General features: G+C 50.1%; 7 protein-coding genes across 8 annotated transcripts; 3 read left to right on the top strand and 4 right to left on the bottom strand.

Moving 5' to 3' along the window:
- The first annotated feature begins 47,494 nt into the window (after nt 1–47,494).
- ATP5MF (ATP synthase membrane subunit f) lies at nt 47,495–49,107 on the top strand. The gene is made up of 4 exons (XM_082772299.1): nt 47,495–47,544; nt 47,641–47,748; nt 48,491–48,607; nt 48,943–49,107. The coding sequence occupies exons 1-4, from the start codon at nt 47,529–47,531 to the stop codon at nt 48,969–48,971; spliced, it is 270 nt and encodes an 89-aa protein (XP_082628425.1). The 5' UTR covers nt 47,495–47,528; the 3' UTR covers nt 48,972–49,107.
- A 149-nt stretch (nt 49,108–49,256) lies between these two features.
- On the bottom strand, nt 49,257–57,314 carry CPSF4 (cleavage and polyadenylation specific factor 4). The gene is made up of 8 exons (XM_082772298.1): nt 57,055–57,314; nt 56,126–56,176; nt 55,408–55,560; nt 54,520–54,615; nt 54,274–54,367; nt 53,739–53,811; nt 52,764–52,856; nt 49,257–51,358 (listed from the first exon to the last, which is right to left on the bottom strand). Exons 1-8 carry the CDS (start codon nt 57,155–57,157, stop codon nt 51,290–51,292), a joined length of 732 nt encoding a protein of 243 aa, XP_082628424.1. The 5' UTR covers nt 57,158–57,314; the 3' UTR covers nt 49,257–51,289.
- A 132-nt stretch (nt 57,315–57,446) lies between these two features.
- On the top strand, nt 57,447–62,364 carry PTCD1 (pentatricopeptide repeat domain 1). Its single transcript, XM_082772297.1, has 8 exons — nt 57,447–58,120; nt 58,682–58,822; nt 59,025–59,243; nt 59,830–59,931; nt 60,304–61,044; nt 61,230–61,346; nt 61,629–61,811; nt 62,020–62,364. Exons 1-8 carry the CDS (start codon nt 57,533–57,535, stop codon nt 62,212–62,214), a joined length of 2,286 nt encoding a protein of 761 aa, XP_082628423.1. The 5' UTR covers nt 57,447–57,532; the 3' UTR covers nt 62,215–62,364.
- Nucleotides 62,365–62,486: 122 nt separating this feature from the next.
- BUD31 (BUD31 homolog) lies at nt 62,487–64,988 on the bottom strand. Its single transcript, XM_082772873.1, has 5 exons — nt 64,843–64,988; nt 64,073–64,244; nt 63,473–63,595; nt 63,096–63,262; nt 62,487–62,753 (listed from the first exon to the last, which is right to left on the bottom strand). The coding sequence occupies exons 2-5, from the start codon at nt 64,164–64,166 to the stop codon at nt 62,703–62,705; spliced, it is 435 nt and encodes a 144-aa protein (XP_082628999.1). The 5' UTR covers nt 64,167–64,244; nt 64,843–64,988; the 3' UTR covers nt 62,487–62,702.
- Nucleotides 64,989–65,202: 214 nt separating this feature from the next.
- On the top strand, nt 65,203–72,394 carry PDAP1 (PDGFA associated protein 1). Its single transcript, XM_082772768.1, has 6 exons — nt 65,203–65,270; nt 67,258–67,349; nt 69,263–69,370; nt 69,722–69,843; nt 70,717–70,868; nt 71,522–72,394. The coding sequence occupies exons 1-6, from the start codon at nt 65,258–65,260 to the stop codon at nt 71,578–71,580; spliced, it is 546 nt and encodes a 181-aa protein (XP_082628894.1). The 5' UTR covers nt 65,203–65,257; the 3' UTR covers nt 71,581–72,394.
- An 868-nt stretch (nt 72,395–73,262) lies between these two features.
- ARPC1B (actin related protein 2/3 complex subunit 1B) lies at nt 73,263–80,317 on the bottom strand. The gene is made up of 10 exons (XM_082772397.1): nt 80,158–80,317; nt 77,626–77,699; nt 76,818–76,922; nt 75,791–76,013; nt 75,251–75,358; nt 74,920–75,126; nt 74,563–74,638; nt 74,289–74,485; nt 74,008–74,098; nt 73,263–73,568 (listed from the first exon to the last, which is right to left on the bottom strand). Exons 2-10 carry the CDS (start codon nt 77,687–77,689, stop codon nt 73,530–73,532), a joined length of 1,110 nt encoding a protein of 369 aa, XP_082628523.1. The 5' UTR covers nt 77,690–77,699; nt 80,158–80,317; the 3' UTR covers nt 73,263–73,529.
- Nucleotides 80,318–83,928: 3,611 nt separating this feature from the next.
- ARPC1A (actin related protein 2/3 complex subunit 1A) lies at nt 83,929–99,763 on the bottom strand. Of its 2 annotated transcripts, none has more exons than XM_082772009.1 (10): nt 99,622–99,763; nt 96,230–96,311; nt 95,606–95,710; nt 92,874–93,096; nt 91,202–91,309; nt 87,606–87,818; nt 86,377–86,452; nt 85,989–86,182; nt 85,184–85,274; nt 83,929–84,314 (listed from the first exon to the last, which is right to left on the bottom strand). In XM_082772009.1, the coding sequence occupies exons 2-10, from the start codon at nt 96,291–96,293 to the stop codon at nt 84,276–84,278; spliced, it is 1,113 nt and encodes a 370-aa protein (XP_082628135.1). In that variant the 5' UTR covers nt 96,294–96,311; nt 99,622–99,763; the 3' UTR covers nt 83,929–84,275. The 2 variants fall into 2 exon arrangements, with proteins under 2 accessions (XP_082628135.1, XP_082628136.1); XM_082772010.1 differs by having other exon boundaries at nt 96,230–96,334; nt 99,622–99,754.
- Nucleotides 99,764–101,665: the final 1,902 nt, after the last annotated feature.

The raw sequence follows: 101,665 nt of genomic DNA, 5'->3' as shown, positions 1-101,665 counted from the left end.
CTCACAGTAAATATTTGTACAAAAATGAAAGAGAAATAGAGATGTCTTTAAGTAAATTATTGCTTTTAAAGAAACTTATATGATTGTACAGTGTTACCTGGGAGAATAGAATAATATATACAGATGTATTTTTAAACTATCGCATAGGGGGCCATGGGGGGGCTGGGAAGAGCCCGGAGAGGCCAATTTGGGACCCTCCCCAGCTCCCGTTCACGTGCCCCCTCCCCAAACCCCGCTAGTGAGGCTCTAGCTCTGGCGAGTCGTCGTATCTGCACTGTATAGTCCTCGTCCCGGCCATGGGCGTGCTGGCACATGGTGTATAAATATTATTTTTGCCTACCCGCGAGTGCTCGGAGCTCTTGGGCGTTTTGCTGCGTGGTGAAGGCTGCCCGGGAGGCTTCCTTCTGGCGGCTCCTTGGTGGTTTTATCACACGCATCGTCAAAGAGAATGGGGGAAAAAAAAAAGCAAAAAGAAGCCCCAAAGCGGTGGGTGTTCCTGGGAGGGGGCTGAAAACGCATGGGGATGCTCTCAGGGTGTGGGTTTTGGTGTCTGCTTGGAATGGGGGGCAGAGCAGAACCTGTGGGGTGGGAGCTCAGAGCCAACCTTGGGGGGCTCATCCCCCAAAACCGCCCCCAGCCCAGGCTGCTCCTTCCACGGAGCCCCTGCTGGCGTTACGCTCGATCCTTGCAGGATCAGGGGAGCGACCCCGCTAATCCTCTTGGCCAGCACCCCGCACAGCTCGCCCCTCGCCTCCGAAGAGCACCCGCTGCCTCCGGAAAATGCTCGCCCCGAGCCTCCCCCTGCGGCCCCGTGCCATGGCACGAGGTGTCCCCACTCCCTGGGGTCCCCGGGAGCCGTCGGGACGAGCCTTAGCTTCTCATCACCGAATTTAGTGCACTTAGTCTTTAGGGCTGGGACAATCACTTTAGCGCTTAACCTTTCGCGACGCGGTGCCTGCTTGACCTTCAAACCTTTTGTAGGAAATGAATTCAGAGCCACCTTTTCTATCTTTAATAAGGCAGAACAAATACCTTTATTTTTAAACCCTCCTGCTCTTTCCTTCCCTCTCGTGCTGACAACCAAAAGAGCCCCCCCCTCCACCCCCCTACCCCACCCTTTGCCATTTCTTGCACGCCGAAACGCAGCGGGCGGCCGGATCCTGCTCTGCCCCCAGCCCCAATTCAGGGATGCTGCCACAGGGGGTTGGCGCAGGGCTGGGTCCGGACGCCCACCAGCCGTGCACATCTTCCCCACCGTCCTCTCCCGGGTGGGACCTCGGAAAAAGCCCCATCTTTTCCTCCCCCCACCCCAAAAACGCTCCTGGGGGCTTCCCCAGGCTCAGCCCCAACGCGGTTTGGGGACCGAGGCAGGCCACCGGTTCGCACGGGCAGGTTGGCAACTGGGAGCACTGGTTTCCCAGTGCTATAAAAAGGCAGAGCCCGTTCGCTGGGTGACGTGCAGCGGGAGCGAAGCTGATGGATGCAATGGAAGTCTCTGTACCTTCTCCACCTCCGGTGTTTCTCTGTCTCATTGCACATATATTTGAGATATATGTGACAATGTATATATATATTTGTAAAATGTATTTCAAATGACAAAACTGGCCAATTTTATGTTATTTTAAATATATTATATATATTATATATAAGTCTCCAAAAGATATAAATAGACTAGAGAAAATAATATAAATATGTAATAAATGTATTTTGATCTATTTAAAATATCTCGCGTCATGCTGTATATTTTAAAGATTGCAGGGACTTGTCTGGCTGTAGCATCCTTGAAGTGGGATTTATCGGCTATCAGTTGTCACACATATATTTAATACCTGCAGCAAACTTTGAGCAAGCTTTAGGGTTGGTGGGACAGCACTGCCCAGGAGGTGGCTAGGACAAAAATGGGTGGGTTTTAGGAGTTTTTAAGTAAATGCCCATCTGATGCTTCTAGCTAGGAGTAGAAACCCCAAGTTTAATGTCAGCCCTTTCCAAGGGGAGCTGGTGCCTGGGAACGTGATGGGGCTGTGGGGTGTGCAGGGCACCAGCCTGATGGGACAGAAAGGATGCTGAGGACGCATCAGCGAGATGCACCAGCAGGTTTGTGCAGCCCCAAATCAGCTGCAGGGAGCGGATTTGAGCAGCTCAGCCATGCAGGGAGCCCGGAGATGGGAAAACCGTGGCTGGCGGCCGGGCAGAAAGAGCCCAGTCATCCGAAGCTGGCCCAACAAATCTTCCCCGAGCAACCTTGGCCGCCCTTGAGCTGCACGAGGATCTGTTTCCTAAGGGCACTGCCTCCTCCAGGGATGCCGTGCCATGTCCAAGTGCCAGCTTAAATGTCTTTAGCAGTATGTCACGGGTGAAGGAAGGCAGAGGGAGAGTGCAGGACATAGTGTGCAGGGAGGTTAATTGCCTGGTGGATGGGGAGCCCCCCGGATTAGCCATCCTGGCTCCCCCTCCTCGCTTTGCTTCTGCAGGGAATGGTGTTTGTGTGCCGAGGTCGTCTCGGAGGAGTTAATTCATCATAATTTCTCCAGCTGGCCACCAAATGAGGCTGGGCAACCGGTGACCGACAGCTTCCAGCTGCCGATGCTGGGCTGGGTCCGGCCGGCTCCTTCCCTTCCCCCACTGGGAGATTTCATAAAAAAAAATAAAAAATAAAAAATAAAAAATAAAAAATTATCTCTGCCAGCCACTCGCTCTAATCACCAAAGGTAGGGCCTGGGCTAAGCATGATTTAAGAGCGCAGCCTGTTTAATTTATCAGGGGGGAGACTGAGAGGTGACTTGATTACAGCATTTGTCATGGGCAGAAAACACTGGTACAAAGAGGTAACTTAATCTACCAGGGAAAGGCATAATAACAACCTCTTCCTGGAAGCCCAAGCCAGACAGATCTATCTTAGAAATAAGGAGCGATCTTTTAATAATGATTAGCTATTAGAACAAGCTACCGATCTCTGTCTCTTAATGCCTTTAAATCTGTACCAGATGCTTTTCTGGAAGCTTTGCTCTTGCTGAGGAGCAGAGCAGGGCTAGTTGGGAAAGGTAATGGGCTGTTACAGGCACACAGGAGGTGAGACAGAAACCTCCCTGCTCTCCTCGAAAACACAGGCTGGATTTTGGGGGTAAAAATGCCCCGGGGAGGGCAGGAGGGGGATCCTGCAGGCTGGTCCTGGGGACGAGCCCCAACCTCACCAAGCTCCTGTGCCTCCGCTCCCAGGTTTTGCTCCCCCCCTGTTGCAGCGACTCCTCACACACTACAAAAGCCATCGCTTCGTTTGTGGAAGCATTTAATGATTCGGGAGCCAGCAGCTCCCTGGGGACGGTTCGCACTGCCTTGATAATTCCTCCCTCGGTGGCTGCTTGTAGCAGAAATCCCTGGGGAGCCGAGCTGACGCTGGCACCGCAGGAAACTGGCTACTGGGATGCTTGGTCCTTGCTTCAACTCCCACTCTGACCACCCTCATCTTCAGGGCAGGCACAGGCAGGGTGTTTTTTGGCAGGGATGCTAGCAAATACCCCAGGGATCACTGATGGGCTGCAGAAGGGAGGCTGTGCAGCTGCCAGAGGCATTGGGGCTCTTTCTTAGATGACAAGCTCTGCTTTCAATAATCAAGATGTCTTTAATTGCTAAAGCCCTCTCTTCTCTTACCAACGTAGCAGCCCAAGCTGACTGCCCTCCTGCCTCTTTCCCTTTGGTTTCAGAGGACCAGGGCTGCTCCCTGTGCCCTGCAGATTCCTGGTATTTTTATGCCCTGGGATGGGCTCGGCTCAAATATTCCTCCACTGAAACCTGGGTGTGCTGAGCCCTGGGCCAGGCAGGGAGCAGGCAGGAGGGGCTGTGAGCCTCTGCTAGCTCAGGATTCCCACCAGGATGGTGCTGGTGAGGGGCTGTGTGCTCTGTGCTGTGTGCTGTGTGCTGTGTGCTGCGAGCTGTGGCAGGGCTGGGTCGAGCAGGATCACCCCCGTGGCTGCAGCTCCTTCTTCCAGGCAGGGATCAGTCGGATGGGCTCTGCCATCCAGCATGGGCATTACCATGGGTGTCCGGGTCCTTTGGCTCAGATCAGTGCCAGGCAGAAGCTTTCTGAACCAAATCCCTCATTTCGGAAAGGTGGAGGCAGGAACCTCACCCTGACCCCGTGGCAGCGCAGCTCCTCCGTGCATCCTGGGTGCACGCATCCTCCCTCCTGACCGCATTGCAAAGCTCAGACCCTCCAAACCTCTCCTTTGCTCCCTTGCCCACCCAAATTGCCCTTGCACCAGCCCAGGCACCCGGGAGCAGCTCGGGTACCGCGGGGCGATACCCAGGGATGCTCGCTTGTCGCTGGGGGTAGCCATGGCAACGGAGCAGCATCCCTGCTCTCCTGCCAGCAATTTGCTTTTTCATCCTGCATTAAGGTGGACCCTCGCCGGCTCCTTTCTCCCAAGCCGAGAGCTCTCCCACTGAGGGTTTTGCTCTCCAGCTCCTCATCTCCAATCTCACCCCGTCCCATGTTGGTTTATCCCTGCCCCATAATGGGGTGCCAAGGGGGAGCCGTCCCCTGCAGCCTGCGGGGTGTCCGGGAGCACGGCGCCTGGAGTTTCTCCTTAACACACGTTTATGAGTGTCAGCGGGACAAAATTAAGGGTTTTCCTGATAGTTGTTGCTAAAAGGTCGCTGTCAAGGTTAAAATCTTAACTACTTTTATTATTATTTTTTTTTTAAATTGTAAAAGGCCTCTCTTCGTAATAACCCACTGGCTTATTAATATGGATCGGATTTTTCTGTACTGGATGTAATTATCGCCCGTGAAGTACTTTGTTCACCTTTCACATTTCTCTCCGCCTGGGGAAGGCAAACACATGAGTCAGCGTCCCTTTTTCTGTCGGTTTTAGGCAGTTTCTGTGACAAGCCGTCGTGAATCAGCACAACGCTGCCAAGTTCAGGTCGCAAACGCTCGCCACGACGCTGCTCCTGGAGAACACGGCGCTTTAACGCAGGCAAAGGAGAGACCCCTCCCGGTCCCGGGCTCCGGGGAAAACCCCTAAACCAGCAGATTTTGGACTCAAATCAGGCACGGTGGTGCTGCTTTAAGGGAAGATGCTCAGGAGGGTTTCTGATCGGATATCAGGGCTGCGGATGGGGAGGGAAGAGGAGATATGTCCGGGCTGGCAGAGCAGAGCCCTTTCCCCAGACATTCAATGCTTCCCCTCCAGCTGGCACGTTCATTTTGGCAATACCCCGTCAGCGTGTAATTAACCCTCCCCTCTTTGCTGCCTGATGACCCCAAGCAACCCATCTGTCCCCCAGGCTGGGGCATTTTTTGCTGTCCCCTTCCAAAGCAGGGTCCCTGCTTGCAGCACCCGCGCGGGGTCTGGGATGGGGACGCCGGGCACTCGGGGACATCATTAGGGTGCCGCGACGGGGGTGACCCCGTGGGGCTGGCCCTGGCAGCCCGTTCTCCGGGGGGTGGCACCCCTGCCTGGTGGGCTTGCTGTCCGTTTGGGTTCGTGGCTGACTCAGCCCCAGATGGTTGCTGCGAGCGCTTATATAACGGCGTGTTTTGGTGGGGGCCGGGACGCGGTGAGCGGCGAGGAGGTGGGCGCGGGGGCGAGGGAGGGAACAGAGCTAAAGATAAGCCTGGCAGCTCTGGCACTGCTTCGCCAGGCCCCCGGGAGCCGGCAAGGGAAAGGCGCTGGGGATCGGGCGCTGAGCTCGCAGCCACGGCCCCGCTCCCTGAGACGGAGCTCAGCATCCCTCTGCCGGCACCGATCCCCTCCCCAGCACAGAAATCACCCCCATTCCTTAAAACTTTTTTATTTTATTATTTTTTTCCCCGTGTTTCCTCACCTGGGAGCAGCAGGGGAGTGGTTTTGCCCCGTCCCAGGGCTGCATCAAGCTGTGCAGAGCCCCCCGCAGCCTTCATCCCCACCGCTCTCCTCCTCCCGCACCTGCCAACCAGCACTGAAACGCGCGATTGTACCAGAAAACTGATGTTTATTTCTCTTAAAGGGATGTTTGGGGTGACCTTTGACCTCTGTAGAAGTCTTCCTCTTTTGCCCAGTTTACAACTTCAGCGTAAACACAGAGACGAGCCCTTGTTTTTATTTGGGAATTTTATTTTCATGCTCTGGAGATTTGCTAAATAAAAAAACGATTCCAACGTGAAGGACGTGCTGGGTGATGGCTTTTCTCTGAGAAAAAAAAAAGGGGGCTTGGGCTGGGCCATGAATAACTACAGCCCCTGCTCCATGCCGGGCAGCCAGTGCAGGACCCTCAGCAGCGGGGCTGACCCCAAAACCTCAGGGGAGGCTTTTATTTGGCTGGAGCTGCCTCTGGAGGAGAATTCCCCAACCCTGCTGGGGCTGGGGCTGGATTTGACCCCCAAACACCTTCTCTACCCTTCAGCAGGTGCTTGTTGGCCAAGCACACGCGTACTGAAGCACCATAAAGAAGTTTTGGAGGCTGCTGGCGAGCCCTGGAGCGAGGCGAACCCGGCTGCCTCCAGTTGGGCTTTTTGGGTATGGGGGGCCACCAGGAGCAGCCCCCGGCCGTGTCCCACCATCTCGAGGGCTGCATACGGCAGCAGGGCGATGATGCCGTGCGGGGGCGACGGCAAGAACAGGCGCTCGGTGTCGGCAGGAGGCAGGAGGAGCTCTGCGGGCTGGTGGCAGCGCTCAGATGGTGGGGGGAAGTCCGCAGCTCCTGATAATTAGGAGAAAGACTAAATAAATCGCTTCGGAAAGACAATGTGGGTTGGGGGGGTGGGGAGGGGGGGGGAGAAGCTCAGCACTGGGCTCCTGCCAGCCGTGGATTTGCAGCATGCTCCCTCCCACGCTGGGTGGGAAGAGAGGGGCTTCGTCCCCACGGACAGGTCGGGGTGGCCAGGCTGAGGGGCTGCGGTGACAGCCGGCATGCAGGGGGCTGGCGGTGGCATTGCTGGCTGTGCCAGGGCTGTGGGGATGGGTAGGGGGGTGTCTGGGTGCCCCCTGCCATGCAGGTCCCCTCATCGCCCCCCCAGGACACGTCTCCATCCCGCAGCCCCTGACGCGGAGAGAACTGGCCTTACGGGGAGTGGGGATTACGCTGCCAGGGTCTGACCAGCCAGAAATTGTTAAAAATCAGAATATCCGTAGCTCAAATCCAGCTTAAGAGTCAAACCAATCATCCAAACCATCTGCCTCGCCATTGAAGATAATACTACTTTTATTGTTTCCGTAAGCTGCTAAGCAGCTTTTCAGCAATAATAATAATAAAAAAAACCCTCTCTGCTGGGACATTTGCTGCTGTGGGACAGCACGGCGTGGTGACAAGGGGGATATGGTGCACGGGGGACAGCAGGGATGGCTGTGGGGCGCATGGCATTGCTCCCACACCATGGGGGAACGGCTGCTGCCCAGCTGCCTGCCCAGCAAAGCGGCTGCTGGAGGGGGGGGGTCGCAGCACCAGCTCCCCTCCAAGACATCCCCAAAGGTCTCGGGAGGCTCTGGCAGCCGGGGGCGATGCGTGACAGCCTGTAATCGGAGCCGCCCTCGCCGCTGCCCACCTGACCTTCTCCCAGGGGTATTCTTAGCCCGCCGAGAGCAGCCGGGCAGAGCCGCGAGCTTTCCATCTGCAAGGCGTCCCCGGCTGCGGGCCAGGCGCCGGGCAGGGGAGAGGATCTGTGCCTGATCCTCCCCAGCCTCAGGGAGAGGCTTCGGGCCACCCTCCAAACCCATCCTCTGCCCCTCGTGCTGCCCCTTGCTGCCTGTGCTGTCCCGTGGGGGCACCTGCCCCGGGTTCCCCTCTCCAAACCCCTCTCCTCCAGCAGCCTCTTGGGAAAGACGAGCTGCAGGCCCTATTCCCGTCTCTGTCTGCTCCTCTTTACAAAAGCATCACCAATTTTCCCTTAATGGCATCCTTCCTGACAAACAACACCCCCACGGCGCATGGATTTCAAAGCAGGACATTGATGGTGACAGAAAGGCCCCAGTCGCGTTGTTTGCCCCATCCTGAAGGAGCAGGACCCGTGCCTGGCTTGAGGACATGTCTGGGGTGAAAATTCATTGCTGTTTGTTGGTCTGCATTGGTACAACCCATGTGGTGAGAGCAGGAGTGGCTTTGTAGTGAAACCAGCCCAAGGCACTGGGGTTCTGTATCCGTGCTGGTGCCTGGCTGCTCCTCCTGGCTCTGCTTGGGATGAGCTTGCTTGGAGAGGTTATTGCGCAGCAGAACACACACCTGAACCAAAATCAAGTTGTCCTCACGTGGAAATAAGGAAGGAGAAAGAGCTGTTTGATCAGCAGTCAACCAGCCAATAGGAAATTGTGTTTCCAAAGGCTTCTGAGCTCTCATTTTTGGTTCCTGGCCTTTCTCTTCCCTAGGAGAGGTGCGGTGCTGCCAGCTCCCTGTGTCCACCAGCAGCCCCAGGGGGGCTCTGGTCTCCGTGCTTTCCCCCAAGGACCCTCTTGGACACTCGGCTCCTTTGTGGGGTCCCCAGGGCCGGCCCCATCCCTCCCCACTGCCCTGGGTTCACCCAGGGCTTGCAGCCGGCAGCCACACCACCGCCTCCTAATTAGGGAGAGCTGCAATTAGTGGCACACCAGCACAGTGAGAGAAGCCCTGACCTGTCAGTCTCATCCGCCTCACAGTGTTAACCTACGAGGTCCCTGACACTTCCCCAAAAGGTCTGAGCAGGGCACACATCTCGCTCCCAGAACTGATCTCACCTTACATGCATGCAGCCAGCTCCTGTGGGTCAGCTCAGCACTAAATGTCTGCAGAATTTCACCCTGAGGAGCAGCAGGGTCATTTACTACATGGGGACACTGACGGGTGATACCCACCAACGTTATTTTGTGTGTGCCTTTATGTGTTTTCTCCATACAGAGGGGCAATGTTCGTGCTGGTGGTGCCGAGGAGGGCAGTTCTCTGTGCCTGTCCCCCTTCTGCTGCGTGTTTCCAGCCCTCTGCATGAACACAGCCCCTTTCATCTCCACATCAGAGATATCCAAAACCAGCATCCAGGGAAACGCAGCTGAAAGGCACCGGCAGGGTCAGTCCCTTGGCGCTGTGTTAGGATCGATGTAAGCACTGCCGGAGGGGTCTATAGATTTCCATATGCCACAAGCCATAAAGCAGCCCCCAAAGCCCCTGCGTCAACACAAATCATCTGCTGTATACATGACAGCGAGCCACAGAAACCATGCAGAGCAGCAGGCAAGGCCAGGATTTGCTCCACATCCACATCCAAAGACCTGCTCCGAGCAGGTCTTTGACTGCTGGTGCCGTGCCTGGGCACCCCAATGCCATTTCCGAGATGCTGGCAAGCACCCCTCAGGAGGAAAGCAGCGCAGCCAAGCCTGGAATGGCCTGCTGGGGCGGAGGAGGCTCCTTCCACACGTGCATCACGTGCTGGGATTTATTTAAAAGGGCATTCTTCAGAGGCTCACAGCCTGCAGCTTGAATCCCCCAGGCTCAAGGAGAGCCCCAGATGCTGCTACGGGGCACTTGGCTCCTTTTGGGGTCAGGCTGGACCCGTGCAGCAGGTGACACAGCAGGGTTCGTGGTCACTCGTTTGTGTGTGTCAAGTGATGCTGCACGTGCCTCTAGCACTGCCTGCACCCCCCGCTGTGGCACAGCACCCTGGTCCCTCTCCTGATCCCATGTTTGGAAAATTCAGGTCTGGTTCCTCATGTTCCCACGTCCCCACTCACTGAAAAAAAAAAACAGCCCCATGCATGCCCCAGCTCCCCAGACCCCGGTGCAGCTCTGCTTCCCTGTGAGCTTCCTTCAGCCGTGGCCACTGCTGTGCGCTCCCCAGGCTTTGATTAACTCCAGGCTCCGCTCTCTCCGCAATCCCCTGGGAAATAAAAGCCTCCGGTGATGCACATCGAGCCTGAGGTTGGCTCCTGGCTGTTGCCAGCTTCACCCACTCCTTGTAGGGGTTGAGGGAGCAGGAGGCTCCAAAAATCCCTGCTCAGGACCAAGGCCAGTCCAAGCACCTCATCTGAGCACCCCTCAGGCAGGGCACAAGCATGGACCCAGCTCCTGCCCTGAGAAGTTTGACTTTCCCTGATGTGCCCCAGGGACCCTACACATTTATCGTGTCCAAGCCTGCTGAGATTTGTGTCCAAGCCTGCTGATCCTTGATAAACTAGCTAACACAGAAGTTGTCTCATCTGCCAGGCCAGTGGCTCTACTGGGATGGGATGGGGCTCTCAGTCACTGCCCAAACCCAACCTGGGGTGGAAACCACAGGGAAAGGAGGAGGCAAGCTCGGTGATGGAGACTGCACTGGTCACTGGGAAGCTGGCCTTCCCCCGCCACCACCTTTGCACGTCACCTTGGTCACCTCCCTTAATGCCCATGATTTAATTCCACCAAAACCTACTTTCAGGGCCCTAAATCCACTGGTGTTGACTCCCCAGGCCGAGCTGCAGAGCCCCGTGCTGCTCTCCCCGCTCCGCGGTGCCAAGCGCTCCTCGGGCGCCGTCACCTGATCTCCGCATCCCGCTCCAAGCCCGGACAAAAATAAATCCGGGAGCGCTCTGGCAAGGCGGGCACAGGCTCAGCCCATTGTTCCAGCGATAATGCTGGTTCCCAGTGAGTGATCGAGCAGAAATGCAGATCTTCCCCGCGCCTCGCCAGCCTCCAAACCGCGCCTCAGCCTCCAGGAGCGGCCGGAGGCGTTTGCTGCCCTGCAGCCCTCGGCTGAGCAGAAAAGGATGTGTTGTTTTTTTCCCCCCCTGTGTGAATTATCTCGTTGATGGAAAGTTCCTTCCTTGCGGGCAAGGCTGAAGTTTCCACATGGATTGTTTTTTTCTTTGGGAGCTCATTTAACTGGAAGGGGAAAAATGCCCTCACCTTGAATGCCGGGAGGGAGAGGTCCAAACCTCCAGCCCCCAACGCTGCTGGGGACATCACCCCGGTGGGGCAGCATCCTTAAAAACGCAGCTACAGGGAACTGGCACCTCTTTGCAGCCACGTCACTTCCAAGCATATAGAGAAAGGCCCATGGAAGGTCACAAAAAGGCCTGCCCAACTCATTTCAGTTGTGACCTCAGGCAGCGCTTGGTGCTGAGGGGACACCACGAGTCCCCATGCAATGGGGAGGACTGGCAATATGGGATCTTCTTCAGCAGCCAGCCAGGACACCTACCACAAGTCACCTCTTCCCTGGTACGTGCTGGGTTTCCACGTGGCCTTGGGGGTTTGCAAAGTTTTCCTCGCATCCCTGGTTCCTCAAGTTATTCCGAAAAGGCTCTGCTCAAAAGGATCCTTTCCTGCCACCGCCGCAGGCACAGAGCCGGCCAAGCTCAGCCCCTTCCTAGACCCTGCACGAAAAGCCCTGTGAAGGCTTTGCCACAGGAGCCTCCTGCCAGCAGAGCTGAGACGTGGGCTTCAGATGCACCTCCTGGTGCTCCAGGTGGCCAAGCGCCTTCCAAGACCCCTGCCCGGAGCTGGAGACATCAAAGTCCCCCCCCATGCACACTCCTTCCAAACAGCCCAGCGTGCTCATGGCCTGGCGTGGTGATAAAACAGGAGAAAAAAGCAGTGAGCTGAGAGAGGAGGCTGCAAAAAACAGAGCCGTGGAGAAAGCAGGAGCACAGCCCCTTGGCATCCCGTCCCTGCTGCTCCCCTTGCTTTGGAGAGTGCCTCAAGCTCCGCGTGCCTCGGCCTTACAAAGGGACGGTCCCCTGGAGCCTGCTGGGCCCCATCCTGGCCTCGTGCACGGCGGTTTGGACTTTGGTGCACCCATCGAGGAGCCTCCCGTTCCCACCATGACATGCCAGGGAGAGCACAAGGCACCAGGGGAAGTGACTCCCCTTTCCCAGCATGGCCACGGGACAAAAGCCCAGCCTGTCCCCATCCCATTTTGGCTTTTACACCCCGCTCCCCCAGGCCTGAGATCCCTCACCCCCTCCCCAGGCCATACCTGCTGCTTCTTCTGAAGGCGTCATGACTTCACTGCCTATTTTTATCCAGCCCACTGCTAAGTAAAAGCAGAGTTGACACTGGCTTTTGTAGAAAAAAAAAAAAAAAAAAAAAAGTCATTTTTCTTATTGTGTGGGAAAAGATCCATGGGTTGGGTTTTCTTTTTCTTCCCCCTTAACTTGGAGATCTCCCAAAGCAAACAAGTGCGGTTAACTGGAAAATAGGATGATTCACCAGTCCCCTGGGCAGATGGTACCCGGGTCCTCTATTCTCCAGCTCCTGGCAAGGGAAAATGCCCCCTGTAAAACTTAAAATAGACGATCCTGCATTCATCACGGGATCTGTTTGGCAAAGCCGGCGTGCCTCGAGTGACCTCCTCCATGCACCCACACCGCTGGGCTCGCTCTGTCCTGGTGCACCAGAAGGGTAATTTGGGGTCTGTGGGGACAGACTGGGGACACGGGAGGTTCCCAAAGGCTGCAGCCAGCCTGGGGATGCTCAAAGCCCACAGAGCTCTGGGTGACATCCCCAAAGGGCTGGAGCAGCCTTGAGCTGCCCCGGGAGGTGCTGTGGCTGTGTGATGTGGTGTCTCGTCCTTGTGGAGCATCTGCTGCACGATGCCCTTGCTCTGGGGTGCTGAGAAGGTGCTGACACATGGAAAAGCTGGTCGGAAGGTCCCCACGGGTGACCAGAGCGATGGAGCAACATTTATCTTCCCTGCAGCCTCTGCTACGTGCCACGTGGAGATGGTTTCTCCACGGAGTGACCCAAGCCCCATCTGGGCAGTGCGGTGCTGCCCTTCCCGGAGAGCCAAGGCCTGTTCCTATCTGCCCTCTCCCATGGGCAATGGGATCAGGCTCGTTGCATCTGATTGCTTTCCCCTTAAGGAAACCCAAATTTTGGCCTCCCAGACAGCAGGGCTGTCACTGCAAGGTGGCCTCGTCTTGGGGGCATCCTGAACCAGCAATGGGATTTTGAGGGGCTTTGGGCATCACAGCCCCAGAAGCACATCCCGTGGGGAGGTGTTGGCCATCACCAGCACCCTGCTGAGTCCTGGGAGGTGGAAGAGGCTGGGGAGAAAGCGGGAGCTGAGCAGATCTTGGGGTGACAAGCCTGAGATGTTGGATCCTGGGGGCTGCGCTCAGGCTCTGCCTTTCCCTGCCCGGGCATTACAACGCACAGGAGCCCGATGCACAGCCCGAGAGGCCAAATTCCCAGCACTTTAAAACTCCCCCTTGGAAGCTTTTTGGCTGCTCGAGGCTCGGGCTATTTCTGGCGGCACTCGGCAGGGTGTTTTTCTTCTTGCTTGGTAGCGAGGCTGGGCTGAACAAAGCGCTCAGCTCTGCCTCCTCGGGGACAGCCTGGCCGGGGCTGGCAGTGCCACCACAAGCCCGGGCCCCCTGCCTGCTCCCCAGGCCAGGGACGATCTCCCTGAGATCTTGAACCACTCATTGCGTGAGCCACAAACACAGAAAGTTTCTTCCTGCCTCTCGCCCTTAAAGCAGGACTTTTCAACCCAAAAAAGCCGCAGCCCCCACTCCTCGCAGCGGGTCTCGTGCTGTGCCCTGGGCTTTCTCCTGCCTCGCTGCTGGAGGCAGATCAGAGCCTGCTGGGCTGCACAAGTACTTCAGCTCCTAAGAGGGCCCTTGGGACAGGAAGAATGAGCTTTTTTTTTGAAGCCAGCCGGAGTTGATAAGCCTCAAAACAAGTGGCAGCCGATAGCAGCGTCACCTCAGCCACGTTGCCGCAGCTGCTCTGGGCATTTTGATCAGCGTTGCCCTCCTCCTGCTGCCTCCGTTGTTTATTCAGAGGCACCCACACACCCCCCTCGTCCCTCGGGGTAGGCAGCGACCTGCTGCTCTGGTACCCACTCCTCCTCCCCTGCCCACATCGGAGGCTGTGACAGCCTCCTGGGTCACCCCTGGGCACACCCGGAGAGGGATTAAGGGGAGGAATCCCATTTGTGATGCCAAATCAAATACCTTAAGTCGTGCTGTTTTAAGAAAAGCAGCAAAAATTATTAAAAAATATACTTTTTTTTTTTTTTTAAAGGAAAGAAAAGAAAAGCAAGGTGTTCTGGTTTGGCAGGGATGGGGGCACCCTGGGGGCAGGAGGTGCTTTATGGGGTGGGTGAGGGATGGTTTTAGGGCTGCGATTGCTCCTCTGAACCCCCTGCTCCCGGTGAGGGGCTGGGATGTGCCAGCTCTGCAGGAGGCTCAGATTTTGCACAGATGTTCGACAGAGCCAGGATGTTGAGCATCATTCCTCCCCAGCTCGGTGTCGCAGCCCCTGCTCTGCACTGCTGGGTGGTCCCTGCGAGGGGAGCTGGCGGAGGTGCAAGCATCCCGGGGCTGGGCTTTGGGTCTGCCAGGAGCCACGCTGGCCACGGATTTTTTTTCTGGTCTGGCTGCAGATCAGAGCACAGGGATTTGGCACCTGGGATCCCAAACTGCCCCACAGCCTCACATCTCACCCCAAAATCACCCCCAAGGGACTCCTTGCTTGGATGCAGTCCCCGGCTGAGCCACAGCAGCCTGGTGGCCACCAGCTCATGTCTCTCCAGAGAGTAAGGCATCAGGACCCCTGGGCACCCACACACCTCTCTGATCACCCCACGGGAGCTGCTGCCTTCACCCTGCCTCCCCCTCACCTTATTCAGAGGGGTTCCCATGCAGATCCCAGCAGATTTTGCTGCCACAAGACCTGGGCATGCAGAAATCCCCCCCCAAAAAAAGTGTCACCCCACTGCACCTCCCGCCTCTCCCCTCAGCTGCCGTTCTCCATGGAAATTTGCAGTTTTTTTCCCCCGAGAACAAACCCTGCCCAGCACCGGGTCTGGCTGGAGCTGCCCCGCAGCCCTTCAGCCTCCCGGCACCAATCCATCTCCGGGCTCAGTGTCACGAGTGCATCATGGAAAAACGGTATCGATCCCGCGAGGTGGTGACTTAATTTGAGGGCTCTAATGAGGCAGTGATTTAACCTCATTACGCAAAGGTAAGCGGAGCTCTGGGTGCCCTGTGCCGGGGTGAAGCTGGTTGTGCTGTTGCCCAACTCTTCATGCAGGAAGGTGCCTCCAAGGACACGTCGGTTTTAGGGAAGGGCTGCTGTGGAGCCGAGCCAGCACCTCGTTGTTCCTGAGGCTGGAGGAGCCCAGGCTTTTGGCCACGCTCACGGTCAGAGGGGAGCTGAGATCCAGCACAGCCCCGGGAGAGCCTCATCAACGTTTGCTCGCTGTGTGCTTCCTTCCAGCTCCTGGCTTCTCCATCCCCACCTGCTTCTAAGAAGGCACTTAGCGTGGAGTTAATGCACTGCCTGAAAGCAGCACATCCTGCTTCACCATAGGGCAGAAAACCCAGGGGATGGCGCCCATTAGGCAGACTGAGAGTCTCCACCAACTCCCTTTACATCCTGGTCAAGCCATTTAATTCGATTTCCCCCTTAATGCACCACACTACCAGGAGCACCCCTCAGCCCTGAGATATTTGCCCTCTCTGTCCCCAAACCAGGCAGCTTTGCTCTGGACACCTCCTTTGGATTTCTAAGGCTCTACAGCCAGGGCAGAGCTGGGGCTCCCCAGGATGCAAACGCTGCTTGGAGTGGAACTACAAGTGTGAAGGGGATCAGCCTGCACTGTCCCATGGCTCACACTGCCCAGAACTTCCACCAGCAGCTCAGCTGTACAAACCACCAGGATGATGACTACCTCTGAGTCCTCTCCTGCTGATGGCCATGATTTTCCAGCCACCCCGACCAGAAAATCACAGTGCCAGGCTCTGCCACGCTGAGCCCAGCAGAGCCCTGGGCTTTCCCGGACCCCCGAGACACCACCACCACGCTCTCCCCCCTCCAGAAGCATTTCCTCTCCTCGGCTGGAAGCAGGTGCAGGTTCCTGATATCTCTCCTTTCTGTCCACAAAGGAAACGGGGCGTGAGAACAATCCTGTGCACGCACAGGGCAACAGCCCCGCTCCCACTGATCCGCACCGAGACCCGCGGGTGATTCTTCCCTGCTCTCTGCCAGGCCTGGGAAAGCGAGACAGAAAACAAATGCTTACATCTCCCTGAGCCAACAATCCCACCGATGTCTCAGCTCAACCTAACGGCAAGGATTCCCTCCTCCTCACAGCTGGTGGAGGCAGGACACAAGCACACTTTGCTACGACTGTTCCAGCCCCCAGGACTGTCAGTGCGGCTAAAAGGGGGTCTCAGCATGTGCAGAGTAGGATATTGCTCTTGCCAGTCGTGGCAGGTGGTGGTATATTTGGGACATTGCAGAGCTACGTTGTCTGATGAGTTCTTGGTGTAACCAGCCTCAGCATCGTGTGCAGGTACAGCCTCACTGGGTGCAGGTGGCTGGAAGCAGCATCCCGAGGTTTGTGTGTTCTTCCCAGCCAGGTGTGAGCATCTTCCTGGCTCTCCTGCTCCAGGAGATGTGGGCAGCGAGTGTGAACCCCCACAGAGGAGAGTAGCACACACCAGGCAGCTGCAAGTGAAGGAAAATAAAATAAAATAAAATGAAATCCTCCTGGAAACTAGGAAAGAATTGCAGAGTAAAGGGAAGGAGACAAAAAAAATCTCTGCCTTCCAGTCATTCAGGAAGGTACCACCTATAGCAAACAAAACCTACAAAACCTGGGCAATTTTCCTGTCCCCATATATGAGATGGGATGAAATGAACCCCACGAGAGGAGCAAGGAGGGATTGCTGCCTCCACGCCTTCCTCCCACCCGTCCCCAGCTGGCGAGGACAGGGAGCGGGGCTGGTGGCCTTTCTCCAGCAGGGACTGGAGTCCCCATGCCAGCAGCAGCTGGGTAACTGCCGATCCCGACCCCGTTGTCTCTGCACGTTCAGCAGGCAGCGAGTGCCTCCGACACGTTCTCTCCCAGGCAGCCTCCCCTCACCGCCTCCTGCGTGTGGGCTCGAACGTCACCGCGCGTGGAGGAGAAGCGGTGGGCTGGGGACCGAACTTTGGTCTGCGTGGGAAGCTCCCCGCACGCAGCAGGAGGGGCGAAGTTGAAGGAGGATGATCACCGGGATCCAGCAGCTGAAGACACCCCAGGATCTCTCCCGTGAGGAGATGACTGGCTGCTTTAATGAAGCGGTAACTGTTAATGGCAGAGCAATGCCAAAAGGAAAGCTTGGGGGAAGCAGGGAGGGGGGGAGAGGAGAAAAGGAGAAAGAAAGAGGCTGGAGAGATGCTGTCCCCTGCCTTTTCCCACTCTTTGACATGCAAATTACATTTTCCTTTCAAGGAGCAATGAAAAACCTCTCCTTCTTGCCAGGGCTTGGAGGGAGCAGGCTAAGTCAGACCCATGGAATAACTGCCCCCTGCAGCCAGCCCAAAATCTACCCCACCAGTGATCCCATGCTCCTGCCTCTGTCCCCAGCCACCCCCATTTTAAACTCAGTCAGCACTGGGATTTTTTCGCAGCCACAGGAATTGCAAATAGGTTGCTGGGAGAGATGGATGCCAGGGGAGAAAGGTTAAACAGGCTTTGCACTCTGAGGGAAAAAAACGAAGGATCCAATTCAGCTTTGCAGTTTCTAAAACGGTCTCATTAGATCCTGACTGAAGTGCACGCAAGCAGTTTTGGCAAGGAGAAACAAAAGTCCTGAGAGGAGCGAGAGGAAGGATGAAGGAACAAGAGACAGGAAAACTGCACAGGTTTTCAGTCCCCGACATTCGCTCGTCTCTCTTTTAATGCCCAAGCACTTTTCTTCACAAGGCACCTTTGGGAAAGGTAGGGGATGGGGGTGGGAGATTTACTACTACCGGATTTCTCAACAGATCCCATTAAACAAAAAGAATGGGAGCGAGGAGAAATTCCCAAGGCGAGAAAAAATCCATCATTAATTGCCAGCCCCTCCCCGGGGGGGGCTGGAGCGGAGATGTTGGGCTGAATTCAATTACAGAGCTGGTCAGAATCGGGCAGGAAGATGTGGCTTCTTTCACCGTGTCAATTAGAGGAGTGACTGGGAGCGATGGGCTCTGCGCAGCCTCTGACCCGTGAGCCCAAGCGTGCGTCCATCCGGCGCTGCCTGATGGCTCCACGGCTCCCGCAGGGAACATATGGGCTCTGGGCAGCGCAGGGATGCCAGGAGGCATCTTAGCAGGCTGGGCTCTCGCTAAAACCAAGCCTTATGCCCTCTGCAGAAATTGCTGTGCTCTGCAGGAAGGTGGCATGGTTAATGGTAATTAATTTGTAGTCACCGTTCTTCCCCCTCGTGTTACCTGAGCAGGAGGGAGGGCACGGCCCAGCTGCGTTGCTGAGCTTGGTGCAGCCCCACAGCCTGCTCCTGAGGTCTGGGTATGTAATAATTGCTCAGGCACCTGCTTAGCACTGTGCTTAGGGAGCTAGGGGATGGCTGGCCACGCTCTCCTGCTGTGTGAAAAGTGAGGGAGACGTTTTCCTGATGTGTCTGGGGACTGCAGATGTGCCTGGCTGATGGCAGCAGGAACAGCCCCAGTCACCTCATCTGGGTGCTGCCCTGTTTGTACCAGGAGCTGAGAGCTGGAGGGAACAAGAGCAAAATGCAGGTACCAGGGAATATCATGACCCTCCCCTTTCCTCTGTCCTCCACCTCAGGCTAGGTTTGGGTAGCCCCAGCTTTCAGCCTTCCATCGTTCCCCTTGCAAGGCCATCATACAGCCTAAGAGCTCCCAGCCCTGCAGACCTGTCCTGGCTGATCCCCTCACCTCCTCTCTTCCTCCTGTGCCTTGCTCCTGTCCCTGCAGCTCACCTTTAGCACCTGGAGAACAGGCATTGATAGAACCAAAACCTAGGATGTGCCCTGGAATAGAGAGAAAGAATTTGCTAGGTGATGCCTTCAGTGCAAAGCAGAGTACGTGTGTCAGGGCAAATGAACAGGAGAAGCCATGAAAACTGGAGAAGAGCAGTAAGGGAATCCCAGGTACAGCCCCAAAACACCTGTGCTGGGCACTGACAAAGCAGGGCAGAGGTGTGAGTGTGGCTGCTTCTGCTTCTGCTTCCTACTGGGTTCGGGTGAGCAGGAGAGTGTCCTTTATTACATTTTTTTTAATAATTTTTTTTAGGACCAGAACACATCAAAGGAACCTCCACTGCATTGCCATTCCTCCTATCTGGGGTAACCTGCAAGTCCTCCCACTTCCAGCTCAGTGCTCTGATCAAAGCGGTATCGGTGCTCTGTTCCTACCGACACCTTTTCACACTTTAAAAGGATCTCTCTTTCTCCGGATTTCCCTTCAAGGACTGAAAACATCCTTTCTTCTGCTCGTTCCTGCTACATTCCCTTTACTTTGAAGACATTTATGTTACTGAGCAGTCACCGTTGCAACAGCTACAGCTTATTTCTTACCACCCTGGACCCACCACGCCTGACCGGGTCACAGGTTACTGCAAGCTGTTCCAGAACCACCTTGGTGTCCTTAAAAATTCCTCCAACAACAATAAAAAAAAAAAACAAGAAAAGTGAAGCCCAGAGCTCAGATTCAGCATGGCCCAGAGCGCAGGAGTCCCAGCAGCAAGAAGGCTGCAGCTGGCCCCGCGCTCTCCACGGACCAGCTGAAAGCACCATAAATTCGGCAGGAACAAAGCCTCTTTCCGGGCATACAGACACAGCTGTATGGCTCGAGTGCTCCTTTCGTGTTGGTGCTAAAGTGGAGTTGCGTCTCCCGGGGAAGGAGAGCCTCTAGAGATGGGCTAATTGATGGTTCATGGCTAGTTAATGGATAACTGCTAATTAGTGGAAGAGACTGAGGAAGAAGCCAAGAGCAAAGGGTTTGTGCAGTGTCGGGCAGGGATTTCTATTTCTTGTGTTCTTGGCTTATTTACAAAGATTCCTGTGTCCCCCATCACTGCTGAAGTGGAAAGGACAGGCTGTGGTTGTAGCAGACACTCCAGGAAAGAGCAAGGATGGAAAACGCCGTGTCCCTTCTATCTGGAAGCTTTTGGGTCCTTCAAATCGCTTTTCCACCCACTAGAGCATCCTCATGTCTCAAGGCACTCCCAGCACCTCTCCTTCCTTCCCAGCCTTCCTCAGCTTCCCTGCGGCTCAGAGGGTATCAAGAAGGCCTGGAGCTGAAAGAGAAGCCCCTAAAAAACGCTCTCCTGCCCCAGTCAATAGGCTCATTCCCACCAAGAGGCTGTGGAGCCGCGCTCAGCCGCGTGCCAGGGAGAGCTGTCAGCAGGAGGGGAAGGAGGGAGAGAGGGAAGAGGCACGTGCTGTGCCCGCTGGCGCTGACTAAACCCGCAGGCTTTGTTTGCTTGGTCTCTGCAGCCCTCATAAAAGTCAAATGAGCTTCCTCGCCCGGAGCCAGGGCTGGGATAAGTGAGGCAGAGGGGGCCGTTGCCTCCTGCCTCTCCCTGTCTGGGGCCCAGGGAGTTATTTCGGTCCTTGCAGGAGTTCCTCGCTCTGTGGCTCCTGCAGTGCTGTCCCTGCAGGAGCAGAGTAAAAGCCATTAAATGGCCAAAACCCAGATGTCCCGAGGGGCTGTGGAGAGAGCTGTACTTCTGAAGGTCCCAACTTGGAGCTGAGCAGGGACCGAGGACACACAGAGAGGAAGGAGAGCTCACGTCCCCTTCACCTGCCCCTTCCCAGCGCCTCCTGCCAAGGCGTAGGGCAGCAGAAGCCCCAGACGAGGAGGGTTTTGGAGCAACGAGGCACTCAGCACAAACCCTCCTGACTCCATTCCTCCATCTGGGTGCTGGAACAGCAGCAGGAGCAGCATTTTCTCCCATCAGGAGGAAGGGAAGGAGAGGGAAGTGCTTGGCAGGGAGGTGTAAAGGTGTAAATCGTATTTTACAAGGGCCCAGGCAGTCCTGCTTGGCCCAAGAGACAAACCCAACGGGAGCATTTAGTGACAAAACACACTCGGTGTCTGGAGGGTACAAAGCAACAGAGGGGACCGAGCGATCTCTGCCCCACCGGGTATTTGGATGCTGGGAGACAGCTCCCAGGTAACACGTGGGGCTTTTTATTTGAAAACTGCTCCCTTTATTATTATCTTTCCTCCCACTGCAAGAGGCAAGGAGAAAAGAGACAGGGAGAGGGAGAGTCGCTTGACAAGCTGAAAACTTTTATGGGGGAAAAAAAAATTGAGTAAGTGGGAAAAAAAATGAATAAGTGGGGTAAAAAAAAAAAAAAAAAAAAAGAAAAGAAAAAAAGAATTAGAAGTACAAGTCACTTTGTAAGGAAGGAAAAACAAAGTCAAAAGGCTCAGGGCTGAGTCAGTGTGTTGCAGGGCTCGTGAGGGAGACTCTTGTCTTTTGGAAATCAGTAATCCAAAGGGCTCTGTGTGTGTGTAAAGTTATTGACTGACTGCATTATACCCACTTATCCCCCATTAAGCAGCAGGCTTCAGTTTGATCCCAAACAGCGAGGAATTAGAGTAAGCCTACCCTGCATTTCTAGCAAGGTTTCCATCCCCGAGGAATCCCAAGAGCTTTGGCAGCCCTCCGGGGGAGGCAGGACTGAGAGGCAGGTGCTTCTGGGCTGGGGGCTGGAGGGAAACCCTCACGCTGCTGCTAAAAGCTATCGCATCTCCCTTATGCAAGCAGCGAAGGAAAGGTTTAGCTTCCAAGGACAGGGAATATAATTAGCCTACCTCCGAACAACCAGCAATTCCCTTCTCCCAGCTCGGCTTCAAACAAATCATCTCTCCTCCCTTCCCTGCCTAGGTCTGCTGGCTGTGTCTCCGCACACCGGAGCGGCTCCTGCGGTCTGGGAGGGACACGGGCTCAGCAGAGCACCGGGATTTTCAGCGGTGGAGCTGACTTGCAAAGTTTTTGCTCCTTTCTGCCCCCACTTCGGTTTTCCACCCCCTCAGCCGCACTGATGCAACTGCCTGTGGATCTGTGGGGAAATCAGACCACATAAATGATTTTTTTTTTTTAATTAAATCCTTCATTCTTTTTTTATTTTTATTTTTTTTTAAGATACATTCACTCGCATCACTTCAGCAGAACAGGTTCCTCGCAGCCCCCAGCCTCAGAGCAGCACAAAGAGTTTTGGGAAGAGGTTTCCAGAGGTGAAAAGGAAAGGGAAGGGGACATCAGGGACCCTCCACCGGCTCCTGCTGCCCCGGGGCTCTCTGCTACGGACCCCCCTGTGCTGCATTTCCCCGGTGACCCCTTCAGCCTCCGCCGAGCCAGCTCCATCCAGATGTCCCTGCAGCTGGCACAGGGGCTGCTTGGGCTCTCTTGCTGCAGAGATGCTTTGCTTTGTGTCCCTGGCTTCCCTGCCACGAGCCAGCTGACTTTCAGCACAGCAAAGCCGCTTTGTAATGGATGCCACTGGAACTGCTGCTTCTCGTGGAGCTGAAGAACTGGGCAGCTCCAAAGGAAAAGGAGACTGCAGGTCCCTCAAGGGGAAACGGAGTCAGCTGAAAGCGCTGAAATCACCCCAGACCTCTAGGGCAAACCCAGGGAAAGGCCTTGAAGGAACAGGTGAAATATTTAAGTGTTTAATCCCTGCTGTGACAGCAGCCATGGAGGTCCCAGCACCTGCACCCTGTGCCTTAGCTGTCCCCTCCCAACACCGCTGGGATCCTTCCCTCCTGCTGCCACCCACTGCGGTGGTCTTTGGCCACGTTGCCTCTCCCCAAATCATCCATCTGGGAGCTGGGCTGGTCTTGCTTGTTGCGTTGAAAAAAGCTGGTGCTCCAACACCAACTGGTCGAAGAGGGATCTGTCAGACTTCCCTGCGCACCCTTCTGCACCCTCCAGCCCGTGCGACTGAGAGGCACCTCGTTTATGGGCTTGACACTGGGTATGACTTAACCAGCTGTGACAGGGGTGAGCCTATTTATAGGAGGAACTCCTAATGCTTCTCATTCAATGTCATGTTTGGGAAAAAGTAAAAAAATGAAGCACAAATGACCCCTGAATTTCTGCCTCCGCTAATGGAAATTGCAGCTGCTGACCTGGCCAGGACGGGCAGCGTTTAGCCAGCTTCCTCAAGGTCACCCAGAAGTTCGCATCACAGTCCAACTTCCCCGCTCTGAATCTCCCTCCCCTCTTGGCTTGGCACTCCTGAAGCATTTCAGGCCTGGATGCACGCACACACACACTCCCTCCATCTCCCCATCCACGACAAAGACTTGGGCTGAGGTGTGCAAATGAATTGTTGGGGTTTCTTGTTTGTTTGTTTGTTTGTTTGTTTGTTTCCCATGGGAAAAAATGTGTTATTTCTTGCTTTTTTTTTTTTCTTTTTTTCTTTTTTTTCCTAGCATCCCGAGGGATGGCTGGCCACATATTTGGCCACCAGCACCAGCCCTCTCAAAACCTCTCTGGTCATCTCCTGCCTCGCTGGGCAGCGGCCAGGAGCCAAGGAAGGTGCACTGCTCTGTGCTGAGCCGTGCCGGAGACGGCACGCGTGCATCTCGAGCTCCAGGTGGCTAGGATGAGTCAGAGCCAGTCGCCTTTTTCCCTGCGGTGCAATTGTACCGGGTCCTGACAGCATCAGCTGGCTTCTATCATTGCTCCACATCAGAGCTGTCAGTCCTGAAGACAATGGAAGGTGTGTGGAGGGGGAGGAATTGAGCATCTCCGCGCTCCGTTGGCTTCCCAGAATGATGCCAAAGTGGCGAGCGAAGAGTTTTTGATTAGCAGCCTGCTGCCGCAAGAGGATTAGCGAGGACGTCAGTGACTGTGGCAGCACTGAAATTAAAAAGCAATACTTCTTGAGCTTCCTCCGCTGCTGTTTCATGGGGAAGAGCTTGACTGATGGTGGTGATAGCTTGGGAGGGCATGTAGCCTCTGCAAGTCTCACCCGTGCTCTTGGCCCCACGCATGGAAAAGGCTTTTATCAGATCTGCTGGCACAAGTGGGGTGTGCAAAGGGCCAGCACCACCAGGATTCAAGTCTCCCCCATGCAAATTCACCTTCCCCTGTGTGTAACTCAGGGTGGGAGAAATTCCTCTCAAGCTCACATGTTGCCGTGGCAGTGACAAAGAAAAAGCAGGAAAAAAAACGACTCGAAAAGCACGGCCCGGAGGCATTTAGCGAACAAACAAGTGAATGAAAAGATCAAATCTTGCCAGCTGAGTTCTGTGCGAGGAGAGGGGGGTGGCTGTGCCTCCCTCAGGCATATCACGGAGTCTCCCGTCCCCCGAGCCCACGTGGATTCGCAAAACTTGTGCGCCGTGTCCCGTGCTCCTCCCTCGCACCCGGGGGTAGCTTCCTGCGAACGCCCATGGCGTGATTCGTTCTCTCCCTCGCATCCCTCCCCGGCGAGATGCCTTTGGCAACGCTGGCAGCTGGTGGGCAATGCCCGGGGTCTCTTTGCCAGCCTCGTTTCGTTGCTTCTCGGCAGACTTGCACCTGCCTGTCGTCTCTGTCTTGTGCTTACACACTGAATTCCCCCCAGCGCAGAGATCAGCTTTTTGTTCTGTTTGTAAAGCACGTAGCACGAGGACTTTTTGGTGTGTTCTAGGCACTAGGCTTATCTCCTGAAAGCCAGAGGTAGGGAAGGCATTGCTATTTTGGTTATTTTCCAGATACAGAAGCTGGGTTCAAGGCAAAGTGATTCGACAAAGGTTCCTTGCAATCTGTGAGCACTGTCAGGACAGGGTCCGTTTCTCCTGGATCTCAAACCGATACCTGAAGCGTGAGTCCACCCTTCCCTCCAGCACAGAATTTTAAAAAGTCTGATTCCTTAAAGTGCATGGCGCTGAGGCATTACACAATATAAATCGGCTTGGTGTGCACAGGGCCAGGTACGATGGGTTTCTAAATTAAACCCTTCTATATGGAACGGTGAGACAGGTGTGAGAGAAGATACCTCCAGGCTGGACAGCTTAATCAGGAACAAACACTGCCAAACAGGCCAGATAGAGTCGTTTTGGCAAGAATCCCACTGTGTTGCTGCAAAACAGCAAGAAAATGGCTGTTGCCTCGATGATCCCATGCAAGGTGCTGTGCCCATATTACAGACATACTCACGTGCTGTGTCACCAGGCTCCTGTGGCCTGTTGCAGTGACAAGAAGTGGCCAGCTGGCCTAGGGCACCCTGTCCTAGGGACCCTGTAGGGTCCCAGCCTACGAGCCCCCATCCAGCCCCCCCAGGTAAAGCGCCCGGTGACGGCTGAGTGGCATTTCACCTCCACAGCATCCCTCTGGAAGTGACACAGGGAGGAAAGAACACGCTCAGCATCAGGACAGAAGCCATAAAATAAGCAGAAAGGGAGGAAGTTTAAAAATTAATCAGAACATAAAGTGCTGTCAGGGTGCTCCACCTCTCTCCCTACACAGACACACAGCTATCACCAAGTATTAAAACTGATTGACTGGCCAGGTCAGGGTAGAGAAGTTGTGATAATAAGGCAGTTTCCCAGTAATTGGCATAGACTAAGAAAAATCCTTGTGCCAAGCACCCCGTGCAATGAAAAGGTACAATATATTCATCATCCGCTGGGCCAGGGCCAGGTTAGCTGAACAAAAACTCTCAGCACAGGACAGGCAAAAGCAGGCTTGGCCTCCCTTTGGTAGGACCATGCAAAGCCAAACCTGAGCAGCTTCCAGAGCGTGGCATTAAATTCTCCTAAAAAACAAACTGCAGATCTCTCCCTCCTCCCCTGTAACTAGTTCCTGTTCCCGTGCTATGAAAAGTTTGGTTGTCTTCTCCTTTTTTTTTTCTGGCTGAATCTTTCCACAGCAGTTAGCTGCCATGGTGATGGAAGTTACAGAAATTAGTAAGAAGAAGAGTCATAATTAACAATTGACTGACAGTCCCATCTGACCTGAGACAGCAGCTGAAAGCTGCCTCCCACTTCAATCTGCTTGCCACAAAACAGCCAGGAACACACAGATCTGCTAGCCAAGGTGGCTTGGCTACTTGGCTGTGTTCCTGCAGTGGCTGTCCTCGGCTGATTTGGTGCTCAGAGCACTGGTGGGGATGTGGCACCATTGCCCTCTTCTGGATCCACATCCCAATTTGCTCCCAGTTTTGGGGGATGTTGCTGTTTCACAGCGACAGCACAGGGTGACCCCAAGGAGGATGTTTCGTAGGTCACCATTGGGACCTCAGGCAGGTGCTCTGCAGGATTTCACCCCAGGATCCTGAAGTTCTCCTGTGTTTCTCCTCCCAGCATGGTGACTACGCTGGGTGCAGCTTTACAGATTCAAAGGGATGGAGAAGGGAGAAAAACTTCACCACTTAGCCACCAAACGCACCGCTGTTAGCGAAGATGCTGGGGCTTCAAAACCTCATGAGAACAGGGAGATTTCAGGCTCAAATGGCAGGAGATGTGTGGTTAAGCTGAAGGACTCCTTGCCACAGGATATTGCGTGAGCCAAAATTGTATATAAACTTAAGGGAAGTCTGGAAAACTTTGTGGAAGAGAAATCCATAGAGGGTTGCTAATTACATAGAACTTCTGCCCATTTATATAAGTTATAGTTCCAAATGAAATGCATATTTATGGAAGAAGAGTCTTCCTGGCCCTTCCTGGGTACCTGCTTTTGGGTTATATATGACAGGATACTAAATCAGACGGCCCTTTGCTGACCCAGTATATGCACACTTCTTATTTTATGAATATGGAAAAGCACACAGATCTAATCAGGGGTCAGGTCCTGAGCTTCTGATTCAAGGTTTTATTCAGCTTGAGGCAGGCAGAGACTCAGTAATTGCTCAGCGACACACTTGGGGCCTGGCCCACCATCAAGCTCTTGAGATCTGGTGTTTTTGTAATGCACAAAATTATGCAGAAACTGCACTGTTTTATATGGGGAAGAAAATTAGCCAGACTCAGCGAAGCATGCTACTTACGGACTGAGCAAGGCAGTTTTTCACACTCAGCTGGAAAGCATTTCTCCCCTCGTCTCTCTGCTGGAGTACATGCAATATGGCAACAAGGAGCATCAAACTTAATTGATGCCCCAAATTATGGGGCCGTTGTCAACATCCAAGGACTGTAAATAGGCAAAAATTGGGGTGCAGAGCCCCAGGAAACTGGTGAGGAGTTTCAGTAGCTTGTCCCAGCTCCATAATAGACTTTAGAGGCAAGAACAGGTTGATGATAGCTGTTTATGTATTAATGTATTTCCCAAACAGGGAGGAAAATGGGAGTGGGCATCTCCTCCTCCCCTCCAGAATGGGGGAAAGGAAAAATGGGGAAAATGGTGAGTCCCTGGCAGAGAAGTACAGAGAATGATGGGTGAGAGAGGCAGGGGATGTGCGAGTGCCTGACACACAGAAGGAGAATGGTAGACCCTGAGTGAGTGGGGACTGGTGGGGACATGATAGGAGGGCACATATATCCCCTATCCAAGGATATAGGGAAAAGGAGGGCACACAGACCTCTTGGATCAAGGGCTGGATCAGAAGGTTGTAGAGTGTCTCTGATATTGGACTGGCAGACTGGGACTATTCAGAAAAATATGAATGGAAAGCATAGTACTCCAATTCCAACACAGTCAGCCCCAGCATGAAGCTCTAAGTCTCAACGGTGGGTTAGAAAGAGAGAAACCCACAGCTGGGGTATCCCAATGTCATCTCCGATGGGTCACTGCCAGATGAAGACCCAGACACTGCACTGCAGAGCTCTGGAGAAGAACCTGTGAGATGGAGATTTCCCTGTTCATTTTTTAAGGGTGATAAATGGGATACAACACAAGCAGCACACAGCATAAAAGACCCTTGTTAGGGTCAGGATGACCGAATGCATGGCAGATAGATCAGGGACCAACAGTCAGAATTCCTGACACCTGTTTAAGCTTTGGCACGTGCAGATTTACATAGGACAAAATACGTGCTCTGTTCCACTTTCCTGCTTTCCAGTGAGCGTAGCAGTTGCTGCCTGCCCTAGCAAAACAGCATTCTCCATTCATGTTTGGGGAGCTCCTGGATAGCAGAAACCGTGCAAGTGCAGAGCATTATCTCGTCAGCATCCTGCAAGAGCACACCAGCAACACTTAACCTCCCCTCAAATCCGGTGGCAGGTCACAGCGATTGGTGGGTCTCGCATGTGTGTGACTGTGAGTCACTGAGCATTACTGATCTTCATATTAATCTATTGTTGTAAGTGACTTGGAGCTGCCTACAGACAATCCTTCAGAATACGGAACAATGGAGAGCCTGCACATCTGAAGAAAGCCTCCTCTGCATGGCATCTTATTGCCATCGTAACCAGCATAAACAAGAGCAATTAAGACAATTTCAGAGCATCACCTCCTCCCTCTGGGGTCTTAATGAGAGCACGCTCAGAAGGGGGCTGAAGAAGAAGCAAGCAAGGGCTGGGAGTTGGCTTGTGTGGGAAAAGAAGGGTAAGAGAGTTTTAGATTCAGAGGGTTGCTTCCTCTCCACCCCATAGCATAACGCAAAGGGCAAGGAGGGGGAGAGATTAAAGCATCTCTGTGGTAGATGGAAAAGCTTCAGAGAAGCAGAGCTTTGCTGCTGCCTAACCCTCACACCAGGAACCTGCATCTGGAGAAGGAAATTTTTGCTGACATACCCAGGTAACTAGAAGTAGCTAGAATGGGTGAGTGCCATGGGCATCACTCCGTATAATGTATAACAGGGTTCAGAGCCAGAGGTCTTGGTAGAAAACAGGGTAGGATTGGACTGACGGACTTTATAAGCAAAGCGTTAGGAAGAAGCTCTTCTAGAGATGCTGATTATCCATCCCAGAAAATAAAGACAAGCCTCAACACGGTGCTGTTGGATTAGCATTTGGGTTGTTTGCTCATGCTCTGTAAAGCTTTGCTATATGCTGGTGATCTACAAGCATTCAGATGACTGAAAAGCTGTTTGTGGGTGGCTATGCAGTGAGGAGAGAAGGGAAATTGGGACACTCTCCTATGAGGAAACTGCCAGGCAATGAGAGCTTATGTATTAGAGGAATTAATAAATACTCCAGGGAAGGAGAGAGGATGGCTCCTATCAGCTTGGTGATGACACCTGTTCTTTTGGCAATCTGGCTGCTTGCAAGGGAGAAGAAATGGATGGAGCTATAGAGCAGAGCTTCTCTTAAGGTACTGATGTGATCTAACACTGCAGGAACTATATGATTTTCAATTTACTCTTCTCAGTTTTAAGGCAGAAGTCAGAAACTAGGCTCTGGCATTCTTACTGTGTATAAATAGCCCTGATGGAAGTGTAACAGGAGCTCAGTTAGGTTTTACTCAGCACTGCAAATGATATATCATAGAGTCAAATATTTTGAGGATCACACATCTGGTCTGATAACCTGTACATAAAATAGCCATAGGATTTCATCCAGCTACTCTTGCAGCAAGCTCCCTAGCTTCTGTTTAATGTGTATGGAATGACAGCCACCCATGCCTCAGATGGATCACTGAGCTTACCCTAGAGCCAAAATGATTCCTTCCATTCTCTGCAGAGACAATCTTTTCCTCTTATCTTGAAATTTGTTATCACAGATTTGATTGTCTACTAAAAAAAAAAATAAAAATGTAGCACTTTAACTTGCAGAGAGAAGAGAGGAGCTAAATCTGAGACCTCTTATCTGAATCTTCCTGATGCCTAAGTGCTGGATAATTGGAAATGCTGTCTGAACCATAAACGCTGTTTTGCTCAGATTTTGCCAACCTCACACAGACTTCTCCTTTCTGCTTTCCTAGTACATCAGAACCCTGGTTCTGGGATCTCAGGAGATACCTGAAATTTTCTGACCTTCAACAGAGAGAGACTGTACAGAAAATTCCTATAAGCCAGCAGGAAATTAGTTGCAGTTTGAGAAACCCACTGGGTCTGTGGTCAGGAATTGTTCAGAAGCAAAGCTTCATGCAGCCAAACTACATGGACCAATTTTCCCTTAGCTAAGATTTTTGACAACTGTATTTCAAACCCTCTCAGTAAAAGACTTGCTATCATCATGTGGGTCTTTTGGATGGACATGTGAAATAGCCACACCACTGTTAATAGCAGTTCAGGAAACTGGAGCTATTTGATGTGGTCCTCCTTGTCCTGTGCTGGCTCTGTGTGCATCAGACTGGATGGGTGTGCAGAGCTAGAGTCCACCTGCAAAAACATGAGTGCACAAGTAGGAATAACTGTTAGAGGCTGCTGTTGTTCAGGACAAGACAGCTTTCCCCCATGGATATCTTGTTTAGGTACTGCCTGGGGGGGAACTAGTGAGCACTCAGCAGTTCTGAACATCAGGTTACATATTTAGGAGCCTCGTTTCAAATGCCTTCCACAAAACAGCAAAAATGCCATTTGACAGAAAAACGGTGAGATGTGAACAGCTGAATCTGTTCTCTCCCACTGACTCACCCAGGGACGTGGAGCAAGTCACCTTATTTCTCCATGACTCAAGTACTCCTTTGTGAAATAAGGCCAACAGAAGAGCGGGTGCAGCATTTCTGTAGCGCCCTGGTTTGTACCTGCTGATGTATGTGTCTGGCTGAGCTGGAGTACACAAGAGTTTTCAGTTCAGAAGAGAGGCCTGTAGAGACATCTGTGTTAATTAACCAGTGCTTTATAATTTGCTGATATCTGGAAGGGCAGAGCAATGTTTTTGTTGTTGGGATGGTGACCACTGTTTTCCTTATTAAAAGGAAATTAAAAATAAGAAGCGGTTATAATTATCATTTTGGACACCGTTCCAGTGGCATTATTCTCAACAGGGTGTCAGGATCATAATGTAGTAGCCAAGTGAATGCCACCCTACAATTCCTTTATTCTCTGTGAGCCAGTAAGATCCCCGCTATCTCCTCCCCTGACATCCAGCCGCGCATTTCCCAGTAAGGCCAGCTCCCTCTCTCTGAGGGCCATTGTAACATTAACAAAGGCAGCCAAGTTGTATTGTTAACATCCAGATGATGGAAGGGGACATGGAAAAACTCCCCACTTCTCTAGAGATGAAAACACTCAGCTTGCACCATTCCAGAGGAAGCGAAGAATTTCCCAGATAAAGATTTATCACCGTCCCCGTCTCCTGCTCTAGGGCCAAGTGCTGTTGCTTGTTCCAAGCTCTCCAATTTTGCATGCTGCTCCACGCAAGGAGGAGAGAACCTGCCTTTGAAATCTGCTAGCCTTCTGCATTGAAAACCAAATGAATGTTTTTGTTTGGGAAAGGCGTTCGCTGGGATTCATAAAAAGCCATTGTCGACGTGACAGGCCTTGTTATTGACTTGGAGCCAAACCTTGAGGTCCTTGCCTGAAGGATCAGGAGGGCTTGAACCCAGAACTGTTATTAGCCTTGACATCATCAGCTCCTGACACGGGATAGTTTTCCAGTGAACTTGCTTGAGATTGTTTAGAAATGTCAAGTGGCCGAGCCACAAGGGCACAAGAACGAGGTGTCAAATTCGCCCAATTGAACAGGAGAATTTCACTCCTCCCCTTTGCTCTCGTTGGCGATGGCAGCGCTGCTGACAACGTACATCAGGGTTACACGGCGTTATCAGACCTCCTCTCGGCGCAGCCATCCCTTGTCAGCACAGTCCATGTGTGAGATCCCTGCTAAGCAGGAGCAATGGGATCCCTGCAGAGCCTCAGAGACCCGTGAGAGCACTTTTTCAGCACTAAATGCGTCGTGGTGGATGGAGTTTGTACCAAACCTGTTTAAGCAGAGGATGGACTCTGTGTCAGCTGGACAGGGGCCTACAAGTTCTGGTTGTGTGGTAGCATCTTGCCAAAGGACACCCGGTATCATGTCATACTGCCAGCTTTGAAGTCAGGAAAGGAGAAGGGCAGAGGAAGCTAAAGAAGCCAGATAGCTGCAAGCGATCTGGCCTACAGGTGCAGCAATCCCTGCAGGTTTTCTCCTACTTCACAGAGGCAAGAGTTCAGTGTTTGAACCCCAGCTGAGGGAAGAAAGTGTGTTAAAACCTCTGGCCAAACTCTCCACACTGGGACCAAGCACAGCGCTCTCTGTAATACTTGCAGAGTACTTCAGCTCACCAGGGTTTAAATCAACCTTCTCAACATCCTTTTCCTTTCTCCACAGTTTTCACTGCCTTCAGTGCTGCCAGCTTCCCCTGGGTACACCCACAGCCTGCATTAGACAGCAGTCTTACCCCTGTGCTCATGGTCTCAAACCACCATGTTGACACTAGTCAAGGCCTAACAAATCTACCATCCACACCTCCCAAAACCTTACACCACAGAGGTGCCATTAGCTGGTGACAATCACATCATTTCAGGCAGTTAAAACCAGTTCCACTAACAAAAATGATAAGGGATCAGAACAGTTTCTGTATTGATCATATACCCACCTATCCATCCCGCCATCTCTCCGCATTTTCTGCAATCCTCGAGGGCACCACTTGTTTCTGTGCTACAGGAACTCATCCAAAACGCTTTAAGACCCCTAAACTAACCATGGAGGATTCACCTCCCTTTCCATCAGGGAAAAAAAAGTTTAAAATTCCAGGGGAGGGCTGAAATCTACCCAGCCGATTGGCTGGAAGATGCCTTCTCACCCACACATCCCGCTCGGTAACATTTCCAAATATTTTTGAGCAAGCAGAAAACAATTGTGTTGGAGGGGCAGAGAGGGCCTGCTAATACCCTATCGGTTTCACATTCCCAGGAGAGTTCCCAGCCCACCGATGTGCTGTCCTATATCAGGCAATCAGCCTTCAGCTGGAAACTTTACCCTGGCTCTACCTATTGTCCAACGTTTTCCTTCCTGCCAGATGATTGGAATCGCACCAGTTGTTAATTTTACACCTGCTGTTTGTTAATATCCCTGGGTGACCTTTCCGAGGACAGCTAGCAGAGGGGATTTCTCGGTGGAGAGATGCACATACGTGCATGTGGGAGCAGACAGAAAGGGAACAGGAAGGGGCCTCCCGATGAATGATGAGGGATTAAAATAGTTCTTGCTGGGGCCAACGTGGGATATTGGACGGCAGGAATGGTGAAGCGGATGTTTAAAACAGATTGAAGTGTTGATCTAAGCACAGAGGGCAAAACAGTGTTATCAGATCCCTTCCTCTTTGCAGCTCCCTCCTTGTGCCCAGTCTGCTGAGCAATGCCACCCATGGAACTTCTTACAAAAGAGGAATGTCTCCCTGAGCTGCTGAAGCCAAGGTCTGGACAGCCAGAAAAGTTTTTAATTTGGGAAACAGAAAGGCATATCTGCCCTACGGCCCTATTCATCTCTTCCTTACCTTGGTGTAACTGATCTTACTGCTATCTCTGGAAGTTATTAATCACCCAGGAGAGGGATGTGCCAGTGCAGCATGAACAGGAAAAACCATTGGCTTCACAGTCCTGAATTCTAGCTGGTCTGAGGAAGTCACAGGTGCTCAGATATCACTGCAACCAGCTTTGGTACTCAGATTAGGTTAAACAGATCCAGCCCACATTAGAACTGCACTCTGGTTATTAAAAATGATTTACAGGGCCAGAGATGGATCAGTGGAGAAATTGGCCATGGGCCGTAGCCATGTCATCTCAAGGTCTTCTACAGCAGACAGGCTCAGGCCTAGCAGGTACTTGGCTGTAAGACGTGGAGTTAATATATATGCAGGAGCAGGAGATGGCACATTTCTCTCTGAGGGAATACTGAGTATTGCATAAACGTCTCAACACAGTGGTGGATATCTGCTGAGTGGTAGCAGATGCTCAGGGACAGGCAAGCCTGACCCTTGCGGAGGAGAAATCACTGATGTATCAACACGATTCTGTGTGAGTGCTGCTCAGTCTCAGGCCTCCATCCATTCTTCCTGGTACAGCATCAATCAAACAGCAAATCAAAGAGCAAATCTTGCTATTCACACAGTTTCTCTGCCCTCTAAACAGGTCAAGCACAACTCAAACAGAAAAAGCCTTCTCAGAGCTGAAGACCAGGTCCAAAGCAAGCTGGAAGGGCCTGTGGCTGCAGCCCACAACTCCTGTAACTTGTCACAGCGACAGGATGAGGGCACCCTGTGCTCTTCTACATGCCAGCTTGCAAGTGAAGTTCTAACCACACCTAAGCCAGCTATCAGCCTCACCGCATCTTGTGCAAAATGGGAGATTTGGGAGTTGGCCACTTCCCAGATTGAAGGGCATCATTCCAACAATCTAAATTCCTGATGTTTTTTTGACCCCAGAGGACATCGCTCACATCTCCTTGCCAGGTGTGGAAGACAGAGCTGTACCCTCAGAAAGCCTCTCTACCAGGTGAGTGATCTCAACTGACCTGTGATACGGCTCTCAGAAGAAAGGATGTTTCTGACTTAATTGTTTTGCTGTGGAGCTCTTGTGACTCCTGTTCCTGTGACTTTCAGGCCAGCAAACCATGACTTTCTAAATGCTTTTGGCCAGAAACTCACTCAAATGCACAGGCAGCTGCAAACAGTACAATGCACCACAGGCAGCATTGGAAGCAGTCTCCGTGTCAAGTTTCTCCAAACACCAAAAAAAAAAAAAAAAAAAAAAGCCTTCAGCTCAGTGAAACCCATCTTTGAAGATCAGGGATGGCAGATGAGCTTCTCTACACAGCCTTACAGATACACAAGCAGCCATCTGCATCTCTGGATCCAGTTCTGTCCTTGGCCAACTCAGTTTAGGAAAGATTTTGTTTTTCTTGGGCTGTTTTTGTTTACAGCTGCTTGACCGAGGCAGAGAGTTCACCAACAGCTGAATGCAGCCCAGGCTCTCCCAAGTGTAAGTTCTCCAGTGAAACATCTGGCTACAAGGCAAGGTCAAATGGGCCTGAAATGGAAGAGGGCCACAGTCTCTCCACAGAGATGCAGCCAGCTGGGAAAAGAACAGGCTTTTCTGGGTATGTTTGAGCATTAGGCTGGGAAAAATAAAAGAAAAAGAGGGAAGGATACTGCAGAAGAGCCAGGGATCAAGAGGTTGGTTCTTTTATTGGTTAAAAATCAAGACCACCCGAATTGCTACATGAATTGCTGAGTCTTATTTAGCAGGAATTGAGTTGTTCCTGAACTGGCAGAAGGTCTCTTCAAGTCCCTCATTTATACATATTTACCAGTGTACATACATGAGCTTCTTTCTTTCCCAGTGTCCTGGAATTACCTCAGGTAACCATGAAAGGTCAATAACAGAAAGAGCAGCTTCTCAAGCAGAAGACCCTCTTCTCACTCTGCTCTCTCTGTTATTTACCTCTCACGATTGCACTAGAGCTGGAAGGACAAAGAAAGGTCTTGACCTGCAACCTACCACAGATCCTGATCCCTTTTTCTTTTGATCCTAAGTTCCTTAGGACAAGGACCACCTGGTTGCTCTGTGTCTGTACAGCATCCAGCACTGCTGGTGCCCATGTCAATGTCTGGTTGCAATACGGACACATATCAACATTGTTCTTGGATGGCGCAAGAGAACCAAAGAAACCATTCAGGAAGCATAAAGAACGAATCCTTCCCTGCAGCCCCAGGGAATGTTAACAGCAATCTAACATCGAGGTTTTCTTTGTTTTTAAAAAAGAGTCTTGTTGTTCCTCTGAAGGAGAATCAGGATAACTCCCACGTGAACCTAATGACCAGGCAAGCACACACAACGCCTACAGAGAAAGAGCTTATCATGGAGACACAGCAGGAACTGTTTGGTGTGATTGATTTGTGGACTACCAAAAAACAGCAGAAAAGACTAAATTCACATTATAGTGCTTCTACTGCACAAGCCGACCAATCATAATAACAATAATCCCTAGTACATGATTTTCACAGAGAAATAGGTGAAGAATAATTGTCTGTTTCTGAGCTCTGCCTCCTTTAGGTACCTTCACTAAATCTCTCAGACTTTTTTTGTGCTTGAGCATCCTTCTCTACAAGGATAAGGACAATAGCAGACACTCACCTACTTCACCGGGTAATGAATGATTCAGATAGCTCTCATCGACCTCTTCAAGTCCTATACACAACATCCGATGTGTCATGCAGCCGTTCGCATCAGCCAGAAAGCTATCGGTTCTTAATGGGACTGAGTTTCAAGGGTGATGGACAGGGCAAAGCCTGTGGAAGGACCTGGCCTCTGAAACTTCTTCCTCTGCCAGCTCTGTCCAAGCTGGGACTGGTTTGCAGCAGGATCCACTTTCCTGTGGGGGGAAGGAGGGAGGGAGGAAAGGGAGACAGCTCGCACTGAGCGTGTGACTGCTATTGCATCCGGACGTCAGGGGCAGAAGCATCTTTTGAGGCACAGCACATCAGCTGCTGCCTTCCTGCACCAGAAATACAGGGCTCCAAATCCAAACCTGGAAGCCAACCAAAATACCGAATGATCGTCGTGCTTCTCATGTGCATAACCTGATGCCTAATTTGCACTGCTTGTGTATCTTAATCCCAGTTTTCCAGAGCTGTCCCATCCCTGATCCCACCAGCAGATGGATTACATCTGCCCGAATGAAAGCCACAGTTTCACCCTACTCAGATGTTTCACACCAAACTGTTGGACTGCAGCTGTTGGGTACAGTTGGATGCAGGCCTCTGCCTTGTACAATCTTTGGTCTGAAGGCACAGATTTCCCTCCACAAGCTTGTTACCATTTCAGTCACCCTTCAGGCTGCCTGTACTTGAGCAAGCTCTGACCTGGAGTCACCGTGCTCCGGTGAACACAATCAGCAGCTCTGAGCACACAGAATTGCTAACATTTGCCTGGCTTGGAGCACAAATACTGCCCCAAAACTCACAGACTAGCCACTTATTGAGTTGTCTGTAAGGTACATCTGGATTGGAAATTTATTCAGACATGTTTGGGAACCCAATGTAGGCCATTTCTCATTGAGCACCCACCTTCAAAAGCTTGCTCGTAACCCTCCTAAAATCCAACTTTCTACACCCCTCATCCTATAGGTAGGATCCCAAGAAAAGAGGCATTTGCTCTGCCATCTGGTATCTGCAACAGTATTGGTGGAGTAAAATGAAAACCGGTCCCATACTTTTACCAGAAAGTCTCGGGGATAACCCAAGAAATCTATTCCATCCCCTAAATAACAAGAGCAGAGAGAATCCCACCCTCTGCTGCCATCCCTGTGGCTCTCATTCAGGAAGCACCATCCCTGATCTGAGACTGGGATACCTGTGGGTGCCCCTCCATCACCTACTCGTACCAATGGTTTAAGGGCGATGACAAAACCTCCAAAAAACTGTGACCAGGCAGCTGAATGCAAGCTCAGCTGCACTTCCATGGGCTAGGATCACGCTCCTGGATCGCGGTGTAGCCAGCCCTGAGCTTGCACTGGGCAAAATCCTCAGCTAGGGAAACAGTCCCCATGAGCTTGTTCCCTCTCTGGTTATTCACAGCAGGGATAAGTAAGGCCTCATCTATAATCACCTAAAAACCTCACATGATTCATGCTCTCACAGTACAACAGCTGAGCACGCTGCAGGATACACAGCAATATACACTGGTGATGCACCATTACCCACTTTCCCATCGCAAGCCCTGTTGAAATGCTGCCATCAAATTATTTCAACTGATCAAAGTAGGAAAAAAAATAGAATATTAAAGCCCCAGATAACAAATTAATAAGAATAAAAGCATGTAGGTGAGAATTAAGAAGGCATTAACATTCTGATGGCATCTGCTGCCTAAATTAAACTACAGGAAAAAAAAAAAAAAGGAAAAAAAAAAAAAAAAAACGAGTTCAGCTGACGCTCAGGATCAGGACAAATAGTTCTCAAATGGAAATTACAGTTTTGAAAATTATGCACCAAAAAAGGATCCAATTTAGGACATTTCTGATTTGTGAAGTTCTTTCTCCAGGTGGGGATCTCAGGCTTGACTGGAGGGCTGGCAACACGATTGGCAAGATGCTGAAGTCGCTCAGTGCCTGCATCCCGCAGCAGGACCAAACTGGCCCGTAGCCCAGCTGGGCCAGTGTCTGGTCACATCTCCAGTCCCCGTGGGGCTCTGTCCCCTTTTGGAATAGGACCACAGGGTTTTGGTGTGTAAAGTGTGTTTCATTCATGCAGACACCGACATGGAAAAGGAGGAGGAATTGGGCCTCGATTTTCAAAGGAGCTTAGTGTTAAATTATGTGGATAAGTGCATCTGTAATTTACATGAGCAGTTACTGTGACAACTAATAGTGAATGTCATAAGTAGCCAGTTGAGCATGTAATGACCTGAGTTATATGCACCATCATGTCTCCTTGGCACACCAAATTAGGTGTGCATACATATTTTGCATGCCCCAAAGGACTCCTAGCTCAGCAAAGAGCCCTAATTTCACAGCACAAGCCTGGTCTCGGCAGCCTAGCACAGCACAGACAGTTTATGCGATGCAAAGAGCTGGCACAAGCTCCATGGCCCAGGTTGGAATGGATCCTCAGACAGCTAATTAATTTTTACTGCTCCTTTGTGAACTGTAAATTACCCTTCCTTTCCTAGATTTCTGTCCCATTTTTTTCCCTGCCTTTCTCTAGTGAAGCAGTAAAAAAGGAAAAGTGCCAATAATGGGCTCTCGTCGTGATAAAAGCAGCCACCGCTCACTCGCACTTTGAACAGAGCTCTGCTTCTGACCAGAATACAAAGGCAAGCGGGTTTCAAGAAGCTGTCCAGAGATAATGACTTTTCCTGGAGATGGGAGGATACAAGGGGTATTTAAAAAAAAAAAAAAAAAAAAAAAAAGAAAGAAAAAAGAAGGGGGGTCATTGTTTGTTTTTCCAGGACAAACACAACCAAGTTCCTCTCTTGTACGGGGGTTAGAAACAAGATAAATAATCCTCACTTAGAGAACGAATTCATCAGTATTGCCTGCGCAAGAGCGAAGGGAAACTGCTTACAACGCTGAACGTTAACAGCCTCCCCTTCCCACTCGGAGAGGAAAGAAAAGCTTCTCTCCGAGAAGGAGTGACCTTCAGACCACACACACACCGCAGCCTTTAGAGCAGCCCCTGAGCAAGTGGTGCCGGAGCAAGGGTGGGCAGCTTCTTTTCACTGCGGCTGTGAGCTCAGCAGCTCAAGCTGCTGACTTTCTCCTTGAATCCTTGCACCCTGCCAAGGGAAGACCGACTAGGATAGACAAGATGTGATTCCAGTGTATTTTCTTTGCTGATGCCGCCGTCCTCCAGATGTGTTACCCATCAGAGGCAGACAAAGCTGCGGGGAAGAGATCATAACACACCTGAGATGAATTGCACAGGCTCTGCTGAAATTCGGGACTGCCTCAGCAGGGTGAGAACCACCACTTCAACCTTGTGTCAGGACACCAGTATCTGCGTTAAATCTGTGATAACAAGAAGATATTACTGGAATTTTCATGTGGTTGCATTTACCAAAAGCCCCTTGAAAGGCCACGGCCGCAAGAACATATGGAAGATCTCTGGGTCCATGCTGTTGGGATGCTGCAGGAATGAGAACACAGCATTTCTGGGGTGCCTTTACGGGGCCCTCGGCATATTAGATACTTGTATTGCAAAACACCGCATTCCTCAGCTCTGACAGAGCCTCTTTTATCTCAGCTGCAGATTCCTGAGTCGAAATTGCTGCCAGATGACTGTACACAGCGAGTTAATGGCCACAGAACCTGAGCACCTCTTGCCTCAAGTCATTTATCCACAGCATCAGTGACGTTATCATGTTCAGCCCATATTTACTACAGCTACAAACTGATTCAGAGAAACCTGGAGTACAGGATTAATCATTTCTCTTGGGATGTTGAAAATGGATACCAGAACGGACTTCCAAATTAGGCATCTAAAAGTCCTGCATCTCCCAGGAGAGCCCCATTACATCTCCCCACTCGTTCTAATGGAATCTATACTATGTGAGCACGGCTTTGCCTCCCACCAGCCCTCCCTGCATAATTAGCCCCGGCTCAGGCTGCTGCTTTCCTTAATGGCTGGAGAACCACTTTCTTCAAGCTGCTGAGATGTACAGAGGAAATGTTTACTGCAAAGTGCAAGCCAACCACAGCCAGTGGGTCTGGGCCATGGTGGAGGGATACAGAAATGGCTTCTTCATTATTTTTTTTTTTAATTTTTTTTTTTTTTTTGCCTCAGAAATAGAACTCACTAAAAATAGCAGTTCCTCAGGAACAAGACTGCCTGAAAATAGCTGTTTCTCAGGAGCAGGGCTGGCTGCTTCTGAAAGAAGTAGCTATTAATGTATAATTGTCCCTGAGGCTGGTTTCTGAGAAAATGCTGTACATACAGAGGGCTGTAATGAGATATGTTCACAGGCGGGAAACATAGGCACCCCTTTCTTGTCAGAGGTCCTGTAAACTCCAACAGCTCACAGAAGTTCATTTGACTCACAGATCTTAGTCACAGATCCATCACAGCACTGGGAGGTATTTTCCTCCGTACAGGTTACAGCAGCGCTCTGGGCGGCTGTTACTATCTGCACCAGTGCATAACAAAAGCTCCATCGGCTCTAATCAAACTACAGTGGTTATTCTCCCAGGACTTAGAAAGCTTTACAAGGTGGAGTCAGCGCTGTCTTTCCACACCAGGTCCAAGAACTTCGTGGACTTGCAGATTGTGCAACCTACTTCCAATTTTCTGCTCTTCTCGGCACTTAGTTTTTCCAAGCAGATGCTCCAGGGCAATAAATCTTCTGAAGAATGGTCCTACAGTTCTGCCACCGTGGTTTTGCTTTATAATGAGAAAAGAGAACTTGCTTGTGAGATTCGTTGATTGGTTGGTTATTCCTTAAAATGTCTCACTCACCCCTCTCATCTCACCAGGAGTTCAACAGTTCATTTCTTGTGTCTTCTTTATCCTTCCTGGCACAACCAGCTGATGCCTGCATAAAGGCCATTCTCCTTCTCTTCTCTCCTTCATGAAAACTCTAGATGACCAAAAGATTATAAAAGAGATTATAAAAGGTCCAGAACAGGTGAATTTTGCAAAGTAACAGCTTTCAGGAAGCAGCAGTGCAGATGAAGTTCAGGGGGCTCTGACTGGTTGCTGTCCTCATTTCAATCCTACAACACCAGTGCCAGACACCATAGCAGCCTGTGTTTAGAGCACGCTTGGATCCCAAAGGCTGGGTAGAACTGGGTTGTATCGTCATTAGATGGAAATCTGTAGACTGCCTCTCTTCCAGACTGTGTTGTGTTTCTTCAAGTAGTATCTCTCCTCTGTTCACTGCTGACATGACACTTTAACAGTCTGGTAACAGCAGAAACAGCCTTCAGAAGGAAGTGTGAGGCTGAAGATCTAGCCACCAAGTAGCCCAAGGCAGCTCGTCTAGCTCAAGAAATTGTTCTCTTTGTCCTGACCAAATTGCAGCAAAGTAAATGGCACTCTGCTCGCAATTACGGCAGGCTGCAATCTTCATTATGGAAACTACCTTTAGTTTTGGGGGGTAGGTTTACATTGCAGTGTGCAACAAAGACGGGCATTCCCAGACTTAATTTTGACCCAGTTTGCTTAGGAGGGAGCACCAGAGAAGCTGCAGCCACACTGATTTCACATCCCCACAGTTGTGGGAAACTTGTAAAACACAAACTACGTGGTGCCAGCATTCTGCTGCCTGACACGGCCAGGCAGAACCAGAGCAGGCACACATCCCCCTGCCACACAGCCGTGACATCTCTGCGAACTGATCTCTCCCTTCCCTGTTGCTAAGTGGTATTGTTATATAATCTAAGCTGCATACACAAAAGGAAAAATCTATAATATATATAAATATATATACACGTATTGGCCATGCCTTTTAATTTGTTAAAAATTTGGAAAATGCCTTGGGACCCTCAAACCAAATAGCCCATGAAAGACAGACTGCTTGGCATCGTTTCTGCTTGGTAGCAGCAGGGCGAGGATATTTTGCAGCTCAGATCGGTTTGATTAAACAAGCATTTTGTTGCAGCCGTCATAGAGCGCTCATTAAAAAATACTCTACATTTGTATAGCATTTATCATCCAAGAATCTCATCATGTTTTACACAATGTAATTAATTAAACTTTACAGCTCCCCTTGGAGAGGGATAAGGAAAAGGAGAGTTGCTTTAATCCATCACTGTAAGGCAGCAGACACTGGGTTAGAGGGAAGCAGCTGTTCAACAGCATGCAGCAGCTCTAGGACAAGAAGAGAAGACTCCAGGCAAAGTCACCCAGGGAATGCACTGCACACCTTGTGTTTGCCTGAATTGTGTGCTTCCACTGCAGCTTAAATCCCAGCTCCTGCAGAAAAAGAGTGATCCCCCCCAGACCTCAGGTTTACATCTGAGACACCTGCAGCACGGCACGCCTTGTCTCTGCAAGAAGTATGCCACCTATTGAATCCCCAGCACTGCTAAAAAAAATAAAAAATAATTAAAAAAAAAGGGGCACTACAACCCTGGCCAGGACCGAGGGAGGCAGAAGACATAAAGCCACGCAGCCACAAATTGCCTCTCACAGTGCTGGAATGCTGTGCAAGCTGCTGCTTAAAGGGGAGGCAGGGTAAAGTCCCCTTAATCCCTCGCTTACTTCCCTCTCCCCTCCCCACCAGTAAATCCACACCTGTTAAAGGTCACCCTGAAATGAAATATATTCAGGCGCTGCCTGCTCCAGCTTGGCTCCCCGTCCCTGCTGCTCGCAGTCCCCCCCCAGGTCGCAGAGCAGGAGGGGGACGGGGGTGCCCTCGTGACCTGCTTGAATGTCAGAGTCGCAGGGCTGAAATCCCACCCGACTCTTAGCTGATCTTTAGAGAGGAATCTCTTCCTCACCCTGGCTTTAAGCTCCTTTCTCGCCGAGTGTATGGGATAACAGGCCCACTGGGCAAGCCCGATTAGACAGATCGGTTGTGCCACTTCCACTACCTTGCAAAAAGCTGGAATCTGAGCTGCTGCAAGTCAGGAAAGGGGTGCAAGGCGTCGCTCGTTTGGGAGCAAAGTATGACAGCAAAAACACAGAGAGATGTGTGGGGAGAGAATGGTGAAAAGAACGACATGTGCATCCGCTCTGCACCCCAGAGCAGCACTGAGAAAAGCAGGAGCAGGTAGGCAAGTATCTTACCACCTCACCAACTAACAAACACAGCCGTGATCCTGTAATGGTGACTGCACCCTCTTTATTGGAGATTTATTGGAGAAAGAAGCCTGGTCTAACTCTCCAGATGTGCAAGCAGCAGACTGAAAGGCCTGGGATTTTAATCTGCAGTGCAGTGACAGACAATTTGCTGGTGGGGGCTGAGCTGGGGCTCGCCCATTGCAACCCCACAAACCTCCTGATTTCTTAGTGTCTTCTCAGAAGATGCTTAGCTCCCTCACTGAGCTTCTCCCAAGATGCAAGCCAGCATCTTGAAAGAAAGAAAGAAAGGAAAAGTACATGGATTGTGCTGGAGGAAGTGATGGTGGATTCAAAGATGGTAGCAAGGTGATTTTTTTAAGCCTCCGTCACGTTATTTAATAGGTCTCCAAATCTTTCCCAGAAAATATGAGGCCTGTTCATACAGCTCTGCTTCTGGGCCATTCACCTGTAGCCCAAAATGGGCACTTCAGTAAGCTGAGGTTCTTCACACATGGTGCTCATGAATGCAGCTCTGCTTGCACAGATGGGATGTGTTCTTTGGGATTGATACCACCATGGTGCTCCCAGTGGGTACACCTCTTTCCTCTTTTCAGCATGAAGAAACTGATTTTCACTGGTCCTTGGTTTTATTTTCATGTTTGTGTACAGGAAGCAGGCAGCCTCAGATACAGCTGTCGCTGCAGCAGATTTATCTTAGTGAGAATTCCTGCTTTGGCTTTGCAAGTGTTTTAATTAACGTAAATTATTTTACTACACTTTACTACTGATAGCATGTAATTATCTCCCCACAGGTATAAATTTAGCTAACCAGACGGCTGATCAAAGACCTACAAAACTAGGTACTTCTGCAACTGACACCAGATACAAGCGAAGGCTAGAAAGACAGGACCAAAGGAGGAAGGAGGAAAACCCCTCCCCGGTTCCAAACACAGGGCTTAAATTTCCCCATTTAGAAAGATAATCATAACATTAACTTACACATCTTCTCAGAGAAGCATGAAGATGCATTGATACTTAAGTGCTGTGAAGGAGAAAAGAGCTATGTGCATGTTGAACTGTTAATTGTTAATTATTGGTAAGCAATCTCCTTTGCAAAGTGTTTTGAGGTTGACTATGGAAAATGGCTCTGTAATAACACAGAGCAAGCAATCCGCTTACAGTCATAGGTTAATTCTCTCAACTGCTTTTGCTGGGTCAATCCCTAGGTATTATTATCTGTGCAAGGGAATTCGTTTTCCTGAGGAAGTCTGGCCATGGAAGAGATTCCAAACTCCACACCCATTTCTCATCCTATTCATCTCAGCAGCCTGCTTTCCACTGCAAGCACATTTTTGGATGAATGAGGTTGAGACCTATGCAGAGCAGCTGTACCAAACATCAAACTGCTCATACAATTCAAAAATAACAGGCTGGATCAGGCTACCTGAGATGCCTGTACTTTTTCTCCAAATTACCAGTTAATAAAACATGCATCTCTCCCTTGAGCTTCTGCAAGTGCTTGTAGCCCGTGATTTCTTTTTCTCTTTGGTGGCTGCAGCTGCCTAACCTGTGAGAGTGGGAAGACACCAGATGGAAATAAATGTTTAGGAGCCAAGAGGCATCCTATGCCAAACCGCATGTTTCAGAACTTTATCTGTCCACTTGTGTAGGTTTGATCCTTTATTAAAAGCACTGGGTGCTTTGTCATCAGTTTGAGTGGGCGTAGGATCAGTTAGGTAAATCCTTGTCTCTTGACCTTCCTGAAGGCCACTCTGTGCTACTTTATACACCTATGGATAGTGTCTGCATGTTACTTTAACATCACTGACCACCAGTCCCAGGTGAGACCCTTAATTTTCAAAGGGTGGCACACAATGAAAATATGATTCCAGCCTCTAAGATCTTATATTCCAAGGGAGGTTGTGTTATGTTTTTTGTTTCTCTTTTTTTGGCAACTTTAATGAAGAGTGTTACTTAACTTTTCAGCCCACAACTAAATCTTTGGAATGGAAGAGGCAATATTATGTGTTATGTTTGCCATTGGAAAAAGGAAGAGTCTTTCATATTTATTGACGTCCTTTGCAAAATAGTTTTTTTTTCTTCTTCTTCTTTTTTTTTTTTTTTCCTCCTTTTTTTTTTCTGAATGACGTACTCCCTATTATTTCCATGCCATTACTTATAAATTTCACAGCATTTTCTGGAGGGGTCTTCAGCAAGATGAAAAAACCTCAGGGCAACAGTCCATTAGGCTTTTATTTTTATAGGTTGGGTTAAACCTTCTTGAAACTGGTATATTTAACTGCATTCTTTATTTAGGGTAGCTGAAGGAGACATTAAGTCCGTATTTCCACCCACAATGCAAGATTGCTCAAGTACCTGAAGGCTCTGAGGGGACGGTTCTCGGGTAGGATGTTAAAAGGAAAGAAGGTTTTGTGTGGATGGACAATATGGTTCAGGTGGAGGAGGAGACAGAAAGAGCATGCTGAAACAGTCAGGGAACGGAAACTCCAAACAGCCTGAATAATCACTGATACAAAACCTGGACTGAATACAAGAAACAGAGGGCTACGGGGTCACGATGCTGCCTGGAACAGGTGTGGAGCTATAAGCAAGGAAACTAGCTCTCAACTGTGTGATTTCTTCTGTGTTCAGGAAAGGAGGGCTGTGGGCATTCTTGTAAGTAAACAGAAATACATCAGAAATACCTTTCTTCATCACCTCGCCTCCTCCAATGTGGATCAACCAACAATACCTTGAATTTTGGCCAGGAGCAGAGGTCAAAGGGAGGAAACATGCTGCAAAACCTCCCACACATCTGTACCATTTAACTCTTACTGCTTGGTTTGGGATTAAAATGGCCTAAAGACTCGTCTCCCTTAGTTGGCCAGAGTGGGCAGTTCAGGCCAAGGTTTAGGACACTGCTGTCCCTAATTGCTTTGGAGTTGTATCCTTTTTATGGACTTCCATTCCTAGCATAACAAATCACACTTCCCCAGGCCTTGCTATAAGCAGTCTGAACAATTCTGTGTGCTCTTCTACTCTGCAGGGAACTCCTTAAAATGAAGCACCTGCCATTGGCTTTTTTCCTGTAGGTGAGTTAATCTGCCTTGCATGAGTAATCCTATTTACAACAATAGGTTGCCTTGCAAGAATGAGGGAAGCAAGTCTGAAGCATGCTTCTATGCAAGTTCTGTAAAAAGGCCACACAGTAGTTCACGAGGGGACACTTCTGCAATAAAACTACAGTTACTGGTAAAGTGCAATAACAAAATAAAGAATAATTTAATAAAGGGATTTTTAACTCATTTAACAGCAACTAAATTCAGAACCCTTTCTTTAAGTGACCAGGCACACTGTATTCTCCTAATCCTACTTTCTGTTAATGAGTAAAAGAAAAATAGCAGGCAGTAATCTACTCCTCCTGATTCTATTTTTATGTCACGGGAGAGCATTATTCATGTAAATAAATCGATTTCAGTAAGATAAAGGATCAAAATACAATACTAGACTGGCCTCAGAGTAGGATGCATAATAGAGTACCATCTATGTAGAAACGACAGAGGTCCCATGCCACAACTCATTTAATACCAGGTAACACAAACCCTACAGATTAAATGCAAGAATCCTGCAATGGCAGGAGGAAAGCATGTGGAATCAGACTCTGTGACCTAAGGGAAGTAAAAGCTTCAAAGATCGGGAGCTCGGTGTTTACGTAGGAGCCCTGCAGGCCCCCTTCAGCATCCTTAATTTAGTCTTTATCATCTCCGATCCATTCCTACAGCCCCCCGCGGGATGGAGATTTAATATCTAGGAGGTTGACCCGCCAGATAGAGTGGTGGATGCCTGTTCCCCGTTTACTGCTGTATCACTTTGCTTTTCGGATCCAGCCCAACGAATGGCAAAACCCTAATGCTGTTTTATGAAGAAAGATGCGATTTGAATAAAGCCTCTAGAGGTCAGGCCGGCTCGCAGCCTCCCTCAGCAGAGGCATTGTGCTGCGTGCCAGTGACACCTGCTGGAGCCCACCCCCGGCCGGCTCCTCAGGTGCCCCCTCGGCCCCCAAGGGGGTCTGCGGGCACCAGAGCACCCCCAAAAAAAGGCAGAGGGTGGCGTGAAGGGGATCCTGGTGCCCCCTGCCCTCTGCGGGGAGGCAGGAGGTGGCTTCACCCGCACAGCCTGGTGCTCGGCCACCTCCAGCACTCTGGTTTGAAGCTCTCCTTCCATAGCCTCCCCTTTTGGTCTGTGACATCCCTCCAGAGGAAGAAGGACCCTTCGTGGGCACTGAAATGGGAGCACGCAGCCGTTTTGGCACCTAAACCGTTGCGTTTCCACCTAAAAGCTGTGGAAAATAGGGGCTGGGGTTCCTCCTCCACCTGACGAGGCCGCATGAGAGGGCTGCTTACCCCAGCGACCCCTCACAACCCACCTTGCAATGTATTGTCACAAATAGGATATATTTGTACGTGTGTATATGTGTATATATTTGTATATCTGTACGCAATGTATTTTAAGTTTACACCCAGGTGTGTGTTATCTCTGAATAAACGTGTACAGCACTAGGGCTGCAGCTCTGGGCCCCACACTGTCAGGCCTCAGCCCCGCGCCCGTGGCAAGCGAGGCTATCCCCGCAGCCCGCACTGCTGGCCACCCTCTATCCCTCAGGAGGCAACACGGCGACTCGGCGACAACGGGCTCGGTCGCGACATGACACCCCCTGAGGGAGGCGGCGGGGGGGGGGGGGGGGTGGCGCGACACACCCAAGATGGCGGCACCCCCTCCCCCGCTTCCCTCCCGACCTTCTTCCCGTGAGCCTCAGCGGCCCGTTCCCGCCTCTCCCTGCCGCAGCGACAAGATGGCGCCGGTGCCGGGTGAGTGCCGCGGGCCGCCAAGGTGACCGCGGCCCCCGCCCGGCCCCTCGGCCCCTGACCCTGCCCTGTTTCTGTGTCTCTGTCTCTGTCCCGCAGTGCCCCTCAAGGACATGAAGCTGCTGGACGTGAAGCTGGGCCAGCTGCCCACCTGGCTGGCCATGAGGGACTTCACCCCCGGAGGCATCGGGGGGGCCCTGCGCAGAGGTGAGGGGGGATCCGTGGGGCCGCGGTGGTGGCAGTGTGTATAAACGTCGTTTATGAGTGTATAAATATCGTTTATGGGTGTATAAACGGCATTTATGTGTGCATAAACGTCGCCTGCTGCTGCAGCAGGTGTTCGCGGTGGCAGGCTGCAGGGGCTGCTTCACCACAGTTTTTGTGTTGTTGAAACCTCGCCTCACGCAGTGCCTCGTTTGGCCTTTGGTAAACCTGCTGCTCGCCTGGGCTGTGTGTGCCAGAGGTTTGTTTTCAGTGACCCTTCTTCTGTAAGGAGGAAATAAGGTCACCACGTTCTCTGAAGATAAGTAGGGACAGAGGGCTCCTATGGATCATTTAGCAAAAATTTTGACCAATGCCTTTGCTATAGATGTAGATATGCCCTTTAGGCAGACTTAAAAATACCAAATGCAAGTATCTATGTACTGCGTGTATAAGTATTAAAGTATCTATGTGCTGCATATATGTTCGTATTAAAGCATGAATTAATTCCTAAGCAGCTTGAGCTTGTAAAGTCATTGTAATGTTTTTGGGAAAATGATAAATAGCTCTATGTTAATTTTGCTTAACAAACACAGCGGTTGCCTTTTCTCTGACTTGATTCTGAGACCTTTGCATGTTTCATCTGAAACACTTTCCTGAAGCCCTGTGAATCCAGCATGCTTCTTTCTGACACAGAAAAGTACACAGCCCCTCTGGCTGCTATGAAAACCGCTTTTCTCCTACACAGGGTATGAGAGGTATTACAATAAATACATCAATGTGAAGAAAGGGGGCCTCGGTGGTATCAGTATGGTGCTTGCTGGATACATTGTCATCAGCTACATGTGGAGCTACAGTCACTTGAGTAAGTAAACGCTGTACACCTGAGTGTGCACAGGGCAGCTTGGAAGGTTGCTTGGGGCAATTAAGTGAAAGACTGTGCTAACCATTGCCACTGCAATCTGAGACTGTCTGTGGGCAGGCAAAGCTTGTTTAGCTCTAGAGCACCTGAATAACTTTTAATAGATTATCAAATAGCCACTATTTTAGTGTGATGAAGAAAGCGTTAATCTTGCCTGTCTGACCTGATGGTGCTTAGAAACTGCACTTAAATTTCTTGTAGAGTGCTTTCTTTCCTGTAGTTTCAGTATTATTTTTCTTGTGACTTCAGTAAAATTGACTTGTTTTACATCGATACAGAGCACGACCGTCGCAGGAAGTATCACTGAGGCATGAATTTCAGAAAGTGAAGGTGCAGCTCCTGACTAGACTTGGCTACTGGAACAGTTACCCAACAGGAGACATCAGAACTGTTCATAACAAACTCTGTACTATTATGACCAATAATAAAGTGCGTACACTTTACACCCACTGAGCTGAGACTCTCCTAACTCGCTTGTTAATTGTACTGTGTGGGTTTGTCTTCTCAGCTTTACGTCCCTCGAGAAGTTTAGAGATGGCTGGAAAATGGTCGGTGTGCTATCTCGGCTGCAATATGAACTGGGAAAATTACTACAGCTGATTCATCCTTAACTATGTGATAAGAAACAATCCAATGCTTTTTTACTTCTAATGACCTAAGTGTTACTGATTGGACAGCTAGCTAAAAGGTTATATTTTAATTTGAAAGAAGAATAGCTGAGCTTTAAGTTTTCTTGTGGCAGATAATTTCTGATCCGCAGTCTGGCTGTCACTTGGAACTGGAGGTATTAGAACAATTTTTCCACTGCAGAGCACTTTCTGAGATCAGTTTTAGCTTTGTTACCTCTGTTAGCCTATCAAAACTCCAGCTACTTTCCTTACTAAGAGAAGCTGGACAGTTATTCTGAGTGGGTATAAGCCTCAAAGGCCACTAATGTAATGAAAGTCCATGGAAAAAAAGGAAAATCTTTGCTTACTGACTTAAAGGCAGGGGTGAGAGTACGTGTACAAATGCAAGTTAGAGGAGCAGCTGTGTATTTGTCCTTCAGCTTCCTCGTGCACTTCAAGCGAGGGCACCCGAGTGCCACAGCTTGTGACCAGCTGGGTGTTGCAGGTAGGACCTGCAGTGTGCTTCTGTCAATAGGAGCAAGAATGAAAACCACTTGTTACGGGATACAAAGAATCTCTTGAGCTTTATCAGTAACAGGAAGGCTTTCAGTTTCCAAAAACAGCAGTTCAGGGAGCGAAGACCTTAAACTTCTCTGGACTAGATGGGAAAGGAAGCTAGACACTGAAGGGTTTGTTCCTTTTCAGACATAGAGGTAACACATCTCAGTGTGGCTACTACTCAGCATCTGGGGGCACAAGATGTTATAAAAACTGTTTAATGGTCTGTCATACCATAGTCACTTAGTCTTGAAACTTGTATTTTGACTGACGTAATAATCCACAATAAAACAACAGCTGTCATTCAAACCAACATAGGCTCTGGTCACCTCTCTTATATAATCACGTTACTCTGTTTAAAAAAAAAAATCATAGCTTTTTCGATCAGTACATTTCAATAAAAACAAAGTATAAAGGCAGCCAGCAAATAAGAGAGGGGTTAGACTCAATAAGGCTCACGTTGTAGGTGCAAGTTTTTCTTTTTTTTTTCTTTTTTAATTCACATTTTGTCATTGGCCCTTTTGAAATACTCTCACAAAATGAATGGGTTTTGGCTTGGAGTTTCTCAGAAGAATGTTCTACCACTTCTAGATGCAGTGTTCCATAAAAATATAGAGCTCCACTTCTTGAGTCTTCTCTTGGCTACGAAATACCTGCTCAGTGTGAGCTGAAGGGTGGATGCTGAGAAAAGGCTCCCCTATTCCTACACTTCAAGCTGTGTTCATTTCCTACCTGCTTTGCAAATGGAAAATGAGCACAGCTGTGAGTTTCCTAAAATCATTGCTCCTCATTGTCTAGCTAACCACAACAGATGCCAATTTAATATCCCCCAATTTGTTTTCACCCAGAAGATTAATTTCTAACCTCCAGTATAGCAAGAAACATAGAGACAAAGTTAAGTGGACGAGAGTTTTGCAGCCTGGTGTGTGTGAGTCCTTAAGTCAGCCACCAGGACAGGTTTATCGGGATCTACGAACACGACTTTGCTTTGTAAGAGCTACGGGACAGCAGAATTCCTGCTTCCTCACTGAAGGGAAGGCATTTCAAGTATTAATTTTCCCAGTCAGTCTTCCTGCTTCCACAGGGAGGGCTGAAACGCTGCAGATTCTCCAAAGAGAAGTGGCAGAAGGAAAACACTTTAAAGAAACACTGGAGTTAAGATGAGTTTACATTGAATGCTGCACCGGTGAGGGGTTTGCGTATCTATTTGCTTTTAGATCTACCTTTCAGCAGGGCTCAATGAAAGTAGACGGAGGCCAAAATCTATTTAAAAAGGTTAAAACATAAAAAAAGTTGTGGACAATTACAAAAATCTTGCTTAGCAGCAACCAGCCTCTGACCAGTTCTTTCCAGTAATGGCATTAAAAAAAAACAACCTGATTAATAGTTCAAGAAATAGTGCTAGGCAGAAACCTTTTCTCAGTGTTTATAGCTCCCTTGCGCTCTTCTTTCTGCTCTTTCACTGTCCACTGAGAAAGGCCAGATGTCCTTTGGTGCATCTGTTGGCATAATGACCTTTTTCACCACACTAAAAAAAAGAAAGAGAGAGGTAAGTTAGGACGGAGCTACAGCTTTTTCCTCCTGCTGCCTTTAATAACATAGCCAGCAACTGTTCAATTCCAGAACTTTATCACACACAAGGAGAATTTCAACATTTGAGGCTTCCAAGACCACTCCACCTGATAAGCACTGCGACACAGATACACTGGGGGCTCTGCTGATCAGCTATCCCAGATTAGATTCATGACTCTGCACCTTAGGGCTACTCAAACGCAGAGAGAAATGTCAGTATCTGATATTACAGCATTCTCCACATACGTAATTTATTTGCTTCCTTAAGTCCCAGCTCTACGCTGCTCATTTACTGGAGATGAAGTACAATAACATAGCCTCGGGCAGAGATGTGACTTTTGAAACCTGCAGTTGCAAAAAACGGGAAAGGCAGGATGAAAATTCTCTGTGCTTTCTCACTCACTGTAACATTTTGCTAGTTCCAGTTATAGGAGCTCACGTCTCTGAGGCTGTCACTGTCACAAGATGCCTTCAGTGGAGTGGGTTTATGTTGTCAGCATTTACTAAAACTTTGTTTTGGAACTGAATAAACAGCTACTAAAGGTTTTCAGTGAAATGGATCCAGCTTCTTAAATACCTTTGTCTGGTCACAGTAACTTCTACCCAGACAAGCATTTAAGACACAAAGTTGGCACACACAATGATGTAACTGTCAAAGATGATGGGAAAGAAAGGTGGTTGTTTTTTATGTTAGTTTTGTTTTTTTTTTTTTTTAATCTTTTCTAGTGGCTAGGGTTGTGGCTTTTGGGGAAAAATGAGCAGAGATGGAAACCCGATTGTGTCAAACTATTTCCCATGATCCTGAATGAGAAACCAAGGTGAACAGTTTATTTTTTGGTTTGACAGTGAGGGCTTGCTGAAATTACAGCTGAAACACTGAACAGTCTGAAACAGAACAGAAATTTCTGTTCATATCTGAAATTGAAATACTCAGTTTCTGTTACCCACAAGGACCTTCCACACCAAAGTCATTCCCCAGTCTCCGGGTGTAAGCAAACTAACTTGGCAGATAAAACTAATATTAATCCTTATTTTGAAGCGTGCAGTTTGACAGTCTCCTTTAACCATCGCTGTGGTAGGGATCCTGTTTATTAGCAGACAAACTTAAGTATGTCCTCCAACAGTCTTAACTGCTCACTGCAAGCCCCTGAGCTGGCAAACCAGCTGTCTCCAGGCTTAAGAACTCAATAATAATTCCCACAGCTATATCCACTCACTAAAAGTGTGATGTTTAATGATCAGGGCACATTTCACTGTGAAAAACCCTTTGCAGGACCAAGACCACAACCACACCAGTCCATTTCTTTTCCTGTGGCAAGCAACCAGCAGCAAAGCAGCCTGAGGCAGTCCAGATGAATTACCTTGTAACAGGTTACTTGCTCCAACGGCCGGGGTCCTCTGTTCCCAGTGTTGTTATTTTGAGACTGCATGACTCCAATGACTTGGGGCGTCCTCTGTTGGTTGGGAGAAGAGTTCTGACTCGTTAAGTGCATCAGGCATGATGACCTTTACGGTTGTTATTTTGTTAAGAAGAAAAAAAGAACACCCCACATATCGAATGATCAATTTTCTTCCAAATCTATGTGTGGGTGATCTGCCAGCTGGAGCACCAGAGAGAAGAAATCAAAAACTGAGGCTTATAAAGCCCAGCAATCCTGCTTTTTCTCTGAAAAGCAAATTTAGAGTTGGTTTAGGCTGCTAAAATATCATTGCCATCACCAAGAGATGTCATGCAGATTCCAAAAACTGGCAGATTGCTGCACAACCACGTATGATGTGCTTCTAGGTAATGCAGGAGTGTTCTGTGACTAGATTTTTATGCAAAGTTGGAGCAACCTTCATGACTACAATGGCACGCAGGGCTGCTAGCTGCTTAATTCTTGTGTAGCACTTCCCCTCCTTCCAGGCAGCCCCCTAGGTAACAGAACTGCCACTGCTGGCCTCTGAGCTGAAGAATTGTAACAATGACTGAGAAAGTTGGCCAAGTTGAGGGGAGAAACAGAACAAAAAAAAACGCCATGCTCCCAGGACAAAAGCAGCAGCAATGATCAGATGGCAGACATTAGAGGGCTGGGAGGAAGGCAGAGAAGGGGCAGTGCTTCATGGTTCATTAAGATTTTTCTCTAAGTCCTTATTAAGAAAAGTATATCACACACACAAATAAAATAGGAGAGGTTTTCCCTCATTTAGTGAGTGTTTCTCTATGTTTTTGCAGGCAAGTCAGATCCAAGAGTCCAGGTATCCTGTTTTGACCATTAGAGACTATAAATTCTTCTAAAACACTGTGGGGAATGCTTTGAGGGTGGGTATGAAGGGGAGGCAGAGAAATTGTGTACCTTTTGCTGTGTTTGTGTCGGCTGAGGCAGTGGTGGTTGCTCTGTGGTTCCCATAGGCAGTTCAAACCGAGGGCTGGTTTAGACCAAAACAAAAAGATTGATTCTCAAATCATATGCCAACGTTTTACCATCAGCTCAAAAAACACCAAAAAAGAAAACAAACATTCAGCTAATTAACTTAGGTTCATGGGAAACAGGCCTCCCCTCCCCACTTCTCTTCACATTTTGATGCTCAATACTTATGCATACTAAAATGCTAAACCAGTACGCAGCATCTCCCTCTAGCTGTGAAGTCTTCTGGAACCTAAACCCATGCAATCTCACTGCACTGATGGCATCCGAGCACCACTCCAGAGGCCTACTGGTAACTAACTCCCTGAGGAGGCCCAGCCCCACACCCTCCAAGTGAAAACGCAACAAACTAAATGTTGGCCAACTTTCCAAAACCATTGGGAAGCACTAGGGCACCCTCATTTGACATATATCAGATCATGGAGGAAACGAGATTACAGGACAAGCCTGGAAACATACTCACTGCATGAATTTACAGGTAGGTCCCTCTGGACAGAATCCTACTAGGTAATTCACACAAATGACTCTTCGAGTGTGTCGGTGTCTGCAGAGGGGACCTGCAACACAAAGCTCCATGGTTCACGTATCATAAATGCGCACAGCAGCACTCACTAGCAGCAGGTACACAAGCAGATCATGCCAAGGAAGAATGGCAGCACCCTACCCTTGATTTACAGCCAGAGAAGCAGCAACTACACAACATACATACCATGTTTACAGAAGCCTCTGTCATACCAGGGACAGTCTTTGATCTTAGATTCCGGGTCGATGTGCAAGAATGGGCATTCTTTGTTACTGCATTCCCCTGTACCAAAGGCAAACACACTTCTTAGTCAATTGTACGACTTCAAGACCAAACTGGTCCTAAACCATTACCTGGATCGTGTAGCTCCCACAAAGCTGTTACCAACATTTACACGTTCAGGCACAACAGTCTTACTGCCTGCCTTAACCTAGGGGATGAACACCAAGCACTCACCCCCGGTGAGCCAAGTTCTACCAGGCTGGATTGTTTGTGTGTGCTTTTAAAAACAATGCGGAAACTGAATTTGAAAGAGCAGTCATGATAACAAAAACCAAACATATAGTGCACCAAAAGTGTGGAGAAACTACAAATTGCGCACTAACCTCACAATCCAAGGAAACCTACAAGACTGTAAGTTTCTGACAGCAAGTTGCCTCATTATGTCCAGATCTCCAGAGCTGGAAAGCAAGTGCATAAAAGTTTTGCACCCCCATGCCCTCTGCTGCTTATCAACTCCCCAAAACAAGAGTCATGCAAAGACCACCTGCTCAGCCTACTCAACTCATAACCAAAACAGAAAATAAAGAACAACACCCAGAAACAACTTTGAACTTCCCCCCTCTTCCCCCAAGGGACAAGCTCTTGAGAGAGAAGACATCTACAAGGCATGGCGGACTTAGGGGCGTGAGATGAAGCGCTAACCAGATCTGAAAAGCTCAGGCCTAACAGTATCAGCAAACTCAGAAGAACTGCAATGTTCTGAAGACAGTACAAGAAGGATGTACCAGGATCCTCTTCATCAGACTCCCACGCTTGCAAGGAATGCTAAGTAGGAGCTACAATGCCCCTTACCAAATTTGGAGTAGAAGTAACACTCAGGCATCTTGGTCATGTCATACTCGTGCAGAAACTCGCACTGGTCTCCCTTTTTGCACAGTCCTCGTAGCCAGTGTTTGCAAACAACTGTCTTTTCCCCGCTGATGTGTCTGAATGGGCACATGCCTCCTGCAGAAGAATGGGGTGAGCAGAAGGAAAAAGAACAATTAAGATCTGCAGCACGAGCAGGCACACAGCAGCAACAACTCTTCCCTCGCCTCTGCAAGAGGGGCTTCAGAAGACTTTACTTTTGTTTATGACTTCAGCATTTAATGACAACGACAAAACAGGGACTTCCAGACAAGTCCTATTTTACCCTCTAACAAGCTGAGCAGTGTAGTGTCCAGCTCTTAAAGCTGACAATCACAACCCACAGCTACTAATACAGACACAACCACACAGGTCTGCTTGTGGTAAATTCAAGCCTTCCCTCACTGGTAGATTTTCTCATTCACCTCCCAGTGCCCCCCCCAAAAAAAAACAAACAAACAAACCAACCAACCAACCACCCAAACTGCAAAACAAATAACCTATCACTTCATAGTTGCTGGAATTAATCCAATATCCTTCATTTTTATGCTCAATATCTGTCAGGCCCTCTCTTAACAAAAACTATGAGCATTGTAGGTAGTGCTAGCAAATCTAATTTTCTTACCCTTCATATGAACATAACAGTATTGGACAGACTACTTGCCTTTTCCACAGGCCGCTTTTAAAAAAAATTCACAGACAGCTGCACCTGATTCTGTGGAGAGAACAAAGAAACATAATTAACTGCAATGAACTTTCGTAGCAGCTTTCAAAGCGTTTCCTTTCTCAAGAAGCAGTCTGGTTCTCAAATACAAAAGAAAAGAAACGTTTTGGTTTGGTGAATTTATTCTCCTGCATGTCTGGCCTTCACAAATATCTCTGTTCTTAGTAAATACACAGGAGGGGAACTTGTGTTAGGTTGGTGGTGCCTGTTTGGACTTTCAGAGATTTAGGTTTTGCCTCTGCTCTTTAGTCATTCACTGCAGTGAAACTTGTGCTCACAGTCCTGACAACTACGGCCTCGTGTTCTTTGCCCAGAACGGCCTGAAACAATCATCGGGGTGTCATCCCTTGCTGATCACAACAGGAATCACAGCATTTAAGAGAATTAAAACACAGGAGTATCAGCCTAGCCAGAAATCTTCAACAAACATCTGAGTCTCCCTAGGCTGCTTGTGGCGGGCTATGAGGCTGCACGACAGCCTTGTGAGACCAGGCCACGAATGCACCTCGAGATGAAGCTTCCCTGCCACCAAAACACCTCAGCTATCAGAAGGGAATGAAATAGAGGGTGCAAAAAGTCGTCTTTATTCATGTTAAAGCCTGAATTTCCATTTTCTAGGCCGGTGCGATACAAATTAAGGCTTTCAGCAGGGAGAATGGGAGAAAGAGGTGGTGTGAGACAAAATGTGGCCTCACAGAGAAACCTGGGGGGAGAGGGCTGAGAGAGAGGGAAGGGAAGGGAAGGGAAGGGAAGGGAAGGGAAGGGAAGGGAAGGGAAGGGAAGGGAAGGGAAGGGAAGGGAAGGGAAGGGAAGGGAAGGGAAGGGAAGGGAAGGGAAGGGAAGGGAAGGCCCCCCGAGCCCCCACGCACTGTCCATGCCGGGAAAAGGCAGCGGCTGCGCCCCCAGCTGCTGCTCGACGGCCAGCTCCAGGTCGAACTTGATGTGGTCCACGCTGGCGATGAGCTCCTGCATGGTGGCAGCCGGGGGGCGACGGCAACGGGAAGGAAGGGGGGGAATGGTGGGGGCCGGCTGCGGCCAGGCCCGGCCCGGCCTGGCCCGGCCCAGCCTGCTCCGCTTCGGCAGCGCCTCGGCTGACGGGGAGGCGGCGGCAGCGCCGCTCCGCGCCGCGCCGCCCGCCTGGGGATGCCGGGAGCCGGCCTCTGACCCTCGCCTCACAGCACCGGGGCCGCCCCTTCCTCCTCCTCCTCCTCCTCCTCCTCCTCCTCTTTCTCTTCCCGCGCAGGCGCCGTGAGGAGCCCGAGGAACCCTCCCCTACCTCCCCCCCTCCGGGAACCGGGGCCGGTTCTCGGTTCCCGGGCTCCGTTTTCCCCTCAGGGTGCCCCCGCCATGAGGCGCGCGCCGCTCCGGTTCCTCCTCGCCATCGCCCCGAGGGGCCGCGGGCAGCCCCGCGGTGTCGCCTCAGGGTCCCCCGGTGTCCCCTCAGGGCCTCCCGGTGTCTCCTCAGGGTCCCCCAGTGTCTCCTCAGGGTCCCCCGGTGCCTCCTCGGTGCCCCCCGGTGTCCCCTCAGGGTCCCCCAGTGTCCCTTCAGGGCCCCCCGGTGTCCCCTCAGCCCTCCCCGGTGTCCCCTCAGCCCCTCACAGGGTCCCCCCCAGTGTCCCCCCAAAACTATGGGGTCACAGGGCACTGAGTTCATCGCCCGGACCCCACCACAGCAAGGATCAAGGGGAAGGAGAAAGCTTGGGAGGCTGCAGGGAGGACGATGAGGATGATGATGATGATGAAGGTGTGGAGTTCGGGACGCTCTCCACCAGGTTTTCCGCTAGGAAGTTCTACCACAAAGCCACGCCGCGGAGCCGGGACTTAAAGGTGGAAGAAGAGGGAGAGGAGGACATGGGAAGGAAGCCCCGGCGCGGGCCCAGGAACACCCCGTACTGGTACTTCTTGAGGTGCAAGGCGCTCATCAAAGAAGACAAGGTTTGCTCTTTGCTCGTTTTTGGTAATAATATTTAATTGCTGCCAAACAGCACACTCTTGGGTTAGGATTAGAGTAGTTTTGTTGGAAGGGAGCTGCAAAGTTCATTGATTCCAACCTTCTGACTGCTTCAGAGCAAGAAGTTGTAATCAAAAGACATGCTCGCATCCTATTTACCTGAGTTCTGTTCACACCACCTTCCTACCTAATTTTTCCCTTTCCAAATAGGAATGGGGTTAACTAATCATTTTTGATGGTGTCCAGACAGTGACTTCTAGAAATTCAGCCGCTCCTCAGTGCTGTCTCTGCTCAATTAATCCAATGTCCCCTCTGGCAGTCGTGGCTTTGATATTTTTATGCCACCACCTATTATCCCAAATCCCTGCAACAGCATCTGTATCATCTTACGTGCTTCATTCATATCTTTACAGGAAGAAGCAAAAATTTGTGAGGAATCCTGTGCTCTGTAGGACTTTCACCACAATCTGACTACGGCTGAGGATATTGATATATTGTGACTGATTCTGTTGCTGCCTCGTAATGGATTTTCCTTTTTCCCATAGCTGGCAGAGGCTCTGGAGCTGTTTGAGGTGCAGATGCTGAAGGAAGAGCGAGTGCAGCCGGAAGAAAGCAATTACACCGTTCTAATTGGCGGCTGTGGCAGGGTTGGCTACGTGAAAAAGGCATTCAAGCTCTACAATGATGTACGTAGGTTTATGTTCTCTGCTCTCTCAAACCATAACTTCTCTCAGCTAAAACTGTTTCTAACATTTGGTGTGTTATTCTCTCTCCAGAATGCCTTTTAGTGTTTACGTCTTCTTAGCCTGAAACTTTTAAAACCAAAGTAGGAAATTCTAAAACTTTTTTCCTAAAAAGTTAGTCCTGTGTTTTCTTGTCTTCTCTTAGATGAAAAAACGAGGCTTAAGTCCCACCGAGCCCACGTACACAGCCCTGTTCAATGCCTGTGCTGAATCACCGTGGAAAGACTCAGGCCTGCAGAGCGCCCTCAAATTACGGCAGCAGCTAAAGAGCAAAAACCAAGAGCTGAATCTGATAACTTACCATGCGCTGCTGAAAGTCTGTGCCCTGTGCTCAGATCTCAGGATGTGCTTGGATGTACTGAAGGTAAATACGTGGCTTTTCTTGTGTCAAGTGTATTCTGCTCCAGTTAAAGCTCCTGGGCTATAATCTGTAATTATCTAAACTTAAAATGTTTCTATTTCATTGATCTTTGGTTTAAAATCACTTAAATCAACCTGGCACATAAGTTTGACTAGATAAAACAAGGCAGCTACAGGCCTAAACAGAGGTTGTCTTTGAAACTGTGGTCAGGTGTGTCAAGAATTTATTGAAGAGTTTTTCTGGGGCTCACAACTACTGTCCCCCTTTCCCTCATTTTGATGTATTCTGCAGCAGCTTTTCTCAGAGAGGCCAGCCTAGGAGTTGCTAAAAGGCTTGCTATCCCTGTGCCCAAATTCCCCATAGCTCCCCTAAGGGAGAAGCTAGGATCTATGCAGGCATTTCAGTTGTTTGTTTTGTTTTTTTTTTTTATTCTGGAGCAATCGTTCTGCTCAGTGCTGGGAGCTCACCCTATGCTTTGTTGTTACTCTGTCCCCAGAAGATAACAGCAGCATTTGAGCTTCACAGCTGGCTGCAATAAACTGGGTAACTGGGAAGTTCAATCCTCTCTCTGCTCTCTCTCCTTTTGTAGGAAATAGTGCAGAAGGGTCATGTTCCCACAGCTGAGACCTTCAGCTTCCTTCTCATGAGCTGCATAAAGGACAGTGAAAGCGGCTTCCGATACGCCTTACAGGTTTGTCTTCATGGACTAAATAAGGAAAATGCGCTTCTGTACAGTAACTTGTCACTTCAATATACAAAAAGCAGCAGGTTGCAACGAGCTGATGAAATCAGGAGGAGCTCAGCACCTCCTAGGACAAATTCTTTAAACTAGACTTCCATCAGGACATCCTGTAAGCTGGTGAGGTGCCCTGAATGATGTCTCAGGACCGTACTAGCTTGAGGTGGCTGCTCACTGCCACTTCACCTCTTCATGCTGTAAACTTTCTCCTTTTCTGCAGGTAGATACTGTACCAGTGGGCACTGTAAACGTGCTTACATCCTGCTAGAAGTGCTCCTGCTGTTCGCTGTTACTTACATTTGATGTTCATCTTCCCCTCTGCAGGTTTGGAAGCAGATGGCTAAGCTTGGAATAAAGGCCAACATCCACACGTACAACTTGATGCTGCGTGCTGCTAGAGACTGCGGAATTGGCGATCCGGTTGTGGCCTCCCAGGTACTGCTCAGCCCCGCCGACGGGAGCTCACCTCAGCTAAGGCTCGCACCCGGCACACAGAAGGTGAAAAACCAGAGAAAGAAGGGATCAGAGGGAGTACCTGCTGTCCAGCTGGACGTGGAGGCCATGGAAAAGCAATTATTTCAGCAGAGTTTGGTGCAGCCTGAAGAGCTGATCAGGCAACAAAGGGAAGATGTGAATGAGGCCGAAATGAAACTAGTACCAGCTGGTCTCAACAACAGCACTGAAGCATTGGTGAGAGGAGATCAGAACGAGCTAGAGCAGGACCAAGCATGCCTAAGCCAGAAACTGCATTTGTGCAACCTGCCCAACTTGCTGGATTCGCGGGTTCCTGATGCAGCCGTGGTCTCCTTGGGGACGGTGGCCACGCCATCCCATAGACTGGCTCTGATGGGGGACGTGGAGGGCTTCTTGAACAAAATGAAAGAGGACAATGCAGAACCCAACATTAAAACGTTCACGTTACTGGCTGAGCTGGTGGAATCCCAAAGCCCGTCAGAATCCTCTCTTCTGGCACTCCTGGATGAGCATAAGGTGAAAGTAGACGTGACTTTCTTTAACGCTTTAATAAGGAAGAAAAGCAAACAGGGAGACCTGGAAGGAGCAAAGGTAAGGTAAAACCCAGAACCAGCCTCGTTGTTGCCTTCTTGTTTCGGGCCTCCAGTTGTGCTGTGTTTCATTGTGACACCTGCTTCTCTGTCCACAACAGAAACTGGGAATTTGGCACTGCTTTCCACTCAGCAGTGCTACAGCGAGGCTTTCTGGAAACTGATGTCAATATTTGTATCTTGCAGAGCCTGCTGCCAGCTCTGGCGAAGAAGAGCCTCTCCCCTAACCTCCAGACGTTTTGTAGCTTGGCAATTGCTTGCCACCGAGAGAAGGATGGGTTGCAGCTGCTCTCAGATTTGAAGGTAATAAAAATAAACCACTACTGCTTAGGGTTCAAGCTGCAAAAAGCAATAGAACTATTAATGCTTCTATAAAGTCCTGCTGAGGCTTCTAGGGTGTGATTTAATTCCCTAGACACACAGCTCTAGAGCAGCTGACAGCCTGTAGCTGCACTGGGATAGGAGAGGGTTCAGTGGAAGAGAAGGTGCTGGAGCAAGAGCTGTGCTCCTTGTGTGAGAGGTGCCAGAACAAAAAAGGCACGCAGGAAACCCTGTGCTAACTGGCAGCTAATTTGTCGTTTCCAGATGTCCGGAATAACTCCCAACAAGTACATCTACAGCGCCCTCATCGGTGCCGCCGTGAGGCAGCTGGATTACAGCTACCTCACGGAGATCCTGCGAGACATGAGGAATAACGAAGTGCCTCCCAACGAGGTCATCATACGCCAGCTGGAGTTTGCAGCGCAGTACCCACCAAAATTTGACCGGGTGAGTGGCCGTGACAGTCTGCAGGGTGAGAAACACCACCGAGGGAGGGGAGGTGTGAGTGCCCAGGCTTCTTCCTTGGGGTTTGTTTGATCTGGTGGCATTTTCTCAGCAGCATTTTACCTAATAACAGCCTGTAGCTGCTGCATGCCGGTATTATGAGCTCTGTTCTAATCAAATTCTTTTTTTTTTGTTGGTTTTCTCTTTGTAGTATAAGTCAAAGAACCCCTACCTGGCGAAAATTGACGGCTTCCGTGGCTACTACCACCGGTGGTTAAAAGTCATGGCAGGAGAGGAGACGCCCCACCCCTGGGAGAAATACAGAACAGCCAAACGGTCCGTGGGGGAGGATAAGGGAGAGGATGTGCAGGGGAAGCTACGCCAGGAGGCTGCAGCTGACAGCTAGGTCCTGCGTGTTCGGTGTGCTGAGAGAACTCGGAATTCACTCCCTTAAACTGCCTCCGTGTAGGAAAGCTGTTTTGTAGTTCCAGGAACCCAAATTCTTATGATAACCACTAAATAAAATATTATTTGTCCTCTGTTCCAAGGAGAAGCAAACACATTTCCAGTGAGCTTCCTTAAGATACTTAAACAAATCACCTTAAAAAACAAACGCACAACCCCACATCCAACAGGAGAAGAGGGGCACAGATGAGTTTTGCTAGAAGACTGCTCCGGTCTCTCAGGAAAGCAGACTTTATTTTAAAATCAATGGCCACACAAAAAGCTACTCCAAAACAACATCCTTTATACCTAGCATCCAGGCGAGCACGTTGCTGGTTTAATCGCAGTACAGAGCTATCCAATCACGCAGGAGGTGGGTATAATTGCACTCAGAGTCCACGGTGCAGGACGAGTTCAGAGTTCAAAAGGTAATATTTGGGTCTCGGTGCTTCACCCAGAACAACCTCGGCATCCGCAGTGAGTGCATTCAATGATTCTACCCTAGAAAAGAGATGCGACAGCGATATTTCAGCCAAGCTCTGGTGGGCAGGCAGTCCCCCTGGCCTCAGCCTTGCTGCAGAGGCTGTGTTTTGAAGGGGTCTGTGTGAAAAGGCTGCCTACAGCCCGATTTTATATAGTTTTCTACACTTTAATAACTTGGAGCAACCACACGCCAAAGCTGGCAGCAGCTTTAAAGCACCCAGATATTAAATCTACCGGCAAAAGGTAAAAATTGTTAGAACTAAAGGAAATTACCAGAAGGAAGAACATTCCCTCCCCTGCTGTCCCTGACCAGGGTGAGGTTAGAAAGGGCAGAAGGGGAGGGAGAAGCTGAGAACTTACCACTTCCAGCTTGCTTTTGGGGACCCTGCAGATGCAGTTGGTCCCGAAGTTGGTGTCCCGCGTCTGGATGCAGCGCAGGCAGCAGAGGTTCTCGTAGCCCTGCTTCTTCCACTTGGCAATCAGGTTCTTGTCGGCGTATCCTTCCTTGATGCAGTACTCGTAGAGCTCTGCAAAGAGCCAAAGAGCAGACGTTATTAGCACAAGTAGCTCCCAGGAAGTGTTTTTGAAAACAGCACGAGGAATTTCTAGCAGTGCTCACGAGCTGTTAGAGCTACGCAGGGGCCAGAATTCCCTCCGCCCTCCCTCCCTTCATCACCCCTGTTTGGGTGCACCCCCAGGCAGACACCTCACCAGGGGGAGGCATTTGTCCTTCTCACCTCTGCTGATGGCTTTTCTTTTGTAGAAGAGGTCAAAAATGTAACGTGTCTTCTGGTGGTGGATTCTGAAGATGGGCCAAAGCGACTCCACTTTCCTCTTCCCCTCGTGGGGCTCGGTCTCCGCTGGGAGGGAACAACAAACATCAGATCCCACCAGATTTCAGCTGATTCTCCCAGATTTCCACCTTCCTCTGTAAGATTAGAAACTGCTCCAGGAGCATTCCTGACTTTAACAACTTGGAATTAGGAACGAGCTTAATGGGAGAGGATTCCAAGGAGAGGGACGTGGCCTGGCAGGGTCCCTTTAGGAAATAAAAGCTAAATTATGAGGACAGGGGGAAGGAGGTGACCTGCGGAGGGACGGAGCTGACTTCATGGCTGATGGATCTCGTCGGACCAGAGCAACAGCACGGGCAGGAGCTACCGGTCCCTCTGCACGCATTGCTCACAGAGCACCCCACAACAGGCGCACCCCAGCCCTCTGCCCGGTGACCCAAACACACCCAAAAAAGCTCAGGACAACCCAGGACAACCCGGGGCTTGCCCCGTGTTTGGGGGGTGGCCGGGGCATTAGGGACGGGCTGGTTTCAGGGCCGTTACCTTCCCGCATCTTCTGGTCCAGCTCATCCAGCGTGGGCTCGATCAGCTCCCAGCCGTCGGGGGGCGGCTTCCTGCTGCGCTTCACCTTCGGCATCGCCGCGGGGACGGGGGAACACCGGGGGCTGCCGCCTGTCTGCTCCCCTGAGCGGGCGCCTCGGATCCCTCGGAACCGCTGAAAAGAGGCACGGGGGAGGCTGCGGGGATCCCGAGGGGCTCCGGGGCGCGGCCGGTGCCCCCCCGGTGCCTCCCGGTAACCTCCCAGTACCCTCCTGGTGCCGCCCTGGTACTCTCCAGGTACCTCCCGGTACCCCCCAGTAACCCCTGGTGCCCACTGGTAACCTCCCGGTACCCTCGATAACCCCCCGGTACCTCCCGGTACCCCCCGGTACGCTCCCGGTGCCCCCCCGGTACCTCCAGATACCCTCCGGTACCTCCCAGTACCCCCCGGTGCCCTCCTGGTGCACCCCTGGTACCCTCCAGGTACCTCCCGGTACCTCCCAGTGCCCTCCGGTGCCCCCCCGGTACCTTCAGGTACCCTCTGGTGCCCTCCCGGTAACCCCCCTGTACCCTCCGGTGCCCCCCGGTAACCCCCCGGTGCTCCCCCTGTACCCTCCGGTACCTCCCGGTACCTCCCCGGTGACCTCCGGTGCTCTCTCGGTAACCCCCCTGTACCCTCCCGGTGCCTCCCGGTAACCCCCCGGTAGCCCCCCGCGGCCTGGGGCTGGCACCGGGACGGTTCCTGTTGGCCCCGGGCCTGGTTCTGGCCCTACCCTTGTCCCGCTCCCGGTCCCGCTCCGCTCCCGGCCCCGCTCCGGTCCCACTGCCGCCCGTGGGGTCCTCTTCCCCCCTCCGCGCCGCGCTGAGGTGCCCACCGCAGCGCCTGAATAAAAACCTCCTTTCTCCAAGCCCTTCCCCGCCGTTCTCCCCTCCCTCAACTGGGATACCGCAAAACCTCTGCCTCGGCCTCAGGGCCGCGCGCTGCCTTCTCGTTTCGCACCGGGAAAAGACGCGGAGCGGCGGCGGACGAGGAGGCGCTGAGCGGGCAGCCCCGCGGCGGGGGCCTCGCGGGGCGGGCTCTGAGTGGGCGGAGCGGGCTCCGAGTGGGCGGGGCGCGAGGGGGGCGGCTTCCGCTTCCGGGTCGGCGCTGGGGGCCGGGGGGGCCGCGCTGCAGCCGCCATCGCCGCGATGCCGAAAGGAGGTGGGGGCGGGGCGGCCGGTTCGGCTTTTATTTCATTTTTTTCCCTTTAATTTATTGATTTGGGGTCATTTATGAGGCGTTGGGGGCCGGGCCGGGGCAGCAGCCGCGAGTCGGGGCCGGGCCGGGGCCCCCCTGAGGCGCTGGGGCCTTGTGGGGGGGGGCTGGGGGCTCCTCGGGGATGGGCTTAGAATGCCGGGTTTTGGGGTTTTTTGTTATTTTTTGGGGTCTGTATGGAGCCGGGCGTTGGGCTCGGCGAGCCCGCCGGGCGTCCCCCAGCGGGGGCTATTCCATGGAAACAAATACCGGATTGTTTTAGTTTTTTCCACCCGTTTTAGTGGTTTTAATCGGAATTTAATGCTCCGGATTGACTCTGCAGGCGCGGAGCAGCTGCCCCTGTCACCGCAGCCCCCCCAGCATCTCGCTGTGTTCAAATAGTGCCCAGTGCGGAGGGCTGGGCGCCTCCCCGCTGTTTCACTGAGGTGCCCGGGGGGCTGCGGTGGAAATACAATTTGTTTGTTTGTTTGTTTTCAAGCTTTTCTGTAAACTAATTCATTTTAAGCTGCTTTTCCCCCTTGTATGGCTATTTCCAGCGATCAGGCTTCTGTTTTCTCCAGTTCTGGTCCTGGTGTAGGGTCCGGGCAGGGAGGCTGCCGGCAGCTGCTGAGCTTGTAGCGAGCGCTGAGGCAGGCCAGGTGGATTTTCTCGGCGCCACGTGGGGTGTCAGGTACCCTGGCGGTGTTCCTTTCGGAGCGATGTCACTTGCTGGGCAGGGACGTGACGGTTCTGGTGCTGCCTTGGAGCTTGATTTCCCCACGTGTGTCAGTGGTGCCACGTGGGGCGGCTGGGAATGGGGAGAGCAGGGCTTGGGGGGCAGCAGTGCCCTGGTTGTGCTGGTGGGTGAGTGCCCGTGAGCTTCCAGAACTGATTGTAGAGAGTTGTGCTCCCTGCCCTTCCCCATTTAGTGCCAGAAAACCATCTCGGGGGGGCTCAGGAAGACTTCAGAGGGGCGTTTTGAGAGAATTTCCTCCATGGCTCAGCTTTTACCAAGCTAAAACATACAAAAATTGGTCTGTGCTCATTTTCTGAGCCAGAACTGGTCAGAAAATGAATTCCCAAAACTCTCGGGGGCTGCCTCAAAGAGCCTGACAAACGCAGCCAGGCGTGGCCGTGACGCAGGGTTGGGCAGTGATGGGTCTGCCCTGTAAGGAGGGACATCGACGCCGTCCCTTTCCCCTCTCCACGCCGTTTGGAGGTCTTGTTGTCCTCAGCAGGTGGGAAGGGAGAGGAGCAGGAGGCTTTGCGGGCTGCAGGAGCAGGGCCCCCTCACACGAGCTGCTGGGCTTTTGCTGATCTCACCCAGCGGCTGCACCCCGCGCTCTCCAGCTTGCTTTTGCCAGCAGCTCTCGGCTCTGACGACAGAAGCAGAGCAGCCGCCTGCAGGAAGCATGAAGGGCTTCGCAATTCCACGGCAAAACCCCCAGCATCGTGCTCTGGAGAGCCGAGCGGGCCGCCCAGCAGAGCCCCCTCTCCCTTCTGCCTGATTTCTGCCGCTCGTTTTTAGTGCTTTATAAGGGAAACCAAAAACATGGAGGCTCCTTTTACGAGTTGCTCTTGCTCCCATTCCCGAAGCTTTTGTCCAATTGGCTCCCCGGGCTCCCTTGGCACAGCCTCAGCTCAGGGAGGGGCCGAGGAGCTGCTGGGAGCTGCTGCCACCACACGAACGCACCGGGATCCCTGCCGGGGAGGGAACAGGAGCAGGGCTGGGGCTGGGAACAGCTCAGCAGCCTGGGAGGGGAATCAGAGAAGCCACAGGCTTCACGGAGGGTGGCAAATCCACTGTGACTCTTTTTTATTTCTTTGGATTCTGTTTGGGCTTGTCCTGTGTGTGCTGAAAATGCAGAGCGTGTGCTGCAGGAGGAGTCAAGCTTTTTGGAAGCTCATCGCCAAACCATTTATTAATTCTTTTAATTTTTTTTTTCTTGTACAGGTAGAAAAGGAGGCCACAAAGGCCGGGCAAGACAGTACACGAGTCCTGAAGAGATCGATGCGCAGCTCCAAGCAGAAAAGCAGAAGGCAAGGGTAGGTGCTTACTGTGAGAACTCCAGGCTTGATTTGCAGCTCACGAGACGTGTCAGCTCGCTCAGGTGTCGCAGATCACTCTGTCAGTGATCACAGTGTGAATTCTGAATACCAGTGCCTGGGGAGGCTGCAAGGTGGGATCCAGTCGAGCTCCTCATGGAAGTGAGGCCAGGCTGACCGTCTGTCAGCAATCTGAAGGTTAAAGGATGAGGAAGATGGTTGCACAGCAGCTCTAGGCATCTTTTCCACACATAATTCATCGTTCTGGTCTTCAGCATACGCTCGTTCCTCACTCCTGCTCTGCAGCTTGGCTGTGGAGAAAAGGGGCTCACGCCCTGACAGCTTTCATGCCCTGACAGCTTTCATTTCTTGAAAACAGCATATTTGACCCTTTTCTACTTTTAATGAACTAAATTCCTTTAACTTCTTTCTTTACACAAGGTTTTCTTGTTTGCCTCCGGGAGAAATACCAGATTTTTCTGGTGTGAGCTTTTTTTTGTGCATTTTAACCCCCAGCACGGGTTTCTAAGTCCGCCTTCCCCTGCAGCTACTGGGCTGGCATTACAAAAACCACGACTGCTTTCTGCAGCACTTGCTCTCTTGCGTTGCCAAATTATGCCATGAACGATGCCACTCACTGCTCTTCTCTGAGACTTCCTGAAAGTGCTGCCTAAGCCTGAATTCACGATTCCAGCTGAAACCTCACGGCACTGACTGCAGCGGGATAATTATACCCTGTGTAGGAAACACTGATGAGTAAATCCCAGAAAAAGATTACCCATCCAAGCTGTTACGAGCCATATTGTTGACTCCTTTTGAATGTTTTGACCAGCTGTAACTTGAGATGATTGCGTGGTTTGCTGCTTAGCCAGATATTCCGACTTTGTGTCACATTTCTTACCCTGTAACTCCTCTCGGTTTGTTTTCTGATTCCACCTTCCTGGCTTCGTGCCATCCTTGCAGTTACTGAAGCCACTCACGGTTCTGATCCTGTTTTCCAAAAGGAGTTCAGCTCCTTGCTTGCACGATGTCATTCACAGACTTTGAACTCACAAACCTTTCCTCCATCCAAGTCGTTAATAAAAATACCAAGTGGGAACAGAACAGAACGAGCCGTGGCAGGGCCCCATGTGAGATGTCTGTCTGCTTTTATAAAAACAAAAACACTACAGCCCTCAGAGGACTGCTTTTTGAGGATTTTTTTCTGCTGTGATCATCCAAGGCACATAGTGATGGTTACATCCAGCCCAGTTTTATTAGGGGAAGTTTGTAAACACTTAAAATTAGTCCTCCTCCTGCCCATAGCCCCTCTGCTTTGCCAGTTGCTCTGATTAGGGATATTTAATAATGGTAAAGCAAGCTCTTCACACCCATGTTAGTTTCCCTAATCTCATCTTCTAATGATTTACAAATTAATTCCTAAATTATGATTAGCAAAAGCTGTGCTGGAAAGGCTGCAATTTCTTGTATTTCCACTAGAAACACCGTTCTAGTTGATGGCTGGCAATTTTCTCTTTATTTTTTTTTTTTATCTGGACCTAGGCTGGGATCCATCATGCCACATCTGTGTAGCTTCTGGTCCCTCAGAGACCGTGCAGTGAAAATTCAGGCCAAAATTCTCCTGGAGATCCTTCATTTGGGGAAAGTAAAGTGCTAGTTCTGTCTTGTACAATGGTTTTCCTGGCCTGTTATGTAGAGAGAGCAGCAGAATTGCTTGGAGGAGATTTGTTGGGGCAGGTGATGCTCACTGAACTGTGGTGAGAATGAGCTCTCGTTCTGATAGAGCGAGGCAGCCTTGGTGGGCCGTGTCAGGAGCAGCAGTGCTCGGAGCTGCACATCATTCCCCCAAAATGATCTCGTTTAAGAGTCCCTGGGAATTTTATTGACGTGTTTTCTTCCTGTGATTTCTGTAGGAAGAAGAGGAGCAAGAAGAGGGAGGCGAAGGAGCAACAGGGGACCCCAAAAAGGAGAAGAAGTCTTTAGATTCAGACGAGAGTGATGAAGATGACGAGGACTATCAGGTAGTGCAATTCTCAGGGCATGAAATGCATTTGCTTGGAGTTCTCTTTCAGAGCTGTCTACAGTAAATCTTTTATGGAATAACTTTAAGAAGCCAAAAAAAACCCCTTACTTGAGTGCATTTTGTCCTCAGAGTGATGATCTGTATATTTTTTAAGTGAAATGCAAAGGCAAAATCATCTTCAAAGAACAGCGAAGATGTTTGGTAGTTATAAATCTTGGCTCACAAATGGTTTTTCTGTCTGGTGGTGAAACCACCTTGAATTCTACTTTTGGGGTGCAGTGCAGGGTATTTGATGCCAGAATATGGCAGGACAGAGCTTCTTACCTTTCCTCTTCTTCTTAAACCTTAGCAAAAGCGCAAAGGCGTGGAAGGGTTGATAGACATCGAGAATCCCAATCGTGTAATTCAGACAACCAAAAAAGTAACTCAGCTGGACCTGGATGGACCCAAGGAACTCTCGCGACGAGAGCGGTGAGTGTTCCTGCTGCCTTGGGGGGAGCTGCCATGGTCCTGGGGTTTCACACGTGCTGCTGGCAGCAGCTTAGCGTGGAGAAGTGTCTCCCAGCTGCCTGTGCGTTGGTGTTTCAGGGAAGCCCTTCATCCGTGTTGCCCTCTAAAGCTGACACTGAGCAGCAGCAAAGTGTCAGACAGGATTCACTTTGTCTCACAGCTTTCCTTACAAACTTTTCAGAATTCCTTTGTTTTCTGGGAGTAGCTGTGTCTACCCCGGGGCCCAGCAGCTTGGCCCGATGTGCTGACTGAAGTTTGTTGCTGTGGAGCAGACACAGGCTGTTTCTCTCCTGAAGATTTATGCCAAAAATCAGGTGTAACCAAAATCCATTAACCAAAGGTCACGCTGGGGTCTACTCTAATCTCGCTACAAGAGGTGCCCTAGTGGCAGGTGGCGGTTTCCCAGACTCCTGGGTTCGTGCTGAAATTTGTGCCTGATGAATAAGATGAGAAGCTAAATTTAATCTCCTGGTTTCATTTATTTGGAATAGATCGTTTAAGTTTGATTAGTTGGGATAGATTCCTTCAGGAGAAGTACCCTTGAGGTGTACTTCTGGGAAAAATGTTACAGTGCTGCGTAGCCTGGGGCTAATTCATTTGACCTCGCTGTGTATCAGTGCTCTTATTTAGCTGAAGGTAGAAATTCCTCGGCTTCTCATCATCCCTGCAACAGATGTAACGCCCTTCAAAACTGGTGACAGGGTCCCCCAGCCTCTACAGGCAGCCCAGCTCTGTACTCAGCTTCCTCCCCAGTCAGAAAACCTCCCCTGGTGTCTGTCAGTGCCTGGATGCTCACCGGGGCTCTGTAATCGTTGGTGTGTTTCGCTCAAACAGGGAGGAGATCGAGAAACAAAAGGCAAAAGAAAGATACATGAAAATGCACCTAGCTGGTAAAACAGAGCAAGCGAAGGCAGATCTCGCCCGACTAGCCATCATCCGGAAGCAAAGGGAAGAAGCTGCCAGAAAGAAAGAAGAGGAAAGAAAAGGTTAGAGAGTAATTAATCCTTTTACTTCTCTTTTTGCAATGGCTGTGCTGCCGTGAGGTATGGTTTCTGCTATCACATGTCGTGGTCCCTCATCGCCTGAGACCGCGTGGTGTTGCTGAGTGTCCTTGTGACTCCTCTCATCAGAACCAGGTTCAGCTGGTTCACTCTTATAAAGCTCTAAGGTGTCTGAATAGGGAGCAGGCAAGAAGAGAAGGGAATTGCTCGATACCCACATTGTCCGCAGCCTCCCAGGCAATGCTAGCTCTGATTTGGGGATTTATCAAGTTCCTTTTGGTGGATGCACGCTGGGGATCCAGGCTGCACGGTGAATTTGCAGCTCTCCTCCCCTGTTGGGATTACCTCTTCAGCTCTGATAGACGAGAACGAGAACCCTGATGGCTGTGTTCCCAGTGACCTCCACAGGGAAATTTGTGCGTCAGCATCGGGGTGGTTTGGGGAAGCCTGAAGGGAAGCCGGGCACAGGGAGGGCTGCTCCCGCTTAGCCTGGAGGGAGCAGGACTTAGTGGGGAGGGTCAAAACTTTTTCCCAGTCACTTTGCTGCACGTGGCTAGCAAGAATTCATTCTCCAGGGCTGCCACCAGCCCTGATGTGCGCTGTGAGATGCTGACGCCTCTGTTCCTTCCCTCCTCCAGCAAAAGACGAAGCGGCGATGGCAGGTAAAAGACTGCAGTCCCTGTCCCTTAACAAGTAAGCGCGGGACGTGCAAGAGGAGGAATCGCCAGGAAGCCGTGCCTGGTGCCTGCCAGGAACTCTGTCGTGTTGCACACCACAGGTGCCACGCAGGGTACACTGCGGCACCGAAGCCACCTCCAAGAGACACCGACGATGTGTTTGTCTTCATCCTGGCACAGATTTCCATTTGGGGTTAGGGGCAGCTGCTATCTTCGGTGCAGAACTGTGCTGAACAGCAATTCTCTGTAACAGTTTGAAAACCTGAATGTTTTTGCTGTTTTTAGGATTAAGAACTCATAGATTGGGGGGGGGGGTTGGGGGGGGACGGGGGCAGGGGCGGGAGGGAGCTGTGCGGGAGGGGAGATGCTTTAAATATTAGATTGCAAGAAAATAGATTGTGGGGTCATTGCGGGGTGGGGCATATGGGGTGGGGAACTTTGACTTGCTCATGAAAACCCAAAGGATAACGTATCTGGGGAATCCTTTCGGGCAAACGGCCCATAAAATTTCGCTGCAGGGTGTTGCAGTATAACCGAGAGCCTGACTTCATGGACATCTGGAGTGCTGTTCCTTCCCGTTTTCATCCCTCCTCTCTTGCAGCCGGTCTCCCCCCTTTTCCCTCCTCTTCATTATTTTGTTTCTTCTCCTGATTAGGGATAGTGCCAGTTTTTAACCACATCATCCTTTGTTTAAAGGAAAAAAAAACAACACATCATTAATTGTATCAGACCCAGATGGGGAAAAAAAAAAAAAAAAAAAAGCTCGATAAAGGTGAAAAAGGAAAAAGAAACGACAAAACTTGTATATTTGGCTGATTAAAATGTAAATTATAACTGCTCTCCTTGTCTCGTGTGTGTGTGTGTGTAAACGGTGCCGCGTGTTCAGGCGGCTGCGATGCACGGTGCGGTGACAGCCTGGTGGTTTGGTGACTTCTGTGGCTGCTGCTTTGCCTCTTCTCTGCTCTCGATGGTGGTGAATTTGGCTCAGGGTTCGGGAGCTCTATCAGCAGGTGCAGCCTGAAGGCACAAAGCTTTTCCTCTCCATCTCCTCTTGCACAATCTGGTTGCGGCGGTGGAGCAAACGATTTTACCTTCGGGCTGCCGCCTAGCCCAGTCAGTGTGGCAGGAGGGACAGCTGAGGATGCAGGAGGACAAACGCTGCCATTTATTGTGTGTGACCCTGCCGTGTCTGCAAGGACTCTGCTGGGAGGATGTGGCAGAGAGATGTGCCGTGGGGAACCTCACTGTGAGCTCAAACCACAGGGGAAATTTGCTTTCTTGGTACAGGGAGGCTGGGTCAGCTCTGCACGGGGATAAAGGCAGGGAAAGGTGTAAACCCAAAGCATGATTTGAGAGGAACTCTTGCCTGGCCACCTTTTCCAAGTACTTAATCTCTACTTGATGCCCTGTGCTCATTGTTTAGCACCTGCAATCAAACCCTGTTTTGAAATGCACAAGTATTTATCCACTTTTCTTACAGCTTCTGGAAAGGATCCCGTATCCTTGGCACTCAGGAACAGCAGAGGGGCTTTGTTTTCCTGCTGTGATGAGGGACTGCTCGTATCCTGAGTGAGAGCTGGATTTAGCAGCTGGGCACACTGCAACCAAAGGTGCCAGCCGGCCCGTGATACCGAGCTGAAAAGGGCCGGGTTGGTTCAGCTTAAAAAAATTTAAAAAAGGAGCAAAACCATCGTTGGATATACACAGGAAAAAAAAATCTCTGCTTTATTTTTTTTTTTTTTTACTTCTTTAAGCGACGTATGACCAGCATCAGTTAGGATGGTAACAAAAATAGTAAAAAATAACAACCGAAACCACCTTTATCTTCGTGTTAGAGCAGCCGCGGGGCTGGCTGGCAGCCGGGGGAGCGCGGGCGGCTCGCGGGGGGCTCGCGTGGCGCGGGGACAAAGCAGGCAGAGCAGCGGAGCAGGGGGGGGCTGGCGGCCGAACACCTTCCCGGCTGCCTCCTTCATTTGATCTTGAGGTCCTTCAGTGCCGACTCCAGGCTCTGGAACGAAACGAGGGGTCGGTGACCGCCTGCGTGTGGCTTTCCAAGGCAAGCAGAGCCCTGGGGGTGGGTGGGGGGTAAAAGGGGGCTGTCCCCTAGGGTGGCTGCTGCTGGAGGACCCAGGAGGTCCCAACTTGGTCTCGTTTGGGCTCATTTTTCAAGCCCTGAGGGCAAAAATTGAAGCCAGGAGAGGGTGCTCGATCCCAGCGCAAGGGGATGGATGCCCCAGCCCTGCTGGCTACACCCCCCCTCTGATGGTGAGCAGGAAAGTGCCCCCCACCAAACCCCGGCTCGAAGGAGATCCCAGCCAGGACCCCAGGGACAAGACGCCCCCTTCCTGAGCGCACCGAGGGGGCGCTGATTGCAATTAGAGCTCCGCCTGATGAGGGTTTGGCGCTGGATGCTCCCAGCTGGGGGGGGGACAATGGGGACACCTCACCTTGACGTCCCAGATGCTCATGCCGCCGTCCATGCCCGTGGTGCAGAACTGCGAGCAGTTGGCTTTCCCCCCCACCAGCACGGAGATCTGGCTGTGGGGCACAAAGAGGCAGCGGGGGGGTCAGCTTGGAGCCCTCGGGGCTGCCCAGACCACCCCAAATCCCCCCAGGGATCCTCCAGGGCAGGACAGGAGCACAGCCAGGGGATGATGCTCTGTGTCCAGCACCCTCAGGGTGACCCAGAGCCAAATCTGTCCCCCCCCCAGCCCTCCCCGTCGTGCACCTGATGCTGTTCTTGTGCACGGTGTCCAGCGTGGCGTTGGAGGTGTCCGAGCTCGCTTTCTTATCCAGGTTCTGGAAGCGCTCGCGGGCGGTGAGGCCGCGCTGGGAGCTCTGCTTGGGGACGTCCAGCTTCCCCCCGAAGGTCAGCGTGCCCTGGCCCTCCTCGTAGGTGAACAGCATGGGGTAGCAGTCGTGACCCTGGTAGGGGGGGAGACGCAGCCCCGCTCAGCACCACCCCGGTGTGGTGCCCGCCCTCAAAGCCAGCCCGGACTCACCGCGGCCACCAGGCTGTTCTCGGTGATGAAGGTGACGGCCAGGAGGGGAAGGGTCTCGGTGCAGAGGGAGGCGACGCTGCGAGGGAGAGCAAGCCGTAAAAAGGGAGACAAGGCCCTGTGCTGAGCCTGGCACAGCTCGTGACACGGGTGGAAGAGCCTCCTCCTCCTCCATCCAGCCTTGCTCGGTCCTTCCCCACCTCCCCATGCCGTCTCCATCTCCCCATCACTTTCGGGTTCACCCCAGCTCCCCAAACCCACGCAGCCACAAATCCCCACGCCCCGTAGCCCACCCCGTGGTGGCACCCACGGCAAAACTCCCCCCACCAGCTCCCCCCCGTGCCCCCCAGCCCTCCTTACGCCATCTTCTTGTTGGCGTCGGCGAGGCAGAGCGTGCTGTCGTGGCTCACCCAGGCCACGCGGGCGCCGCTGGCCGAGAAGCAGATGCTGTGCACCCACCCGCAGCTGCTGCTCGACTCGAACATCAGCTCCCCGAAGGGCATCTTGGAGCCCCACGGCGTGGGGCTCGGCCGCTCCTCCACCTCCTTGATGTAGGCGGAGAAGATCCTGGCGAGGGGAAAGAGAATGAGCCGTGAGGTTCCCCCGGCCTCTGTCCCATGCTGTGTCGGGATGGGGACCCCCCCCTGCACCATCCCTGGGGTCCCCCCCTCGCTGTCTCCCTGCCCCTCACCGGCACTTGAAGTCGCAGGAGCCGGCGGCCAGGAGGACGTTGTTGGGGTGCCAGTCCAGGCTGAGCACCGTCGAGCGGATGGGCTTCTTGATGTGCTTGCAGACCCACCTGCGGGGAGAGCAGCGGCGTTGGTGCCCCCCCAAAATAGCCCCCGGGCACCCCCCCCTGTGCTGGCAGAGGGCTGGGGGTGGTCAGGGCTCCGGGTGTCCCCCCAGGAACTGCTCTGGGCCACCAGGCTGTGACAGCAGCCAGGCACGGGGAGTGCAACAACCCCAGCAGTGGGTTTTGGGCACCTCTCTCCATCTCCCCGTCAGTCTCCTCATCTACGTCCTCCTCCATCTCCCCCATCTCCTCCTGTATCACCTCCATGTCCTCATGTCTCCTACCACCCAACCCAACCCAACCCAACGAAACCCAACCCAACCCAACCCAACCCAACCCAACCATCCATCATCTCCTCACCCACCCACCCCTCTCCCCACCCACCTATTTCCCCCATCCCACCCCAAAGGACCCCACAAGCCCCCGGCCGAGCCCCACCAGTCGTTCTCCTGCTCGAAGTAGCAGATGGAGATGAGCCGGGAGCCGCTGCCCACGGCGAATTTGTTCTCCTTGGGGGACCACTTGACGCAGCGGGCGGCCCGGTTGATCCGCAGGATGACCAGGGTGGGCTTCCAGACGTTGCCCTTCAGGGTCCAGACGTAGGCGTTGCGGTCGGTCCCGCAGGTCACCAGCCGGTTGCTCTCAGGGGCCCAGTCGATGCCTGGAAGGCAGAAGGGGAGGTGGTGGCACGGGGGGAGCCGTGGGGATGGGATGGGGACGGGCCACGTGGGGATGGAGGCCGCCCGAAGGCAGAGATGTTCTGCCTGCTCTCTGACCCCGAGTCCCTCTCTGTCCTACTCCTCCATGCCATGCCTCCCACCTCTTCCCATCCCAACCCATCCCATCCTATGCCATCCCATCCATCCATCCTGTCCCGTCCCATCCCATCCCATCCCTCCCACCTCTTCCCAACCCATCCCATCCCATTCATTCTGTCCCGTCCCATCTCATCCTATCCATCCCACCTCTTCCCATCCCATCCTATCCTATTTCATCCATCCCATCCCTCCCACCTCTTCCCATCCCATCCATCCTGTCCCATCCATCTCTTCTCTTCCCATCCCATCCTGTCTTATCCTATCCCATCCCTCCCACCTCTTCCCATCCCATCCCAACCCATCCCATCCGATTCCATCCCATCCTATCCCATTCCATCCCTCCCACCTCTTCCCATCCCATCCTATCCCATTCCATCCCATCCATCCTGTCCCATCCCATCCTATCCCATTCCATCCTATCCATCCAGTCCCATCCCATCCCTCCCACCTCTTCCCATCCCACCCCACCCCACCCCATCCCCGGGCACCCTCTGACCCCCAGGATCAGGCCCCAGGAGCACCACACTCAACCAGCTCCCTCTCCACCCTCTCCGCCACCCCATCCCGAATCCTCTGCTGCCACCGAGTGGGGCTGGGACCCGGCCGTCCCCATCCCCGACCCCATCCCCTCAGCCCCCGGTTCTCACCCGTCACCTGCCCGTTGTGCTCCTTCAGCTCATGCACCTTGCTCCACTTGGCACCGTCCTTGCGGTAGATGTGCACCTCGTGGTTGTTGGGGCACAGGGCGATCTCTGGGGGGGGGGGACAGCGGCCGGGGCAGGGCCCCCACCGGGGTCACGGCTCTGCTGGTGGCAGGGACAGGCTCCCTGTGTCCCCAGTGTCCCCGTCACCCCGGATCGGTGGGGTTTGCCCGGCCCCATGGGCCCTAAAGCGGCGATGTGGTCCCAGGGGACCCGTGGGATGGGATGGGACGGGATGTTTTGGGACGTTTTGGGATGTTTTGGGACGTTTTGGGATGTTTTGGGACGTTTTGGGATGTTGTTTTGGGACGGCTGCGGGTGCTCATCGCCTGCCTGGCCCCATCCTGCCCCGCCTGCCCGGCACAGAAAGCCCTTTTTGTTCTCTCCCACATCCCCCGCTCCGAGGCCGGGAAATGCCATCGGCCATGAATCACCCACAGAACTCCTCCGCTCCTCTCCGCTCTCCTCCTCAGCGCCTCGCCATCCCTCCCCATGCTGACACCCCCTGCGTGGGCTCCGTCCCACCAGCGGGACCGAGGCGGGGAAGGGGGGACACCTCCCGTCCCCAAAACCCATCCACAGCAGGACCCACATCCCCAAATCCAGCCCCACACCATCCTAGGGGACATCGCTCAGCCCCGGTGGGGATGCGGGGTGCCTGTGCCCACCCCGGTGTATTTGACGATTCCCTGGGGATTTGGGGATTTGGGCCCTGGTGTGAGGAGGTCCCGGTGGGGTCGGGGCCGGTACTTACGGGTCCGGTCCTTGTTCCAGGCGTGGCAGCTGATGGGCTCCAGCAGGAAGCTGTGGTAGGCCATGGCGAGCTCGCTGCGGGTGGGACGAGAGCTCAGGATGCTCCTCCGGCCACGGGGACAACCCCAGCGGGAAACGTCCCCTTTCCACCACCCCAAAAAAATTCCCCTGGAAGGGGCTTCCCAAGCTCACAGCCTGCCTGAGCAAGGCCAGGACCGACCCCCCCCAGCCCCACAGTCCCTGGCAGGAGCCCGGAGAGGCTGGAGGAAGCAGGGGCTCCCTGATAACACCCTGATAACACCCTGATAATGCAGGAAGGCGGCGAGGGGACGGCTCCCGGCCACTTCCTAACCACGTTGGCACAGCCAGCAGCCACCCGGGCACCCCGAGACCCCGCTGCCAGCCCCGAGCCCACCGTGTGGTCCCCAGGGTGCTCAGCACCCCATCCCTCTGCCTGCTCCACCACGCTCCCTCCCCGCCTCTCATTTCGGGAGAGCCAAAGGCGCCGGGCGGCGGAGGCGCCTCCGTCCCATCCCGTGACTAATCCCTTCCCCTGGCCGCTGCCAGGAGCTGTGGGATGGGGCGGTGGCACGGTGCTGAGCTCCCCGTGCCTCCCAGAATGGTGCTGGGGGCAGCCCCTCGGCCACGGGGCTGGGGTAACGCAGCGAATTTGGGGGGCAGCCTGGCAAAATGTTAGGGGGGAAGGGTTGAATGTGGGGGTTTTGGTGTTTTGGGAACGCTCCCAGAGCGTTGCTGGTTTTATTCCAGCAGCTAAAAACCTGGCAGGGGAAGGAAAGAAGTCCCTCCTAGCTCCGTCCCTTGGGCGGAAAGGAAATCTGGAGCTCCACCACCTGAGAAATCCCAGTGGTGATGCGGGGTGTGCACCCTGCCCCTACACACCCCAAAAACACCCGACCCCACTGGGGATGGATGTGGGCATCCCCCTGACCCAGCCCCATGGGTGCTGTGGGGTTTCAGGCACCCATGGGTGGGTGCAGGCCCCCTCCTGGAGCTCCCCCCTTGGTGCCTGCGAGCCTCGGAGGGTTTTTTTGCCCAGCTGAGCACCGCCACCAGCACCCGAGCGTGAGCCTCGCTTGGTCCCCCACAGCACACCCCGGTGCAGCTTCACCCCAAAAACCTCACCCTGAGCCCAGAGGAGACCCGGCAGCCCCCAAGGGGACGGAGCTGCACCACGAACACCGAATAAAACCGATGGACGGGGGCCGTGCTGCTGGATTGCAAAAGATCTGGAGCAGAAAAATGTGCTGCATCGGGCTGACAGCGCTCCGGGGAGGGAGGCAGGGGCGCGAGGCATCGATTTCCTGCTGAAATGTGCTGTAAGGAAACAGCAATGCCTTCTTTTTTTTTTTTTTCTCTTTTTTTTTGGTGGGTTTGGATGCTCCGAGGCCTGGGAAGCTGCCTGCTTCTCCCTCCTCCTCGCTGGGCTCATTTTTCACGCTCAGCCCCAGCTCTGCCGGGCAGGGCTCCGCTGCCGAGCCGTCGGAGCGGGGAGCGGAAGCTCTCAAGAAAGAAACTCGGCTTTCGGCCGCGGCTGCACCCGTCAGCAGCTTACGTCTCCTTCCCGCAGCGGCCGGGCTGGCAGCCTCGCTGCTCCCCTGCTCACGTCCCAGCCAGAGCTGTGCAGGGAGATGCCCCAAAATCCGGGGCTGCCCTCGTCCCCTGCTCCCCCTGCTCGGACGCAGAGGATCTGGAGGGAGGGAAGGGGCTTTTTGGGGAGAACAGAAGGCAGGACTGGGGCTGCTGCAGCTCAGTTATCTTCCCCACTCAGCCCCGAGGCGCCGAGAAGTTGGGAAACATCCTTGGAGGAGATAACCAAACCTTGGCAGGGGCCAAGCGGGAGGAAGCCGCGCGCTGGAGCTGCTCCGTTTTCACTTCTGCCCGAGCCACCGAGCCTGGCGTGCAGCCACCGGCCCCCCCCAGCACCTCTCATCCTCTGCCGAGCCCCGAGGCCGAAGCACGGCCCCCCCTGAGCACCCTTCTCCTCCCCGTGGTGCCTGTGGGGTGTCACCCATCCCGGTGCAACCATCCCAGGGGGGACACCCGTCCCTGTGCCTCGCTGTCGGTGCGGGTACCCCAGGAGCCAGCCCGGCCTTGGGGAGCCATCGATGCCCCCCAGGCACGCAGGGGGCAAGCAAGGGGCAGCTCCAACCCTCCTCTTCCTCATCCTGGGCAAAGCTGGAGGCTGCTGGTGGCCGGGGAGGCGAGGACACATCGCCCCCAGCTCCCGCTCTGCTGCCCCCAGCCCCTCCGGGGGCACCCTCCCCAGCACCCCAAACCTCCCCAGCCTCAGACAAGACAACAACCCCCAAAACTCGCCATCAAAACTGGAAACAACCCCCCCAACCACCACCACGGGGACAAAACCCAGCGGCGAGGCGCTGCCTCAACCCACCCCAGCCCCAAATTGGCCCCAATCCCATCAGGGCTTCGCCCCCTCCCCAAATTCAGCAGCCGGGGCGCGAGGTGCCCCCGGGGCGCAGCCGGCTCTCCCGACAACCTCCCCGCTCCTTACCTCGGAGTTCGTGGACTCTGGGCAGTCGACACGAACCGGGCAGCAGGCAGGGAGCAAGCGAGCGAGCGAGGGGGAGTTGCTGGCTGCCCCGCGGAGGCAGCCCGACTTCCCTTTTCCTCTCCGAGAAACGCAACCACTTCCTCAACGTGGGCGTTGGGGGAGCGCGGAGCTGCTCGGCGGCCGCCCTGCCCCTGCCAGCACCGAGGCCTCTCCGTCGCCGCACGTGGACGGGCTGCCGGCCACGCCGCCGCCCCGGGATGCTCCTGGAGATGCAGGAGGACCGCAGCCCACCTCGTGCCAGAGCCCACCCGCGGGGAGAAGCGCGTGGCAGCGTTGCACGGGGAGGTTTGGGGCTCAGCAGGACCTCGCCGTGCTGGGTGCCGGTTCCTGCATCCCGCTGGGCGCAGCGGGACCGAGGCGGCTGCACCGTGCGCCTACGCCCCCCTGCACCCCTTTATTTTTTTCTCCTGTTTCAGGGCCAGCTGATTTCAATCCCGTTCTCCGGGAGACTCCTAATTAAAGAGCTGGGAAAGAAGCGAGGCTTCGGCTTCTTGGTGCCCTGCTGTGAGCTGGGTGAAGGCACCCACGGGGACGCGCTCCCCTCTGACCCCAAAAGTAACCGGGGAGGGGATGATCGCATTGCAGAACCTGGACAGCAGCACATCGGGGTCTCACAGGGGGAGGACAGGGTCCTGGTGGCATTTCCCAGCTGCAAGAGGTGGATGTGATAACCTCGTAGTCGTTAAACCACAGAATTAATCCCCAAGTTACAGGTCTGCTGTAGGTAAAAGCTCTGTGGGGTGGCACTGAGCAGGTAACTCATCTCTCCCCTGATCCTAAAGCCCATTAGCCCCCTTTCTGAAGTTTTTCCTTCTGCCTGCAAATTTCCTCCAGTCCTCTCATGGTTAGGAGCTGCTCTGAATCCGCCCTGGACCAGGGGAGTTCAGGCTTTTCTGGCATCCCGCTGCTCAGCCCTGCAAAGCCTTGTGCCAAGAGCAGCAGCTCTCCTCTGAGCAGGACAGGACAGGACAGGACAGGAGGGGACCTCACTGCCCAGCAGAGAGGAGCATCACCCTCAGCCCAGCACCGCCTGCAGAGCACGTCCTCATCTCCCGTGGCATTTCCTCCTTCCTTCTCGAGGCTGCTCCTGCTGTGGCTCTTCCCTGAGCCGTGCTGATGAGCACAGCGAGCAGCCCGCACCGGAGACCCATGGGCTCCGAGCGCTGCTTGGGCTTCCCCGGGGTTCGGCCGCCCACGGGGGATTCAGCAAGTGCTGCCGAGCCCAGGGAGGAAGGAGCAGCCCTGCTGGATCTCTCCCCAGCTCCCACTCGAGGTCTGACTAAGCCACGTAACTGCTTTCACCACCGCCTCCTTGAGCAGAAGGATCCTCCTGCGCCCGCTTGTCGTGGAAAGCCTGGGGCCTCTGCAGAAACACCCCCTGTGCAGACAGGGGAGATGCCAGAACGTTTTTTTTTTTTTGCTGGGAATGATTTTGGAGGTGGGAAAAAGGGATGAAAAGTAGCCATAATTCCCCATCTTTTTGTTTGGAGACGCGGAGTTTTCAGACGGGCTCCTGGGAACAGTCTCTGGCACCCCTGCTCACGCGCAGCCCCGATCCCTGCCCCTAACAGTCTGCGAGCTGGCGCGGAGCAGCGAGCATATGCAGCCAGCAGCCAGCCTGTAATTAAGACTGCAAAACCACCAGCTTTCTTGTGAAGTTGCTTTCAAGGGCACCGTTAACCCCAGCACATACAGCAAGCACGTGCTAGCGAGCCTGGTGCTGCAGCTAGCTAAAATGCAGGGGTGAATCCTCACCGTGCTGGACACGAGGACACCCCGAGGGGGTTAGAGATGAGGGAGGAAAGTGGGAAAACGGCAGAGGCCAAACAAAGCAGCTGCCCTCACGTGGGGTGGCAGCAGGACATGCTGCCAGGCATCACCTCCAGCCCTCAGCCAGCACACAAGGTGCAGAGCTCTCCCCTCCCCACCCACAGGACAGTTTTAAGGTGAAATACTTATTTTGGAGTTGTTTTTACTCCCCTCGCTCTGTTCTTTTCTAACATAAAGATCTCCGCTCTGTTTTTAACCGCAGATTCCTAGTAGAGCCGTTTCTCTCAGACAGTAACCTAGGGCAGTTTCATCAAATGTCAGTTTGGTGGCTCCTTTTACCTTCTCTGGCTCGTTCATGCAGAAAAAGAACACGGCAAAATGTAGAGACCCATTTTCTTCACCATCTCTTTAGATGATTTTTTTCTCTTTTCTATTATTTGGGCCGTATCTTTGAGAACAGTTTTTACTACATTTCTTGGAAATTAAACTGCACACATTCAAAAATGACTTCAGAAACAAAATCACTACTTCCTGTGAGATGTAAGTGTCTACCACTGTCTGCAGAGATGAACAAATCCAAGCCCATGCCCTCTGTCCATCCTCCAAGGCTGGCAGCGTCACTTTGATCCAGAAGACATTTAACTCCATTAGTGCTGTGTCCCGGCTGATAAACCCAACGTCCCCCATATCATCGTACACAGCAGACCACGAGACTGCAAGCTGAGTAAGCAGTTAAAACAGCCGTTATTTTACATTTAGAAAGGAGAGGAAATTGCAAAGCCACATTTGATTGCCAGGGGAAGAAGTCTGGAGACAAAAGAAAACCAAAAGGAAAATAATCCGTGCCCTGGGTGCAACAAAAGCTGCACCTGAAAAGGATGCAGCTCTGCGAGGGACGTGGTTCACTCAGAACACGAGCAGTTGTCAGCTTTGTGAGCCTGCCTGCCACCCTTCCTCTTCAATCACTCAGAGCTAAGAAATGAGCAGTGTATGAAGAAACACTCCGGTTCCAGAGGAAGTGGTAAAATTTAGTCATAGGGTTGTGTTTTTTTTTAAGACACTTCTGCATTTTCAACAGAAGTGACAAGTCTTAGGCCTTATAAAGCAATGCTCTGAGCCAGGTAATCCCCTCCCAAGCACGGCCTGAAGCGAGCCTCAAGGCAGCAGTACAGTTAATCTTAACTGGACTGTGTGAATAAAATAAGTTATGTGCAGCTGCCTCAGCGAGCTACCAAACTGAACTGAGCTTCAAAAGACTGTCATCTGGAGACAAAGGATCTGTGCAGAAGCCAGTGTGTGCTGTTACCTCTGTTAAATGTGCTTCGTTTCTCCACCGGTCATTATAAACACAGAGCTTTATGGGCTGAGCACTCGGCTCTAACACGACGTGCAGGTCTGTGCAGCTTCACGGGCTTACAAAGTGATTTGCTTTTTAATTTGTCCTCCCTAAAGATCCGACTCAGCAGATTTTCGCCTCACTTTCCACACGCAGCCTTCCACACCGTATCCTTGGCACCACGCTGTGAGCAGTCTTTGTACAACTCCCAGAGGTACCTACACACAGTTCTGGTCACTTGCCTTTGTAAAACCACGACCCACTAAGCAGACAATGAAAAAGACATTCAGGTTAATTTGCTATTATTATGACCAGAGAAAATGCCAGGCAGACAGAACTAAGAGTCAGTAGGACAAAACTGCTCATCCTCAAAGATCATCACCTCAAGGGAACGATTCCCCTGAAAGAAGCCTCGCTGAACCTTCACATCCAGATCTTCAGTACTTTAGATCTTCATCTGTTAACCTGAAACTTTCAGTTAAGATGAACTCTTCCTGTTTTAAGGCGATAAAACACCAGTTCAGGGGGTTTCTACACTCTTTATCTGAGTTTATTCCTGTAATATCCTTTTTGAAATAACTTAATGAGCACCGAAACACAAAGGATCTGTTTTTCTTTTTTTTTATTATTATTATTATTTCTAGCAGACAATTTACATAAAATTCCCCTTTTAAGTTAGTGATTCATAACGTCCTGCAATAAACTACTTAAGGAGCAGCTTTGGTAAAGAATGGAATGAAACAACCAACTGAAAAAAATAAAAAAGAACAATCACAGCTGATTTTGAAACCAACACAATTCACCAAATTTAGATTCAAAAGAAAATCTGCCAAGCTGTATTTTCTCAGTGTTTCCAAATATTCCACCTTTCTCCTCCCTTTTCGGGTTTGTGCAGATGTGGGAGCTGCATTCTGTCAAGCAGTTTGTCCTGCTAGATCACGGAAATCCATCTTTACATGATTCGTAGACCTTGAATAGAAGACTCTAAGGTCTTGAAAGAGAGAAAATTTTAAATCACAGCCTGCTACAGTATCCGGTGTCAAATAACTCACTGTGAAGGGTGATGTTAAGAAAAACAGAGCAAAACAAACACAATACTTGAGATTACTCTTATTCAAGAGCCAGAAACCACTACAATTATTAATTTCAAACTCACACACGTAGACCAATGGTTCCACCCCCTCCCCCTGAAACTGCATTCAGACAGTTCATGTATTTCCTCAATATCTTATTTGGCCCCTGTGCCCACCACAGCTTTTTGGCATTATGTATTATAAACAATTATTTTCCTAAAAGCCAGTGCACAGCCTGGGGAGGCCAGCAGAGACCTCTGTTGGCCAGTCCTTGGCAAAGCAAGCAGGTGCATTAAATCCTTTTGAGGTTTTGAATACAGTGCTTAGAGTATTTGCTAATTCTTTGAGGTAACTTAACTACTTTGATGAGTTAATTAAGAGATGACAGGGCCCTGTTCTGCATAAAGACAGTAGGCAGAGTCCAAAAGGACAGGAGCAAGAAGGGACAGTGGGCCTTGTCATACCAATGATCATTCCAGCCCGACTGCGGCTAAGGTATGGGTTGGAAAAGGAAATAATTAGTGGGATTCCTACAGGGACACTAAGAGATCCCATTAAAAAATTAAGTCTGGATCAGCACCATCTGCTAAGCAAAGCATATCTGCATTTACACTGAATCTTGAATCTGTCTTCCTTATGCAATTCACTAATGGTCTTGATATTCCAGGCTGGATTTCCTGCTGCTAATAAAACTCACATTAGGGTTGAGCCCTGGAGGCTGATCCTAGAGATCAAAAAAAAGTCACCAGTGCAACCAGTTCACATAAACATGGCAGTAAAAGCATACCTTGAAATCCCAGATGGTCATTGCTCCATCAATGCCGGTGGTGCAGAATTTACGACAATCTCGTTTGTCTATCTCATAAATAGACACTTGGCTGAAAACAGAGAGCGAGAGCTGTAAGGCAGACACCCATTCCAGAGAGCCAAAAAGCTGGGAAATTTGGGCTGAATTCAACTCCTACTCTTCCAAAGGGAAACATGAGTATAAGAGAGCTTATGCTAGATCTTTGGTACAATGCTTCAGAAAAATAAGCAGAGAAAAAGGATGCTGAAAGCTTTTTTATCGCTTGGTGGCTCTAGTCTAAACATTTTCTTTGGAAAAAGACAAATTGCTTCAGAAACGTTAGCATCCTCTGGGCTCGTGTTCTTTTTTAAATGCAAGGATATTTTACTCGATTAACCTGAATCAGCCCTTTTGATAAATAATGCATACAGAAATAACATCTGAAGTAAGTTGGTATGTGAATTCCTGTTTCAGGTGAATACTCCTGACTGGATTTTGCAGTACTACCACCCTCTTGTGAATTATTTACATATTTGATAAGATAAACTGTGTTCAAGTTACAGAACACATTAAACACGAGCAAACAGAAGTAGCATGCATGCAATGTTAATGATTAACTTTACAAGCTTCCACGATTCCCAGAAATAGGCAGCTGTCAGTGAAAGGCTAAAATGGGAATGGGATACCAGCTACACCCCTGTGGTATGGCAAATTCAAGCTCTCATAGGTTTTTTGGTATGTCCTGTGAAACCAAAGCGATGAGGAGAGCATTCCTTCCCCTCATCCTGACGGCCAAGACACTCACGTTATACTGTTTTGGTGCAGTGTCTCCAGGGTAGTGTTACGATCTTCTGTAGTGGCTCTTTTATCCATATTTCGGAAGCGTTCCATGGCGGAAATATTGCGCTGGATGCTCTGTTTTGGAATGTCTAGTTTCGAAATGAAGGTCAGCGAGCCACGGTCATCACAGTTAAAAAGCATCGGGCAGCAATCATGGCCCTGCAACCACACACCAGGAAAGCGTGAGAAGAAACACAACCACCAGAGCTTCTTTATTCTGCTGCTGTTAATTGCAGAAATGCAAAGACTGTCACTACGGGAGATCTTGCTTGTTACTAACTTTACAACGCATGGTGTTTCTCACTCTCCCAAATTCTAAAACGCTCTACAAGGAGGAAATAATAGACACTTACAGCTGCCACCACACTGTTCTCAGAGACAAATGACACGCTCAGGAGTGGGAGGAACTCTGTTTTCAGCTGCGAAACCCTGAACACAAGAACATTTGTTAGAGGACTTCAGTGAAACCTCACATCTTTGGCTCCAACAAAAAAAAAATTAAAGAGACTGTTCCCACACAAGGATTATTGAAACAGAAGTCAGTGTAGCTCAGTTGTCCTGAGGTGACACCAGAAGGCTGCAATTTCTCATAAAAAGTTTTGACCTAATAAAGTGTCCTGGAAGTTCTATAAATAAAAAAAATGAACTTTTCCAAGTGAAAACATCTAATATTGTACCTAAACTGTGGCCAGAATTTAAAAAAGAATACCTTCCCCCCCCAAGTTTCAAATTGACAAAGCTATTAGTTTGATTTGCAACAGAAAAGCACTTGAAGTTTTAGTGTTTGACATCATCTTTTGAGGAGGAAAAAGCCTGTATGTCAAATTAGGTCATTTTTTGTGGTTTTTATAATAAATGAAAAAGGAATTCTAGAACTTTATACTTAATTACATCCTTAGCCAGGTACTTACACAGCTATAGCCATCAGAACCACAATTCAAAATTAAGCACAGCAATGCCTGAATGATCCACCAGGTACCTCTGCTACCAAAATCTAAGTGGAAGCTCTTCCTTAGTTAGAAAGCCACAGAGACTGAGAAGTTATCAACATCAAGATGAGGAACAGAAGGAGAAATTGTTAATAAAATGCTTTGCTGGATTGGAAGGTGTAAGTAGAAACCCTGCAGCAGTGTCTGAAGGACAGTGGTCAGAATTAACATTTCATGAAATGAACAAATTATTTCCCAGACCCTGACTGGACACAGGGTCTTAGTTATGGAGCGAGCATGTTTCTGCAGGTCACTCGGATCCATTTACAAGGAAATAATTTGTTTCCAATATCACCAGTAGAACTTTTTTTTTTTTGTCAAATGCTTTTCTCAACCCCCCTTTTTTTTCAAAATCAAATGACTGTGCCCTCACTGAAGAATTCCTAAAAGAAACTAGAATTATATAATCTAAAACTCTACAAATTCTACCTTATTTACGTAGGCCTCAAAGAGACTCCTGGAACGTACGGTAAAACTGTCAAAACTGGAAATAGCAGTCACAGCTTCCCTCTTGTAGCTGCGAGCACAGCATTCCACATACTGCTTCTTTCTAGTGTCAAACATTTAATAGCCATCAGAAAGAGCATACTTACATCATATTTTTTGAGGCATCAGCAACTGACACAGTACTATCATGACTGACCCAGGCTAGGCGGTTGCCGCTGGCAGAGAAACTGACACTATGCACCCATCCGCCACTTCCAGCGCCCCCAAATTCGGACATCAGCTGCCCAAAAGGCATTTTGGAGCCCCATGGTGTACTGGCTGGTTTTTCATCCACCTCCTTAATGTAAGCAGAAAACACCCTGCAAATAAAAAAAAATCTGCATGAACACAGACATTAAAAAAACCTCCTGGGAGCTGCATATACATTTCACATTGGGAGCAATTAGACGCATTCTATTTCTACCAAAATAAAATACTGTATTATCTTTCAGCAGCTGGGAGGATTCAGTAGACAAGGAGAGAAAACAACAGTACAAAGGGTGTAACGTGTATAGGTTTCTCATAAATGCTCTATCTTTTTTTTTACCTCTCCTTGTTTCCAGAAGATGGCACAAAACCACACAATATCCTTACGTTTTCCACTCTGCTAAGATTTTCCCTTTCATCCTTTTGCACTGCTAATAAGCCTCAGAGTCAATTCTTCAGTTAGAGGAAAACCAAGAGGTACAATCACAGAATCATTTAGGTTGGAAAAGACCTCCAAGATCACCCAGTCCAACAATGTATAGCTAGACACTAATACAAACACCTAGAAAATTACCCACTTTTTAAGAATATTCACTTCTTAGCAGGATTCCAGTGAAAAAAATTAAAAAAAAAAGATGTTCAAACGCCAAAGGGGCTCTGAACTACCTTAATCTGGCTCATTACTGAAAGAATGCCTTGAAAACCTGAAATACCACCATGTTTTTATAGGTTTTTTCCCAGCACTACGATTTTCAAGATATGTTTAAATAGAAAGCCTCCCCCTTTCATCAAATTCCTTCTGCATGATTCAGACATGCCACAATATGGTGTTCTCCACTGTTACCATGGAAGTTACTAGGACGTCACAAACATAGGATTAGAGTCCATCGAACAGGAGGAACAAGTGAGCTATGCCATACTACTGCCAGAGAAATATTTCAGTAAAAAAGGAAAAAAAAAATAAAAATCAGTCAAACATTCACAGTTGCAGTCAAACACTAAAAGGAATTATTTTATAGTGAGTTTAACGAAACGTTGCTTCCTCTACCACCACTCTAGTTGTGTTTTGTTTTATTTTTTTATTTAAATCTTTTACATGTGTGGGGTATGCACTTCAGAAGGTGCCTGTATTCAGTTTATTCAAATACAGCTGATCATTTGGTACATGAAGGGTTTAACTGCAGCTATATTAGGTACAGATTTTCAGAGAATTAAGTACAAAATTATGCTCAGCTATATCAGTTTAAATATAATCTAATGGTAATCCTTCAACAAACTTACTTTTATAGAGCTGTCTGAAAGGATGGTTCTCTTAATGTATGGAAATAGGACAAGATGTTTAAAGCAGCAGCCTTTGACACCAGGCAGAAAAAGCATTCCTAAGTAGTGAGAGACCTTGAAGATAACTATTGGTTTAAAAAAAGTCTCTTCGCTTCCTCAGCTTGAAGGCCCCAGCCTTCAAAGAATATTGGGAAATGATTTTCATTCCTGCAGCAACGTTGTTCAAGCAAGAATATAAAATTCACACCTATATGGTGCTGTTAGCTACGTGTATTACTAAAGACAAATGTAAGAGGAGCTCATCTAGGCCAGCCACCAAAAAAAACTGCTGAATACCTATCAACTTGGAGTCTCTTCTGCCCTCCATTCTTTTTCCAAAATGTCTCCCACTTAGCTGCTTATTAGCTGGCAGTGGCTCTGGCAGATCCATTGCATAATTTTATTCAGAACCACCTATCAGAACAGATGCATACTTCAGGCCCAGATATCTTTATCATCTTTAATATGTAACTAAACATTCCCTAGAACTGGAATTCTGGAGATTTTTATTCATCATTTAGCAGAGACAATATTCTTTCATGGGTTTGGGGAAGCAACAGAAACACAAGCTCAGTACCAATCTCAACTTTCCCTTTCTTCCTTTAGTATTTCTGTATGGAGATTTCTATACTAAAAGCAGCAATATTATTAAATGGTTCATCCTATGGTATAATCTAAATGAGAGCAGAAGGTTTCCCAAATGTTTTAAACCAAGATCTGTTTTAGTGTTTTTTGTTGTTGTTTGTGTTTTAAATATACACCATTTTCAGACAAAAGATGTAGGACAGAATGAGTTCCCTGATGGGAAACAATAGACAAAAGTCTTCTAGAAAACACACCTAGAAAATTGACAACCATGTCTTGACTTTCTTCAAAAAAAATTAAATCATAATGAACAGAAAATAATTCAATTCCAGTTTCTCAAAGTAGGGAAGAGGAAATAATCAGGGATCCAATGTACGTAATAAGCACTGAACAAGGCTTGGAGACAGAACAGCAGAAGTCCAAAGTCAAAGACATATCAGCTGACCTAATGTCAGAATCCCAAGATGCTTTATGAACACACATGAAAAAAATTCCTCATGTGAATAGCAGCTGCTTCTGGAAGATGAATGACTACTTTTTACATCACATTTTTTTAGTGAAAGGAAGTGAACATTCACAGTTGTTTTAATTAAAACTGGAGATAAGGCAGGAAAGGGAGACAACTCTCCTCTTCTTGCCCAGCTGCCATTTAACCTCTCTCCTTACATAAAAAGGTAACAAAGGATTGACTGTAGATGCACGTGCTTCATTCTGAAATAAGGAATGCAATAGTTGGTCCCACCTCCCCCTCCCACTCCTTCTTAGTCATTTTTAGTACACACTTTGAAGCTTTAAAATTGCCCTATTACATAAAGAATTTAAGAAAAGTGGCTTTCATTATTATTCAAGGTACAAGTGGTTAAGTAAAATATGAATTAAAAAGTCAACCACTCTGCGTACAGTTCCCCATGCAGGCTTTGGTGCAGCATCCCCAGTCACAGAGCACAAAGCAACTCGCAGAACCTATATCCCTCATGGTGTAACTTCACAATCAGCTTGAAAAACTACCCCATCCGCCTCACGTGCCCATCTGCTTATACCAGCCTTCTTCCTACTGTCCTGCAAAAATGGTGTTTTGTTGCACCGAGTTTCAGGTGGATGGATTTCTTGACCTTACTCAAGATATGGCTGCAAGAATGTTAGCACAGGAGAAGTGGAGTGAACAAGCGACTCAGGAAAGAGAAAGGTCAGGTACCTCCTCTGCAAGCTGCAGCATTAGGATATGGCTTTTAATACTCTAAATAATTAGTAGTGGTGTTTTTCTACAAGACAGGACCTGTAAGTCTAATTTCAGACTAACAACTCAGCACTCACTGCACATATAATAGTAGTATTTCTGTGCACTGCTAGTAAAGAAACCCACCAGTTCACCAAATTCAGGTGTACCCCCAAGAGATAAATGTTAGTAGCCAAATTGTGCATGCAGTAGCAGCCAGGTCAAAATCTCTTAGGCTGAACATTTTATTCTGATAATGACATCAGTATGTGCTGAGCTGTCTTCTATTTTGATAGCAAATGTGTGATCAACATGCTCGTGTTACTAACCAGCCCGTAACCCAAACTCATTTACTGGGGCTTTATTCTCTCTCACCTGCACTTGAAGTCACAGGATCCAGCAGCCAGCAAAACGTTGTTGGGGTGCCAGTCCAGGCTGAGGACAGTGGAACGGATGGGCTTTTTAATGTGCTTGCTCACCCACCTAATTTAAAAGAAAGGAGAAGATTTATATATGAAAATATTTTACCTGATTCCCCCAAACCCAAGAACTGTGCCTCAAAAAGATCACCTCTTGCCAATGACTAAACACATCAGTTTAGCACGAAATCTCACGTTATGCCCAAATCCTTCATATTTCCTTCTACAGTCCATGAACTCTATGTGGTTATCTAAATTAAAATTGTGAATACCACCACCAAATGTTAGATATACACATCTTCCTCTGAATCCTTTTCTCCTTCTAACTAATTTTTATAACACATCAGAGTGAAGTCCTTAACATAGTTTTGCACAGCTTCGACTGTGATACTGAGCTAAGGAGCATTATTTTATTAGATCACTGAGTACACTTCCTCTCCAGCTCCTTCCAAGAAGTTTTACAGTCACCTCTCTTGCTTGCCAACTTTTCTACTGTTTAATAGAACAATAGTTATAAAGCCCAACACATAAATGGGTGAACTGCCAATGATTTATCTCAATTATTTCAAGTATAATAAAAAATGGTTTTGTTTGAACCATTTACAAAGTAGTAAGGGAATCTGTTATTCACTGGATGGCCTTTGGGATAATGGTGATTTTTCTTTGAATTTACTTCCATCAAGCAGAAGCAGTTTTAAGGATCACATTAAATTATTTGTCTTCAGCACAGGAGGGGTTTGATTCTTCTGCAGGCAAGTGAGGCAGAAAAAGCATTAATAACTGAATATACTGGAAAGCAGAGAAGTCCACAACAAGCTAAAGAGAATTTTGCCAATGGTCTCATTGTTTAACATCTCCATATGGGAGAATGCACACAGAACTCTGGGAACAGAGACCTGTGTTTTTATACATTTACCCAAAATAATAGATACTTAACATACTGATTTCACCTACAGGTGATGCGGTAAACGTAGCTCCAATATGTACAGCTATAGCTGTAGATCCATTAAAGACCAGAAGCACTACATTAGGTTTGAAAGAGGAAAAGAATGTCAATGGTAGAAATTTGTGCTAATCCTGTCTGAAATCTATGAACGGTAACAATAGATGACAGAACGGGTAGGTGACAAGCTTGAACATCTTCTAATAGACCACCCTGGAGATAACTGACAGACTTGAATTCTTTAATGACAATAAATGATCCAAAATAATCAATATGGAAGACTTTACTCATTCTGGAAAGGGTGTGGAGCAAGAGAAAGCACTTTTTTTTTTTTCAATCACACAGCTGTGCTAAAGAAATTTCTACTCTGCAGAAATTCTAGCACTTTTAGAGCAGCAACATATGTTTATGGCAGTCAATGAGAACACACCCATGCCAGCATGCAAAACCTGAAAACAGGCCAAGTCAAAGGCCTGCAGGTGCTACGCTACAGAAAAGAAGTAAAAATCCTTTTCCCTAGGATGTAGAAGTCTGTGAAAGAACTGATGAGGTCTATCCTCCCACCCTCTGTTTCCTGAAAATTTTAGGAATTATTAAAAGAGTAACCTAGTTACTACCACTAATCACCAGGCTTTAGTTTTCCCAAGCTGACCTTAAAGGTATAAATGGAAATAAAGCAGCTCACCAGTCGTTTTCAGATTCAAAGTAGCACACAGATATAAGTCGAGCTCCACTTCCTACAGCAAATTTATTCTCCAAGGGAGACCATTTCACAAAGGTGGCTGCACGATTAATTCTCAGGATCACAAGTGTTGGCTTCCACACGCCGTCTTTCTGACTCCAGACGTAGGCGTTACGGTCGGCTCCGCAAGTTACGATGCGATCACTTTTGGGAGCCCAGTCAATACCTGCAATTCAGACCTCACGTTAAAAATCCTTCCCATTTCTACTGTTTGCTTTATAGTAATTCAAAACAGAGAAAATCTTGTAGCCTTCTCCCTCAGAGACAGTTAATAATGTTACGTTACCATTCCCCTTGTTCACTTATTCTCCAGGTACCATTTCAAAGCATTGTGGATATCACGTTCTCCATTTAGCTTTCATCAAAATCACAGCTCCCGAGTTTCTGGATTCCTCAGAGAATTTGCCCGCTAAGGAAGCCAGCTCTGACAGCTGGCCAACAGGTGGAGCTCTGCAGACTGGCTAAAATCTGTCCACTGGCACTCTTCAAATCACTGACTTCTTCTGCAAGAGGCTGTTGCAAACAGCTGAAACCCAGCAATTCTACAGCTCTGCACAAAGCTCTAGCAGAGCTGTCTGCGCAATGCCAGACCGCAGTCTGGATCTAAAAGTTTAGATAATGAGGTGTTTTTTGCCCAGTTAGCAGTTATTGATCTTTATGTACTGATACAATCCTTACATTTAGTCCCTGCTATTTAAGCTGTGCTGTAAGAAAGAAAAGTTTACCAAGCAAAAGAAACACATTCAAAGAATAAAACCAGATGAAACCTTTGATAAACCTGCCATCGCTTCCTTCCCTTTCCTCTGCACCAAAGGACATTCTTAACTGGAAACTCTCAGGGCAGCATTATTTTTCATCTTTCTTTAGCATCCGTATTTGAGACGCATGGTGCAAGCCTTAACTCTCCTGCCACAAAATTAGATTTCGACTGTTTTCTGTGCTCAGTATTAAAAATCCAATTCTGAGACAGCCTGAAAACACAGTTCTACAAGTCAGTCTAGCACTGCTTATGAAGGAGAGACCATTGTGCCTCTTTTTATCCTACCACCTCCCCTGCACCAGCACCAGCGTTCTGATCTGTTGGCAAGTTCAGATTTTTAACTTAGCAGGAAACTAACCCTGCAAAAAGAGTGAATAATGTTCTTACTAGAAGTGAACAGAGGCAGCTCACCACCAATCCCTGAATCAAGACACAAGAAGGCCAGATCAGGGACCTCGCCCCTTATGATCAGAAGTCAGAGTGGCAGCAGCCTCCTGTCAGAGGCAACAGGCAGTTTCATCAATCTCTCTCCTATGTCTAACCACAATTTATGTCCACTCTTTAAGACAACACAGCACGTAGTATTCCAAAGGTACATGCCATGCTGGAAAGCAGTGTGAGCTCTTTTCCCAAGCCATGGTTATTTAGCTTCTCTCTAACACCAACAAGTAAAAGAAAAATGCAGAAAAACATCTTTGGGGAACAGCATGTCATTTGTAAATTCAGCCAAGTGGCTCTTCACAAAAGAGCACGTACAGTTGTGCTCTGACAGCAAAAACCAGACAAATTGAATAAAGGTCCTGCAAAAATGCTGTGGGGCAGACAGTTCTGCCCATTAACGAGTTGAGAACAGAATAAAGGATATTGCTGTTTTGGGCAGGTGCTTGTATTAATTACAGTCACTTCCTTAGAGAATAAAGCCCTCATAAAAGGATCTCTCACACACACAGAAGTAATATAAAAGACTACCACAGAACAATGACCTTTTAAAACTAACACCTTGTGACTCGTTGTGGCAGCCCTTCTTACATTTTCATTGGGGGCTCTACAGATACCATGGGTCTGCAGTGAAACGTGCTCACTGAGTGTTTGCCTCAAGTCCAAGACTGAGCACTTTGAGTGGAATTATACCTCAGAATGATACATTCCTTGAAAGACCAAATTTCTGGCTACCAATGACTAAGTGTCAAAATATGAATTATAATCAATACAATCTCCTCCCAAACATGGGCAAAAGAGGCTTTTTTTGTTATCTTGCTTTTCACTTTGCAAAGTCAAGCCAGTTCTTAGAAGTTTTCTTTCCTCATGCACCTGACTGGAAAGGTGCTCCTCTTTTTGCTCACTGAGGATGCGAATTTTTCTGCATGAGCACAAAGAAAGGGAAAGACTGTTTCTCTTGGCAGCTGCAGTAATTAAAACACTTATCAACCCATTGCCAGAGTGCTGTAGCAAAGAGGAAGGAAAAATGTACTGATATGAACTTGGTGCAATGAATCCCTACAAAAGGATATTTATTGCTGTCGGAAACCAGAAACCAACACTTGTATAATTCATGAAGTTTTAAGCCAGCACTCGAAAGGGAGCAGCATGTACCACCAGGAGAGTTTATGACATGACCAAATTACTTCAGGGGACTGAAAGCTTGATCTTATTACGTTATTGGGGATGAAAAATAAGCAATAATTAAGAAAGAAAGTCTCAGTTACTCTAGTCTGGAAACAGAGAAGAGCTTTTCTTCCTAAAGTTCACAGTACGCAGTCCAGGAAAATGCTGCAAAGCTCTCCATAAAGTGGGAAAGCCAACCTATAAAAAGATCTACTTACTCGACGCTTGCAGATTTCCTGTTCAGATGCTCAGCTGGGGAAAGCAGGGGGCGGACGCATTTAAAGTCTGGCACAGCGCGTTGTTCTCTTACCTGTAATGTGTCCATTGTGCTCCTTTAGCTCGTGAGCTTTTACCCACTGGTTCCCACTCTTCTTGTAGATGTGGACTTCATGATTATTAGGGCTAATGGCGATCTCTTGAAGAAGGAAAGAAACAATTTAGTAGTACAGAAGGTTTTTTAATACCATTAGACATGGAAAGAGATATCCTTATACTATACACATCATACTTTTCCAGTCTAAAACCTGTCTTCTCAATTTTCAGGACAATTACATAGGTCTTGTAACCAAATGGCTAGCATCCCTGGATAATATCAAATAATCACAGTTTTAACAAGATCAGGAGTATACTGAACAGAAATACAGAGCATTTTCATCCAAATTTTAGTAGAAAAATATGCTATTAAGGTTAAAGAAAGTAAGGGCCAGGTCAAACTCTCATGAGCTGCAGACCAATAGGCACTAGCAAGTCTCTAAAAGCTCAGATTTAGAAGATTGTAGCATGCTTTTTTTGATTATAAATGGAGCGCTTAACATGCAGCACTGTATATCTGACCACGCCTTCCTTAAACATGATCCAGAACATTACAAGATCAACACACTGACGAAGAGGTAACAACAGGTGAAAGACTAAATTAAACCAGCATAGTACTTACGAGTACGGTCTCTGTTCCACGCATGGCAGGTGATTGGCTCCAATAAAAACTGATGCAGAGACATTCCGAGTTAAAGATGTTCCTATGTTGCAAAAAGTGAAAAAGCTGAAAGGTGTAAAAGTGAAAACAAAACTCTTCAAAATTTAATAGTTATCAGAACAAAAATCACTCTTCATCACAAGGTTGCTCCAGCCCAGCATAATAATTCAATGACACTTGCTCAGTAAATATGCTAAGACCTCTAAAGAGCTCCTTTTGCCACACTTTGATACCTTCAATAGGCCAATAAATTTTAACTGTTCTGCTCACTATAATTAATTTGCAACTGCTCTAAGATGCCCTTGCTTCTTGGTATATCCTTAGAGGTGAGAGAAGAGGTTCTTATGAACAAAACTAAAACTGTGGAACTACAATATTATAAATAAATAGATCTAGTGCCTTATCTCAGTGAATTGAATCAAAATCCTGATACGTATCAAGGCTCCCAGCACTACAGTGATATCTATTTTTGATAGGAAAATAGGAAAGTTAAACTGATGTGTCCAGAACACTGATGTGTAACTATAATCTGCTGATATGTTATTTGATTTTACATGTATCCTAGGGAAAAATGACTAAGATCAGTAATAAATTAATTAGTAATTTCTTCAAATTAATCCTAGCACTTCACTGTTTTATAGTTAGGATTTTGCCCCCAAGAGATTCAAGCAGTGGAAGAACAAGCTGAGTTCTTCTCATCTGTAAATATATATATATATATATATATATTTTTTTTTTTAATCTAAATATCTATTTTTTTCTTTAACCTATGGCTGTAAAAGACAGTGCTGAACATCTGCAATCAGAGGTGCACTGCCAAGCGACTACAAAGCTGTTTAAAATACCGTATCGTGTTCTATGTCCTGCGTTAATCAAGGGCAGCATGCACGGATGGGAGATAACTCTGTAACGACTCAAGGTCACCTGTAATAATTAAAACGCGCATAGCTCAACGCATACAACACAACTCGGATTTATCAATTCCTCCTTCCCTATATTCCACTCATTTTCAGGGCAATTTCTCCTTGGCTGATGGTACAAAGTCTTCTTCCCCCTACATATGCATCTAAAAAGAAAAATCTCTGTGATGTCACTCCAAGACATCCACACCCATTACAGCCTGAAATTACAACATAGCCAAGTATGGCCATGTTAGCAGAGGGTGGAGACTTCAGGACAAGGTAGGAATTTGGAAGCAAACAGGAAATGAGTGGCAGTCCAACAGAAACTCAGGAGTGAATGAGAGATGAGTAAGCCCGTAAGGAGCCGAGCAGTTACTATCACTCCGCTAGTTTAATAAAGAAGCTGAAAGTGCTGAGTCTTGGGGTCAGATGATACAATACCTCACCAATGCACGCAACTGGAAAGGTTTTTTTTCTTTTTTAAAGAAATCGAGCACTGTTATTCTAAAGAAATCTGACTTACAGTTACACACTAAATGTATTCTAAATATAGCTTTTAGCTATGTGAGCTTGAAGTCCAGTTCATGATTTTAACTGGCATGGTTTTCATTTTTCTTCTAATCGTCACGTTCTACAGATCAAACACAACTAGTAACTACACGCAGTCCTAAGCAAAATTATTATTATTTTTTAATTAGTGTGAGAACACTGACATAATCCGAGTTACCTCTGACCTTGGGCAGCCATGATTTGGGATTCCGTGTGTTAATATAAGCAAAACACGACTGCAAATTGCGTTTTCCACGATCTCGCTTTAGCACATGCCAGCATTCGGTAGCAGCACATTTCCATATACAGGAAAAGTTGAAGAGCTGGGCGACCAACAAGGAACGCTCAGCCTTTTCTACTCTTTCTGAAATAAAATGTAAAAATATCCCATCTCCCCTCCCCAAGGAATGCAGCTATTTCAAAACACTTTCTAATACAACCCTGGTATTTATTTCACAGGCTGGCCCTATGAACACCACTGTCCCACCCCAATAACTTCTAGCTCAGAAATTTGTAGTCCCTAACCCACAGGCTGTTCCCAAAGCTTCCATCTAGCCAAGGGACATGACCCCTTCTTGTCTCAAGCACCAGAACCTGTGGCAAGCTGTTTTCTGGTTTGGTAACAGGTTCATAGAAAAAAAGCAGTGATGGTAATCGAAAAAAGCACAATTTTTTCATTCACCTGGTCTGACAGTTACAACAGGATTTTCTTCGGGAAGATAAATCTTTACAAAACCTTACAAATTGCGTTTCACTAGAAACATGAACTCACATTTCGCTAGAAAGCACAATTGGCTCTATAATTCTTGACATTTCATCTGTGGTAACCCCCCAGTATTTCCCTATCAGCCAACCTCAGCATCTCATTTAGGAAAGACACTGTTATGACAACTTTGTTAGCCAGGTATTTAATGCAGCCATCCCCGATCTTTTTTTCCCTTTTCCAAATGCAAAGCTAACTACCCTTGAATGTCAATTGCTTTTTTAAAAGGGGAGAGAGCAGAAGTCTTGCACCTTCACACAGCACAAGCGTTTTGAGCATGCAGGCCGAGAAGCTGGAGGTCGGGAAGCACAGGACTCAGCTGCTGTCAGCTCTCAGCGGGGTGCAAAATCTGTGGCACGAGGCCATCCCTGGACAAGCGGCGAGCAAGGATGCTGATTCAGAATTAGAGACAGCGTACGTGTGTGTGACAGAGAGCGAGGGCAAGAGAGGAAGAGAGGGAAGGGGCTCTTTTTAGACCTCACCTCTTTTCAGAGCACTGACACCGCTTTCAAACAGGGGGAAGAGAAGCACCCCTCAATAAAGGGCTGCCTCCTGCTGCTGTCACTCCCTCCCGAATCACCCAGCGCAGCCTTCCCACGGGGGTGACCCCTCGCGGGCCAGCCCCACAGCAACCTGAGTGTTACAAAGCTGCTTTGGGATGGGGTGGGGGCTGGCTGGCTGCGGCCCTGCCCTGCTCCCCCAGGAACCGGGGGTGAAATGGGTCGGGGGGGCTGAGCTGAGGCAGGAGGAGAAGGGCAGGGATGGAAACCAAGGCAGGAGGGTCTGGGGGGGCAAGGAAGCTGAAGCAGGAAGGTCATGGGGGGGGGGGGAAGGACGGTGGCAGCAGGGTCGTGGGGGGAATGAGGCCGAGGCCAGAGGGCCGGGGACTTGATGCTGAGGCAGGACCCGCCCGGCCGAGCCCCCCCCGGGCCCTGATCCCCCCCCCACAGCCCCCAGCCCCTCAGGAGGCCTCCCCCCAGCCCTCCCCTCCCCTCTCCTCTCTTTCCCTCAGCGGCAGGGCCGGGCCCTGCCTCCCCCCAAGGCCCTGAGGCGCCTCCCCGCCGCCATCCATCCCCCCCCCCCCTCCTCAGCACCTGGGGGGGGGGGCCGACAACCGCTCCCCAGACACCGGGACTCACCTGAGGCGACGGAACCGGAGCGGGACTCGCGGACTCTGGGCAGTCAACGCGACTCCGCTCCGGGAACCGAAAAAAAAAACGAAGAAACCGGGACGGGGGCGGCGGAGGCCGGGAAGGGGGGGGGGGCGCTGGGGGGGGCGGCCCGGTCCTGACAAGGGAGCCAGGAAACGCGCTCTGCGCATGCGCGCCCCCCCGCCCTCCGGCCGCGCGTGCGCCGCCGCCGCCGCCGCTGCGGGGGCGGGGGCAAGGCGGGGAGCGGCGCGGTGCTGCAGTGCGCATGCGCAGGGTGGAGTGGCGGGGGGGAGTGGGGGGGGTTGGGGGGGTGCGCGCGCGCGCCGTGGCCGCGCCTCATGCATAGACACAAAGGGAGGAGGCGCATGCGCAGTGAGGAGTGAGAGCCCTAGTGTTAATTATCATAGAATAATAGAATTATTAAAATTGGAAAAGACCTTCAAGACCATCTGGTCCAACACCCCACCACCAGTGTCACCCACTATGTCCCCAAGCACCAACCTCTCCTCAAACACCCCCAGGGATGGTAACGCCACCACCTCCCTGGGCAACCCGTCCCAACACCTGGCTGCTCCTTCTGAGGAGAAATATCTCCTAATTTCCAACCCGAACCTCCCCTGGCACAACCTGAGGCCATTTTATTGTTGATACTTTTCAGGACACTTCGCTATCCAGAATGCCAGCATCCCAGCTATGCGGCCAGCATTAAAGTAGCACACGTTCGTGATCTCAACAAGCATTATTCTAATGGTCACTGCAACGGGACAAGGCAGCAAGGTGGAGATTTATGGGTGAAAATGCACTTCGGATGGTCCAATTCGTCTGACATTATTGTTGGCTGATGCTTGCACTCAGCCTGTGTCAGGGGAGTTCTGACACCTGGTTAAGCCAGCTACTTAATTAAACAAATAACCCCTCGCCTCCAGGTTTATAGGATTGGACTGGTTAGAAATGAAAATAAGTTTCTTATAAAATACTGAAGTGGGTCTGGCAATGCTTTTTTCTGATCTCTGAGGAAAATAAAGAGGTGAATAAAAAATAAGGAGGTGAATGCCACCCAGTGTGGCCTTGTAGTGAATGAACTGAGCCAATCTCATGTCCTCTTCTGGCACCATGACTGGGCTTGCAGACAGGGGTGAGGCAGTGCACGTCATATATCTTGATTTTTTTTTAATTTTTTTTTTTAGTAGGACTTATGACACTGGCCTGCAGGATGTTCTAATAATAAACTGGAGAACCAGTTTAGGTGATACCGCTCTAAGGGAGTTGCAAAACTGGTTGAGGGAAAATGTACCTGATGCCAGTGCTTGTACGGGGAGCTACCCTGGCTCCATTACTCATCCGCAACGAAACAGGCAGTGTAATTGCTGTATTTGAAGGTGGGATCGAGTTTGAGGCTGTATCAAACAACTAGAATGCAAGATGGGAAGTCTACAAAATAAAAAAAAGGATGCAGTTATTGACAGGTGTGCTGCTGTGTACTCCAACGTCACTTCACGGTTATGAGATGAGGAGAACTGGGCAGCTGGCTGTGCTGCAAGGAAGGATGGAGGGGCTGCTGTGGGTTGTGAGCTGAATAGACATCCATTTCCTTCTGCTGGAGAAGGTTTGAACACTGTGCAGGTCCCTATAGGTATGAAATCTACCAGCAAGATGCGTGCAGGAAGCCATCCTGCACTGCTGACCTGTGTTGGAAGCGTATGTCCAGAACTGGGCTCCACAGGAGATGAAATTGGGATCACTTGGAGGAAAAAATGGCAATAATGATATAGTTTTCGAGCACATGACTTTTATAGAGCCTGTTCAGAGAACAGAAAGCTGCGGAACAACGTGGTAAGTCTTCAAATAGATAAAAGGCTGTTGCCATGAGGAAAGGAACGATTTGTTCTCTTGTGTCCACTGGGGGTAGGGTGAGAAGCCATAAGCTAAAATAACAGCCAGGCAGATCTGGGTTACAGCAAAAAAATGTTTCGGTGATTCCTTTGAACTAGTCATGCACTGTGTTGGACTGCCTTGGCAAGACGTGGGCTCT

Source organism: Aythya marila, assembly GCF_965140915.1.
Source record: "Aythya marila genome assembly, chromosome: 15".
Taxonomy (NCBI): Eukaryota; Metazoa; Chordata; class Aves; order Anseriformes; family Anatidae; genus Aythya; species Aythya marila.
The sequence above is the reverse complement of the archived record's forward strand: the minus strand, read 5'-3'. Positions and strand labels throughout refer to the sequence as shown.

Excerpts from the sequence above, each read along its gene's own strand:
- ATP5MF (XM_082772299.1), top strand. Across the intron at positions 47,749-48,490 it reads CGGGGGGGCCCTGCGCAGAG|GGTATGAGAGGTATTACAAT; the intron begins GTGAGGGGGGAT and ends TCTCCTACACAG. Across the intron at positions 48,608-48,942 it reads GTGGAGCTACAGTCACTTGA|AGCACGACCGTCGCAGGAAG; the intron begins GTAAGTAAACGC and ends ACATCGATACAG.
- CPSF4 (XM_082772298.1), bottom strand. The coding sequence starts at position 57,157 with ATGCAGGAGCTCATCGCCAGCGTGGACCACATCAAGTTCGACCTGGAG. Across the intron at positions 54,616-55,407 it reads TTACTTCTACTCCAAATTTG|GGGAATGCAGTAACAAAGAA; the intron begins GTAAGGGGCATT and ends CCTTTGGTACAG. Across the intron at positions 52,857-53,738 it reads CGACACAAACACAGCAAAAG|AGGACGCCCCAAGTCATTGG; the intron begins GTACACAATTTC and ends CCCAACCAACAG.
- PTCD1 (XM_082772297.1), top strand. The coding sequence starts at position 57,533 with ATGAGGCGCGCGCCGCTCCGGTTCCTCCTCGCCATCGCCCCGAGGGGC. Across the intron at positions 58,121-58,681 it reads CGCTCATCAAAGAAGACAAG|CTGGCAGAGGCTCTGGAGCT; the intron begins GTTTGCTCTTTG and ends TTTTTCCCATAG. Across the intron at positions 58,823-59,024 it reads CATTCAAGCTCTACAATGAT|ATGAAAAAACGAGGCTTAAG; the intron begins GTACGTAGGTTT and ends GTCTTCTCTTAG.
- BUD31 (XM_082772873.1), bottom strand. The coding sequence starts at position 64,166 with ATGCCGAAGGTGAAGCGCAGCAGGAAGCCGCCCCCCGACGGCTGGGAG. Across the intron at positions 63,263-63,472 it reads AAGAAAAGCCATCAGCAGAG|AGCTCTACGAGTACTGCATC; the intron begins GTGAGAAGGACA and ends GGCTCTTTGCAG. Across the intron at positions 62,754-63,095 it reads CCAAAAGCAAGCTGGAAGTG|GGTAGAATCATTGAATGCAC; the intron begins GTAAGTTCTCAG and ends TCTCTTTTCTAG.
- PDAP1 (XM_082772768.1), top strand. Across the intron at positions 67,350-69,262 it reads CAGAAAAGCAGAAGGCAAGG|GAAGAAGAGGAGCAAGAAGA; the intron begins GTAGGTGCTTAC and ends TGATTTCTGTAG. Across the intron at positions 69,371-69,721 it reads AAGATGACGAGGACTATCAG|CAAAAGCGCAAAGGCGTGGA; the intron begins GTAGTGCAATTC and ends CTTAAACCTTAG.
- ARPC1B (XM_082772397.1), bottom strand. The coding sequence starts at position 77,689 with ATGGCCTACCACAGCTTCCTGCTGGAGCCCATCAGCTGCCACGCCTGG. Across the intron at positions 75,127-75,250 it reads TCCTGCGACTTCAAGTGCCG|GATCTTCTCCGCCTACATCA; the intron begins GTGAGGGGCAGG and ends TCCCCTCGCCAG. Across the intron at positions 74,099-74,288 it reads GTGCACAAGAACAGCATCAG|CCAGATCTCCGTGCTGGTGG; the intron begins GTGCACGACGGG and ends TGTGCCCCACAG.
- ARPC1A (XM_082772009.1), bottom strand. The coding sequence starts at position 96,293 with ATGTCTCTGCATCAGTTTTTATTGGAGCCAATCACCTGCCATGCGTGG. Across the intron at positions 86,453-87,605 it reads GATGCCTCAAAAAATATGAT|GGTTTCGCAGCTGAAAACAG; the intron begins GTAAGTATGCTC and ends TCTTGTGTTCAG. Across the intron at positions 85,275-85,988 it reads CTGCACCAAAACAGTATAAC|CCAAGTGTCTATTTATGAGA; the intron begins GTGAGTGTCTTG and ends CTCTGTTTTCAG.